Source organism: Mercenaria mercenaria, chromosome 3 (genome assembly GCF_021730395.1).
Source record: "Mercenaria mercenaria strain notata chromosome 3, MADL_Memer_1, whole genome shotgun sequence".
Lineage (NCBI taxonomy): Eukaryota > Metazoa > Mollusca > Bivalvia > Venerida > Veneridae > Mercenaria > Mercenaria mercenaria.
The window spans coordinates 50,307,771-50,451,949 of NC_069363.1; the positions used below are offsets into that span (position 1 = coordinate 50,307,771).

The following is a 144,179-nucleotide window of genomic DNA, read 5'->3' on the forward strand; positions in this document are numbered from 1 at the left end:
CATAGATCATGTTTAGAATTTGCTCATATTATCAAATAATGTTTGGGCATCATATATCTTTCAAGAGAATCAAAGAAAATCCTTGTTACCCAAGGGAAATTTTGATCTAACAGTAGACCTACAAGCTTCAAATATTCAATTCTCAATAACTAAGTCCACAGTGTGTCTTTACAACTGAAACTTTGTCTAGCCTTTGGTGCTAGGAAAAGCTATACTTATGCAAAGTTGCATGAAAATGTGTCAGTTCTACAAATTTGGGGACAAAATAAAATTCTAAGCCTAAATTTTAGAGAGAAAGTTGATTAACTATGTATGTGCTTTGTTCTCAGTATATTAGTTTTTCTGTAATTTAAAGAGGTTCTCTTATGTTTTGGTCATAGAGGTATTTTGTGTAAATCAGAATATTGGTGTTGTTAGTGTGAAAATGTATTTATCTGCTTTATTTACAGCCTTACAGTAACAATGGTATGGGTTCCCAGGCCAGTCTAGATGTGGACAGGATACAGAGGAAAAATGAAGAAAGACTGAGAAAATTGAATAACATGAGCTCAAGTAATTTATAATATAGCAGATTTTGTTTAACTTTAATTTGGTGCTATGATGATTTTAAAGGTGGTCAATCACATTTAAACAACATTTAATGCCATTTTTTACTTTTTGTATATTCTGGTAGAGATTTATTTAAGGAACAAAAAGACCCATTACATAGAGTTAGATTCCTATTAGAAATGTATGTTTTATTATTTTTTATAAAAATTTGTAATTACTCCCCTTTAATATAAAAGTATTAAAAAAGCTGAGTAATTCATTTTATTTCGATACAATTTCTAGTTTTACGTTTGCATTTGATAGACATACCAACTATTTAACAATCTGAACCAAACGGCAAGCTTTAAATCTGTGTGTAGCTTCTGAATTAATTTATTTCCAATCTATCTTGGTTGCGCAACCAAGATAGGCAAAGGGAGATAATAATAATTTTTTAAACTTGCGTTTCTATCGAATTCCATCTAAATACATAATTGTTAATGAAAATATTTTACAAATATATTACAATATATCTAATATTAATACCTTTCCTTAAGCAAAGTATGCTTATCAAATTTATACCTACGATAAAATAACTCTATCTTGGTTGGGCAACCATGATAGGAAAATCTAATTTTAAAGATACCTCCAGTGAAAATCTAATTTGTATTAAGTGTTTAGTGAACATAAATGAGTGTAAATGATCAGATGTTAAAGTTACAAGCAAATCCCTTACATGGTCAAAGTCTGATTATCCACCTTTAAAGATTTAGTTTATGCCAATATGTAGTAGCTGAATGTTTCATTAAATATTACCTCATGGATAAGAAATAGTTTCTTACAAGTTGGCATAATTAAAATCCTTGTGTTAAAAAGTATTTTTGACCTAAAAGGCTAGATGCTGTAAAGTCATGCCTGGATGATACATTTTGGTGGATAAATTCCTGATAAAACTGCCTGTTTTTTTTTATATCCAAAATTTGAAATCCGTAAATTGATATCCTTACAAAATAGCTGCAAGAAATCTCAGGCCCACAAAATTAAATGATAACACAGTATTACCGTCTTATCATCTCCCCTTTTGGAGAAATGAACAGCAAATTTATGTGTTTCCTTGCTCAGCCTTAAGGTTTAGCAGTTTATCACAAAATAACAATTTTTTTAGTAAATGAACAGCATCTTGACACACAACTTATCTGTCCAATACATGCTTTACTGTTCTGTCCCACAGAGTTGGATACTTAAAATATTCTTAATGAGTTGTCCCCCTTTGAATAAGAATGTCATTTGTAAAGAAATAAATGTAAACAATTGTCAAAAACGATGTTTTACCTAGTTCTGTAAAGTTTAGACACTCGCACGATGTTGCAAATGCATCAAAACGAAGACATGTAACAGCTTTTTCAAAATGGTGAGTTTTTAAAGGCGCTGAACTGTCCAGAAGTGTGGACCCTTCATGCAGTCCCTTTCCGGAATTCAATACATACATGAATAAATTGACAATGGTTTTGTAGAATAATATAAATGTTTTATATGCTGTTAAATGTTCATGTAAAACAATGCTTTCTTTCTATAATTTGATGACGTTCGAACTTTTTTTTCCGAAACATGGACCTATGCCTTAATCATGTATTTGGAAGCACAAATTCATTTTTCTTTCATGTATAATAAAGTCTTTTCAAGCTCACCTGTATATATAATATTATATAATTTTGTGATGAAAATGTTAGTAAGATGCTCGTATGAAAATGTTTTGTAAATATTCTAACAGGAGATGATGTATCTATGGGAGATCCTGACGATATACTGGACAGGTTTATGGCTAAACAGAGATATAATAGGTAATTCATTTGTTCTGTTTATTGATATACAGTAAAACACTGAATGCTCAAGGTGACAACCAGATGAGCAAAATGCTCGAGTTATTCGAGGTTTCATGTGATCTGAACATAGAAAGATACCAGGAAAATGGTTCAGGAACAAATGAATTGGTCTAGTAAGCCCATGTATTTGAGCTGCCGGCGCTTGACCGAGTGGTTTTTCACTGTATATCCTTTGTATTGATAATGGAGATTTTCAATATCGTATGGACTATTCAGATTTTTTATTGATATAAGATACCAGTATATCAGATATAGCATAACTGTCCGTCTCTTAGCTCAGTGGGAAGAGTGCAAATCTATGTATTGCGGGGTCAGGAGTTTTAGCCCTGGGCAAGGTGTATGTTCTCCGTGGCGATTTGATAAAAGACATTGTGTCTGAAATCATTTGTCCTCCACCTCTGATTCATGTGGGGAAGTTGGTAGTTACTTGCGGAGAACAAGTTTGTACTGGTACAGAATCCAGGAACACTGGTAAGGTTAACTTCCTGCCGTTGTAACATAACTGAAGTACTGTTGAAAAACGGCGTTAAACCCGAAACAAAACAAAATAGCGTAACTATATCGCCATACTTGCTAAATTTCCTGTATATGTTTATGTTCAGAATATATGTCGTAAATCTTCTTCCACTTGGTGCAAAATGTATTGCCTTCTATACTTTAAAATCCAAATTGTGAGATGTTACGTCTCTCAAATGATATTAAAAGGAGGCAGTGGGACAAGAAAGTTTATAATACCAAAGGGGGATATAAAATTGTTGCAAGGTTTCTTGTCCTTTGCTTGTTTATTGACTATTTTCACAAGGGACTTGGACTTGGGTGGCTTTGTCACAGTATAACTTACTATGTGGCAAGAACCCTAAATGGAAAAACTTCTTTTAAAAATTCTTTTAGAATTTGACCTTAATTTATGAGAGTCAAATATTAATTAATATGCTCCAAATGACCTCTTTTAAGAATTTTCAGTCTTTTTCTAAAATATTTTAGGGGAGTTTACTCGAGGTATTGTTTGTTGTAAAATTGATAGCTCAACCTGGGATGTTTTTATCAGCATGCTAGATAAATATATATTTGTGCTGTGTATACATGTATAGCTAAATGGAATTTAGGAAGTGTACTGTAGAATTGCAGTTAGTAGATGAAGGCAAGTTTGTTGTTACAGAAAATAAAAATATTTCCATGTTGAAAGACAGGAAAAGAAATTTCACTGTATCCTTATTCTGCTAAATTTCTATAATGAACTTGTCCATCTTTCAATTTGGACAGTACCATTAACTGTTAAAAGAGGTGCTTACAAAAAAGATACTGACTGAAAGGCGAACAGTGCAGATCATGACCTACACTGGTTGCAGAGGCAGAATCAATCGTGTCCAGCTTGATAAGGGTTGTATTGAGTAGAAAAGAAAACTACAAAAATGAAATGTCTTGCAATCTAATTGAATTAAAAATAACATGCAATATGTAAAATCCTCTTAAAAAATGAAACAAGACAGTGTTGATAGTATTATTACTTTTGTTCAATTTTTGAATGTAGAAGATCAGTATGCTCTATTTGTGAACCAATCGAGGAAGAGTGGTAAGCAATATTACACTGTGAGCTTCAATCAGTTATATTTGTGCGCTGACTAATAAAAAATGGTGCAGTTTAGTCTTAGTGCCAAATTTTTTTATTGATGTATAAGCTTAACTAAGCTTAAAGCACTTGACATTAAAATACATGTAGTCAAAGTTGCACAAGTAAAAAGCTTAACTCATTAATACCTGCAGCCTTATCGCCGCTTAATTACTGGCATCAATTTTCCGATACATTCCTGAGCCACTTATCAATTTATCTGCTTTGTATTCCTGTGGATTTTCACTGATAATCAATTATCGATAAGATCTAAGCATCCTTTGATCAATATTAGGGACAAACATCTGTTTATAACAGATAAATAAAACTGAAATTTTCACATCTGATACTACAATTTATGATCTATTCAATAATTTTAAATTTACTATTATTTTGATTTGCAAAATTGTTTCACAGGCCTACTGAAGTAACACGAATATGGAAAACGGCAATATTCAAGAAAAAATTGACATAGAAAAACAGCCATTATTTGATTATTTTATTCAAATATCATTTATTGCTAAACTTTAAAGCAAACGACATTATAAAAGAACAGAATTATGCTTTATTTAATAAAATTAAAAATACTGAATCAAAAAGAAAGACTGCAGTATAATAGAATGAGTAGATAAAACAGGCAATACCTAGAAATAACTTTGTAGTTTCGATATTTAGTGATGAGTATATTGAAAATACATGCTTAAATAATAAATATTTTGATTATTTCGATCGCTTCCGGGTTTTATAAATCTTTAGTGTAAAATATTTCATTGGTTGACTTTGACATCAGTCCAATCGTTAGTATTCATACAAACTTAAAATCACGTCACGCGGCATACAGTACTATCAGGCAGATAGCGCATTTATGCGCTCCGCGGCATACACGCCTGTTATCTTTTGACGGATAAATACGACATGCGGTACTCGATAAGAGTTAAAATAAACGCATAAATGCGATCTGCATCCTTAATGAGTTAAACATATGAGCAATTACATATTCATATTTGGACCTGGTTTGGAGTATTTTAATCTTGATTTATAAAGCTTTAATGATGTGACATTCATCAAAGGTGTACTTGTTTTTGTGTGTTTTTTTCAAGTTTTGCTGCTTAAAGACTTGCCGGATCCTTTACTGAAGTCCAGAGTTTATGTCAATGCATACAATTAAAAAAATATATATATATCAGCCATTGTTTCTTTGATCACAAAATAGGTAATACATGTGAATAGAGATAGAGCATTCCAGGTTGAGCACTAGATCTAGATTAATATATCTATAAATTTAGTGCTTAGTATGTTAGAGTAACATAAATATACTTGTAGCCTCTTACTGTGATGAATAAAACTCTTTCAGACACTTGAATGACTGGTAATTAGAATGTGACCCTGTTGTAAGTTTACTTGGTAAAATTTGCAGCAAAATTGAAGTTCATTAAAATGTTTTGTATTGCTAGACAGCTAGATTTTATGGTGCAAGTTATAGAAAATATACTCAATATTTCACTCAGGGGGTTTTGTGGCTGAGTAGTTAAGGTAGCCGACTTCAAATCACGTCCCTCACTGCTGTAAGTGTGAAACCTTGTTTACAGTGTAAAATTATTTCATGTATGGAAGCCAGCCAGCTGACATACGGAAGGTTGGTGGTTCAACCTGGGTACCCACCCATATTTGAATAAGGCTTGGAGGAGCACCTGGGATGTTCCTCCACAATGAAGAGCAACATTTTATTCAGCTGCATGTTAACTTGTGCTTTTCAAATTATATTCAAGTGTCATTCATTGTACCATCAAATCTACTAAGTGCCTTGCAGATGATAGATTTAGAAAAATAATATTACAAAAAGTAAGGTCATGATAAATAGTTCATTGCGTTAAAATTGAAAAGAATTTTCTTAAGTGCTATCTCGTATTTTTAGGACTGTCCTGCTGAAACTGTACAATGCTTATAATTTAAGATAATTCAGTTGTGGTCTCTTATACTTAATATCAGAAAGGCATTTGTGTTTTTAATAGTTGTGTATACAATGTTGTTTTATGCTGTACATATGAGGAGACGTTAATGAGTTTTTAACGTAACTTGTTTCAGATTGGCAGTTCAGATAAATTTGTTTCTAATGGAAAGTTGTCAGTATATTTTTTTATGATTGGTTGTAATTAGTTTGAATTGTTTCATTAATTAATTTCAGACCACCATCAGGCCAGACACTACAAGATGATTCCTGGTTGAGACCTGGTAGCAAAGCTGTATGAGAATCCAGCACATGTTTCACAGCTTGCTTTAATGTAGAGTAGTGCACTATTCCAGTCCACGCATAACAACATTCCTTGATGAGATGAATATACAGTGCCAGTTGCCTTAAAATATCTTCCAGGATTCTTTTTGAAAGGGACCAAAGTTAATGAACCCGTGTTGTTCCAGATTTGATATTTGAGAAGGGTGTAATGTTCTTAAAAAAATGTTTTGAAGAAAAAACTTGTTTTAAAAGTGAATTCATGAACAAAGTAACCTGAAGTTTAATAATGCCTTTTCATTCAGTTATAGTATTTCGTAATTGTTTCGGAGTTGAAGTGAAAAGGCACTTGACTAGGAAGTTAAAGATTGTCTTTATTTATGAAATGACAATGTAGTTTTATAAAACATTTTGTTACTGGGGAAATTTTAAGAAAGAGACATTTGTTGCCACTGTCTGGTGGTTTGTTAGTGCTACCTTTCCTTCATCATTTAAATCAGGTTTTATTAATAAATTCATATGAGCCTTGCCATGAGAAAACCAACATAGTGGGTATGCGACCAGTCTGGTCAGGATCCATGCTGTTCGCTTTTAAAGCCTATTGGAATTGGAGAAACTGTTAGCGAACAGCATGGAGCCTGACCAGACTGAGCGGATGCGCAGGCTGGTCTGGATCCATGCTGGTCGCAAACCCACTATGTTGATTTTCTCATGGCTCGGCTCATATCAAGAGACACACTCTATACTATTATGTTAAAATTTTTACGACTGTAACAACACTACCAAAGTTGTAATATCTTTAAACATGATGAACTGATTTGATGGTAAGAATTGCAGATTGTTAAGTTATTGAAATAAAATTAGTTTAATTTGTTTATGATAAAATCTCAAAATAGCCAAATTTGTTGAAAATCAGTTTACTAAAATCATCATGGTCTAAAGTTACAGTATAATGATTCCGAGAGTGTATTTTACTTGTACTTTCTAGTAAATGAGCTATGAAGTTTTACATGTGAAAAAATGGCTATATGTTCTTGCTAACTTAAAAATTGTGATAATGTATATAGTTTATTAACTTATCAAGAGATCTGTGATGTTTTGTTCTGTTCCGTCCATTCAGTTGGTTGTATTTATGTAAATTAAATATATGTTATAAATCACGTATTTCTTTTATTAGTTTCATGTACACGTATGCCATTTAGACATCAGGGAAAATTTAGTTTAAAAAAAACTCAGTTTGGATTATTTTTTGTAGATGTAATTGTTGTGAGTAATTCATTTATTTGCTGACACAGCTGTAATGCAATTATTGTTCTTGATAGTTCCTAAATAACTTTCATTGATAGTAGTCTTTTAAGGTAGCAGACTGCATTGGCATTCTACAGTTTCCATTGATGGTTCCTAAATTACATTCATCAATAATTGTCTTTTAAGGTAGAAAACAATAATGACACTCAGCAGTTTCTTTGTGTGTGCGTATTCTTGTTCGGCAGTTAGCATTCTTGGACGTGAATATAGCTCAACACGCATTTGGTAAAAACAGAGGTTGAACTCTTGATTGTTCACTTTAACAAATGTCTACAAAATATCGGGACTTATTAATCAATATCATTACACTTCATATTTCGTGAGTATGATACATTGCTTTTTTTTCACATTCAGTAAACTTTCCATTTGAACAAACACAGTGTATGTATAAGCTTCTATATAAATTACAGATTACACTAGACTAGTAAGTGTTTATGTATGTTATAAACACTGTCCTGAACTCTTTGAATCACTTTTGAATTAACATTGTTATTCAATGAAACAAATTTCTAAATTTCCAAAAAAGAAAAAAAAAATTACAAAAATCTGGAGGCATTTCCCTTCTTAATCTATAGTACCAGTTTGAACAGAGTCATTTTTGATCAACAGGTTTGCTTTTAAAACTTCATAAGTGTTTGTTACATCTTGTGTTCATGTTGAAGATCTGTTTTTTATATTTTGAGAGAATTATGGTATATCTGACTAAAAGGTCTTTAAATTTTGTGTATAAAAATGTGAATGCCGATTTGTCTTGTCCAGTACTGTATGTAAATATATGGGTTGTATGTATATATTGACAGATGTAAATAGGGAATATGTAAATGCATTGTTATGTTATGAATACATGAACATTTTTATTACCTAAATATTGAATAAATTATACTCAACAACTTTTGTGTCTCTTGTGGATAACCTTATTGCCCATACAGGACCATTATTATCCGCCTCCAAAGGTGGAGGGATATAGTTTTGGCGTCGTTCATCTGCAGCCATGTCTAGGAAGTGGTTTGGAATATTTAGATAAACTTCATATACGTGTTCACCACTATAGGGAAATGTGGCCCATCAAGTTTCAGTCAAATTGCCCAAGTAACACCAGAGTTATGGCCCTTAGTAGTTTCTAGTGTTGACTATATAGGGTACTATAAATATGGCAATTTCTGCTTCATAACATGTGACATATTTGACCTAGAACTTTGAAACTTAAATTGAATTTAGATCACCATAATTTTTTTCCATGAACATTGATTAACAACACGTGAAGTTGTGTACCCCCTCCGCCCTGGTAACACCCCCGCCCCCTCCCCACCACAATTTTTTTTTTACTCTTAAAACCTTCCATGAATATTTTGTACCTTCCCCCACCTAGCTCCTCCGCCCAGTCACCCCCACCACCGCCAACAAAATTTATTTTTCCATTTTTTATTTTTCATCAATATTATCAACGTGAAGTTTTGTTCCTTCACTTGGTTACTGTGCAGGACAGGTAAGTCAGATGCACAATATCCTCGCAGGACTGACATTTCCCTTAAAGAGCAGACTTTCATGCTTCATGAGAACTTTTACCTGTTATTCTTGGACAGCTCATTTTCATAGAATTCAAAGTTATGCCGATCCATGAAACTGAATCCCAGTGAACAAATAACTGTTCATGTCATAAATTTGAAATTCCAAATACGAGTCGCTGTAGCCAAAAAATTGGGTTTCATACCAACTAAACATTGACAACTGTGTGATCTGGCTACGAAATGAGGTCGTGTTTAAAAGGATCTCATAAAAGCTTTGTGTGACAGCTCTGCAAGCGCCTACCGATACAGACTCTCAATGTTTAAAGTCTTCCGAAAGTTAAGGTCCTTCAACAGTTTCGAGCAATTTTTTTCTTCAATATTCACTACAAAAAAATAAACTGACCAGCCACCAAGTAATGTGGGAATTCAATAAAGAATTAAATGCTATTTTTTTTTGTGCATTTCATCTGGGTATAAAACACACTGAGACTTCTTGGAAATTCATGAATCGCGCTAGCTTCCACTCTTATGTTTAGTTGGGTCATAACTAATAGAACACATAAAGAGTTGACATATAGATATTTTATTAAATATGAAACCATAGTCCAGTAAGTAAAGAAATAATAAACCAGCCAGTTATATTCCAATTATATATTAATCACTATCATTATAAAATTAATTGCACAGTCTAATATAAATGGAAGCACAGAAGACAAAAAAGAAGCAAATAATTTAAAATTCATGTAATATATAACATCATTTCTGTAAACACTGCATGCAAAGTTTACAATGTTAACATTCGCATATATTTCTTTACAAGCAATACTATAAAATTGCCAGATGGGCCTTTGAGTACTTTTTTTTCATTAAGTAAAATGTCTTTGTACTCTCACATAGCATTAAGAGCAAACTGCATTAACATGTTTTGAATAAACCTGAAGACAAGAGATGAAATATTAAAGTTGTTAATTTCTGTTTAATTGCTGAAAAAAAATGCTGTTATTTATACAAAAAGGAGTACATTTCCTCTTTGTACATACTTATAAATTTAAACTGACTAAAATTTCCTTTTAGAAAAAGAAATGGGAGAAGACAAAAGTATTATTTAAAAGTTTCAAGCATAAAACAATAAATAACTGCAGACTTAAGCAATTCTCAAAAACACTTTACAAAAAGGAACGATTTCATGGTTTCAAAGGCTCACAGCTGAGCTCGACAGTTTTAACTAACAATAGGAACTGCAGATAAAATCGGGATGAACCAGAAATAATGATGAAACTTAAAAGTGCTTAAAACACACCTAAAACACTTTTATCAGTCTTCTGATACAACTGAAATAACAGTAAAACAGCGATCACTCGATGTTGTAAATGCTGCAGTTATCCAGGGCATCAAGCAATCCAAACGTAGATAAAGAAAACTTGGGGTAACCAAATGAATTGCTGAGTGAGCCTGGGTGCTCTATTGAGTGGTGTTTCCCGGCAGCTCTATTTTAAGAAGACTCCAATCTCTGTACATAAGGAAAAGCAGAAATCACAAAGTCATTTAAATGAAAAAGTAACAGATAACTAACTGAAAGTGGCATTGGTAGTTGTGCAACGTACGCTTGAAAATTTTGATGTGTACAACCTTAACTGTTCCAAGGCAAGTAAGTTAGAACTATAATCAACTATATCTGTAAATGTATTAATCAAATTCTAACCACCATAGTGGGAGGTATCTTTAACATTAATATACTGTAGATTAGATACATGTAACTATTGCATTACATTAATTTCACATTTTGAAAAAGCAACACCATATTTGTATTTTTGAGAATTGGTGAATTTGCTGCTTACTACTCGGGCTAGTTTTGAACTCACATCGTCGCTATGTTCACAAAAGTCAGCTGCAAATACCGAGACATCAGACATTTTTGCAAGGCTTGAAGTTTCCTATTTTTGAAATGCTGAGTGTGCTAGGTAAAATATTTGCATAACATGGTCAAAAATATAGAACTATTCATGAAAAAGCAGCTTTTCATCGAGTATTTATATTCACAAGTTCAGTAAGATGGCAAATAAAGTGAAACAAGCAAATTCGATGAATTGGTATCCCCCGCCGAAAGGGTTTGTGGTGAGAAACGGCAAAACAGTATATCCAGCAAAAAGTTAAGGATGTCTGACCAATTAAAAAAACAAGATAAAAATTCTGACCAATTTTCATGAAGATCCATTGAAAAATATGGTCTCTAGAGAGGTCACAAGGTTTTTCTATTATTTGACCTATGGACCTAGTTTTCGAAGGTACGTGACCCTGTTTTGAACCTGATTTAGATATCATCAAGGTGAACATTCTCACTAATTTTCATGAAGATCTCATGAAAAATATGGCCTCTAGAGAGGTCACAAGGTTTTTCTATTTTTATACCTACTGACCTAGTTTTTGATCACACGTGACCCAGTTTCGAAAGTGACCTAGATATCATCAAGGTGAACATTCAGATCAATTTTCATGAAGATCCATTGAAAAATATGGCCTCTAGAGAGGTCAAAAGATTTTAATTATTTTAGACCTACTGACCTAGTTTTTGACCGCAGTTGACCCGGTTTCAAACTTGACCTAGATATCATCAAGATGAACATTCAGACCAACTTTCATACAGATCCCATGAAAAATATGGCCTCTAGAGAGGTCACAAGGTTTTTTTATTATTTGACCTACTGACCTAGTTTTTTAAGGCACGTGACCCAGTTTCAAACTTGACCTATATATCATCAAGAAAAACATTCAGACCAACTTTCATACAGATCCCATGAAAAATATGGCCTTTAGAGAGGTCACAACGTTTTTTCATTATTTGACCTACTGACCTACTTTTTGAAGGCACATGACCCACTTTCAAACTTGACCTAGATATCATCAAGATGAACATTCAGACCAACTTTCATACAGATCCCATGCAAAATATGGCCTCTAGAGAGGTCACAAGGTTTTTCTATTATTTGACCTACTGACCTAGTTTTTAAAGGCACGTGACCCACTTTCGAACTTGACCTAGATATCATCAAGGTGAACATTCTGACCAATTTTCATGAAGATCTCATGAAATATATGGCCTCTAGAGAGGTCACAAGGTTTTTCTATTTTTAGACCTACTGACCTAGTTTTTGACCATACGTGATCCAGTTTCGAACTTGGCCTAGATATCATCAAGATGAACATTCAGACCAACTTTCATACAGATCCCATGGAAAATATGGCCTTTAGAGAGGTCACAAGGTTTTTCTATTTTTAGACCTACTGACCTAGTTTTTGACCATACGTGACCCACTTTCGAACTTGACCTAGATATCATCAAGGTGAACGTTCTGACCAACTTTCATGAAGATCTTATGAAATATATGGCCTCTAGAGAGGTCACAAGGTTTTTCTATTTTTAGACCTACTGACCTAGTTTTTGAAGGCACGTGACCCAGTTTCGAACTTGACCTAGATACCATCAAGGTGAACATTCCGACTAATTTTCATGAAGATCTTGTGAAATATATGGCCTCTAGAGAGGTCACAAGGTTTTTCTATTTTTAGACCTACTGACCTAGTTTTTGAAGGCACGTGACCCAGTTTCGAACCTGACCTAGATATCATCAAGATGAACATTCTGACCAACTTTCATAAAGATCCCATGAAAAATGTGACCTCTAGAGTGGTCACAAGCGAAAAGTTTACAGACGGACGGACGGACGACGGACGACGGACACCGCACGATCACAAAAGCTCACCTTGTCACTTTGTGACAGGTGAGCTAAAAAAAATGACAGGCATCATCGAAGTACGTTGGTTCATATTTATTTCAAGTTTCATGAAATTCTACCAGCTTGTTACTGAGAAATTGCTGCAGACGTGGATTTTTCATTAAATCAACGACAATAACTCTAAGGGAAATAGACCAATAAAAAAAAAAACTTGACGGGCATCATTGCAGTATGTTGGTGCATGTTTATTTCAAGTCTTATGGAATTCTACATGATAGTTACTGAGTAATGGCTGCGGATGGACATTTTTGGGCATTTTTCATTAAATCAAGGGCAATAACTCTAAGGAAAATTGACCAATCAAAAAAAAAACTTGATGGGCATCATCGCAGTATGTTGGTTCATGTTTATTTCAAGTTTCATGAAATTCTACCAGCCAGTTACTGAGATATGGTTGTGGACGGACGCACACACGGACGTGACGCAAGACAACGCCATTTCAATACCCACTCCTGATTTCATTGGCGGGGGATAATTAAAACCCTTGTGAGAATTTCTGATTTTACAGTTTCACCAAATATTCAGAAATTTATCACAGAACAACCTTCCATGCTGCAATATTCTTTCACTAAAAATCCCACAATTATTGAGGATAATCATTGTCCCAGCCTCAAACAAAGTTCATTATCTACATCAATATTTTATATCACAGACAAATTTGCCATGCCGCTTTTTTCTGCTACTAAAACCCGAACTGGAGGATAAATGCTGACGAGCAGGAATGTTGGGTAATCATCACAAACCAAGTTCTGACATTGACCAGAATATCGCCACAAGAATCATAACAACCCCGAGTAGAATGAACAACATGTTGATGGAGGCTGAAATACAGGAAAAATAAACATTACATAAAACAAATTAAACCTTCTGCTTATCAAAGGTAGAAAAACGACTTGGCATCAAGGTGAGTTTAGAAAACAAGAGGACCATGATGGTCCTGAATCGCTCACCTCTTCCCACATGATCCAGTTTTGAGTATGACGTCGTTTTTTCTATTATTTGACATAGTGACCTAGTTTTTGAGCTCATGTGACCCAGTTTTGAACTTGACCTAGATATCATCAAGATAAAAATTCTGACCAATTTTCATGAAGATCCATTGAAAAATATGGTCTCTAGAGAGGTCACAAGGTTTTTCTATGATTTGACCTATTGACCTAGTTTTTGAAGGCACGTGACCCAGTTTCGAACTTGACCTAGATATCATCAAGGTGAACATTCTGACCAATTTTCATGAAGATCCATTGAAAATTATGGCCTCTAGAGAGGTCACAAGGTTTTTCTATTTTTAGACGTACTGACCTAGTTTTTGATGGCACGTGACCCAGTTTCGAACTTGACCTAGAATTTACCAACATGAACATTCTGACCCATTTTCATAAAGATCCCGTGAAAAATGTGACCTCTAGAGATGTCACAAGGAAAAGTTTACGCACGGACGCACGACGGACACTGCGCGATCACAAAAGCTCACCTTGTCACTTCGTGACAGGTGAGCTAAAAATATCAGGAAATAACGTCACATACAAGTATATAGCTTGCTATCATTGAAATATTTAGAAGAATCTGCAAAACATGACTTCGATGTACTTCTGTTCATGGTGTGGTTCAACTTTCAAAACCATCTAGGTAAAGACAAAGATCGTATAGAATTTTGTTAAACCATCTAAAGCATGTCAAGAACCTTTGTTTGTGTGTGAGTGTTCAGGTTTAGCATCTATTTCAACAATTTTTCAGTCATGTAAATGAGGGTGCCTACTTGTAACATTGAGCACAGTGCCCACCTTTATAGTCCTGCCTCACTGGACTGAAAACTTGATACCCAACACAGTCACATACACCAGGCTGACCAGTCCTAGAACTATCCTCTTATATACCGAGTGCCAGGCTAGTAAGCTACTAGTAAATTTTTCACTTCATTGGGATGATGCAGCCCAGGTGCAAACCATGGACCTCTCGTACTCGAAGTGGGTGCCCTACCACTAGGCTACCAAGGCAGTTATCAAGAATGAGGGCAAGATAGTGTCCACTTATTTTCTGTTCAATTTCTCCTACAACTTATACCTTACTAAAAGATTCTGAGATAAATTAGCACAGAAGTTATGTTCTTTTTCCAATTTGAGGCCTTTCAAGACTTCAAACATTAAATGGGTTTACCTCTGGTTGGTTCCTGGTGAACCCTGACAGTATTATCAGCGGATATACTCAGCAAAGTAAAGTCCTGGTTCCCTGTGACAGCTTGAGCACTTTCTGACACTGGCATGAAATCTAGGCCGGTTACAAATATACTGTGTGCCTCCTTTACATAGTACAATTTCTGCAGAAAGAAAGTGCAAAGTGAAATTAAAAAATACTTATACAGTATAATACACCATCTTAATTCTAGCTGTCTAAAAGGAAATTTACTTAATTTCCAACTAAATGGTTTTTGTACGGAAATAAAATAGGTCTGTGTTACTGTGTAAAAAGTTTTATTATGTTATTATGCATGCCAAATTAAACAAGAGGGCCATGATGGCCCTATATATCGCTCACAAGAGTTGATCTGGTGTACTGACCTAGTTTTATACCCCACATGAGCCAGTTTTGAATTTAAAACAGAGATCAAGACAAACATTCTGACCAAGTTTCATAAAGATTGAGTCACAATTGTAGCCTTTAGAGTGTTCACAAACATTTCCTTTGATTTGACCATGTGACCTTGTTTTTGAACCTAAATGACCCAGATTAAACCTTTACCTAGAGATCATCAAAACAAACATTCTGACCAAGTTTCATAAAGACTGAGTCACAACTGTGGCATATAGAGTGTTCAAAAGTTTTTCCTTTGATCTGGCCTACTGACCTACTTTTTGATCTCCCATGACCCAGTTTCGAACTTGACCTGAAGATCATTAAGGCAAACATTCTGACCAAGTTTCATAAAGATTGGGTCAAAAATGTGGCCTCTAGAGTGTTCACAAGCTTTTCCCTTGATCTGGCCTACTGACCTAGTTTTTGACCCAACATGACCCAGTTTCGAATTTGACCTAAAGATCATCAAGACAAACATTCTGACCAAGTTTCATAAAGATTGAGTCAAAACATTGGCCTCTAGAGTATTCAGAAACTTTTCCTTTGATCTGGCCTACTGACCTAGTTTTTGATCAAACATGACCCAGTTTCAAACTTGACCTAGAGATCATCAAGACTAATATTATGACCAAGTTTCATAAAGATTGGGTCACATATGTGGCCTCTAGTGTTCACAAGCTTTTCCTTTGATCTGGCCTACTGACCTAGTTTTTGACCCAACATGACCCAGTTTCAAACCTGACCTAGGGATCATCAAGACAAACATTCTGACCAAGTTTCATAAAGATTGGGTCATGTATGTGGCCTCTAGAGTGTTCACAAGCTTTTCCTTTGATCTGGCCTACTGACCTAGTTTTTGACCCAACATGACCCAGATTCAAAATTGGCCTAAAGATCATCAAGACAAATATTCTGACCAAATTTCATAAAGATTGGGTCACAACTGTGGCCTCCAGAGTGTTCACAAGTTTTTCCTTTGATCTGGCCTACTGACCTAGTTTTTGACCCCACATGACCCAGATTCAAACTTGACCTACAGATAATCAAGAAAAACATTCTGACTAATTCTAATAAAGACTAATTCTAATAAGTTTCCAACTTGAATTGTGGTCTCTAGAGTATTGACAAGATTTTCCTTTGATCTGGCCTACTGACCTAGTGTTTGACCCCACATGACCCAGTTTCAAATCTGACCTAGAAATCATCAAGACTAACATTCTGACCAAGTTTCATAAAGATTGGGTCACAAAATTTCGAGGGTTCAATGCAGTAAGGGCATATCTACATATAATAATCATATGTAGATACGCCCTTATTGCGTTGAACCCTCGTAATGTGACCTCTAGAGTGTTCACAAGCTTTTCCTTTGATCTGGCCTACTGACCAAGTTTTTGATCCCACATGACTCAGTTTCGAACTTGACCTGGAGATTATCAAGACGAACATTCTGACCAAGCTTCATAAAGATTGGGTCACAAATGTGGCCTCTAGAGTGTTCATAACTTTTCCTTTGATCTGGCCTACTGACCTAGTTTTTGACCCAACATGACTCAGTTTCGAACTTGATCTAGAGATCATCAAGACAAACATTCTGACCAAGTTTCATAAAGATTGGGCCACAAATGTGGCCTCTAGAGTGTTCACAAGCTTTTCCTTTGATCTGGCCTACTGACCAAGTTTTTGACCCAACATTACCCAGTTTCGAACTTGACCTAGAGACCATCAAGACAAACATTCTGATTAAGTTTCATTAAGATTGGGTCACAAATGTGGCCTCTAGAGTGTTCACAAGCTTTTCCTTTGATCTTGCCTACTGACCTAGTTTTTGATCCAACATGACCCAGTTTCGAACTTGACCTAGAGATCATCAAGACTAACATTCTGACCAAGTTTCATAAAGGTTGGGTCACATATGTGGCCTCTAGAGTGTTTACAAGGCAAATGTTGACGGACGCCGGACAATGACTGGCCACAACAGCTCACCTTGAGCACTTTGTGCTCTGGTGAGCTAAAAACACTGAAATGACTATTTTGAAATATGTAGCGTAACAAAAATCAAAGAAAGAAATATCTATTGCTGATTTTCAAGTTTTTTGCTTATCTGCTTTGACAATTTTCCAAAGCAATTTGCAACAGACAAAGTCAAGTAAGCAATTACATTCTCCAATCTGAAGGCCTTTGTCATGAAACGCATTATTCCAGTTTGTAAACGAACAAAATTACCAACATAAAATGAAAATTCAAAGAAACAATGCCAGTATGCATATCATATCAGAAATCTACTTCCAATCTTCCAACCCAAAAAGGTTTAAGATAAAATAAGAAAATAATGAAAATAGTACCGGTATTTTAACCTTTACCTTGTTTACTATATTTCTAAAATGGACTGATCTATCAATCCTTTTAGGAAGTACCATTTATTAAAGGTCCATTACTAAGGGAAAGTGAGTTGGCATTTTTTTTTCACAGCCAGTGCATAGACTTCTGCAAGACACTAAATAATGAAGATTGGCCGGTCAAAATTTACAGAAGGTCTTTGGAACTCAAAGAAATGTATGTGTATTATGTTGAAATTACAATGAATCGACAGAATGACCCCCCCAGGTCTTTTTAACTTTCTTCATACTTCATAGAAAAATAATTGTACATATACTGCGATTTATTTCGAATTTCTACATACCAACTTTCATTTTCCAATAAAATGAAATAGTTTCTGTGCTTTTTAAAAGAAATTAAAATGTTCACTTTCCTTAGTATTGGACCTTTAATCGAAGGGTTGTGCATTGAAAATTAACTGACCAAATAACAAACAGTGCAGACTATGATCAGCCTGCATGGATGTGCAGGCTGATCTTGGACTGCACTGGATGCAAAGGCAAAATCACTTGCTGCCAGCAGGCTAAAGGTTAAATCTCCACTCTATTCTACTGTGTGCTCTGCCTACTGAGCTAGCTGGAGCTGTTGTTTTGTATTACTGTTAATTATTTACCTGTAGATTAAAGGAGATATATACAGCTACACTTCCAGTGATCATTCCAACACCAACATATATACCATCATTGCTGAAATACATATAATCATGTATTAAATATGTCTTAAAACTATATATAAAATACAGTACAAAATAGATATATGTTTGAACACAAGCTTACTACGCCTCCAAGGCATCATAAACCTGATATATCTAGGTGATTCTCTTTTGAATACGATAGTTTCAAAAAATTGTGATTTTAAATTACAAATGAACATCCTTAATGGGTTTTTCCATATCAAGCTCTAGCAGCCAATAAGTGCAGCCAAACAGAACCTTTTGAACAAATTTAAATGAGGTATAGACAAGGACACTATGGTCTATGCTAAATGAAAAACCATAAATTAATAAATGACAAAGTTGTTTAATAAACAAGAATGACACCAGCATTGTATGAAACATGCCCCTTGAAGATGCTTATCATAATAAAACTTGGAATATGATGTCCAACAAAGGGGTACATTGTAGCTTAAAAGCTTAAGCAAAAGGGTCATGATGAACCTGAATCGCTCACCTGAGTAATATGAGCTGCATGTTTCAAATGGCAAACAGTGAAACTGATGCTAAAATATTAAGAAGGTAAGTCACTAGGTCACATTGATGGTAACTGAAAGTCAATTTTAATATTGGTGTACAAAATATGTCATCCAAATTTCAAGGCTGTATCTTAAAAACAAGAAAGTAGGTCAGTAGGTCAAGGTCACAGTCAATGATCCCTAATCGCTTGGGGCCATCAGGTTATTATAATTAAACAGTCTAGGAAATATGATCTGATAATTTTTGAAGTATTTTTTCCTATTTAACTCATAATTATAACAAGTGACCCCCAGGGGCACAATTTGAACAAACTTGTTAGAGATCCACCAAGCAATGCTACATACCAAATATCAAAGGCCCAGGCCTTGAACTTTCAGACAAGAAGATCTTTATTTTTTTTTCCTATATAGGTCTATGTTAAACTTGGTACCCCAAGGGCAGGGCCTCTTTTCACCCTAGGGACATAATTTGAACATTTTTGGTAGAGAACCTAGGTCTTGCAGTTTCAGGCAAGAAGATTTTTAAAGTTTTATTCCTATATAAGTCTATGTAAAACTTGAGACCCCCGGGACAGGGCCTCTTTTCATCCCAGGGGCATAATTTGAATAATTTTGGTAGAGGATCACAAGGCAATGCTACAAACAAATTATCAAAGGCCTAGTTCCTATGGTTTTAGACTAGAAGATTTTTAAAGTTTTTTTACTATATAAGTCTATGTAAAACTTGTGACCCTCGGAATGGGGCCTCTTTTCACCCCAGGGGCATAATTTGAACAATCTTGATTGAGGACCATAAGATGACCTCACATGCCAAATATCACGGCTCTATGCCTTGCAGTTTTGGATAAGAAGATTTTTAAAGTTTTTCCTTTCGGCTGCCATGGCAACCAGAGTTCTGTATGGAATTAAATTCTTTGAATAATTTTGAAAGAGGACCACCCAAGAATCATTTCTGTGAAGTTTGGTGTAATTCTGCCCAGTGGTTTTCAAGAAGAAGATTTTTTTTAGAAAATGTTGACGGACACACGACGGACATTGAGCGGTCACAAAAGCTCACCATGAGCCTTTGGCTCAGGTGAGCTAAAAAGTCTAACATGACAGTCCATGTCCATTTCATAGTGATGATGTATAGCAAACTTCATTATAAGTGGATGGAAAAAGTAGAAGTTGAGTACACACATGGAAGTGTGACAGATGAACAAAATGGCATACGCAGTTCAAACACTATGTCACCTGGGCCATCAATAATGGGGGCATAAAAATTTAATGGCAATAAAACGCAGCCAAAACAAGAAGTTTCACAGATTTCACCCTCTATGAGCTTTTGACTCGAGAAAATTATAACTGGTGAAATGGGGAGATGAAACCCCAGTACAAGAAATAACCACAAGAGCTTTCCATCAAAGTGCTCAACTTCCGACAATTTTTAAATTGAACAAGGGTCATAACCTGACATAACATATCCTAAGTTAGAATCAATGCCCAGTGAGTAGAATAACTCTTAACTATTCTTCGAATAGTCAATGTAAAAATTAAAAAAAAAAACACCAAAATAAACATTAAGAAAAAAAATATTATTTTAGTCTTCTGCTTACCTTACTGCAAGTGATGAGAGAACCTCTGTGCCCGCATTCATAACAAGTTTTGGTTTATATGATTCTCCATCCCACTGAGCTATAAAACATGGATCTGGTTTTGTCTGTCTTTTTATTGGGATGTTTATTGTATATAGGTTAAAACCTTTTTTTAAGCTGCCTTCTTTTAATCCAAACCTAAATCAAATAGCAGGGAAGAACTTTAAGATTTAATACACCTGAATTTGCTGCTGATTTTATGACATTACACAAAGGGCATTTTATAAATTTTGAAATTTTTCACATCATGCCAACAGTTTTTTTTCATATTCAATATTCATAAAGTTACACAACTAGTTTTATCAATTTTAATGTTGGCTAATTTGTGGCATTAAATGTATTTCGAACCTATTCTAAATTACACTGGTAAGTGATTGTAAGCTTAACTTCAGCTGATCTTTTTCCAAGTACAAACAGAATATAGTAAGTTACTCTTAAGGGAATCAGAGGTTCTTACATAGCAAGTAATCAAAGAATAAAGTGTGACCATTAACAGTGTTTCTACATACCTACAAGCCCTAAATCTATGCTCCCCTGCTTTCCCTGGCCATTCCATATCTAAATGTTTCTTGCCATCTTTAGTATTCCATACACAAAAACAATTTCCTCTGGCTATAGTTACTATCTGAAATATTAAACTGTCATTGAACAGCACACCCTATACCTCTTATAAATAAATCAAAGTTACTTGAGCACCATACAATATGTTACTATCAAAATGTTTGTTTTGGGTTAAATGCTGTTATTCAACAGTATTTCAGTTATGTAACGGCAGGCAATTAACCTAACCTGTGTTCCTGGATTCTGTACCAGTAAAAGCCTGTTCTCTGCAAGTAACTGCCAACTTCCCACATGAATCAGAGGTTGAGGAGGAATGATTTCAGACATAATGTCTTTTATCAAATGGTCCCAAAGAACATGCGCCCCACCCGGGAATTGCACTCGCGACCCCCGAGTTTTGTAGATCTGCGCTCTCCCTACTGAGCTAAGCGGGCGATGTTAGTTTGTAAAGACTTCTTATACGCCATTGAAAGTTTCTGTAAGTATAGAAAGTCTGCTCCATCATCACTTCCTATACTTATAATAGACCTAACAGTAGGATGCCAATGTATATCCAACCCCGAAATTAAACCCTACTAAACAAGAGCACTGTTGAAATATGGAGAATCCATTAAATTAAATTCCGATTTTCATGCTCTGGCCTTGCACTTAGTAATAAAAAAAATCTTAATCAACAAGAAAAACTTAAATATATGGATGCAGTAGTACCTGTCTAGTGTTATTTCTAGAGCTCAAAAAGGGCAGGGTGCTGCCTAAAAGGGGCAGGGTGCTGTCCGAAAGGGGCAGGGTGCTCTTTTAGATGTGAAAGTTACCATGGTAGTAGTTGCATTTCTAGATGTTTATAGTTGGTTATTCCATTTATCTTAATTGCACACTTTAAATAAATGTCACAGAATAAAGTGGTAAATGATATCTTCCCAAAACCAGTAAGAGAGTTTACAAAGGGTTTTTATTAACTTAAAATTTTGGTTAAAAAATTTACCAAGAATGTCAACTTATTCATATGAATATGATATAGTGGACGGCCTTAATATAATCTTAAGCTTGAAACCAAGATCATGTTGTAAACAACATAGTAAAAAGATCTCTTTCAGGTGACAATGTAAACTACTAACTATCAAAAGTCATGTTGTATTGATCAGGATTTTCATCAATATTTCATTAACAGAAAAGCGCTATAACACTTACAGTCTGAGTCTGTAAGAAACGTATACATGTATATCCAAAATATACTATCCAGATACTGGTGTAACGATTACTGAATGCATAAAGGGAAGTAATTCCATTAATATGCAAATTTGTAGACCTGTCAATTGTCATTGGAGTAAAATGACAGTGTATAGGCGCAATAAATCACCTTTGGTGATGAGCTAGCTTTTCACCAACGGGATTTGTGTGTGTCTGTCAGTGTGGATGCCGGTACATGGCACTAAACGTTACAAATGGTGGCAGCGGTGGGATGAAGTCAACTGCCGGACTGGAGTTGCCTGACCCATGCATTTCCTAGGCCAAATCTCGGGACGAGATTTCTCGGAGGGGAATGTAATGTAACGATTACTGAATGCATAAAGGGAAGTAATTCCATTAATATGCAAATTTGTAGACCTGTCAATTGTCATTGGTGTAAAATGACAGTGTATAGGCGCAATAAATCACCTTTGGTGATGAGCTAGCTTTTCATTGACGGGATTTGTGTGTGTCTGTCCGTGTGGATGCCGGTACATGGCATTGGTTACACTGGTACACTTTTGAAATGCTGTCTGAAAGTAGTTTTTACTCAGTTTAATTGACCCCCTAAGGTAAACCAGAGATAGTTCTTCAAATTTTGATGTTTCTTATCATAAAAAAATACACTGACAGTCAGCTTTTTCAAGGAATTATTGAAAAATTGCATACAACATCTGGTGTAATAAGACTCGTGAACAGACATTCTAAAACTTATTTTTTCTTTCGATATTCATTAAAAGATGTGCACTTTCTAGTTGATATTTCAGTAGAATCAAACTGCATTAATATAATATTATCGTACTAAACAACGGTCTAATCTATGTTTGGCACAAAGAAATCTTACAGGGCACTTTTCATGTGCTTGGTAATCAGCTGGCCGCTTATGAAGGCCTTTTTGACATTACACTGGATCCATTCTCTTTATCAATTAGTTTTAACACTTCATTGATTCTCATTACCTGTGTGCACTCGCTGTGACGTAATTGTTGATCAAAAAATTGGCGAGGCATGTCAACAGGGAAATTGGCGGGATTTAGCAGAAGATCAAAGCATGAAAGGCAGGAGGACACATTTTAAGGGCAGCGTGGCGGCAGTAAAAAAGGGCAGGGCGGGGCGCCCCGCTATGTCGCTCTAGAAATAACACTACTGTCTACTGCAACACTTACTAGGTAAGTTTTGTTTATATTTCAAGATTGATTCAATCATTCCTAGGAAAACGCTTTTGTTTCGTTTGGTATCATACCACTGTTCAACAAAATACAAGTAAAATGGTGACCTCATATCTTTAAGAATGAGTGACCTTTGGGCATCGTATCAGGTTGGGGCAGGAACCAGGGTAAAACCACTGAACTTCTGCAAGTCACTAAACAGTTTCTTCAAATTTATGATTTTGACCAAGATATGATTCAAGTAGGCAACCATGACCATTCAGCTACAAGACCCTGCTCCCTAGAAATGTGACATCCATGCTGAGTCAGAAGGAGTAGGCGATGTTTTTATTTTCACTAGCATTCACTAATAATGCCATTCATAAATCTAAAATCTTCATGAATCATAATCTGCATAATGTCCTAAAACACAAACATTCACGTTTAGTGAAACCCTAACACAACGAATTAGACTCTCAACCACGAAATCGCTACATACACCCTACATGAAAATTACCAAATTTACAGTAAAATATAGTTATACATATGCAAGTACTTACTTTATCACCTTTTGGACTTATATCAAGATCATCTATTTCAGATTTGTGAGCTTCTATATCATGTAGTTTTGTCATCCCATCAGTCTGCAAGAAATTTATCTATTATACCTTTTCTTAAAGTAAGACGTAGACTACTATACCCATATCCTAAAGTGTTGACTCAATATTACAAAGTATATATGATGTATTCAACACATTACAATCAGCATTTAATTAAGAACATTGCACAAATTTTCATTTGCTTAAATTCATCCAATGAAAAACATTGTAGTAATCGCAATTAAATGCAATATCTTAAATAATAACAAGAGCTCGTCGAACACGAAATGCCCCCTTGATGCATTCAGTAATTGCAAAAGTTCTACTGTTCTTGTTCAATGTGACCTTGACTTTTGACCTACTGACCTCAAAATCAACAGGGGTCATCAGCTGGTTATGATCAACCTCCCTATTAAGTTTCGTGATCCTAGGCCCAAGTGTGCTCAAGGTATCGTCCGAAAAGGGTTTAACTGTTCCGGGTCAATGAGACCTTGACCTTTGGCCTACTGACCTCAAAATCTATAGGGGTCATCTACTGGTCATGACCAACCTCCCTATCAAGTTTCATGATCCTAGGCCCAAGTGTTCTCAAGAAATTGTCTGCACTCAAGAAATTGTCTGCAAACGGTTTAAATGTTTCCAGTCACTGTAGCCTTGACCTTTGACCTACTGGCCTCAAAATCAATAGGGGTCATCTGCTGGTCATGATGAACCTCTGTATCATCTTTCATGACCCTTGGCCCAAGCGTTCTCAAGTTATCGTCCAGAAACTGTTTAAATGTTCCTGGCCAATGTGACCTTGAACTTTGACCTAATGACTTCAAAATCAATAGGGGTCTTCTGCTGGTCATGATCAATCTCCCTATCAATTTTCCTTATCCTAGGCCAAAGCGTTCTTGAGTTACTGCCCGGAAACCGTTTTACTGTTCCTGGTCACTGTGACCTTGACCTTTGACCTACTAATCTCAAAATCAATAGGGTCATCTGCTGGTGATGACCAACCTCCCTATCAACTTTCACGATCCTAGGCCCAAGCAATCTTGAGTTATCATCCGGAAATCATTTAACTGTTCCGAGTCACTGTGACCTTGATCTTTGACATACAGACCTCAAAATCAATAGGAGTCATTTCCTGGTCATGATTAACCTCCCTATCAACTTTCATGATCCTAGGCCCAAGCGTTCTTGAGTTATCATCCGGAAACCGTTTAACTGTTCGGGGTCACTGTGGCCTTGACCTTTGACATTTAGACCTCAAAATCAATAGGGGTCATCTGCTAGTGATGACCAACCTTCCTATCAACTTTCATGATCCTAGGCCCAAACGTTCTTGAGTTATCATCCGGAAACGGATTGGTCTACATACCGACCGACCAACCAACATCTGCAAAATAATATACCCCTCCTTCTTTGAAGGGGGGCATAATAATATGAAACAGAGTGCACATATTCAATTAAGAGTATTCTCCCTTGCATAATATGGCATATGGGCCAGATATTGACTGTAAGATACAACTTTGAAAACAATTAACAATAATAGATACGTTATCTTTATGCAAGAAATACAAAATTATGTGAATTCATAAAGATATTAGTAAAATCTGCGGTGAATGTTTGGAAAGTGAAAAAAATCAACTTATCTAGGAACATGAAAGACTGAACTATTTAATATAGTATTAGCATTACCTTCCACACCCTGAGATGTCCGTCCGCACCTCCAGTTGCTACAATACTATGGTCCGGACCAATCTGAACACATTTCTGAAAACTGCCATCACTACAAAAGTCTGTGCGCACACTTTTTATTTTCTCTACCTCAAAAGTCACATGCTTTGTTTCACTTGCTAGATCACTAGTATTATTTGCTTGACTGTCGGTCTCTTTGTTTTCTTTGCCTTTTCTTTTTACAGCTTCTGTTGACCCTGACTTTCCATCTTTGCCAGCTGTGTAAATCAAGCAGAGTCATTTAAATTAATAGCGTATACATAAACTCTGTTCTGATACAATAACCTTAAATAGCAATATTTTTCCACACTGTCGCACACATTTTTTATCAGATGGTAAATCAAATGCCACTATTTAAATGCTTGTGTGTTTTTCAAATTAAAAAGCACATTAATGTTAATTAATGTTTTCATTTCTGCTTGGGTTCACAAACATGTTATCTGTTAAGTGTTAAACATTTAGCCTGCTGACGACAAGTGATTCTGCCTTTGTGACCAGTCCTGATCCTCGTCTGTACTGTTTGCTTTTCAGTCATTAAATTTTCAGTAAACATCCCTTTGAATGAGGAGTAGTACTGCCCAAATTGAATAATGGACTGGTCCATTTCAGAAATTTGGCAGGGTAAAGATTAATACACATGGTAAAACATTATTAGCTTTACATCAAGAAAAAAAACATCTGATCTTTCCTGCAGTAATATGTTAATGCCACATCAGCAAATATTTACTTACAATAAAGTTTCCACGGAGCAGAAATGTAAATGAGCCGCACCACAAGAAAACCAACATAGTGCGTTGGCGACCAGCATGGATCCTGACAAGACTGCACGGATGGACAGGCTGGTCTGGATCCATGCTGGTCGCAAATGTACTATGTTGGTTTTCTCATGGCATAGCTCATCATTCTGATCTTTCCTGGAGTAATATGTTAAATTAATGACACATTAGCAAATATTTACTTACAATAAAGTTTCCAGAAATGTAAATGATCACGTTAAACACCATTTATCCATAACAAAATGAAAAGGTATCTATGCACTATTGAGCCAATTATAAGAACAACAGAAAACAGCTATTCAGCCAGTAAATCAGTAAATTTTTACAATGCATACTCCTTTGATTAATAACTGGTATTGCCCAAACTGAATGATAGACAAGTCCATTTTAGAAAATTAGCATGGTAAAGGGCAAGATGTCAGCTGGATTTCATAAAAAGATGTATGACAAATCTGATTTACAACAAGAGCTGTCACAGGAGACAGCGCGCTCGACTATTTCGATGCTGGATAGTGAAACTGGGCACATCTGAGGAAACTAGAGCTGTCACTGGAGTGTTTAATGACTCCAACTGTGGATGAAGATATTACACAATAGCCTGAGTCTGTGTCAAAAATATCAACTTAAAGTAATAAGAGAGGTAAAAATAAAATGTTTCAAAACACTATATAAGTATATCCTAAGCAAAAAGGGGCATAATTCATTAAATATTGGTGCCAGAGTTATGCACCTTGTGTCATATGGTGTGGGTGATGATGTTGAACAACTATTTTAAGTTTAAATCAAATCCATTCAGTAATAACAGAGACACTGTTACAGAGTGAAAGTGCATCAAAACTTTAACATAAAATTCTAAGTAAAAAGAGGGAATAATTAATGAAAAATTGGTGCCAGAGTTATGCACCTTGCACCATATGGTGTGGGTGATAATGTTGAACAACAATTTTAAGTTTGAATCAAATCCATTCAGTAATAACAGAGACAGAGTGAAAGTGCATCAAAACTTTAACCTAAAATTCTAAGTAAAAAGGGGAAATAATTCATGAAAGATTGGTTCCAGAGTTATGCACCTTGTGTCACATGATAAGGGTAATGATGTTGAACAACTATTTTAAGTTTGACTCAAATCCATTCAGTAATAACAGAGATAGAGTGAAAGTGCATCAAAACTTTAACCTGAAAATCTAAGTGAAAAGGGGGGATAATTCATAAAATATTGGTGCCAGAGTTATGGCCCTTATGTCAAATGATGTAGATGATGATGAGGAAAGACGCCAACGCCGGGGCAAGTAGGATAGCTCTCCTTATACTTCGTATAGTCGAGCTAAAAATGGCCACGTAGTGCGGCTACAAGAGCAGTTATAACGTTACAATATTAAACTAACCTGATTTCTGTGGAGAAATCACTCTGTACTTGAGTGAGAATAGGTGGCACTCGTCATCCAGACCCCCAGCAAACAGATGATGTCTACCATCATACACTGCAGCACCGTTCATTGGTGCCTGAAGGCCAAGGTCATGCCTACATACACTACTGGCACGAACACCATCTTCGCACTGCTTCACCTCATAAATCTCCTTGAAAAAGGATAAACAAAGATTACATACTAAATAAAAGTCACATACATATAATATATATAGTCAATGGTTGCTGAGAAATACTTTGGACAAGGATGACACTACAGTTTACTAGTTCATGTTAAATAATTAAAGGGCAATAACACTGTAAAAAAAATCCAAGCCACTATGCCGGATACATGTATGTGTCTAGCAAAGGATGGCTAGACACTTCAATTCGAAAAGTACGTTTAAATGGGACACATTTTGACAAAATAAAAGCTGGAGTTATATACAAATGTAACTTGTCCTGTGAGGTCATCTTATGCTGTCAAATTATGTGTGAAGATGGAAAGCATTTGGCAAGGTAGTTTTTGAGAAACATGCTTACATGGAAAACTTTTTTATGCAGATGACAACACCAAAGATAGGGTGACAAAGCTGATCTAATGAAATAGTAAATAATTTGTAAACCTGGACTCTTTGTCAATGATTATGACTGGAATACAGGTTTAACATTTAAGATGAAATAATATAAATCATAAGGAAGTGGTCCCGGAAAAACATGTTGGTCCGATGAAGCCTCATGTTGGGTTTAAACAGTTTTTTTTTATAAAAAACAATGCACACATACACACATATTTTCTAAAGTTTTAATTTATGTAAGTTAATTTATCTTTTATTTTTCTTTATTCTTATACATTATCCCGCCTTCCCCTACCCCTGTATAATATTCAAATGGTTTTAAAGATTTAATTATTATTTAGTTAGGCGTAAAAGAAATTGTTTGTTCCGGTATCCTGACCGACCCTTTAAAATATTTGGCCCAACCCTAAATGTTTTTATGGCCTTGGGGAATATTTTTCAACTTTTTAACAAAAAGTTACAAAACTGCACTTTCTATGCATTAAACATGGTCAGTGATGTTAGGAATCAACTCACTGATGCTCTAAAGGCATAACCCCCTTAATTGTATTCATTTTTTGTCACAAATATGATTCAAAAAAGGTCTCTTAATAAAAAAAAAATTCAAAAAACAAAAAAATTTCCGACCTACCTACCTTAATATTTTTTAGCATATAACCGGAAACAAAGAATTTTTTAGGCCTTAATAGAAGCAATTCCAATATCACATTTTCTAACATAACAAGAGTAAATAAAGGATTTCAAAGTAAAAAGAGCATGGGGGAAATGAAATAATATGTATGCAGGTGGGACAAAATTACCAAAACGGAGACAAGTTGACCGAATATTTCAATGGGGAACGAAGTGACCAAATTTGGGGGACAAAATGACCAAAGAGGGGACAAACTGACTGGGGGAAAAGCTGACTAGGGGACGAGATGACTTGATACAATGGGGTGTAAAGACTAAAGTCATGTCCTAGATTTTGACACATAACAGCTTTTCTGTGCGAGAGTGTCAACAACTTACTGCATTTTTTCTGCTGTATGTATTTGACTTATTTTAATAGCAGAGCTACCAGCATCGCTTTACAGATAAACGTGTGGAAAAGAAAACAGATATCGCATATACTATCGAGTTGAAAATTTGTGGTATTTTTTGAAATCCGTGTTGTTAGGGCTTTTTCTAGTAGACTATGCACACAGTAATTAACAGAGTCCCACTTACTGCTTTGAACATTGAATATTAACAATAGCACCACTTCTTTAATTTTTTATAAGGGAGCTCTGCCTTTTAGGTTACTAAGCACCTAATTTCATATCACGACTTATTCAGTTATTACAAAGGAAAATTTATCTAATTTCTTACGAGATTACAAAGCCATTTAATAAACAAAAGGAAGTGGCTAGGGGTCCGGTAACCGGACCTCTTGACCCAGAGTCTAGAGGACCTCTAGACAACCCACACAGGGCAGGCTAGAGGTCCAGTAATCAACATGAATACTGAGAATTACAAAGAGAAGTCTATATTTTATCTATAACAAGAGGGTCATGATGACCCTGATTGCTCACCTGAGTAATATGAGCCACCTGTTTAAAATGGCAAACTGATGTCAAAATATTAGAAAGTAGGTCAGTAGGTCATATTCATGGTCTCTGAAAGTCAGTTTTAAGATCGGTGTGCAAAACTGTAGATGTCATCCAAATTTCAAGACTGTATCTTAAAAAACAAGAAAGTAGGTCAGTAGGTCAAGGTCACAGTCAGGTGACCCCTAATCACTTGGGGTCATCTGGTAATTACAAGTTAACAGTCTAGCAGGGCTTCCATTAGGATTAAATTTCATGGAGTCAGGACTGCCTAACATTCAGATTTTGGAGTCCCTCTTAAATTTTCTTTGAGTCCTACATTGTATCACTTTGTACAATGACTTTCAGTATCATCATCATCATAATCATTGCTATCATCATCATATCTTATTGGTTCAGAACAATGTGTAAAGTAATAGAATTAAGAGAAAAGGATCACTAAAATGATTAGAAAACATTATATTTAACAAAACATATTTTATTGTTTTATTATACCTATACAATGTAGCAACAGTCAGCACTTTATTAAATCAACAGACTTACTGTGTTCAGCTACATATTGAAAATCAACATAAAAATATCTAAAATACATTTTACTTGGAGTAGAAGTATGTCAAATTACGTCATTCACCTGGCAATACCCAACCAGTTAACTTTCATCCCACATCAAAGAAAATCAATAAAGGAAAATTTTGCCGACAATCCCTTTGAACTATAGCTGCCATGTGGTGGTGTTTATTTCAGGTTATTCATCAAAATGTGTCAGATTAATATCAGTTCTTGATACCAGACAAATTGAATTTTTTTTCTTCTAAAAAATACTGTAAAAGTAGGATTTATCATTTACGAAAATCCAAAGTAAGTAGCAAATTTTTTATCTTTCGGAAAAAATGTTTTATTTAAACTGGATGTGAAATGTCATTTGCTAGAAGAATATAGTTACTTGCTGAGGTTTTTTGTGCTGAAATTTTCGCTATATTTTCCACAATTAGTTAGACTACTTTGTCTTCCGACTTCAGAGCTTGTTTCACCAACTTAAACCGAGCCAAATGCATGTAATGTTTTATTGTCGGCAATTAGCGCCTTCTTAACATGTCAACTGATCTGGGTAACGGTTTACATTTACAGACGGTCTCTATCAAACACGATGCTTTCACTCTAGTCTCACACTTCAAACACTGCCAGCAGTTTTTACGAGGCTGTCAATCACCAAGAGTTATTTTTAAACCACTTTGATTAATTACGGGACAGAGCTAATCACGTCATTCAAGTGAAGTTACGTCACGGTGTATTGATTATGTCGTCCTTTGAAAATATCTAAGTCCTATGTACCAGGGCTTCGGAAATTTGCCAGTATGTCGGTTTTGGACCGATTTTTGACTTTTCAGACCGATTCGTGAAGTGAAAAAACGAAAAAAATCGGTCCCGTAAAAATGGAGAAAAGTATAAATTTCGGTCTGATATCTCAATACACGCTCACCTGCCAAGTACGAAATTGTTGGTCACACCTTCAGATAATCAATAAACGTGTCAATCGGTCTGATTGTCACTTTGATAATCGGTCCGTAATTAGCGCGTGACGCAATCAGTGCTCGCGCGGCACATCCTTTAATGTTTGCAGACAGCCGACTGCGGTGTATTAAACATTTTTGACTGGTTTCCTAATGTTTCTGACTGGATCCAAATCATTTCGACGGGGATCCACATCTTTTATTTAGAATCCGACAGATGGTTTATTTCAAAAGGCTATGTCTGATCACAGTAACAAACAAATGGTCGCTGCATTTAATCAAAGAGCTATAATTGTACATTATAGGTCTTTGATTTAATGAGACATCACACGGAAAACCGATAAAAATAATTTTTATAATTACTCGATTTGAAAAAATTACATGATTCATTTGTTGGGGTTCCAGTTGAAACAAATGCAGAAAATCGTCTTTGCAACCTGATTGTACAAAAAAGAAAAAAATGGACTGGCAACCACGAATGATAAAGAAAACCGGAGTGGCACTGTTTATCAAATCGGTCTTTTAAAAAACGTTTCAAAATGAAATTTTGTTTACATCAGAAGAGAACATATAACTTTATAAAATGTAGTTGCTTATTGAAGTACAACGTAAGTGAAATGAAATATCCGTGGCCAACCCGCGTGACATTTTGGTACTATACATGCGGGAAATTCGATCTCAGCGTTCAAATAACGTACACATTCGGTCCGCGGCAGAGTATTCTTTAAATACTGAGGCTGTTTAGCAGAAAATATGTGTCGTGTAACTCACTTTGACGCATTGTATTTTATAGAATTCCGTCAAAGAATGAGGAAACATCACAAAGTATCTGCCGTGTATACGGTATCGAAGTCACGTGCGTTGGCTTTTAGACTAGTTAAGCACACGGTGTCAATGCCTCGTATTATCTCGGAAAAACATCGAAATTTAAACAAAGTAACGATCACACATAACACTGATAACTGTCTTCATTGTATGGTAACGCGCGGTGACTGGTAACTCAGTTTTAATGCATGACATGCTTATTTCTTTACCCTATCACGTTTTACAAAATATGTAATATTGGGAATGCGGTGGGTGGGGTAGCGCCGATGTCAGGATTTTCGTTTCGGACCGGTTGAGTTATCAAAATTTCCGGAGCCCTGCTATGTACACCTCTGACTTTGTGTATTGGCATACGGATCATAATTTTTTTGATATTTTACGTGCCGCTTAATGGAAGCCCTGGTCTAGGAAATATGATCTGATATTTTTTGAAGCATTTATTCCTATATAACTCATATAACAAGTGACTGCCAGGGCGGGGCCTCTTTTCATCACAGTGGAATAATTTGAACAATATTGTTAAACATCCACTAGGCAATGCTACACACCAAATATCAAAGGCCTAGGCCTTGAACATTCAGACTTTTCCCCTAGGTAAGTCTATGTTAAATTTGGGACCCCCAGAGCAGGGCCTCTTTTCACCCCAGGGGCAAATATAATCAAGCCTAGGCCTTGCAGTTTCAGGCAAGAAGATTTTTAAAGTTTTTTCCCTAGATAAGTCTATGTAAAACTTGGGACCCCTGGGGTGGGGCCTCTTTTCACCCAAGGGGCACAATTTGAGCAATCTTCATAGAGAACCATTAGATGATGTCACATGCCAAATATCAAGGCTCTACGCCTTGCAGTTTTGGACAAGATTTCTAAAGTTTTTCCTTTTGGTTGCCATGGCAACCAGAGTTCTGCACGGAATTCAATTCTTTGAACAATTTTGAAAGGGGACCACCCAAGGAGTATTCCTGTGAAGTTTGATGTAATTCTGTGCAGTGGTTTTCAAGAAGAATTTTTAGAAAATGTTGACGGACGCATGACACATGACGGGCATTGAGGGGTCACAAAAGCTCACCATGAGCCGGGGGCATAATAATAAACTTAATGTTTTCTTCAGTATAAAGACATGGATTAATTTTGCTCATTAATTGCTGAATTTGTTTTACTGCTTGAGTAAATAAATAAGTGACTACCAGAAATCGCTGTTAAAATTTCATATTCAATCCTAGCCTCTGGTTCTAGGATTACGGAAGTTCCGTATTCCTAGACAACCCTATGAGAATAGGCTAGGATTAGGGAAGTATTTAAGAGGCATCAAATTTATGTTAGGACATGCATAAATGACATTGTAAACTTACTCATTTCACTTAGTTTCACTAATATTCCGTGCTATCGATCGACCGTTTTGGGTTAGTATAATCTAAATGGCGGTATGCGGAAATATTATATATAGAATTATCTATGTTTCTTATATACCTGCATTTTTTTCATCAAGTCAACACAAATGGTCTTTAATAACATACAATATGGTTATAAATCATAAAATTCAAAGTATAGATTTTTTTTAAATCTAACTTTGACACTCATATTTCTAATATATTTCCACGCACCGCCATTAAGATTATACTAACCCAAAACGGCGGATAGAAAACATGAAATAATAAGGCAGGCATGAACAATTAAGTGAAATAAGTAAGTTTACAAAATCATTTATGCGTGTCCTAACATATACTTTATGCATCTTAAAATACTTCCGTAATCCTAGCCTATCCTCATAGGGTTGTCTAGGAATACGGAACTTCTGTAATCCTAGAACCGGAGGCTAGGATTACGGTACCTTAATCGTAGCCACTGCCTATTCAATATACATCGAACATGAGTGAGAGCTAATTATACATAAAACCAGCCATTTTTTTCCTTCTTTATAAAGGTCTGGTAAACGGACCTTTTCCCAATTGAAAAAAGGTATATTTTTTCCCAATTCTCATCCAAAAATTCCCAAAATTACCCAGACAAACTGATTGTATTGTATAAATTTACAAAACGCTTGAGGCCAAGAACGAAAAACCGTCATTCTGACGTAAAAGAATAAGCCCCGCCCGCCGGTATTTCCGTAAAAAAGACGGCCCGGTTTACCAGGGCATTCAGTAGACCCGAGGTCCCGGGTTTTGACTCGTATTTGACCCGCTCATTATATGCCTCTTGCGTCGGTTTGACTCGCGGAAATTTTTTTGATGCGTCTAAGTTCAAAAGTCCTGCCCCTTTTCAATCAAAATCCCAGAGAATTTCAATACTGTTTGCCGGCACGAGCGGAAGTATAGCAGGAGGCGGAGTGTCTTATGTTAATTAGCTACTGATAGACGTCAATCACGCCACGCGCCGACTGACACGTGATCATCTCGCGGTTTGAATTTAGCACAATGCCGTGTCATTATCAACGGTGTCTATTGATAAATGTGTAAAAGTTAATTGATAAACAATGCAGCCTTACAGTATCGTGTTTGTACCACTTTTTAATTAGCGGTATACAGCTTATGTTGTATTGTAATATGTCTTGCCAACTTAAAATAACTACAAATTGGATAATTAAAATCATTATTTTGTGTCCTCGATACGATTACGTAAGCCGGTCAACCGTTATGGCCTATAGCAATTTTATTATCTTTGCCGAGGCTTTGTTTGGTCCAAAACAAATTATATGCTGTAAATAAGTAGAAATTATAAGTACTGAATAGGTATGGTGAGAAAAAAAACTTGAAACAGGTATTTTATCAAGAATTTAAAATGTAATTTTCGGACATTTCCATCATTTCTTACAAGATTTTTCTAGTACAATCTAAATAAAAAGCCAATACAAAGTCTGCATGTAAGAAAAATATGAACACTGTTGAAAAAGCAGCTCTTATTTTGAAGCATTCAGTATAGGTTGACCCCTGAAATGTTGATATTGACTCTTGAAAATCTGATTTTGACCCTTGAAAATTTAGACTGAAGAGTCAATGACTATCGAGTTTCAAAACTTATGTTACTCTGTACAGAGGGTCAGACCCCTCTTACAGGGACTCAGACAGCCAACAGTTGACATTTTCAAGAATATGAAAAAAGGGACATTTCACTATAAATCATTCAACCATTCATTATGTTTATTGGATGATGTTTACATGGAATTAAAAGAAGAGGTGTTCTAAATGATGTTATTGACTTATTGCAAAAATTCCCAATTTGAGTAAAAAAAACCCGCTAAAATTCCCAATTTGGGTTAAAAACACCTTCATTTTTCCCAATTCAACCGGTACCGGACCTTTTCCCAAAATGGCAAAAAAAAATCACTGAAAACATATACCTTTAGTCTGCCCTATACGGGTTGTCCAGAGGTCCAGTAACCGGACCCTAGACTCAGAGTCTAGAGGTCCAGTTACCGGACCCCTTGCCACTTCTTAAACAAAATTCAAAATCAAATTTTATTTTTTTAGCCCCATAATAAATGGCACTTTCACTTTGGAAAATGGTGGGTATATGATATCCAATCTGCACAATTTTATATGTTTAAAAATCAAACAGTATTTAAAATAATATCTATGCAACACAATAAGCTGTGTTTGAAAAGCCAATATAAGCATAAATTTCTGCTTTTTTGTTTACAGTTTTTGGAAATTTGCAAATAATTTTTTGCAAGAGATATTTTTCCTACATGGTTATTTGCTACTGTCAAGACAGCGGTGACTAATTTCAAATAATGCAATAGGTTTTTCAAGTCTTAGGTGCTGCCTTGATATATATACATTTTAACTGAGATGAGTATTATCCGCGAAGAGTGTTCTGGTACGAATAGTTCATAGTGCGAATCTAACATTAGTTGACATCTGGCGCCCGGTCTGAGACTCATGTTTAACTTATTGACTTACAATAGCATTTGAAACACCAGTTTTTGCTTGTCCTCCGCCTCCAGCTACCAAAAAATGACGTTCACCAAGAGATTTAACTATATACATAGGAAAATCCGACTTCGCTATCAACTTTCCTTTCTCGGGCGCCATGTTGGCAATGAAATGAACCCAAAGAAATAATAACTCATAAAAAGAAGAATTAAACTCAGCAATCTGGAAAATACACCACAATTTTCTTTAATAATGAAAACTTAGAATTAGTACATGCTTTTTCTTATCTGGGTAATTGTCAATTTGCGGATAATAGTAAATTTGCTAAAACTAAAAAACGTCTTGTCGACCAAGCCAAGAAAGCTATATATGTTCTCTTTGGTCAAAAAAGCTATAGGAGAGATCGCCGTGACGTCACGCGTTAACATCTGTTTATCGGGTGGTTGGCAAAACAAATGATTTTAACACCGTTTGCGTATTGAATCAGAATTTTTAATTTTTAATAACTTTTTTGCTCATTTATGGATTTTCAAAATTCAAAAAGATTTGAAATACTAACAATCTTCATATTTTTGTATCCAAATATCTTTTTTCAATGAATAACCGTTTTAAATGACATATAATTTTAAAAGCGGCGTAGTGATTTTCACAACCTTTAGAAAAACAGTGTAAGTTAAGCGTTCATAATTAATCCATTTTATTTCGAAATAACAATTAAAAGTAATCAATAAATTGCTTGTTTTATAACCTTTCCATTGATCAAAAAATTATTTAGGTAATTTGTGTTTTAAGAAAGTTTAGACCGTTAGAAAAACATCACTGTTTACAAAAAACATGGACGGTCGGCTTCTGCCCACCCGATCACTGTCTTATCAGTTCTAAAAATAGAATTTGTATACAAACACGATCTCTCCTATAAAACTGCTACTGTCTCCTTCTTGTTTCAGTTTAAGTGCTGGAACATTATGGCCATGTAATTTAGTAATACATATCTGACAGATATCTTTTGTTTATTAATTTTTTATTGTATAAATGATCTACCCCAGTCGATACAATCACAAATAAGGTTATTTGCAGATGATACCGCAGTTTACCTCACAATTTCTAAAGAACAAGACTGCGTCACACTACAACAGGACCTCCGGAAACTAGAAACTTAGGAGCATGTTTGGGAGATGGAATTCATTCCCAGCAAATGTCAGGTCATGAACATAACAAGAAACAGAAAGAAATTTACACACAATTACATATAACATGGTCAAATCCTGGAAGTGGTCTCCAGTGCAGAGTATCTATAGGTGTTGACATAGCAAATGTTTTCTCCTGGAAAATACACATGCAGATTTAATCTCAAACAATGCAAACAAATCATGGGGTTTCCTACACAGAAATTTTCCAGCCAAACACCAAAATATTGAAACTTCCTATAAAACTCTAGTTAGACCACAATTAGAGTGTGCTTCTACGGTATGGTCACCACATACAGAGAGAAACATACACAGGATAGAAATGGTACAAAGAAGAGCAGCCAGGTGGGGAAAGGGTCATATTCAAACTATGATAGTGTAACAAACATGTTAAATGATCTTAGTTGGCAGATACTCGAGGACAGACGGACAATTGCTAGACTTTTCGTGTTCTACAAAATCGATCGTTCATGGTTATGTAGGTATTGCAATCCCTCCGTATCTAGTACAGCCACTGAGACGAACTTGTCATATGCACGACCATTACCTCAGGCAGATCCATACAAACATTAATGTTTTCAAGTTCTCCTTCTTTCCATACACCGTTACCATATGGAATCAACTGCCACCCCTTAATCAGCCTAATCCTGAACATTTCAGACAGGCTGTTAACGCATCGCACTACTACTAAATGACCACACCCGGTTTTTATTCTTGTTAATACAGTTTTATCTTGACCAAAATTTATCATGAGGGGTACGAAATGACCAATTTTTGGAGACGAAACAACCAAATAAGGGACGAGTTGACTTGATACCCCATTGGGGGAGGGCAGGAGAAGTGACAGAACCACCAGCTTTTCCAAGCTACTCAATCCACCCAGTACGCACTGGCAGTTGGTGATAAAAAATGTGCAATACCTAAAGAGAACCTTAAGTCCCTATCTGGATAAAATGGACAGACATACTATTTTGTGCGAAGAGAGGAAGATGTTAGTAGGGTTTAAAACAGGATAAAAGCAAATGTTATAAATTTATGGTTGGAGCATGTATGCAGCCAGCGCTGACTTGAATCCGGAGATTGATTCAATGCTGACTACACGCGGTGGAAAATGTGTTCCATTGCACAACTGTCCGTGGAAAAAAAAATGAAAATTTGTAATAATCTACTGCGGTAGCTGGTATGTGATATGCTAGGTGATGGTAATGCTTAGATTATCTGGTATATGGTGTAAGATACTGACTTAGATTGATATCAACATGATTATAAACCATTTTGTGAAGGAATGCTAATCTATAATATTTTCTTCTATCTTGTAAAGTATGCCATTTGAGATCAGTAAGGATATTTGTGATTGTGCCTTACAATAGTTAAAAATTTTGCAGCTTGCCTCTAAAGGTAAAAGTAAAGGTAAATTTTATTTACCGTCGCTTTGTGGAACAATGAACATAAGCTCTGTAGAGCTTTTTAGCGACCCTTTTTTAAAAAACAGTTAAAACCAATCATACCTTACTCCCATCAATTTGCTTGTACCCATTTACAGCTGGATCGACTGAGGCAATCGTGATAAAATGCCTTGCCCATAGGACACACCGCAGTGGGAGTAGCCAGGAATCGAACCCGGGGCCTTCATCTCCGTAGGAAAGCGTCTTAGCCCTCTCGACCAATGCGTCCACAAAAATAATATTTTCAAACCTCTCAATACCTTTCTGATGGTAAGGGTCCCAAATCCTTGATCCATATTCTGATTTCGATCTTACTATTGAATTATAGGGCGCAATCTTGGTGGAACGTTTAGCAGAATGTATATTACGTTTAACAAAACCTAATTTCTGGCTGGCTTGACTTGCTGTTGAATTTATTCGAGGGGTCCATGACAAAGTTGATGCTACTTCAATGTCTACGTACGTTGTCAGATTAACTGTTGATAAAGGTTGATTATGTAACTTATAGACTGTATTCATTGGGGTTTTGTTGTTGTTGTTGTTTTTTTTATCTTGTTACATGCATAATATGACATTTGGTTATGTTCAAAGACATCTTCCATTTCTGCTCCCACAATGACAAACTATCGAGATCTTTTTGAAGCTGGATGGAGTCAGCTTGTGGCTTAATTTGTCTATAAATGACAGTCATCTGCAAAAAGATGCACGCTAGATGTAACAGCAACAGGTAGGTCATTAATGTAGAGCAGAAATAGTTCTAAGCGGCCCCAAAACAGACACTTGGTATCACCTGAAATAACAGGAGCTGTGCTGGAAATTGGCCCATCAATCACTACTCTCTGTGTTTCTTGATTTACAAATCCACTTGTATAATACATTGATTGTTCCTATTCTTCGTTATGGCTCAGAAACTTTGAGTATAGAAAATCTTAAGATTATCGATCAGCTTCAGCTAAAATTTTATAAAATTATACTAAATCTCAAGCAAAGTACTCCTAATTGTATGTTATATGGCGAACTTGGGGTTACTCCAATATCTTTGCAGATAAAAAATAGAATCATTAAATACTGATGTAAAATGTTGAACAGTAAAGACGATAAGATTTGTAATATTTTATATAAGACTATATACTCAGTATATGTTAAATATAAAACTGAATAATACCATGGCTATCTTTTGTTAAGGATACGTTAAATAAACTTGGTTTATCACATTATTGGATAAATCAGGCTGTACCCAGTCCGCTTCATTTCAAGAAAATTGTTAACTCTAGACTTCGAGATCAGTTCATTCAAAGTTGGAATGGGGATGTTCAAACTTTAAGCAAATGTTTAAACTATCGTATAAGTATGTCAAAAGTTGTATTTGAAGAATATTTTAACATAATGCCTTGGCAACTTTTTTTTAGCTTTGTTAAAGTTCAGATGTATGAATCATAAGATGCCAACTGAGAAAGGTCGATTCTTGAATATAGATAGAAACTTATGAGTATGTACTTTATGTGATGCAAACCAACTGGGTGATGAATTTCACTATCTCTTTTATTGTACACATTTTGTAAACAGTAGACGTAAATTTATTAAACCGTATTATTATAGGTATCCTAATACATTGAAATTTGAAGAACTTATGAACAGTACAAACAAAAAACACTTTTAAAAATCTTGCATTGTTTTGTAAAGAAATAATTACAACCTGCAAATAATTCTGATAATGTTCTATCATTAGCTTTTCTTTTTTTTCATTGGTCAAGTCGTGGCCGGAATCCATGAATGTGGGAGAAAACTAAACTTCACAGAAATGATCCTTTGGTGCCCCCTATCAAAATTGCCCAAATAATTGAAATTCATGCAGAACTCTGGATGCCATGGCAACCGAAAGGAAAAACTTTAAAAAATCTTCTTGTCTAAAATCACAGTAGCTAGGGCTTTGATATTTGGTATGTGGCATCATCTAATGGTCCTCTACCAAGTTATTTCAAATTATCCCCCTAGGGTCAAATATGGCCCCGCCCGAGGGTCATATGGTTTACATAGACTTATATAGGAAAAAATTTGAGAATCTTCTTGTCCAAAACCACAGGGCTTAGGGCTTTGAGATTTTGTATGTAACATCATCTAGATTGTTCAAATAATCCCCTAGGATTAAATATGGCCGAGCCTCGGGGTCACATGGTTTATATAGACTTAAAAATAGGGAAACATTTGAAAATATTCTTGTCCAAAACCACGGGGCCTAGGGCTTTGATATTTGGTATGCAGCATCAACAAAATTAATAGTCCTCTACCAAGTTTGTTCAAAGTATCCCACCTAGGGTTAAATATGGCTCCGCTCCAGGGGTCACATGGTTAATAAAGACTTATATAGGGAAAACAATTGAAAATCTTCTTGTCCAAAACCGCAGGGCATGGGGCTTTGATATTTAGTATGTAACATCACCTATTGGTCCTTTACCAAGTTTGTTCAAAGTATGCCCCTAGGGACAAATATTGCCCCGCCCAGGCCCGGGTCACATGGTTTATATAGACTTGTATAGGAAAAAACTTTAAAAATCTCCTTGTCTGAAACCACAAGACCTAGACCTTTGATGTTTTGTATGTAGCATTGCCTTAATTATGGTCCTCTACCAAGATTGTTCAAATTATTACCCTGGGGTGAAAAGAGGCCCTTCCCTGGGGGTCCATAGTTTTACATACACTTATATAGAAAAATCTTATTGTCTGAAACTGGAAGGCCTAGTCTTTTGATATTTGGTATGTTGCATTGCCTAGTGGTCCTCTACCACGATTATTAAAATAATGCCCCTTAGTTGAAAAGAGGCCCCACCCAGGGTGTCCCAAGTTTTACATAGACTTACTTAGGATTCTAACACGATCCGATTCAATTTCCTCTTAAACAAAGAAGACAGAAAACAGTGAATTATTATACAACAAATCACTGTTCTGACATCACAATTATTACGTCATGGCGTCAAACAGCATAGCGGCGCGCTAGAAAAGAAACCGATTGAAAACGGGCAAATTTTTAATGAATGTCGTCAAGGATGTACTTAAAAATCCTTGGTAACGTGTTAGAATCGAAGTAATATATCTCACTTAGTGATTTGCTCTTGAATAAATCATTGTTTGTCGTTCAGATGCGTATGCGTATGATTATATCATACGCATCTGAACGACAAACAATGATTTATTCAAGAGCAAATCACTAAATGAGATATATTACTTCGATTCTAACACGTTACCAAGGATTTTTAAGTACATCCTTGACTGCGCCCTCGTGATATAATTCCTTCGCATCTGAACTCCAAACAATGATTTATTCAACACAAATCACTGCATGACATATATTATTTCTTCATTTTTTTTTAAATCGTCTTGTCTGAAAGTTCAAGTCCTAGGCCTTTGATATTTGGTATGTATCATTGCCTAGTTGATTTCTAACAAGATTGTTCGAGTTATGCCCCTGGGTTGAAAAGAGGCCCCGCCCCGACCTACTTTCTTGTTTATTAAGATACAGCCTTGAAATTTTGGTGACATGTACGGTTTTGTACACTGATCTTAAAACTGACTTTCAGTGACCATGAATGTGACCTACTGACCTACTTTTTTAATATTTAGCATCAGTTTGACATTTTAAACATGTAGCTCATATTACTCAGGTTATCGATCCAGGGTCATTATGGCCCTCTTGTTTTGTATTTATGTCCATGTTCTTATGAATCATGACAGTATTAAATAAATTAAATCAAGTCATAAATCAAATCAAATTTAACTTAGCAAAATGTTCCTTCTAGCGCATACGAATATTTTGTCTTTTAAGCAAATCTGTCTTTAGCATCATGTTTCAGATGTTCAGTAAGTCAGTAATGAAAAATCTGTTTGGTTACTTTATAATCATCGTCATCTATAGTAAACGCCTCACCCTAGAGAAATGACAAATTTAAAATCGTGAAGGGGGATGAATTGACCAAAACGGGGATGAGTTGACCCTATGACGAGTAGACTGTAAATCCTCTAGTATACTCGCGAATTGATTAAAATGCTGTACATGCGCAGGATGTAGGTCAAAAACTGTACCAAAATTAGAAAGTCAAAATGTACCCACAAGAAGTCAAGATGTATCCACTTAGGAAAGACAAAATGTACCCATGATTTACATTACAGGTCAAAATGTACCCATGTTTTACATTACAGGTCAAAATGTACCCATGTAATTATTTATCATTGATTTATAAATCAGTACCTAGATGTAGCTTTTGAAAGTGAAAACCGAAAATGTTCAAGCCATGGATCAATCTTGACAACATCCAAACTTTTAAAGAAACCATCGCGTTGACGTACCTAGGTTAAAATAAACGATATGATGTAATTTAGAGAATAAGAATAATATCCTGTGATTTAAAGGGACTAACCCACAAATTTGGGCGAAAAATGTGTGCAGAAGGTAGTAAACCGTTCCAACGCCTTTGAAAAAAAGCAGGCAATTTACATTATTCATGCATTTTCACCACTATCTAACAATTCTATCACTTTGTTTTCAGTGTCATATATACATTCTATGCCAAACTTGGTGGAAATGAACATGTTGAAAGTTTTACCAAAACTGTGGGCGAATAGCTTTTATCTTGATAAAGGGTTTTGCGATGGGCCACTTACTTACATATATGTGTTTATTCTGTTCATACGTATGAAAGGTTTAGGGTGCATACTTATTTAGTTTGCACATCTCTGTATGCGTTTCTAGTGATTTTTGTAAGTCATATATTTGTTGACTACGATTTTGATTAATTAATACAGCTGCACATGCATATTCAATGAATAAAATCTAGAAGAAAAAATAAACTTGTTTTATTGATATTTGAAAAAATGACTTTCACTGGATATTTTGTCACTTGTAAGATTTTGTGTAAGCTGTGAAAAGTTCTCTGTTCAGTTACTAAATGTGTAATTACAAATTAATTATTGTATTAAAACCGAAAAATTTGACAATTCAATAAAACTGAATTAAAACATTATATATCATCTACTAGATTTCATATGGACCAGATACAAAACTCAGGTAACAAGATACACATTTTTACTTACAGTCCGTGTTAAAAACATTACAACATTAGCTATCAATATGCCTTTGCCCGGGTTTAAGAATACCGGCTATGGGTAAATAGTCCGTGTGTGTTTCAGGGCAGGTCAATGGCCAAGAGCTAAGGGCGAGGTAAGCCCGACAGTAATCATAGTGATTTGAAGACGAATATGCTTGCCGCGTGTTATCAAAGACGTGACAAATGATACCAGTGGCTTCTTTTTGTTTGGCACTCATGTGTCATTAAAAGGGAAGCTACCTTCTCCCATGCTTTATATCATTACCCCCATTTGCCTTTCTTGGCTGTAAAACCATTTTAAAACTTGCTTGTTGGTTCAGATACCAAAATATATAAAATGCAAATATAAATCTAAAAAATATATTGAAATAATTAGAAAGAAGTAGCCTTTTTTTTTTTAAAGTTTCATACTAAAAGGAGTGGGGTAGATAATTACAAAATTTCATAAAAAAACTAATAAAATTAAAGTTTCTAATAGGCATTTTCCTCTATGTAATGCGTCTTTTTGTTAGTACATTTCCAACAGAATGTACAAAAATGAAAAATGTCATAAAATGTTGCTTAAATGTGGTTGAACACATTTAAAGTGGCATCATTGTGCGTCAGTGATGGGTGTGAAGTGGAACCTATAGCCAACCTTTGTGAACAGACTCCATCATAAACCGAGTATGCTATTATTGTCATTGGTTGCGTGCTCAACAGTGACTGCAAATGCACGTTGGTTACTTGTGTGAGTAAATCACTGAAATATACTAAATATATGTATGTATAATTCAAAATATACGGACATTACAACGGTCCTACGTAGGCACATAAAAATGGATTCACTAGTTTCAAGGTATTATATTCCTGTTTGGGCCAACCACGGAAAACCGTTGGAGAGGGCATTGTTGGTCCAAATATGATTTCAAAATATGTACTATAAATGCAGCTGTTTGGCCAACGTTGAACCAACTATAAATTTCAGTCAGAAATATCTCGGAACTAGCCTGACATTGATTTTTAGCAAAAGACTAACGCAGAGAAAATAGTGTTGGCCCTACTTTGTTCCATTGCAATTATAAAATGCTTCATATATCCATCTGTAATTATATACATGTTTCATAGGTCATAAGCCAATACAGATAAAACCGTTATGTAGATATGGCATGCAGCCTTTGATCAAATACTTTTCAGCAACCGTTCATAATCATAGTATAAACTAATATAATTATATTCTGAATGCTTACATGCAACCGTAATGATATTTTGAAAAACATATATACCAAATGTATAAATGTATTAATAAAAAGTACTGGATAAAGAACTGCTATAACATATTTTTGATTCTCATGCAATTATAACATGTTTACAATTGTTGAATATTCCAGAACACTGGAGTTATGTAACACGCGGTATGTTTTTCGTAGCATGAACTGATTAGCTTCAGTTTACTTTTAATCTGAAATGCTATCATGCTAACATTTAGGAAAACACTGTCTGAATTTTTGAAAAGCATAATATTATATAGACCTAGAGGTGACACAATTCAACAAACACCTATAGAATCTATATACCGTGTATTATGTTCAAGATTTCCTCTTTGGTTTAACATGCGTTTGGACAATATGTTTTTACTTTTGCCCATGAATAAAAGTTTTGTTATAATTGTGCACCATTAACTGCCATATTTCGTCCATTGCAACAGGAATGTCGGACCATAGTAACACCGCCAAGTACGGACATGTTCCTGATCCATAACACTTACGCGCCTTGTCAGCACCCCATATTACGTCTTTCCCGTACTTCATATTTATATATTGTATTCCAGAAATATTTTTGGGAACCAGTCCATACAGATAGATGTCATCAACCCAGAAAAATGGCTGTTGTAACGCTGAATCGTAAAGAGCAGGAACTATATCGTTTGAAATAACCACTACAAACCCTTGGCAATAGTCCGGATAGAACTTTTGATTCTTAAAAACTGAATTTTCAACATGCCATTTGGAAGCGCCATTTCGCATAATTTTAGTATTATGGAAACGGCGACAGAAAATATATCTTGTTTTATGTTGTAAAAGTGACACGTATTTCGAAAGGAAGTGAAACATATTGACAATGACATCATCGTCAACCTTTAGAACAGTTTTGGCGTTTCTGCATTTTTCATTTAACCACTTGTAAGCCATGACACCTTTGTATGTAATGTTGTGATAACTATCTATGAAATCACCTTGTAAGATGTCAGCATGTTGTTTGAACTCTTTCTCAATGTCATCTTGCAAACTCGCGTTTTTCACTTTCCCTAAAAGAAACAATACCCTAACAGATCCAAGTTTTGGATAATAAGAGTTATTTGCCCAGGTTTCTCTTATTGCTAACCGATGTTTGTAATGAGAGGTTGCAGTGTGAACAATTATCAACACGGTGAGATTAGCAACAGATGAACATAACCATGGATTCTCTAATAGATATGGCATTTTAATTGTAACTCCTTGTGTAGAGTTGGGTGACATCTTTTTCAGATTTGGAGAAATAGTTGAAACATTTTTGTATTTGAAAGTCTCTCTGTTTCTTGTTGCAATATGTTTTTGTCCCGATACTAATATATCAAAATGCAGCGATCGTTCAGCAAAATACGTAAAACAAATACATATAACCAGTAGAATTGCTAAGAAATTCTTGTACTTCATACTGCACAGTGCACACATATTCCGACAACATAAAGCACTGAAACTGTGGTTGAACTATTCAACTTCTTACAGACGATAAAGACAATGTAAACGTCCCTATATTCCAGAAACGGAAGTTGTATGAAGAGTCGGTTGTCTTCCACATCTTTTGCTCAATGTATCAACAGTGTTGATCAGGTTAATATATAACAATAACAACCTACAATTAGAAAAACAAATTGAAGGTGTTATGTATGATTGGACGCTTTGAGCAGAAAAAAATATTTAAGCATATCGATAGTAGATATCGTCGAAGAAGCGTCCGTGGATATTATGGAGCAAGAGTTGGGGTATTCTTGAATATTATCATGGAAACGTTCATCACGGCGGTGGATATTATCGAAGGAATTTAAGCGTTCATGTAAACGATTGGGCTCTAATGGTCAGAGAGAAGCAACTCACATGTCTTCTGATTGGTTGAAAATGTACAGGGAATTCCGCGGTGTGCATTTACCATGTAAAGTTGTCTCCTTTGGTCATGTTGGTGTAATATATGTTAAATTTATTTGAAAACTTTCTAATTTCATAAACTAAAATTGAAATCTGTGATTATTGGCTATAAGTATTTAGAATGATGCATTTTTTGGCTATAAATATGCATGTTTTACCAGTTGAGCATTTAATGTCTGTGCCAGACTATGGGTAACTGAGTACAAAGAGAAAAAAAAGAGTGCCCGAAAGTGATGATCAGCAGGTATATTCCTTGCAGTTTTATGTTGGCCATGGACAGTTCTTTCATCCTGAGTAGGTGGCATCAAAAGTTTTAATGCTAGGAAAGGTCAATAACACAAAACATTACAATGTGGGCTTATGGCAATTCAGTTAGTTCCCTTAGACCATACGACCTGATTTTTTGCCCTATTAAAGGTATACTATGTGAACATTTTATAATACTGTATATATAGTTGAAGTAAACAAAATTAAAACGTTTTCATGTTAACGGTAAATATTAGATTACAGAAGTGATTATGTTAATGGTAGATATTATCATAAAAGCGTCCATTATCAAACTAAGGTGTATATAATGTTAATAGAACAATAAATCACGATTAAGGTATATTCTACCACGCGGCAGAAGTCTGAAAGGCAAACTGCTCCCATAGAAACAAAAAAAAAGGTTATTGTTCTGATTTTAAACGTCTATTGAAGTAGACGTCTCAAGATCGTGCTCAGATGATTATGCAAACAATATTAATGTACTAATCGTTTACCATTCACAAATAAATGCAAGTGTTGGTAAATTTTCTTCGGAACACTACAACTCGGGAAACATTCGGTTGTACTGAACATTAATTGCTTCAGAAACGTGAAAGAGTTTTATACTTACAATAAAAATCCACAGTCCCGTAAAACATAACCCAAAAAGCTAATATTAGAGTAAATCTTATCCGTTTAGAAGAAGGATCTAATTATTCTACGGCCGTGTGTAAATCGGTATTGTCCTAATCATTATACCTATGGCTTTTGTCAATATTTGAAAAGATAGCGTGCGTCAGTCCAATTAATAATCAGTATGTAAATATATTGTCTGTTGAACAGAACAGAACAGAACATACCTTTATTACCTCGGAACTTGTACATAACAGTTATTTGAGTATACAAAGCAAAAATAATATTCAATTCAATTCAACATGACATGGTGATATAAGCATGTACGAAGTCAAATAGCATGTATAATTTTATCATTTTATCTGTTAATAATTCGTAAGGTTAGGATGGGTCGCCGCAAAAAAATGTTAAGTTTAACAAGAGCAAGTTTTAAAAGTTGGGCGGGGGCGTGAGCGGGGGGGGGGGGGGGGGGATAGAGAGGGTACTTTTAGACACTGGAATATTTGGTGCTCGGGTTTTGGTTGAATAAGAATCAATACTTATGAGCGCAGTAAATTGAAAATGAATATAAAAATAAAAAATTAATAAGGGGCTTATCCCATGAAACTTGAGTAACTTGAACCAAATATTAGAATATTAGAATGCTGAAAGTAAATAAAGTAAGTAAATAAAGTAGACATCTATGGGGGTGTATTGTCGGCGGGAGTGGGTAACGGGATTTGAAGGACAATATCAAGAAACAAAAGAAACTAAATTTAAAAAATGGGTAGAGCCGAGTAGGCGAGTAGGATGGGGGTAATGTGGACGGGGGTGACTTGATACTAAAAGACAATATCATCGGGTGGGTTGGGTTTGAGGTTGGTATGGCAGGATATGAACACACAGAATAAAAAAAAACAAGGAATTAAACGTATCTTTAATGGAATTTGGAGTTTGTGGAAAGTAATGTAAGGGTGGGTGAATACTGTGGACAGGGTAGGGACATGAGACTGAAAAAAGTGATAAAGTGGTTGAAACTTAAAGTTAGATATTGGTAAAATTGCAAGGAAAATGTAAATGTTCTGCATTCTTCCAATTTGTTAAAAGCGTGGCAATGGTTTGCTACCTTCTGCACAACATTTTTGGTTATTTATAAGACTATCTTGCAAAAATCTTGCGTTAGTAAGTTTATACCACTGGCCACTTTCAGAGTACTCATTCACGGTTTATTGATTTGAATGAAAAATTATTTTTCGCATAAAATGTGTGGGTTAGTCCCTTTAATCAAAAACCGTATATTAATCACAGGCACGAGTATCGGACCTGGGACAAAATATATGAGTCAAAAAGGAAAAATATGTAGTGAAATATGAGCCCCCTTCAAAAGATATATATGTCTACTTGAAGGCCAGAATCTCGAGTAGACTTACACAGTCTGTTGAGATTAAACATTTCCCATTTATTTATTCATTTTTTTTAAAAATATATATCAAATTTTCTATAGCTCCCTTTTACTGTGGCTTATCTTAGAGACAGAGGCTAGAGATATTGTAAATTTTATGAGAAAGTGGTATCAGAGAGGATTTTATGGCCAATTGCTTTACATGTAATGACTCTAACGACTGATGCCAGTCTAAATCTCGAGATTCGAGCCTGCGAGCAATGGGTTCACTTCCCGGTCCGCTGTGAAATAAATTCTCGAGACAATTAAACAAACTACCTATCACTATTTCACGTGTACATTCATCTACAAAATGAGACCGACCTCAAGTTTCTAGCCCTTCCCGTTCATGAAATATATATCAGGAAACGATTGCCTTTCTGCTGAAAGTTCCTGGTAGATAAAAATGTGGCACAACGAATCGGTACGAAATCACGAACTAAAATATGTTTGTCAGCCTAGCACGGGTCAAATTCATTAAAAAGTACTTAAAAATATAACTAAATACATAAACTAGGGCCACTCACAATCGTCAGTAGCATCTCAAACACGCGATATTGGCGACAGTCTTTCAATTGAATGCTACGCCATTGAACAGAATTCCTTAGGTATTTTTAAACGCAATTTCTGATTGGCCCATAACGACACACCTCCTACAGAACCGCAACGTTTCGCACAAAATTACTTGGGTTTCAATTGAAAGACCGGCGGAAAAATAAAAAAGTAAATCTCGCGAGTATCAGATGCTACTGACGGTGGTGAGTGGCCATAATTTACATATTTAGTAATACTTGTTCTTAATGGCACGTGAATTTGGCCCGTGCTAGGCTGAAAAGCATATTTTAGTCCGTGATTTCGTACCGTTTCGTTGTGCCACATTTTTATCTACCTGGAACTTGCAACAGAAAGTCACTAGTTTTCTGGTAGATATTTCATGAACATGAAGGGCTAGAGACTTGGGGTCGGTCTCATTTTGTAGCTAAATGTACACGTGAAATAGTGATAGATAGTTTGTTTAATTGTCTCGGGAATTCATTTCACAGCGGACCGGGAAGTGAACCCATTGCTCGCAGGCTCGAATCTCGAGATTCTGGCCTTCAAGTAGACATATGTATCTTTTAAAGGGGGCTCATATTTTATTGTATATTTTTAATTTTCGACACATTTAGGATGAAAACAATGATTTTTATCAATCTGGTCATATTTTTTTGTCCCAGGTCCGATACTCGTATCTGTGATATTAATGAAAAAACTGAAACAAATAATGGCCTAGGGACATAATTTCTTCAAATTGGAATATATACAGTTGGTATTAAAATGGATAATGCTTTGTCTCATCAGCTTGAATTGATAGATATTGGAATTATTGAGACATCTCGATTTTTGAAACGCCCCTCTGATAAAGGGAGACCATTCTAACTCATGAAGACATGACAAACACATTCGTGTGTGGAGTGGCTTATGTGTAATAGTTTAAATTTTACCTAGGTGGATTTGAAGCATAGTACCATCCTACATGATAGAATTCTAGCAACTGTATCTTATTCCAGAGGTTTGCCAAAGTATATATTATTCAGTTCTATCAGGGGCGGTTCCAGGATTTTTTCCGGGGATGCGGGGGGGGGGGGGCGGTTGGGGGTAGGTGCGGGAGAGGGTGTCCCCCTCCTGCTGGTGGGGCTACGGAGCCTACCCCTGCAATTTTTTGTTTCTTGGGGTCAACGGAGGCGAATTTAATTCGAGCGTTTTAGAGTAAAAAAGAACACAAGAATCTGAATCCAATCAAAAATGTAATCATCACTTCGAAAATTAGAAATCCAATATTATTTTACACATTTTCCCATGATATGAAAACGAGCATAGTGGGGATACGGATGAACAAGAATGAAAAATTCATTATTGGCCTTGACTAAGTTTAAGCCCCTGCCAATTACTCGCCGACTTCTAAAGGAGTGCAGCTTTAAAAGTTTTCACCATTAACTTTGAAAATTCTAGGAAGGGGGTGGGAGGGGGGGGGGGGGGGGGGGTCCGGACCCCCTGACCCCCATCCCCCACGCTGGATCCACCCATGTCTATTATTGATTTATTACCTCAAGTAAACATTCAATGTAAATATTCCATAGACCCTGTTTAGATTGATTTTGAATATTACATTTCAAAAACTATCCAGGTGTAATACTTTGATTACATTGAAAATCACCGGGGCGCTTGTCATTCGTTTCCAAAACCCAAGCGTTCCAACGATCTGATCCAGTCCCTTCGGGTTTATTTCGTTTCCAAATGCCTGTGTCGACAAACGTTCGAATGAGTAGACAAGACAATGGAGAAGCTTATTAAAGCATATTAACCGTCCACCTAAAACTAATTAGTCCTTCCTATATTTCTAAGAAAACGAAAGATTTGGCTATGAACTATTCAATACCCTATTTTCTTTTCATTTGTTTTCGTTAATATATGATACAATTTTCATGAAAAATAGGTGTAAGAAAAAGTTATGTTCTAAAAAATACGTGAAAGACGACCTGAAGTTATCGTTTATATATAGCCTGTCTATATCCCATGCCTAATATCTTACAATCAGTTATTTGAGGAAATCTCTAAAATATACTTGTTTTTTTCCGCTAGTATATAAATTATAAGAAAACTGATAAAAATCTGAAATATACAAATGAGCCGTGCCATGAGAAAACCAACATAGTGGGTTTGCGACCAGCATGGATCCAGACCAGCCTGCGCATCCGCGCAGTCTGGTCAGGCTCCATGCTGTTCGCTTTTAAAGCATATTGGAATTGGAGAAACTGTTAGCGAACAGCATGGATCCTGACCAGACTGCGCGGATGCGCAGGCTGGTCTGGATCCATGCTGGTCGCAAACCCACTATGTTGGTTTTCCCATTGCACGGCTCAAATATCAATATAATGTCTTTATTATTAGTCTAGTAGCTAGTCTGTCTGGTTGACATTGTTACATAACAGTTGTAAGACATATAAGTAATTCTCGGAAATTACTATATGATTGTTCAGTTGACCTTTGTTAATGTCGCTTTAAGAATTTCATACTTGTTTATTTCTGAAGCTAGCTGTAAACAAATATTAACTATTTCCCAAAATGCAACTGTGTGATGCGGGAGACGATATAAGATGCAGATAAGAATCTATTTGATATCATCTTTAATATCTATCCATAACGATTTTGAAGTATGTATCAAGTTAATGTTATTCATTACTAGCCCATCGACAACATGACACTACGATGACCCTAACAGCATTCTGAAGTTCCGCGTGCCATAAGCGATTGATATTGGCTGGGCAATTTTATGAAATCTGAATGTGTTTAATTAAAATGTAATATCAAATTATTAGTCTCCTGACGGTGGAACACCGGATGGGAATATAGGTATGTCCTTCGTCCGTCCGTCTGTCCGTCCACAAATCTGGATCCTGCAATTACTATAAGAGTGTTCAAGCTAGGTTCATACAACTTGGTATGTGAATAGAAGGCAATATGTAGATTATGCACGTACATGACGTACGGACGGACGGATAGATAAGGGCAACTCTAACCACCAAGTATTTACTTTTTGAGGTTGGTGGGCACAAGGGATTGAACACTTTCATTCTACAAGCAAGACTGTTGCAAGCTAAAATATATATGAAACGTTATCAAGCAATCTGGTTTTCCAACTTAGTTACGTGTCAGTCATGAAAACGAGGTCAATACGGCTACGCTGAAAAATATAGGGAGTGGGTTATGACTGAATGTAAAAAGCAATGCGATAATTTGTAAAAAATTGTAATGGATCAAATGGGTGTTACTGGACCTGGGTACAAGTGTCCGTAGGATTTAGACGTTTGGTAATGAAACAAATCGGTATAAATAAACAACAGTAGATTAAAAGTTTTAGAAGATATAGTGAAATTTAGAAGCGTGCCATATAACTTTAATCAATACTGTTGTAACTATTTACCCTATTGATTTTGCCCTTTGAGGCATCTGATCCTAAACCAGAAGCTGTATGCCCCTACAAAGATAAATGTATAATCAATTGAGAAGCTAAACTAAAAAAAACTCCGAAACCGGGTGAGTAAAATAGCTGAGCAAAATTGGCCAAGTACAAAAGGAACATAATTTTATTAAAAAGACAGGGAGAGTTATATAATCTATGTTATTCAGTTGGTATTTCCATGGCAAATATCGACCAATATGAAAATAGGTGTGAAGTTTGATTTGTTGTGACGAATTGATACCGAGATATTAAATCGCAGGCAATCACAGAGTTTTGTTGGGGAAAAATTATAAAAAGGAACACTGTAATAAAAACAGTTTCATTAAGGTTTCGATGGAGGCCTTGAGAAACAAAAATCCAACAACACCAAATCATAGAAAGAAAGAGTTGTTTGACATGAAAATTGAACAGCATGTAAAACATGTATATTACTTTACGAAACAAGTGTCAGTATACTGATATAAACATTGAATTCCGGAAAAGGGCTGCCTAAAGGGGCTCCACTTCCGGACAGTTAAACGCCTTTAAAAACTCACCATTTTCAAAGAACTGTTACACATGTTTGTTTTGATGCATTTGCAATAGCGTGCGAGTGGTGAAATTTCACATAACAAGGTGGAACATAGTTTTCAGCAATTGTTTATCTTTTTTTCTTTACAAATGACATTCATTTTCAAAGGGAGACAACTTTTTCTCAAAGATAACTTAAAATAATCGGAAACAGTTGTTTCCCTTTGAAAATGAATGCCATTTGTACTTAAAATAATCGGGAACAGTTGTCTCCCTTTGAAAATGAATGCCATTTGTAAAAAAATAAAGATAAACAATTGCTGAAAACTGTGTTCCACCTTGTTATGCGAAATTTCACCACTCGCACGCTATTGCAAATGCATCAAAACGAACATCTGTAACTGTTCTTTGAAAATGGTGAGTTTTTAAAGGCGTTTAACTGTCCGGAAGTGGAGCCCCTTTAGGCAGCCCTTTTCCGGAATTCAATGTTTATATCAGTATATTGACACTTGTTTTGTAAAGTAATGTACATGTTTTACATGCTGTTCAATTTTCATGTCTAACAACTCTTTCTTTCTATGATTTGGTGTTGTTTGATTTTTGTTTCTCAAGGCCTCCATCGAAACCTTAAATAATTGGTATTGTTTAGTTGAAAATTCAAGCAATAGCACATTCTACAGAGCATTTAAGAAATTTTTTGGTATTGAACCTTATTTATCCAAACTACAATCCTCTCTATTATATAATTTCATTAAATTTAGAACAAGGAATCACCGCTTACCCATTGAAACGGGAAACTGGTCAAGAATACCAATAAATGAAAGAACTTGTAACTCATGTAGAAACAGAATTGATGATGAATTTCATTATTTATTCGAATGCGAACTTGATGTGTTTATATATGGTAGCCTCGTAATAGATCATATTGTCTATTGTAAATTCCTTATATTTGCATGTGTGTACATGTATTGAGAGAATAAACGAGATGTTCTGTTCTGTTCTGTTCTGTTCAAAAACAAGTTGTCAAACCCCAACAAACGGAGTCAACTGATAGCAATATCTCTGGTGGCTTTCGGCACAGTGAGGTTAATGACTTCAATGCACATAGAAGCAATTTCTATATTTCATAGTGAAGAATAAAAAAAATCTAATCACATTTCTACTGAAATTTAAACTTAGATACGTTTGTATGCTGTGTTAATTTGTTACCCGTATTTATCACTGTTTTAGACTATGTTTTCAATCTGTTCGTAAGTTATTACCTCCGAAGAGCATGATTTGATTCATTCTTTTCTGTTGCTTTAGAAATATTTCTATTATTCTCTACTATTAACCCCCAAACTTCTTTCATTGTACTTGTAACATTCGCTCTAAACAGCATGACCAAGAATGGACACTTTTCCTTTTTGACTCTGTAGCAATTGGTAGAAGTTTCAACACCAAATACTACATCTTTGCCATATCTTAAATGTTTATATTGTATTCCTGAAACATTTCTGGGAACCAGTCCATACAAATAGACGTCATCCACCCAGAAAAATGGCGTCTCCGTCGCTGATTTGTACAGGGCTGGTACCAGATCATTTGTAATGATAACCACAAAACCTTGACAATAATCTGGATAGGCTGTTTGGTTACTGAAAAAAGATTCCATCACATACCATTTAGATCTCCGCGTTCTCATAATTTTATTTTTATGAAATCGACGACATGACATGTATTTTTTCTTTGTCACAAAAGACGGCATGTACTTTGACAGAAAGTAAAACATATTGACGATCACGTCGTCGTCGACCTTTAGTATGATTTTAGCGTTTCTACACTTTTCACTTAACCACTTGTATGCCATGACACCTTTGTATGTAAGGTTGTGATAATCGTCTATAAAGTCACCTTGAAGGATGTCAGCATGTTTGTCGAACTCGTTTTCTATAGTTGCCTGCAAGCTCATCTTTTTCACTGCACCTAACAAAAACAATACTCTGACTGTTCCAACATTGTGATAATAAGAATTATTGGTCCAAGTTTCTCTTATTGTTTGCCGACGTTCTTGATGGGTTGGAGCCGAGTGCACGATTACCAACACGGATAAATTGACAACCGAGGTGCACAGCACGGGATTCTCTAGTAAATAAGTTAATTTCACATTAACGCCATGTTTAATGCTTGACGGGAGCTTTTGCACAGGATATTCAATGTGTGAAATATTCCCCTTAGTCACCTTCGCTATGTCCCCTTGTCTTGGTTGTAGATTAAGCCAAACCAGACATTTCCCAAGAAAAAATACAATTGCGATCAGCAGAAATGCAGTACGTTTATAGTATTTCATGCTTCAGATGTGTAATAATACACATGCAATCCTTATTTAATGATTTACTAAATAAACACAAAGGTTCTGTTGTAAGATGTCAGAACTATTAGTTAGATGCCTCCCTGTGAGATGCTTTGATTTCCTGTGAGATGCCTATTTTTCTCTGCGGGATTCTCTTCGAGATGTCAAATTTTTTCTGTGAGATGCCAGCATTTTACTGTGAGTTGCAAATATTACCCAATGATGCCTTTAATATTGCTCCATGCACCAGTACTTGTCTGAGAGGTGCCAATATTTCAATGAGATGTGAAGTCAGCTAATATCAGATGCCAAATAATGATTTTGTCGTACTCTTTCGCAGTTTGTTGTAACATCTGTTGTGAAAATTACCTACAATGTAGAAAAATATGCATGTGTTATAGCCGTATATTTATACTGAAGTCAATCGTATATAAGGTATGTCACTTATTGCAAGTAAAAAAAAAACAAGAACACACCCGGCAGGTACCAACGTTAGTATCATATGTGTGAAACATGACAGAGCTCTTATATAACTATAACAAAGCATATGACCAAGACATGCCGTTTAATGATTCTATGCCAACTTACTCAAGATGATAAAGAAGTGTACAAATTGATGCTTCTTAATGAACTTACAATGATTTTTACAGATTTTGAAGGCTGCAACTGTTACAGTATTGAAAAAATGTCGGCTTTAACAAAGGTTTTATGCAGGAAATACAAATTCCTAAGGACAAAAAGGACTGTGCAAAAATGCAAATGTCAGCAATAGTTGTTTGTCTACCTAATCACCTAATTATAAAATCAAATGAAAAATATTGCAAAGCTCAAACTCTTAAAATTAATAAACAAGAGGGTCATGAATGCCCTAGATCGCTCACCGGAGTTTCAGAACGAAAACAAGCAATATAGTGTCAACTTTTGAAGAGGAACACATAATATGCTCCAGATGTTGAAAGTTCCATAGGTAGAATAAGTCATTTAGATAAAGGAATGCGACAAATAACGTACAGTTCAAAGACTGTATGCTTCTAACTTATTTTCAATTGGGTGTAAATGTACATAGGCAACGGTGTTTTGAAAGGTCTATTTATATAGGTTATCTGCATTCACCGGTTCATGAGAAGAAGTGTGAGAATGACCCCTATTAGGGGCTAAGAGCACATCCTCCCTACTTGAACAAGTTTGATAGTAGATCTTAAAATGATGCTATAGACCAAGTTTGATAACGGTCAATCATGCGGTTTTTAGAATGTATTTCTATTTTAATGGCCCTTTAGAGGCCCCTCATCCCCTCTCGTAGCCATTTGGAAAATTCGGGAGAAAACCGTACATGATGCTCTAGACCATGTTTAATAAATACCAATCAAGCGGTTCATGAGAATAACTTATGAAACGTTATTTCAAGTTTTAGCCTAAATGGCATTTACATGGGGCAAAGCGCCCAATTTCAACATATCAGAGAGCGGACCTTAAAATATACTACAGACCAAGTTTGATTTGTTTGTTTGTTTGTTTTGAGTTTAACGCCGTTTTTCAACAGTATTTCAGTCATGTAACGGCGGGCAGTTAACCTAACCAGTGTTCCTGGATTCTGTACCAGTACAAACTTGTTCTTCACAAGTAACTGCCAACTCCCCCACATTAATTATCAGAGGCGGAGGACGAATGATTTCAGACTGTAATGTCTGTTATCAAATAGTCAAGGAGAACATACGTCCCGCCAGAGGATCAAACTCGCGACCCCGTGATCCATAGACCAACGCTCTCCCTTCTGAGCTAAGCGGGCGGGTGAACAAGTTTGAAAAAGATCCATCTATCAGTTCATGAGAAAAACTTGTTTTACGGTGCTCTATGGCCCCGAAAAGGGACCAAGCGCTCCACTGAACATAATTGGTAGAAAACCTTATATCGATGCTACAGACAAAGCTTGATGAAGATTCATTGATTGGTTCATGAGTAGCAGTTGTTCGAAGGTATTTCTACTTTAGCTCTAACGGCCACATTCGGACACATTTGGGAGAACTTAAGATGACGCTATAGAACAAGTTTGATAACTATCCATCAAGCGCTCATTGGGAAGACGCCATTAAAGCGTATTTTAGTGAAGGTCCTACAAGCGGTTCATGAGAAGAAGACATGTACATGTCTTTTCTATTTTTAACTGAAGGAGCCTCTAAAAGGGACCGCGTGTCCCCATTTGAATAAAATTTGGATATTTGGATATATCCTTATAGAAATACAATCAAGTGGTTCATGAAAAGTCTTGAAAGTTTTTTTTCAGCTCTGATGACCTATCAAACTAAAGTAATTGAACATGTTTGGAAGAAGACTATGCCAGAATGCTACTTAAAAATCTTGTTGAAATTCTGACAAGTAGTTTCAGAGGAGATGTCATCTGAAGAAAAGGGTGAACCGACGATGGACTGATGGATAGACAGACGACGGACGGTGAATGATCACAATAGCTCATCCGAGCACATCATCCTCAGGTGAGCTAAAAGTGTAGCTGAAAGAAAGCAAAGGCAATAAGGTAAGAATTTTAAGACGACGAGCTAAAACTGCGGTAAATGAAAAAGTTACTAACTGCAAGTGTTTTTTTTTTAAATAAAAGGTTATGGTAGATTTACCGGAAGCACATAGCACGCAAAACACAGCCATAGAGCCATGCATCGCAAAGTAGTCAACAAAAGAAACTGCAACAGAATAATATAGCAGACAGGTGGCTTAAAGAAGAGGGCCAAGATGGCCCTAGGTCACTCACCTGAGAAACAACTATAATAGTGTAAACATGTTTAACCTAGTGACTTCATGGAAACAAATATTTTGGCCAATTTTCATTAAGATTGGACTAAAAATATGGCCTCGAGTTTAAACAAGTATTTTCTTAGATATGACCTAGTGACCTAGTTTTTGATCCCAGATGACCCATATTCAAAGTTGAGCTAGATTTTATCAAGGCAATCATTCTGACAAAGTTTTATGAAGATCAATTGAAAAATACAGCTTCTTTCGCATACACAAGGTTTTTCTTTGATTTGACCTAGTGACCTACTTTTTGACTCCAGATAACCCATATTCAAACTCGACCTAGATTTCATCAAGGCAATCATTCTGACCAATATTCATGAAGATCAATTAACAAATACAGCCTCTATCGCATACACAAGCTAAATGTTGACAGACGACAGACGACAAACGACAGACAGACGACGGACGCCGGACATCGAGCGATCACAAAAACTCAGGTGCTCAGGTGAGCTAAAAATCCAACAATCCAACAATAAACACATGCAAAATACCAAACTGTGTAAGGGATTTATAAATGGGTGTAGTATTTGGGAAAGTGGAAAAAAGCCAGGATGAATATTAACAGGTAAAGCCTGGTCATATGGCAACTTTTAAGCTTTTGATGGTAGCGGAAGACAAAACAGACTTATGGTAACTTTGAGTGTGTAATGCAGGTCAAACATCACAGAGAACAAGTTAGTAAAAGTTTCAATTAATTCACAAAAGTAGTTACTGAGATACCAGTTTACATGAACAAACAAAACAAAACAAAAACACGCACCATAATTGCTAAGAACAACGGGGGAATAACGTTAGACTAGATGTGTATCCATAGGACACTGGTTCCCCTTTTCCAGTCATTAACATGGTTTCCTGACTCTAGGTGCAATATTTTCAGCATATGTTATGCAACATAAACGTCTAAACACTTTATATGTATTTTTCACTACAAGCAGAACACCAAATGCACAAACTTCACATGCTATGAAACAATCATCTCATGTTTACATTGTATAACTTTAAGTCGAATACTTCATGAGATACATGCAACACAAACGTTTATGCCCTTCAGGCATACATGTATTTCTAATAAGAAAAGTGTCATAACTCTGGTGTTGTACAAAGAAATCCAGAAACGAAACTCAGGGGCCCAAATCCACATGCTGAAATCATTTCTAGATGGCTTCATGACTCCATGTCAAACATGTTTAGACATGCGCAACACAAACTTATAAGCAGTCAATCAGTCAAGGGTCATAAATCTAGTCTAGATGAGTAAAATCCCAATCAGAACACCTGATGCACAACTTCTCATGCTATATAACACCCAACTGATGTTTTATGACTCTAGGTCAAACATTTTAAGATACATGCGATACGAATTTGTATGTCTTTTATGCATATTTTTACGAGGTCAAGGGCCATATATCTGGTCTAACCACCAGAAACCCCAAATCGAGTTCGAGGTGCACAACTCTACAAGTTGATTAATATGTTGACCCAATGTGTATGCCCTGATATGCATAGTTTTGACTTATTCAAGGGCTATAACTCTTATCTGGTTGTTTGAAATCTAATTAAACCACCAGGTAAACAAATTAGCATGCTGAATTACGATCCTAAAGGTTTTAAAACTCTCGGTCAACTACGTTTAGTGATATGCACGACACAAATTCGGACTGACAAACGTACGGCCATTGCCCACCTCACCCCCAACCCCCACCAAAAAAAAAAAATAGTGGAAAGACCACAAAAGAATACAATAATAATCATTATAATCTGACTAGAGGTGTGTACACAGGACACTGGGACCTACTTTTCTTGTTACTGTATATAGTTTCATAACTCTAAGTGAAAATATTTTAAGATATATGCAACGTAAACTATTAAGCACATGTTGTATATTTTTTACTAAGCCTTGAAGGAACATGAGTCTGGTCTGGCCAAGTGAAATCCCAAACAGAACAGAAGGTGCATAACTTCATATGCTATATAACAACCCTCTAATGATTTATGAATCTAAGTCATTTTGACATTACATAGGACTCAAACTTTTATGCATTTTCTGTATATTTTGCCTGAGTCAGGGGTCAAAACTCTGATCTTGTAGAGTGAAATCCTCCCTAGCCCACCCTGTCCCCGAAAAAATGTCTAAGGTCCACAAATTCACATGCTGATTAATATTTCTAAATGGTTCATTACTGCAGATGAACTACTTTTTAAGATATATGCAACATTAATTTTTAGGCATTTTATATGTATATTTAACAAAGTCAAGGACAATTAGTCTTGTCTGCTTGAATGAAATCCAAAAACGGAATACCAGGTGCGTAAGTTCACATGCTGTTAAACAATCTTCTCATGTTTTAAGACTCTAAGTCAACCACTTTTTGAGATACATGCGACTCAAACTTGTATAACCTTTATGCATATTTTTGACAATTAAGGACCATAACTCTTGCCTGATCGATAAAAAGCCGGAACAAAACCCCAGGTGCGCAACTTTACATGCTAAATAATATTGATATTTTATAACCCTAGGTTAAATATGTTTAAGATACGTGCGACACAAATTTCTATGTCCTTTTAATGCATATTTTTGACTAAATCAAGGACCATAACTCTGGTCTGGCTGAGTGAAATTTTAAACAAAGCCACAGGTGCAAATTTTCAGATGCTGTATAACATTCCAATAATGTATTATAATTCTAGTTCAAATATCTTACTGAGATACATGCACATGCGACGCAAACATTTAAGTCCTTTTTTTTGCATATTTTTGACTGACTCTGGTCTGACTGTGTAAAATCCCAATCTGGTGCACAACATCACAAGTCATGCTGAATAACAATCCTGTGAGGTTTGATGACTCTTGGTCAAAAACGTTTAAATTATGAGATATCCATGACACAAATTTGAACAATGAATGGACGGACAAGAGCAATTTTAAGTGCACTGTCAAAATAACTGGGGGTTGGGAGGTTGGGTTAGCACACTGGCCATAGCTTTCGCAGAAGCGGTGGTTCCAACGCCGCGGCGGTGGAGGATTCGTCGCAGAAGCGGTGGAGAAATATGGCCGTCTGACTATATTTACGCTTTCATCGGTACTTTTTCTAACGAGTGTTTCACGTTTGACTGAATACAACCAGTTGGACATGAGCTCACATGTGCACTCTTCCAGCCACAAACACTTGTTCAGTGCAATTCTTTGTCATTAATGTAAACACTTCTGTACAGTTTGACGAGGGACTGCCGTTTTTGTAGAATTTCTATCAAAAATGGTAAAATCTTGTACAAAACGACCCATGAGCACGTTTTCATCAAAATGTAAGTCTGACACTGTCGAGCAAAAACTTTTCTCCGTAATCGGTGATTTTTCATTGCAAGCATACAAAACGATCGACCAAAAATAATTCCAACGCAGTGTGCAGTGGATACAATTGCAACGCATTACAGTGGATCTTGTTTCTTTAAAGTTTGCCATTGACTTTAAATTTGAGTAAACAGCATTTCCCCAGAATTTTGATTGGGTAGGGCCATGAAATCACTTTGACATTAGACAGCAACAGAAATTGAAAGTTTAGAATAAATATGATATCGAAATACAAAATGTCAAGTGACAATATTGATTTTCTGATTAAATGCTGACCAGATGCGTCTTCTGCATCGTATGATAAACCAACTTGACTAAAGTACAATACAATTACTCATACGTAGCATACTATAACAAAATGCCATTGAGCAGCTGTGTTATAGGAGTTAAGACTTTTTACAAGTAGGCTAATTTACCTCTTCTTCAACAATATCCTTTCATTTTCAGACGTTTACCACAGAATCTCAAAGTATCAAGGAAAAAGTTTAGATTTTGTTCGTAGTGTCAAGATGAGATTATTTGATAGCCCTTCCTCCATCAGTCGTCTGTCCGTCCGTCGTCCGTCTACAATTTCTTTTGAAGACGATAGAGACTTCATTTTTCAACACTGAAGGAGCCAAATGTTCACCTTATGAACATGATAGCAGTGCCATTTTACTTTCGACTTTAACCACACTTACACACAAATTAAGTCACAATAAGATCTCGGTTCCTATTGAAAACCAGCTAGATTCCGTCATATGTTCAAGAGAAACTACCCCTTAAAGGGGCAAATTTTCTTTTCTGGCCCTCTCAGCCATATAAGGTTTCATTTATGCTTGGATTTGATACAAAGTTGCATATGTGTGCCCAATCACATAATCTCACTACGTCATTTTGAGCTCGAAAGTGAAAGTGGAAACGTAAACAAAAGATATAAATCAGGGCGTAAATTTTTTTATTCAATACATTGTGTTAATATCATGTACATCATTCGAAACCTATTTGAAAGTGCTACCCCTGGTACTACAATTTTCCCGCCAAAACCTTCTAATTTTAACGCTATTCCTTTTCAACCACTTTCGACAGTATGCGCTCAATGTGCAAGTCAGTTGAACAGGAATAGCATTAAAACGCTTTTGGGAAATCGTAGTGCCGGGGATAGCACTTTCAAATAGGTTTTGAATCATATGCATGATATAAACACAATACATAGATTAAAAAACTTCCGCCCTGATTTTCAATTCTTGTTTACCTTTCTACTTTCAGTTTCGAGCTCAAAATGACGTAGCGCGATCACGTGATCGCGGTGGTGCATGGAATTTTTATCTAAATAATCTCCTGGTTTAGTTCGAAACTTTGTCATGTGGGGTCAAAAACTAGGTCACCAGGTCAAATCAAAGGGAAAGCTTGTTAACACCATACGCCACATTCATGGCCTTATCTTCAGTAATGTTTATCTTGATGATTCTGAGGCTAAGTTTAACATTGAAAGATAAACGGAGAAACAAACAACTAACAACAGACAAGCAGAAAGAAATGTTACAATAAATGAAAGACAAAAACTTCATTCTCCTCTGAAAACTGTCACAGCGCCAGTCAACCATATTAAGAGACTTTTAACTCCTTGTTCTAGTGCATAGAGGACTACAAGGAATCAACTCATTTCAGTTATTCTTATTATAACAACTGAAGAGAAATTACAGCTGGAAACATACCTAAATATGCTAAAACATGATTGAAAAACCTATTAAAATGACAAATTGTTGCAGCATGTGCAGTGTGTTGGAAAATACTCCCCCGCCCCAACCCCAATTCGTACCCGACTTCGATATTATGTGGCCAAAACAAAAGTAAGAGACAGTAGAAACCCTTTGTATATAATACCTCAGTCACACATACGGCGCGGATAGCTACGTCTAGCCACGGATAGAAACGTAGTAATCCGTATCGATCCGTACCTGAGCCGTACCCTGAAGTAGTAATCCGTATCAATCCGTACCACTACGTTTCTATCCGTAGCTAGACGTAGCTATCCCCGCCGTATGTGTGACTGGGATATTAGATAAGTTGGTCTGTTCTATGATGTAAAAAGTCGCATGTGGTAAGCATTTAATCAAAGAATCGATATTGTCAGTTGTTATTTTGTATATAATAAGGAAAAAGGAAAATGGAGAAAACCTTCATGCATTAGTATGAATAATCATAACTGAGGTGTATTTAGTACGAAAGAACATGGCGTTATTATTTGGCAGTTAAGCAAAATAATTATGTTTTAAAATAAAGCTTTTAGTGTGTGCATTCAACAGAACGGAAGTGAAAATCAATAGTATATTATTACTAAACAATAAGCTCCTATTGCTGTCTGATGTCAAAGTGATTCCATGGACATACCCCAATCAAAATCCCAGGAAAATACTGTTTACTTAAGTTAAAAGTCCATAACGAACATTTAAGAAACAAGATCCACCGTAATGCGTTGCAATTGCACCCACCGCACACTGCGTTGGAATCATTTTTGGTCGATGTTTTCATATGCCTGTAATGGAAATTCACCCATTACGAAAAATAATTTTTGCTTGACAGTGCGGTACTTACGATTTGCTGCAAACGTGCTAAGGGGTCGTTTTGTACAGGATTTTATCGTTTTTTAATGGGAATTCTACAAAAACGGCAGTCCCTCGTCAAACTGTACAGAAGTGTTTGCATTAATGACAAAGAATTGCACTGAGCGAGTGTTTGTGGTTGGAAGAGTACACATGTGGGTTCCTGTCTCACTGGCTGTTTTCAGTCAAACGTGAAAAACTCACCGATGACAGCATAAATGTAGTCTGTCGGCCATATTTCTCCACCGCTTCTGCGACGAATCCTCCACCGCCGCGGCGTTGGAACTACCGCTTCTGCGAAAGCTATGGCCAGTGTGGTTAGGGGGAGCCAGAAACGGAGCTTATAAAATATTCGGACATGAAAGAAGGTCCTGATAATATGTGTTTGTGCGAATGAACGGAATGACAGTAGGACAGACAGTTTAAACATATGCCTCCAGGGTAAACGGGGGCATAAAATACAATCGGACATAAAGTTACGACAATGTATGTATGCCCACAACATGTTGTTGATGTGTACTTAGTTTCATATGAATTAGGTGGAAACTGTACGGAGATTTGAGTACACAAGAAAGTGTGACATACTGGCGGACGAACGAACGGTAAGTGCAAACCGTATTCGCATCCCTGGTGTTTGACATCGGAGCTTAAAATATTGGACATAAAAGTCTCGAAAATGTGCGCATGTTCACTTCGAGTTGGCAATGTGTACCAAGTTTTATGTGAATTGAATGACAACTGTTGGAGTTGAGTACAAAAGGTACAAGGGTAGTATTCAGTTCAGTACGCTAGGGTTATTTAAACAGTAGCTTGCACGCCTCGTGTGATCCGTCCTGGCAAAATCTAGAGCCGAATACAAATCCCAGATCAAGCTACTGTTATAGTAACTCTTTTATCAGTCAACTCCGGCATTTCATTTTTAACAAAGGATGACAAAATACTCGCCTGAACATGTTTTGTGTGCGCTATTTATAAAACATGGTCTGGCCATGAATATCAATTTACGGAAGTAGTTCGGGCACATGCACAGTACAGCGTTTTCAGTGCAATACGGAAGTAGGTTTATGTCTGTTTGTATTAACATATAAAACTTATACAAGCCCATTTGTTTAAAACAATTGCATAGCTATAATAAATACAGTGATTGTATTACAAACCTGCACGCAATTCTATAACTAAGGTGTGTGACGCCCGTGTAAGTTGAATAGCTCTCACTATTCTTAAAAAAGTCTGGCTAAAAAGGGACAAAACCTAAAACACATAATTTGACATGAAATTTTTATCAACGTATGTATATCTACTTCATGTTTATGGTAGATGCCAATTTCCACTGAAGTTGAATGGAAACTGAAGCAATCATGAGAAGATATGAGTACTCAAATTACAGACGTAGATTCAAACTTGACCTAAAGATCATCAAGATTAACATTCTGACTAAGTTTCATGAAGATACAGTCTTAAATGTGTTAAGAGTGTTAACAAGCTTTTCTTTTGATTTGACCTAGTGACCTAGTTTTAGACCCCACCTAACCCAGATTTGAACTTGACCTATAGATCATCAAGATCAACATTCTGACCAAGTTTCATTAAGATAAGTTTCTACAGTGTTAACTTGCTTTTCCTTTGATTTGACCTGGTGACCTAGTTTTTGATCCTACATAATCGAGATTCAAACCGGAACTTAAGACTATCAAGATTAAGACTCTGGCCAAGATTAATGAAGATACAGTCATAAATGTGGCCTCTACAGTGTTAACAAGCTTTTCATTTGATTTGACCTGGTGACCTAGTTTTTGATTCTACATAATCCAGATTCAAACTGGATCTTTAGACTATAAAGATTAAGATTCTGACCAAGATTAATGAAGATACAGTCATAAATGTGACCTCTACAGTGTTAACAAGCTTTTCATTTGATCTGACCTGGTGACCTAGTTTTTAACCCCAGATGGTCCAATATCGAACTCGTCCAAGATTTTATTGAGGGAAAGAATCTGACCAAATTTCATTAAGATTGAGCCAAAATTGTGACCTCTAGAGTGTTAACAAGCTTTTCCTTTGATTTGACCTGGTGACCTAGTTTTGACCCCAGATAACCCAATATCAATCTCGTCCAAGATTTTATTGAAGGTAACATTCTGACCAAGTTTCATTACGATTGGACCAAAATTGTGACCTCTAGAGTGTTAACAAGCTTTTCCTTTGATTTGACCTGGTGACCTAGTTTTGACCCCAGATAACCCAATATCAAACTCGTCCAAGATTTTATTGAAGGTAACATTCTGACCAAGTTTCATTACGATTGGGCCAAAATTGTGACCTCTAGAGTGTTAACAATCTTTTCCTTTGATTAAACCTGGTGATCTAGTTTTTAACTCCAAATGACCCAATATCAAACTCGTTCAAGATTTTATTAAGATTAAGAATTTGACTAAGCTTCATAAAGATTGGGCCAAAATTGTGACCTCTAGAGTGTTAACAAGCTTTTCCTTTGATTTGACCTGGTTTTTGATCACAGATGACCCAATATCGAACTCGTCCAAGATTTTATTAAGGGTAACATTCTGACTAAGTTTCATTAAGATTGTGCCAATGTTGTGACCTCTAGAGTGTTAACAGTCAAGTTGTTGACGACGGACGAGTGACGGACGGACGGACGACGGATGACGGACGACGACAGGGCGATCACAAAAACTCACCTTTGAGCACTTCGTGCTCAGATGAGCTACAAAGGGGCATAATTCATGAAATATTGGTGCAACAGTGACGCACCTTGTGTCATGTTGAATCAAATCCATTTTGTAATAACTTGAGATATAGTGAAAATGCATCAAAATTTACCTTTAATTCTAAGTGAAAGGTGCATAATTCATGAAAAATTGGTGCCAGAGTTATGGACCTTGCGTCACATGATGTAGGTGATAAGGTGGAAAAACTATTTTAAGTTTGAATCAAATCCATTCAGTTATAACTGAGATAGAGTGAAAGTGCATCAAAACTTTAGCCTGAAATTAGAAGTAAAAAGGGAGGATATTTCATGAAATAATGATGCAAGAGTTATGGCCCTTGTGTCATATGATGTGAGTGATGATGTTGAACAATTACTTAAGTTTGAGTCAAATCCATTCAGTAATAACTGAGATGGAGTGAAAGTGCATCAAAACTTTAACCTGAAATTAGAAGTAAAAAGGGGGCGTAATTCAGGAAAAACTGGTGCAAGAGTTATGGCCCTTGTGTCATATGATGTGAGTGATGATGTTGAACAACTATTTTAAGTTTGAATCAAATCCACTTGGTAATAATTGTGGAAGTGCACCTAAACTTTAACCTGAAATTCTAAGTAAAAAGGGGGGATAATTCATGAAATATTGGTGCCAGAGTATTGACCCTTGTGCCATATGATGTGAATGATGATGAGGAACAACTATTTAAAGTTTGAATCAAATCCATTTAGTAATAACTGTGATAAAATGAGAGTGCACCAAAACTTTAACCTGAAACTCTAAGTAAAAAAAAAGGGAGGGAAGGTGGGGGGTGGGGGGGGGGGGGGGGGGGGGTGGAGATAATTCATAAAATATTTGTGCCATATGATGTGAGTGATGATGCTGAACAACTATTTTAAGTTTGAAGCAAATCTATTTAGTATTAACTGAGATAAAGTGAAAGTGCACCAAAACCAAATAAACAAGAGGACCATGATGGTCCTGAATTGCTCACCTGTCTCCACATGGACTAATTTTCATGAAGATCCATTGAAAAATATGGCTTCTAGAGAAGTCACAAGGTTTTTCTATTATTTGACCTAATTACCTAGTTTTTGAAGGCACATGATCCAGTTTTGAACTTGACCTAGATATTATCAAGGTGAACATTCTCACCAATTTTCATGAAGATCTCATGAAGAGTATGACCTCTAGAGAGGTCACAAGGTTTTTCTATTTTTATACCTACTGACCTAGTTTTGATCAAACGTGACCTAGTTTCAAACTTTATCTAGATATCATCAAGGTGAACATTCAGACAAATTTTCATGAAGATCCATTGAAAAATATGGCCTCTTAGAGTGGTCAAAAGGTTTTTCTATTTTTAGACCTACCAGTTTTTAATCGCAGTTGACCCAGTTTCGAACTTGACCTAGATATCATCAAGATGAATATTCAGACCAACTTTCATACAGATCCCATGAAAAATATGGCCTCTAGAGAGGTCACAAGGTTTTCTTATTATTTGACCTACTGACCTAGTTCTTGACGGCATGTGACCCAGTTTCAAATTTGACCTAGATATCATCAAGGTGAACATTCCGACCTATTTTCATGAAGATCCATTGGAAAGTATGGCCTCTAGAGAGGTCACAAGGTTTTTCTATTTTTAGACCTACTGACCTAGTTTTTGACCGCAGTAGACCCAGTTTCGAACTTGACCTAGATATTATCAAGATGAACATTCAGATCAACTTTCATACAGATCCCCTGAAAAATATGGCCTCTAGAGAGGTCACAAGGTTTTCCTATTATTTGACCTACTGACCTAGTTTTTAAAGGCACGTAACCCAGTTTCAAACTTAAGCTAGATAACATCAAGGTGAACATTCTGACCAATTTTCATGAAGATCCATTGAAAAGTATGGCCTCTAGAGAGGTCAAAAGGTTTTTCTATTTTCAGACCTACTGACTTAGTTTTTGACCACAGCTGACCCATTTTCAAACCTAACTTAGATATCATTAAGATAAACATTCAGACCAACCTTCATACAGATCCCCTGAAAAATATGGCCTCTAGAGAGGTCACAAGGTTTTTCTATTATTTATACCTACTGACCTAGTTTTTAAAGGCACGTGATCCAGTTTCAAACTTATCCTAGATAACAACAAAGTAAACACTTTGACAAATTTTCATGAAGTTCCATTGAAAAGTATGGCCTCTAGAGAGGTCACAAGGTTTTTCTATTTTTAGACCTACTGACCTAGTTTTTGACCGCACGTGACCCAGTTTCAAACTTGACCTAGATATCATCAAGATAAACATTCTGACCAACTTTCATAAAGATCCCATGAAAAATGTGACCTCTATAGTGGTCACAAGCAAAACTTTACGGACGCACGCACGCACGGACGGACGGACGACGGACGACGGACGCCACGCTATCACAAAAGCTCACCTTGTCACTTTGTGACAGGTGAGCTGAAAAGGGGGATAATTCATGAAATATTAGTGCAAGAGTTATGACCCTTGTGCCATATGATGTGAGTGATGATGAGGAACAACTATTTAAAGTCTGAAGTAAACCCATCAAGTAATACCAAAGATAAAAAGAAAGTGCATCAAAACTTTAACCAAAGTGCGGACGCGGAAGGACGCCGACGCCGACGCCGACTCCAGGTCGAGTAGGATAGCTTTCCATACTTCGTATAGTCGAGCTAAAAAGGACATAATTCAAACAAGAGCTGTCCATAAGACAGCAAATGCTCGACTATTTGAATTGTTGTCCCAGATGCAGGAATATTACCCTTAATGTTGAAATATCTATGAACTTTCAATCTTATATCTGCATTAGTTTTGGAGATAGTAACTTGCATGCAAAACTCAGACCGGAAGTTTTAAGTTCGCAGGGACATATGTTGGTCAAAATGCATGTCAGAGTTATGGGACTTGATGCTATAACCAAGTTTTATAACCCTGAAGATACAGTAGAGTTTCAATTCAATATCTGCATTTATTTGGAGAAAGTAGCTTCCATGCAAAACTTTAACCAGGCTTTTCTAAGTCCATAAGGGGGTATTAATTAGCCAAATTGTATGTCAGAGTTATGGCTTTCGATGCTATCACCTAGATGTATGACCCTGAATACACATGTGAATTCAATATCTGCAATAGTTTTGGAGATAGTAACTTGGGTGTAAAACTTTAACCAGGATTTTCTAAGTCCAAAAGGGGGCATAATTTGGTCAAAATACATGTCAGAGTTATGTGACTTGACCCAGTGAGGTTGGTATTTGACCTTGAAAAAGAAAAAAAATAAGTTTCAAAGCTATATGCCTTTAAATGATAGCCTTATGTACTTGCACGCAAAACTTTAACCAGAATTTTCTAAGTCCAAGCGGGGGCATAATTTGGCCAAAATACATGAAAAATTGATGCTGTCACCTAGTTTTATGACCCTGAATACACATGTGAAGTTTCAATTCAATATCTGCATTTGGCCAAAATACATGTCAGAGATATGGGACTTGACCCAGTGAGGTTGGTAATTCACCTAGAAAAAGAGACAGTAACTTTCAAAGCAGTATGTCTTTAAATTATAGCCGTATGTATTTGCATGCAAAACTTTAACCAAGGTGTCACGCCGACGTCGACGTGAGTAGAATAGCCAGACTATTCATCGAATAGTCGAGCTTATAATTATAATCGGACATACAGGCGAAATGCGCATTTCAACGTCATGTTGATGATATATACCAATTTCGTTTGAAATGAGTGGAAATTGTAGGAGCTGAATATAAATAAAAGACGGACGGACGGCAGAACATTTCAAACATTATAAAAGTAAAGTGTTTGCTTATTATAACGTCACTCGTACTGAAAGGGCAAGCAATATTGGCTAATGAGACATCTACATACATTGATTACCAGTGGCATAGATCACCATGGGCATAGAATAGCAATCTGACATAAATCCCGAAAATATGTTCATTTCCGCTTCATTTGGATGATGTATACTAAGCTTCATTTGAACTAGCTTCCACACAGGAAAGAATTCAACACTCCAATTGAGGATTTGAACACTTAAGGGTGAGGTGTGGTGGCCGATTTCGGCCATTTCACGGGGCGAAAACTCGCTATTTAGCGGGTTCACGAGGCGAACAGTCGAGATTTAGTTACTCAAATGGCAAAGGCGCGGAGCGAAAACACGATAATTGTCGCTCTTCAAATGTCGAGTTTTCGCCTCGCGGCCCCGCTAATTATCATGCTTTCACTCCAAGCCCCCAATAAAAAGCGAGTTTTTGCCCCTGTCCCCGCCATTTCAATTTGTTAATTCCCGTGTTTTCGCTCAGCGGCGAAAACGAGAAATGGCAGAAATCAGCCACCATAGTGAGGAGAAAGTAATTTAAAATATGTGACATTAGATTATTACTGGGACGACAGTTAACATACAGTGAAATTGAGAAATTTGCAACAACATTTTAACCAGTACTGTCACATTATTTGACCCCAGTGACCTTGACCTTTATGATACCTGACGAGATGGCTGTCCCCTGTTCCAATATCAACCCTTCTCTGGCAGTAATAAAAGGAATATAATAAAATTGCGTATCTTGCCATAAAACTGATCTGAATGTGACGCTAACGCCAAAGCCGACAAAGTACTGAAAGGGGCGTATCAAATTGGTAGGAAGGGTTATAGAAGTAATGTCATTAAGATGATATTACAATAGCGAATATAGGTGCGAAGATTGTTCCATTGTGATGTGCAGTTACTGGGATACCAAACTGCTGGCAATTGTACAAAAACGAAAATGATTTTAAGTGAAAGCAAGTGTTATAGAAACTGTGCCTTTAAGATGGTATTATAATAGAAAAGGCATGTATGAAGTTTCATTCTGTTGTGATGAATAATAACAGAGATATGAGATTGCCGAAAATCGTTGACAAGCTGTCTACACATGAGTATCGTAATAGCTGTGATGGATTTCGTCACAGTGAGCTAAATTACAGACATGTATATATAAGTACTTCTATGATTAAAATTGAAGAATGAAAACTTCTACTCACATTTCTACATATTTTTAATTCAGATACGTTTGTATACTGTTCCAAATTCGTTACCTTTATTTATTACCGTATTAGATATTGTTTTCAGTTCGTAAGTTACTACCTGCGAAGTGTATGATTTGATATCCTATCATTTTTCTGTTAATTTAAAATTGTTTTTCTCTACCATTAACCCCCAAACTTTTTTCATTGTACTTGTAACATTCGCTCTAAACATCATCGCCATGTATGGACACTTTTCTTTTTTGTTTTTATAACAATTGATAGCAATTCCAACACCAAATATTACGTCTTTGCCGAATCTTAAAGTTTTATATTGAATTCCTGAAACTTTCATGGGAACCAGTCCATACAAATAGACGTCATCAACCCAGAAAAATGGCGTCTCCGTCGCTGATTTGTACAGGGCTGGTACCAGATCATTTGTAAAGATAACCAGAAACCCTTGACAATACTCTGGATAGATTGTTTGGTTAGGGAATATAGATTCATTGACATACCATTTAGATCTTCGGTTTCTCAGAATTTTGTTTTTATAAATTCGCCGACATGACATATATTTTTTCTTAGTCACAAAAGACGGCATGTACTTAGACAGAAAGTAAAACATATTGACGATCACGTCGTCATCGACCTTTAGTATGATTTTAGCGTTTCTACACTTTTCACTTAACCACTTGTATGCCATGACACCTTTGTATGTAAGGTTGTGATAATCGTCTATAAAATCACCTTGAAGGATGTCAGCATGTTGGGAGAACTCCTTCTCTAGTTCCGCTTGAAAGCTCATATTTTTCACTGCACCTAACAAAAACAATACTCTGACAGAACCAAGGTTAGGATAATAAGAGTTATTGGTCCAGGTTTCTCTCATTGTTTGCCGACGATCTTGATGGGTTGGAGCCGAGTGCACGATTATCAACGCGGTTAAATTGACATACGACGTGCACAGCACGGGATTCTCTAGTAAATAAGTATTGACCTCGTGTTTAATACTTGACGAAAGTTTTTGCACAGATGGTATGGATGAATGGTTAGCATGGAAAACAGTCTCTCTAGTCACTTTAGCTATTTTTACTTGTCTGAGTAGGAGATTTATCCAAACCAGACTATTTCCCAGACTATACACAGTTATAGTCAGCAGAAACGCGACATATTTATAGTATTTCATGCTGCAAATATGTAACGATATATACGCAATCCTTACTTAATAATTTAATACTGTGTGAATTACTTAACCCACGCAAGTGTTCTCTTGTACGATGCCAGTAGTACTATTAGAATGCCTCCCAGTGAGATGCTTAGATTTCCGTGTGACACGCTTAGATTTCCGTGTGAGATGCTTAGACTTCCTGTGAGATACTTTTATTTGTCAGTGAAATTCCTATATTTCTCTTTGAAATGACAATATTTCTCAGTAAGATGCCTATATTTATCTGTGAGACGTAAATATTCCTCCTTGAAATGTCAATATGTCTCTGTTAGGTACCAATATATTAATATAAGATGTCAAAGTCAGGTGCCAAATAGTGATTTTGTCGTATTCTTTCGCAGTACGGTGCAACGTCTATTGTGAAAGTTACCTACAATATAGAATAAAAACTGTCTAATGACGGCGCGCTCGACTATTTGAAGCCCTTTCGTGTAATATAAGTTACATACAAAAGCATTAGCAACATTTTCTAAGTTAAAAAAGGGTCATTGTTTTGCCCAAATGGGAGCCAGAATTATATTACTTGCCATGTGAGATCGTCCTATGACGCTAAATACGGGTGAAGGATCTGAAAACATTTGGTTAAGTAATTCCTGAGAAACATGCTCACATGCAAAACTTTCTATGCTGAAATGGGGCATAATTTTGACAGAATAAAGGCTAGAGTTACGTTACTTGTCCTGGGAGGTCATCTTATGATGCTGAAGACATCTGAGAAGTTTGGAAGCATATCATGAGCGTAGGAGCGAGTTTAACTTTCGGGGGGGGGGGGGGGGGGGGGGGGGGCAAACCCTTTCGACCGGCGGCAGTGACAGGGGGTGAGGAGGGGGGGTGCGGGTGCGGCAAGGTATCCCCGGTGCATTATTCATGACAAAGCCTCAAAGCCGTGTACAGAGGCCAAATGGGCCATAGGCCCCCTCAAGCCTCTATGTTTTAGCAATCAATGAGTTATTCTGATGATACACATACGACTAAGCACTGAACTGTCTTAATCAGTCATATTATGTATTGTTCTAATTAAGTGTGCCATTTTTTTTACATTCTTCTGTTGAAGCACTGGATATACAATCAATTAGCGCTGCATTTGTCTAATTTTGATATAAAAATTGTGGAAATATCATTTTCCTTTAATAGACAACGAAAAACAAAGAAAATACATAACATTTGTAAACATGCGTAAACAGGCACAGATTTTTCAGACGCTCAAACCGGAACTGTAGTTATTGCGCTCAATGATATATTATTTTTATAAAATGCAATAAAAAATCATTGGCGTGGCGCGTACATATTTCAGTACTGACACTACGGAAAGAGACAAGTCAGAATACAAGGGAAGGCCAAATGCAAATCAGAAATCAGGTTGAAAAGAATTATATGATGCTAAGTAAATGTTATATTACACTCTCTTTTCCAAAATATTGGTGGTGGGGAGGGGGGGGGGGGCAATCTATAGTTTGACCCCCTCTCTCCTAGCTTTGGGGCGGGGGGGGGGGCTGGCCCCCGCTGCCCTCCCCCCCCCCCTGCTCCTACGCCTATGCATATGACCCATTAGTTTCTGAGAAACCTACTTACTTGCAAAACTTTGACCTGAACTTCTGAGTGTTAAAAAGGGGTATAATGTTGACAAAATAAAAGCTAGAGTTATGTACTCGTCCTCGGAGATCATGTCATGATGCTGAAGACATGCGTGAAATTTGAAAGCATTTTGCCTAGAGGTTTCTTGGGAACTTTAACCTGGAATTAGTTGAAAAGGTACATATTTTTGCACAAAATAAAAGCTAGAGTTATGTAACTTGTCCTTGGATGTCATCTTAAGATGCTGAAGACATTTGTGAAGTTTGAAAGTGATTGTCCCAGTAGCTTCTGAGAAACCTGCTTATATGCAAAAATTTAACCTGAACTTTTTAGTTAAAAAGGGGGCATAAGTTTCAAAAGATATAAGCTAGAGTTATGATACTTGTCCTGACAGGTCATCTCATAATGTCAAAGACATGTGTTAAGTTCGAAAGCATTTGACATAACAGTTTTTGATAAACATGCTTACATGCAAAACTTTAATCTGAAATTCTGAAGTTAAAAAGGGGCATAATTTTTACAACAAAAAACTTGAGTAAAGCAGCTTGTCATGGAAGGTCATCTAATGATGACATGGTATTTGGCCTAGTAGTTGTAGAGGAATTTGCCTACATGCAAAACTTTTGTGACGCAGACACCGACGCCGACGCCGACGCCGACGTAAGGGTGATTACAAAAGCTCTACTTTTTGAAAAAAAAAATCAAATAGCTGAGCTTAAAATAAACATGTGTTATAGCAGCTATATACCCTAGCTTAAAACACCCTTTGTTAGTTTTGTCCATTATAAAGGTTATTGTACCGATACCGCTCTATACACACGATTATTTCACTATACCTGTCCATTATTAACCTGTAACTTTCCATTCTTAAAATAATGGATACTTTAAGAATGGACAATTAGCAGGTAATGGACATCTATAGTAACCACCTTGTGTGTTGAGGGGTGCGAGTACACCCCTATAAACAACTGTACTCCTCCTCTGCCAGTTGCGACCGATCAAAACAAACAACTGGCAGGCCGAAGGTATGAAATCGTCAGACTCTTCAAATTAATTATTTTGCTTTAGACAGTGTGTGTATTTAAGTTTTACGATATGTTGAACATAAATATGTGTATGTGGTGATATAACAGATGAAACAGACAAGTAATGTTTACAAAATGTTGACTGATCACACTCATTGCATGGAAATTCCCTCGACCAAGTCACGAAACTGGTGAATAACATGTCAAATTGATTTGCAATCGAATAATCCATGTTGTTTTCTGAAATTAGCATGCATACTCATAAATATATGTAAATAAGATGTTGCATGGCCGTTGCGTTTTTGAAAGAAATTACTTTTTATCTAGACGGTAAAAAACATTCACTGTATGCCGACTTGCCAATTTTGATATTTGATCTGAATTCTTATTTGCGACTGACACTTTAATCCATTTTGCGACTTAAGTATGCGATTTATGTCCTTTAAGTGTCTCTATCAATCAGTCTTCATGTATATAATGTCATTTAATATCGAACCCCTCGTGCTATGCATGTACTTATCCATTGGGGGTGGGGGTCTGTGATTCGCTATCCTACCTAATTATATAATGCAATTGAATGCTTCAGAATCATTTACATCCAAGTATTCCGTGTTGGTTTTACAGACATATACTATCATAAAATACAGAATTAGAAACCGAAAGTATACACAGGATCCCTAGCATGTCACGCAAGAAATTACCTTCTGTCGATTCCCTATGGAAGTCACGCGAAGAAATGTTTCCTAACGACTTCAAAAAGTCGATGAGGTCAGACAGGAGGGGACTATAGGTTTACACCCGTCCGTCTGTCCGTGTGTCTGTCTGTCTGTCCGTTTGCCAAAAACAGCTGGGGCTAGACTTATCAAACATCTTATCGTATTGTACGACCAAAATTTTGTCTGAACACTCTTGCTGATACCAGTAACAAAACACGTTACCAATTGCATGTGTTCAAGGTTTTATGTGTGATTTTACGGGCAGGTAGCATGTTTTCTGTATAATGTGTCCATATTCCGAGAAAACAGATATCACAGGTTTGACCTATGATCGATTTTAGTCGTACTATGTTTTAAAAGACAGGCCCCAGTGTCTTATGCGCTGCACATCGACTCATGATGGTGAATATTTGTAACAAGTTATTTCAGAATACCTTCATGCAAAAAGACGTTATGGCCCATACACGAAAAATGAACCGACCCTATTTTTGACATTTGACCTCTAAGTGTGACCTTGGAGCTAGGGAACTGTGTCTTGTGTGCGACACATTGTCTCATGATGGTGAACATTTGTGCCAAGTTATTTCAGAATCCCTTAATGCATAAAGAAGTTGTGGCACGGACACGAAAAATTGACCCTTTTTTTACCTTGTGACATTGAATTTAAGGTAGTTCTGCAAATTCAGTCCAAATGCAGTCAGGAAGAACATATCCCTAATATTTGTGAAGTGGGTAAAGGTAGTTCTGCACGTTTGATAAACCGGAAGTGATGGCGTAACGTCATTTATCCGGAAAACGTAGATATGTGACCTGTCTGTTTTATGTGGTATTAGGGTTCGGCTGGGATAGCAACTAAATTATGGGGATGTTATAAAATATAAAGGCTATACAGTTGTAAATAAAGGAGAAGGTTCACTTTTGCCCAAAAATGGCCTAAAAACTGAAAGTCTCTAAATGGAAAAAAAATCCAAGTTTTCTTTCATCAAGAAGTATTGTTTTATCAAAATGCATTCAATATTTTACCATTTATTCATTATCGAAGATGATGATGATGAGGTGCTGCGTCTGTAACAAATTCAAGTAATTGCAGGACCAAATTTATGAGGACACAAATACAAACAGACCAGACAGACTGACCGCATGGCGAGTCCTATATACTCCACCTCCTTCAAACTTCGTTTGCGGGATATATTTATGTAGAAATACTACAGAAGAAAGGGAACAGCCGATATTTAATAAATAAGTCAGTTGCTAACAGGCATACAGTCTTTTTTACGAAAGTCGCAAACATTTGTACAGTACCTCAAGCAAACATGCATACAGTCAGGACATCACACCGACTCTTCTTTCATTGACGGTTTTAAACAAATTGGAGGTTTTAGCAATGATTTTATTTAATTTTACCAAACTAGTATTCTTTCTTTATCCATGAAACAGTGGGATTTATACACTGTTATATGTAGATCATTCTTCAAGCAAGAAAATATGTACTTTGACGCCGACAATGTGCAATTTCTGGACAAAATCAGTGATCAATCGAGTTTTTTGCTATAATTTTATCTGTAATCAGACTAACACAGTATATAAGGAAATAAATCATGTTCAGCTTCCAATAAAATATAAAAAACACCCCAATAAAGCACATTAATCACTTTAAAATAGTTTTATCCAACTTTTAGCTTTCAACTTATTGTTTTGATCGGTCGCAACAGGAAGAGGGGGAGTACAGTCGTTTATAGGGTGTAGTGTACATAACCTATGAATTAAAAAAAATCGAAACGAAAATTCAGCCTTTGCGACCAGTGCAGACCAAGATCAGTCTGCACGTCCGTTCATGCTGATCATGGTCTGCACTGTTCGCTATTGTCAGTAATTTTTCAGTGAACACCTCTTCGAATAATAAATAGTATTGCCCAAATTGATTGATGGACCAGTCAATTTTAGAAATTTAGCAGGCTAAAGGTTATAACAAGAGGGCCATAATGACCCTGGATCGCTCACCTGAGTAATATGAGCTACATGTTTCAAATGTTAAACTGATGCTAAAATATTAAGAAAGTAGGCCAGTAGGACACATTCATGGTCACTGAAAGTCAGTTTTAAGATCGGTGTGCAAAACTGTATATTTCGTCTAAATTTCAAGGTTGTATTTTAAAAAGCAAGAAAATAGGCCAATAGGTCAAGGTCATAGTCAAGTGATCCCTAATTACTTGGGGTTATGAGGTAATTATAATTAAACAGTCTAGGAAATATGATCAGATAATTTTTGAAGTAAATTTTCCTATACAACTCGTATAACAAGAGCTGTCGGAGGACAGCAGCGCTCGACTATTTAAAAGCCTTGTCGCTTGAATGAATAAGAAAGTCGAAAAAGGGGCATAATTTAGTAAAAAAGTAAAATAGGGTTATGGAACCTGCATAGTGCTTATCAGCTCATGACAGTGGACAAGTGTATGAAGTTTCAATCCATTCCCATTAGTGGGTACTGAGATACCAGCTTATATATAAGAATTTAACCCAAAAACTCCTAAGTTCAAAAAGGGGCATAATTTTGTAAAATGCAAAGTTGAGTTATTGACCCTTTGCACTGCATGTCATATCATGACAGTGAACTAGTGTGTGAAGTTTCAATCCTTTCCCATTAGTGGATACTGAGATACCAGCTTACATACAAAAACTTAACCAAAAATTTCTATGCGGAAAAAGGGGCATAATTTTGTAAAAAAGCAAAATAAAGTTATGGGACCTGCTTTGTGCATGTCAGATCATGACAGTGAACAAGTGTGTGAAGTTTCAATCCATTCCCATTAGTGAGTACTGAGATACCAGCTTACATACAAAACCTTAACCAAAAAATTCTAAGTCGAAAAAGGGGCATAATTTTGTAAAAAAGCAAAATAGAGTTATGGAACCTGTGCAATGTAAGTCAGTTTATCACAGTAAATAAGTGTGTGAAGTTTCAATCCATTCCCACAAGTGGTTACTGAGATACCAGCTTACATACAAAACCTTAACCAAAAATTTTTAAGTCAAAAAAGGGGCATAATTTTGTAAAAAAGCAAAACAGAGTTATGGAACCTGTGCAATGTAAGTCAGTTTATCACAGTGAATAAGTGTGTGAAGTTTCAATCCATTCCCACAAGTGGTTGCTGAGATACCAGCTTACATACAAAAACTTAACCAAATCGGGACGCGGACGCGGACGCCGACGCATGGGCGAGTCCAATAGCTCTACTATTCTATGAATAGTCGAGCTAAAAACTAAGTGACCCCGGGGTTGGGCTTTAAATGGACCCTGGGTCATGTTTGAACAATCTTAGTAAAGGACAACTAGACAATGGCACATGTAAAATATCTAAGCTCTGTGCCTCTCGGTTTCAGAGAAGAACATTTTTTTATGTTTTTCCTATAGAACTCTATGTAAATTCATGGGGCGGGACCAATATTGACCCTGGGATCATAACTTGAACAATCTTGGTAAAAGTCCACTAGACAATGCCACATACAAAATATCTAAGCTCTAGGTCTTCCGGTTTCAGAGAAGAAGAGTTTTGAAATTCACAATATAGTCATATAGGGAAAATAAATCCCGCCCCCTGGCGGCCATGTTTTTTTTTCAAATAGAATGGCTTAAACAATTTTGGTAGAAAGTCACCTAGAGATCATTTCTACAAAATACTTTTGAAATCCGGCTAACAGTTTCTGAAAAGAAGATTTTTGAAGATTTTCCTTTCGGTTGCCATGGCAACCACAGTTCTGAATGGATTTTAATTCTTTGGGCAACTTTGAACAGGCTGGGCACATCTCCCAATCGGTTTAAATTACCTCGTTCGGGGTAATATACCCCGATCGGGGTAAAACAAGAACAATAGAAAAGTACAAAATTTTTGATAACTTTTTTATTAATGAAGTGCTAATGCTAATATTTTCCAGTCAACTTCATGTGATATAAACAGTTGACAATATGATAATTTTTTAACAGATTTTTGTTGACAATGTAAAAATTTCAGAATTTCACCATTTTTTAACATATGCAAAATTCAGAAAATGGTACATAGGCATGTTTGTAATGATGATATAAAGCTTTAGTAAAAATATTTATGTTAGCACTTTAAAGAAAAAAGAAATATCATTTTTTTTGTGCTTTTCTATTGTTCTAGTTGTACCCCGATCGGGGTATATTACCCCGAACGAGGTAATTTACCCCGATTGGGAGATGTGCCCAGCCTGTTGAAAGGGGACCTCCCAAGAATTGTTTCTGAGAAGTTTGGTGTAAATCTACCCAGTGGGTTTGAAGAAGAAGATTTTTGAAATTTACAATATAGTCATATAGGGAAAATAAGCCCCGCCCCTTGGCGGCCATGTTTTTTACCGAAATAGAACGGCTTAAGCAATTTTGGTAGAAGGTCACATAGAGATAATTTCTACAAAATATTTTTGAAATCCGGCTAACAGTTCCTGAGAAGAAGATTTTTGAAGATTTTCCTTTCGGTTGCTATGGCAAACACAGTTCTGAATGGATTTTAATTCTTTGGGCAATTTTGAAAGGGGGCCACCCAAGAAACATTCCTGTGAAATTTGATGTAAATCTGCCCAGTAGTTTTGAAGAAGAAGATGTTTTTTGAAAAAAGTTGACTGACGGACGACGCACGACAGAAGACGGAAATCAAGCGGTCACAAAAGCTCACCTTGAGCCTTTGGCTCAGGTGAGCTAAAACGAGTTCCAAAAGCAGAAATGAACAGATTTTATGGTAAAAAAAAGGAATTTTCTTTGCATGTCTGTTTCATTGTTTGATTAAAAATGCTGAGTAATATTTGAAAAATATATACATGTACATACATTTTAGAATGTCTTCACCCGGACCCGTCTTTGAATCAAATTACTTGATATGAAATAAAACTGCAAATTCAGCACGAAAAAAACGTGCACAACTATTCATGCACATATCATAGGCCAAGTTAAATTTTAGATTTGTAAATATATTTCAAAACATGCAAATGTAACAAAACTGTAACAAAAATGTTTCAAACTTTTCCATGAATCAGCACTGAATTTCATTGATGTTTAAAAATCTTTTAATTGCAATAAATCTTTAAATGCAATTTAATATTAACTCCGTTTGACTTGTTTTTAGTTTAGTAGAGAGACACAAATCAATGAATTGTATTTGCCTTGAAGAGGACAATAGAGATATTATACAATATCACGACAATCTTGACGAGACATTATGTGAAAGAATGGACAATCTCGGCGCGTTGCGCCTCGATTTGTCCATTCTGACAGTTTTCGGCTTTTCTCCTTTACATAATTATATTCAATGTAATAGATACATTACGAGTTTTTCTTCAAAAGTGTCCTCTTACAGACGTAAGAAGCCGTTTCGCTAGGGCGAACACCAATATTGTCCGAGGCGAAGCCGAGGATAAAATTGGTGTTCGTCATAGCGAAACGGCTTCTCACGTCTGTAAGAGGACACTTTTGAAGAAAAACGAGTAACTGTATCTGACTTATATAGTGGACGCAACTTCACCCCGATGGTTGACCTTTGTATTATAATACATGAGGCACAACCTATTATTGAAAAGGAGTGCATTGTATACAAACTTACTGTCTATAAATATACATGGATACCCTAAGCACCCCTTATTTATACTAATGAAATAATCGATATGAATAATCAGCCTAAGGTCAACCATCGCGGTCGAGTTGCGACTACTATACGACGATAAGTGTACTGAATATATTAATGAATGAATAAATAAATAAATAGAAATATAGAACTTAACCTGTTTAGTCTCGCCTTTTTGTAAGAAAAGTGTTTCTTAACTTATGAAAAGATATAAGGAGAGTGTGTTTTCTTTCAACAAAAAGAAATTATATCAATTTCTTTACATCTCCCATGGAAACAAAGATTTTAAGTTCATTTTAAATGAAGTTAAATTCTTAGCCAGTTAATTGCTTAATAATGTTACCTAATGTGCCGTTCGTAGTCCCATCCTTTAGTTGAAAGGAATATTCATTGACCTATGTAAATAGGAAGTGTTTTGTAAAGAAACCCTACCTCCCATAAAACAAAGATTTTAAGTTAATTTTTGATGCTCGTAAATGAAAAATCTTAAAATCTTAACTGATAAAATCGCCAAACGATTTGAATAAAAAAATCAAAAAGGCAAAAAAAAAAAAAAAAAAAAAAAAAAAAATAATAATAATAATAATAAATTGCTTGAATTGGCAAGACAAATGACGTTGATTGACACTTACATTACCCATTGATTTTAATTAATTGACCTAAAAGTGTCTTACCTGTCGTATTGTCATTACTAATGATATATGCTTATGTTTGTTAACTCAACATAAATATAGCTTCAAAACCCTAAACATTGATTAAAACACAATACTTATGCAACACATGCGATACATAAACAAAATGATCAACAACAGGTAAAACAAAAACAACTATTTTATAGTATCGGTTGTTCAACTGATCTGAAATTGTAAATATAATAGTGTTATACATTGTCCTATTAATCACTGTAATACTGTCGAAAAAAAAAATTACTGTCCTAATTGCTTCTGTAAATTCTCTGCAAATCGTTGATGTATCACACCTCTTTTTTTTTCTTTTTTTAAATTACGTTTTAGTTTAGCCTACGTCCTCCGTGTGTGGCATTTACCTGTTAACCTCAAATAACTATTCGGGAAATTACACTACCCACCTACTACCTAGATATCAGGATTTTTCTACCATTTCCAATAAAAATATCAACCAAATAATTCCTCAAATTTACAGTATGTCCATTTGTTCATAATACTCCTAAATCTGTTATTTCTGATAGTTTAAACATTGAATTTCTTTTTCCGTAACGTACCTATATAATTCAATGACTTACAGTAATGATTGTACATATAGTATCCCCATTCTTATAATTATTATCTTATTGTGCAGCACCTTAACATAACCTTACTTCTGTTTCATAAAAGAGGTAAGAGTGAGACGGAAGTCTGGCTGTCAGCAAAATTACCAGACTCCTTTCCCCATATTGAGGAATGGGTAAGTTTGGGCGTGTTTTACGTTCCCAACGACCAACGCTTTTAAGCGGCTTAACATTGCTCACTGATTTATCTTATCAAGGCTTATCGCTTTCCATGCGATTAATAGCATATTCCGTATGCTCCCGAGACGTTATGCACGTTTCGGCCATATGATCTGTAAAGCGTTCCTCTACGCTTGTATATTATACCATAAACACATCATTAATGACAACATCAAAACAACAATATACATTTAGCCTTACTCCATAATCAAAAGAAAATATACCCATCACCCATGAAAAAACTACACATATGCATACATAATAAAGATGGCATGCTCCCAAGAGTAGGCTGTTTCAGAAAGTTAGTTTGCTGCACAATAACTTTGTATTTCATTGCAATAAATATTCGGCCTGTTCGTTGAATAATATGCCACACACAGGGCTTATGCGACATATGAATCAGTAAACGACTTTTATTTTATTACAGCTAACATTCGGTCCGTTTGCTAGATAATGTGCCACACCAACCCTTATTATGCGACACAGTAATTAGTACATTTTGTAAACAACTTTTATGTAATTTGAATTACTGACCTTTAACCTATAGGGTAAACAAACAAAATCGGCCTGCGACAATAAGTCGAATCTGATAATCTTTTAGAAAAAAGGAAATCGACGAAATGTCGCATCTATAAAGAAAAAATAGACCAACTGTCTTATTAGACCAGCTGACGTATTCGACCAGAAACCAGTAGGCTAAATTTTAATTAGACTAGTTGTCTTTCGACCAAACGTCGTGCATCGATTACTTGTATGTCTTTCTCTTTCGGTATTCAATTTCTTGCCTAATATACTTATTTTATTGACATTGAATTTAAGTTAATTTAATATAAAAACTTTGTCAGACTAACTTTATGACTTACAAAAGTTTAAGTTTTTTTTATCAAAAAGTTTCAAAATAAAACCTTAGCATGTCAACAATATTTCTAATTTACTTCTCTTTGAACTTATAACTTCTAACTGACAGAGCTAATAAAATTCCATCTAGCTTTAATTGGTATTTATATGTATACATTAATATTATTTAATAATTGTTCATATTTTCAAATATGAAATTTGGGAATGATATATCTTTGAATTCCTAAGTAAATTGTCAAGATCAACAAATTAAGAGTATGCTATATGTTTTATGTGTTATCGTGTTTGAGCTTTGGCACAATATTTAATGCAAACTTTCATATCAATAGTTGCCAACATCAAAATATTTTAAACGAAACTGTTTGACATTATTACAGGTTAATCATTTGCATTAAACATGACCTAAAGCTTAAGTTCTTCACATCCGTAGAACAAAATGATCGTTGACAAAATTCTAAAAGAGAAATGGTAAAAATCTAAAAGAGAAATTGTATTTGTTTATATGTTCTTTTTTATGTTGAACTATAATACTAATATTACATATTCATGAAAGCTTATATGAGCCGTGCCATGGGAAAACCAACATCCGCGCAGTCTGGTCAGGATCCATGCTGTTCGCTTTTAAAGCCTATTGAAATTGGAGAAACTGTTAGCGAACAGCATGGATCCTGACCAGACTGCGCGGATGCGCAGGCTGGTCTGGATCCATGCTGGTCGCAAACCAACTATGTTGGTTTTCTCATGGCACGGCTCATATTACGGCCAACGATATGCTACATAACAAAATTCGCTTCACATGTATAGCAATAACAATAAATCTTCTACTTTTATTCAAAGCAATCAATAGAAACAAAAAATCATATAAAAATAATGACGACTATAAAGAGGAGAGCGCCACTAACCTCCGCGCAATAACACCATCTGCGGCGCAAGAAGTGCTGTTATAATATTGAACGAGCTGCCGGAACGACAGCTCGCTCCACTGTTTAAATCCCATAAAGCAATGAAAGCAACCGATTAGAAAAAATGTTCAGTTTTTTACCTTTAGGGGGATTTAATTTGGATGTAGGGTAGGGTGTACCAAGTAACAATATGGTATAACACCAGTAATTGAACTGGAGGCATGAATATGATTTTCCTTAATTTCTGTCTTTATTTTTTTTTTCTATTTTTGCGACTGCCCCCACCTCCTGTCATATGTTACTTCTTGACAGTATAAGACCTAAGTAAACTTACATTAGGTTCGGGGCATGAGTCATAAAGGGGAATGTGGGTAGGGTCCGGTAGGGGGTAGGCGTATGGATGCTGCAAAGCATAACCAAGGAACACAAGATGAAATAAACTGAAAAATACTTTAAGTTTCTTATATGGTGGTGTAGGAGGGGGTTATATCCCAAATAAAACTCAGGTGCACAAATTCACATGCTAAAAACATTCCTATAATATTTCATGACTCCAGGTCAAATACAACAGAGATAGTACATATTTGACTACGTCACTCATATTTTTGAGTAAGTGAAGAATTATTACAGTGGTCTTTCTGAGCGAAAGACCAAACAAGCCCCAAGGGGTACAAAGTCACGTGCTGAATAATAATCCTAAAATGTTTCATGACCCTAGGTGGGGCTGGGGGTGGGGGTTGGGGCGTTGTCGTTATGGTTGAGGAGGGTGTAGGAGTAGTGTTAGAAAAGTAGGTATATTATAAAGGATATATTGATACTTTGAAACATTACTAGACATATGTTAGTGTAAGAAATGTGTCGGAAAATAAAACATTTTTATGGTGGAGAAAGAGAGAGGGGGATGTAATGGCTAAGCGAGGATATGAGTTATGTAGAGGGTATCAGGGATACTTAGAAACAATGTAAGGTTTAAGTTAGTTTAAGAACATACAAGTATTGTCAAATGACAGCGCGCTGGACTATTTGGATCTCTTCCACATAATACTAGCTTACATACAAAAGCTTTTCGAAGCTGAAAATTCAGTGAAGCATAATTTTGACAAAATGTAAGCCAGAGTTATGAAACCTGCCATGTGAGTACCAAAAAATGTGTGGAGTGGAAAATCTTTCAACATTTGGCCAAGGTGAGAAACATGAATTTTGATAAAATGAAACTAGAGTAATGTAACTTCTAACCATGATGCCGAACACATGTTATGTAACTTGTCTTAAGAGGTCATCACATAATGCCAACAAAACCTAGAGTTATGTTACTTGTAAATGAGTCCACCTCATGATGCCGAAGACATGTGTGAAGTTTAGGTGCATTTGGCCAATTAGTTTCTGAGAAACTTGCTTTTGATGTAAAACTTTTAACTGAAATTTTAAGTTAAAAAGGGGCATAATTTTGACAAAATATAAGCTAGAGTTATGTAACTTGTTCTAAACTTGTACGGCCATATATAGCTAAGTAAACTTTCATATATCATTGGAGTCGGTGCCTGTCGGTGAGTGGTAATGGATAAGGACACTGCAAACCATTATTAAGAAACTTGAAGATAAAAGAGTTAAAATGTTTTCAGGGAAATTGGATCGGGTAAATCTTTAATCAAACTCCAGTTGCACAACTTCACATGCTGAAAAACATTTGTTTAATGCTTTATGACCTTAGACAAATTTGTAGATATACGTGCAAGTATTTTTTTTTTGTGCATACTTTTTACTAAAGCCAGAATTATAGTCTGTCTAACTGAAATTCCAAACAAAAACCCATGTTCATTACTTCGCATGTATAATAACTGTTCTAAACAGTTTTATGACACGGTCATATGCTTTTTGCAAAGTGTCGGGCACAAATATTGGGTCCTCTTGACTGAATCAAGGGCCATACCTCTGGTCTGGCTGAATGAACCCCTAAACAAAACCCCAGATGCACAAAGTCACATACTGAACATGATTCCTATACCGCTAGTTTTTATGACTCTATGTAAAATACTTTCTGAGATGCATGCGACACAAACTTTCAGGTCTTTAATGCATCTACTGAATGTAAATAAGTACGAAATAAACAAGAATAATGTCAACAGTGTATGACAAATGTCCACGGAAACTATTTATGTCCATAAAAAGGTCCATTACTCCCAAACAAATAACCAGATATGAAAATCCCGACAATATGTGCAAGTCCTCTTCGTGTAATTGATGTAAACCAAGTTTCTTGTCAATTTGATGGAATCTGTTGGAAAATTTAAATACGTAATGTACAGGTATAGTTGTAATAAACTTCAAAGTCCGAAATAAAAGCCGTAACTCTATAAAACAATCATCGGACATGCCGGTCCTGAAATTATACGCATGTTCACTTCATGTTGATGATGTTTACCAAGTTTCATTTCAATCAGACAGACACAGTACGGGGAGTCAGGTTCATAAGGCAGTGTGACGGGCGGACGGACGGACATTTCAATCTCTATATGCCTACCAGGTCTTCTGCACAACGGGGGCATAAAAAGGGTCGCGACACTAGAAAGAAATAACAGGACATGACAGACCTGACAATATGTCCAACTGGATTATGTATACCAAGTTTCATGTCAACTGGAAGGAAACTGTAAGAGTTGAGTATACAAGAAAGTGTAAGAGGTGAACCGATGAACAGTTCAAACACAATATGCCTAACAGGTCTTCGACGCATTCGGTTTATAAAAAGGGCTGTAACTCTAGAAAATAAATAACCGGAGACGACAGTACTGACAGTATGCACATGTCCACTTCATGTTGATGATGTATATCAACTTGCATTTCAATGGGCGGAAAACTGTATGTGGGGTGGGGGATATAGAAGAAATTGTGACGGGCGGACGGACAGTTTAAACACTATATACCTCCCGACTCTTCGAAACTCGTAAAATTTCACGTGATGTATATTATCAAGGGAAGTCGTACTGGTTTCGCCAAAGATAGAAATGAAAATTTCGTAGGGCAGGGTTTTTAAAACTATGGCTTAAACTTAAACTTAAAATTATATTATATTTTATTTTGGATATATGTTTGATAGAAGTGTAGATTTACCTCGGACTGTATTTGATATTTCCCACAAAGTGTACATTAAACAATGAAAAATGTCATAAAATGTTAACTGATTACAAATAAACTCTTTTTAGAATTAATTTCAATAGAGTAATCTTCGCGTGCAAAATACTTTAGAAACTTTACATTTTATGAAAGAATGTTTAGACACTACGGGTTGAATAATTTGAAAAAGTAGTTGTACAGACGCACTGACTATTTAGGCGTAAAATTGGGCATTATAAAATCTTGGTCTTGTCATAGGGGTAAAAAAGCCATCGGAGAGAAGTGTAAATAAAAGTTGGGTTTGTTTCACTGTTATATGAATTTTTCTGAAGAGCAGCATTTTGATTATAAATTGTAAAACAATCATACCGCACATTTTATGCAATATAATTTAAGCTTCGACATTTTCATTTTACCAGAGATACGTAAACCTATTAATAGTGTTAGCTCCGCCCCTTCATTCTATAACACCATAAACATTTTGCTTTTTTCATGACAACCATATTTCAAATCACAAAGAAAGGCTCAAACAATAACTTAATCAGCCCACATAACGGACAATTGGCCTTTTTTTCTACTTTTCTACATTATATTTATACTCTTCGTATTCTATTTTACGGCTGTTTAAAAAAATAACTGAATAAATAACTGCTGGTATTGATTACAATGAGTCATTTGTGTAAATGAAAGGCAGCGCATGGCCTTGACAAAAATGGTACTAAGGGTCTGTATCAAATATTCTACGATTTTCTCAACGTCGTCTGTCTATTGTTTATTGTAACCTTTGGGTATATATTGTCAGGTCATTTAACAATGCCATGAGATCTTATTTTTCGTTATAGCTAGTGACATAGCGGTTTTTTTTTGCGCTAGAAATTTGTAAAATGCGAAATATATGAATGTATATTTTCCGTTTTGCAAATCTGGACTACATTTAAACGCGAAAATATAAGAATGACATTTTTTCTCTTTTGTAAGAGATTTGAAATATATAATTCAAGAAAATGCACAAATTCGATTTTCAATTTTAGAGCAAATTTCGTGATGCGAAAACGCGAAAATTTCAGGTTAAAATTTGCCTTTTAGCGTTAACAATAACATAAAAACGCTTTTCGTGGTGGGGGATTAATAAACCTGAGAAAGATAAAGCGAGCATTTTGCGAATTTTACTTGTTACAGTGAAAATGTCATTTTCACAAACAAAAGAAAACAAAAAAGAGATTGCAATTAAAATATTCTAAATTGAATAACTTACAAAATGTTTTTTTTTAAATCCAATTTGAATTGTTGAATCATTTGCGTGTTATCCGTTCTAGTGGTACACAAACTATGCGAATTTAACATCAATTATCGTGAAATAACAGCGTAAGTTTATCCCTTTAGAGTTAACCGTTTTCTTAATGAATAGAAAATACGACGCAAATATTTAAAACATCGTTGCGATTTTTCAAAATTTAACGCTATTCAGTTTACGAGTAAATTTTTGTACACTTTTTTTCTATGAATTAATCTAACTAAAATTTTCTGCGTCAGAGTCGCGACCATCAGAAAAATGAGAATAGCGTCTTCTGTAACGGGAGCCAGAACTATCAGATATCGAGAAAGAGAAGTACATAAGACATATGGAACAGAACAGAACAGAAGTTTATTTCATAGACGTGTACATGGTACATAGTCATTATAAATTCAAATAAATAAACGAATATATGGAAGGTATTATCCGCCACAATGCAAATTGCTATATTACATATTTCAAGTCCCACTCACCTAGATGACAACTGCGTAAGTCCACGCGGGTAATTCAAATTTTCAGACTACTTATAAGCCTCGGTAGCCTAGTGATAGAGCGTCCGCTTCGAGTGCGGGAGGTCGTGGGTTCGATCCCCGGCCGCGTCATACCAAAGACGTAAAAAATGGTACTAGCAGCTTCCTCGCTTGGCGCTCAGCATTAAGGGGATAGTGCTAGGACTGGTCAGCCCGGTGTCAGTATAATGTGACTGGGTGGGGTATCATGCCACGTGTCTACGGCGTGATATTCCAGTGAGGCAGCACTATAAAGTTGGGCATTGTGCTCACTGCTACAAGTGGACACCGTCGTTTATATGACTGAAAAATTGTTGAAAGAGACGTTAAAACCGAACACACACACACACACACACACACACACACACACACACTCACACACGCGCGCACGCACACACACACACACACACACTATTCTATGAAAATTGTTAAAATGCATATTTCTAATATGGCTATTAAAATTCCTCTCACCTACATGGCAACTTTAAACGTTCGTGTTACTATTAAATTGTATGTTTCGCCTCGGTTGATCACATCAGTTCTCGGAGCGGAGTGCCTTTTCAGAAAGGCAATTATAAAAACTATCGCTACAGGTTCATCTCACTTTTGCTTATACGACCCATTTTCTGTCCAGTCGTCACAAAGCCACAAAGACGATAGCATACATATCCAAAGTCATCGTTAAACCGAGCCTGAAACATTTTCTATGGTGTCATGCTGGGCGACCTTAGGGTTTCTTCTTTTCTTTGTTATTAGCTACGTGAACTCTGGGACAGTACTTTGGTATGGTATGGTAATTAGGTACAAACACTAGCTAAATACCATCGCTTCAGGTGAATGTGAGATTTTGTTGTTGTTGTTTTTTCACGTTGCCATAACTTTGCATATTTGTGTTCATACACTCCCTTGATTTAATTAAATTGCAGACTTCATTTTATCCTGTTTTAGTCGTTACAATAAATGTTTTAAGGCATACCTTGTAGCACTGAATTTCTGCATATCTTCACGTTGTTGAAGTAATTGTCTTTGTGGAAAGCCTGGAACATTTAAGGGTTGTTGTAAGGATGGTCTTAAGAACTGGTAGATATCTCAAAATAAATATACCTTTTGACACTGGTTGGTGGAAGCCGCCACTTAAATTTGGGATGGTATAGAGAAAGGTGTTTGGGAGTGTTCTGTCCTTTTTCACCATAAGAAACATGTTGAATATGTAATCACATCACATTGCTGCGAACATGACTGGCTAAAGAATTATTCTTGTCTGCTTTAATTCTAAATTTCAGTAACATTGTTTTATGGATTCATGAGCCAGAATAAGTATTTGTGTAGAACAACATTTTTGCTAGTAGTATTTTGAATATTGTTGGCAGACAGAATACATATCCAACTTGTATTCAGACACTATGATATGCTGAACATTGTATCAGATTGTTGGAAACTGCCTATTTCAGTTTCATTTATATATAGTAAAATCTCAAAATAAAATTCTTAGGGTGTAGAATTGTTTCATGTGAGGAGGCCATCCAGCCAGCTTTCCATCCGAAATGACGATGGTTCCAACATTATGCGCTTCCGTGTCTGAAACATTGTCGGGAGAGGTACATTGGGTCTCCTTCCACCACAAAATGTCACCATTTGGCTATAACTTACAAACCTGCTAACATGTCACCATTTGGCTATAACTTACAAACCTGCTAACATGTCACCATTTGGCTATAACTTACAAACCTGCTAACATGTCACCATTTGGCTATAACTTACAAATCTGCTAACATGCCAATTTCTATAACGTGGACACCGACGCCGAATGACAATTATAATGTTTTATATAAAGCGATTGTTAAAACGCTGATGTATCAATTTTACCAAAAGTACAGCAATAGTATCCTATACCTATAGCTGTGATTGTAGTAATTCGCCGGATATGCCTCCGTGGTCCACCCGAATGCAGTCAGTATAAAGTGCAATAGCGTAAAATAATCAAAGATTATTTTATTTGTTTTAAATTGTTATATAAGGTTAGACAGTACTAACCAGCTTTGACATAATTATGACAAGTACACATTCTGTCAAGTTAATATATGATGCATTTATTTAATTGTTTATTATATCAAACCCACACGTTTTATACGTCAAATTGTCAGACAGAGCATATAACTGATGTTAGAGAATTGCTATATATTGCTGTTTTAGATATCCGGGATAGTCAGAAAGGGTCTGGGCAGTCCAGGTGTGAATCTGGAGTCCGAAGCTAAGACCTAGAAAATGGATCTTATAATAAGATATTAATATCAAGTTAGGTTTTAGATATGACACTTGTTAAAATCAGACTGAAGAAGTTACAAAATGAATTATGAAATGTATGTTCGAAATATTCCACTGTGTAAATAAACATCAAAAACGTTCAGACTCGTGTTTGTGTTACGTTACAATTTTCAGGCCTAGTAAAAGTCATTTCTACGCGAGATATAGCATTATTAGAGCTTGATTGGTAAAAGATATTTGCGGGTTTATACGTCGAAACTACTGGCTGGGTAAAATGAAAGTGAAAGTATGTAGCCGTAGCGTTTCCCAGACATGTGACCAATGGTTCCATTCCCCATATTGTTTGCCTGTATAGAGAGGCTTTCAAGACAAGTGTAATGTTCTAAAAAAGAATCGCTAGAAATGCTGATAAAATGTTATATATATTAGCTGTACTAACCTTTTCCAGTTGATGTACTGCAGGTATTGAATGCTCCGAGAATCTACATTTGGCATCATACTTGAATTTCTGTGACAATCTCCCTTATATTTTTGTCTGTAAAGTTAAAATTTAATGCTTCTGTAGAATTCTGTGTTATTCCTTCTCAAAAGAAGGAATGATAACATGTATGTCTATTATGTATTTACGTTGTTTAACAGGTTTAGTTAATATTTGAATATTTGCCTAGTTTTGGTAAATAATCTTTTACAGAAGAGAGAATCCAGTTGCATTTTTTTTCAATCGAGGCCATTAGTTCAGTCACCAGCCAACAGAAATTCATTTCAGTCTGAAACCATTTCAGTGCGTCGTTAGTATTTTGCTCTTGATGCCAAATAAACAAAGAGGTTGACAAGGTGGTCTGTGAAAGGACGAAGTACACAGCGACATGAGAATGCACATTCGAAATTATCCATTCTGTGTGGCTCAAAAAAGACAAATATGCGAATTATAATGTTCAGTTGATTTGATAAGGGGCTTTGGCTTTTGACTTGGTACAAAACAAATCGTTAGTCAAAAAGATCAATGGAAAGTTAATGGCGGATACTTATAAAATGAGTCAGACATGATGGTGAAATTTAAGGGTTTTTTTATGAAAAAGAAAAACCGGAATGAAGACAACAAATCGAGGACCAAAAAGGTAACCCATTCTAGTGGTTTAACAACTCTTAGCATGTCAAGAGTGCATAATTTATTATGTAGAGCTCTTATCAATGCGCCTAAGATAAAGCTGTACCAGTAAGATTTGCAACCTGCAAAAGGCAACATTATTTTTACACGCTCGAATCTTAGCTAACATGAGTGCTAATAGGAATTATGCTAATGATAATAGAGGTAAGAATATAGTTATTACATTTTTCTCTCTCATGAGTTTGGATTTTCTTCTACTCAGCAGAGGAAATATCAGTTTAGGGAAACTTCTTATAAACATTATCATTGCTGTCCCCGAGTCACACCGAAATAGGTCATATGGTGATTTTCTAGTGTTATAATGGTACAGGAAGACACAAGATGTCCGTCGAGCTTCATTCCAGTCACAGGCAGTTGAACATCTTTCGCACATGGAATTAAATTCCTCTTATTATAATAGATGCTTACTCAGGTTTAATCAACTTAAGGTGGATGCATCGCTTAGAACTTGTTCCACAAATGATAGTTTACCAACAGTTTTTGCATTCAGGAGATTTTGTTTACGTCCAATGATGCCAGTAAAATTAAACAAATCTGAACATTATTCTAAATGTATCTTGAAAAACTTGGAAATTATTTTATCTAGACAATAAATGTCCCCCTTTCTTTGTCCCACACTTTTGTTGGTTCGGAAGCTGGCTTTTGGTGTGGAATACTAACATGTGAATAAGCAATCGGTTTGACATATGGAAGGACGGTAGTTTTACCCTGGTGACCGCCCGTTTCTGAGATAATGTCCTCGTCCGCATTTATGCTTCAAAAATGTAAGCATATGACCTAATACTGCGCCGACTGGATTCTACAGCCTGTGTGTGACGAAAATTGCATCCTACATGCATGGGTATGTGACTTCAATTTTGATAACCAGGTTAAATTATTTATTTGGAGGCTGGAGTACTTCAAATCATATATAACAATACCTATGTAAGTTACTGTAAATGTTGGACTGATTAATTATTTCTACATGCATCTGGTGAAGGTTACTTTTGGTAGATTCTAAATTACCAAAATGTAATGCCTTACATAGAAATAAACAACTGTTTTGACATGTAAATTGTTGATGCTAGTCCTAATAATATCCTTGATATTTAAAACAATTGGATACAAGATCGTGCACAGTCGTGCATCTAAAAGTATTGTACTCAAGTTGTTTTCTTCGATTTTCTTATATTCTTGACATTTTTTTGCATACTATGACACGTACGCACGCACGCACGCACATACACACACACAGGTACATATAGACAGGAAAGGTTTATATAGGCGTTAGGTTGATATGAAGTTTGCAGTTTGCAATTTGCAAATTGATTTGTAAAATGCAAGACAGTACGCTGTTTGCACTGCAAACCGCAGATCAATTTTACGCCTATCAGATGTTTTTATCTTTCCGTCAGAGTAGCTTTATAAATCTTATTTTGTCTGTTTGTTTAAACAATCAAAGTATTTTTTTTAAAAAAGATATTCGACCTTGGTGGGGATTTAATGTACTGAAAATGATGGATGGATTTCAGTAAAGATAAAGAACAGTATCTCGCTCGTTTGTTTAAGATAGAACTGCATTACTTCATGACAAAATTGACTTTTACAAAATACCTCGAATATGCATGTCAATTTTAAATTAATACTGCATTTCTGACACTTTTCGGTAGATAAACCAGCAAATGGACGGCATTTTGTGATTCAAAGTCATATCAAACACTTGCTTGTCTCCACTTTCCCCCATTTTTTTTTCGGCTTAAGTTAATCTTTTCAGTAATTTTGTTTGCAGATAATAAACTTACACAAATGTATTGCCTGCCTTTAGTCAGAGTGTATGTTTCCCGTGTATAGCTTTTAATAAAGGTTTATTTTTTCCATTTTTTTTGTAGCAAACTCAGGTTTTGTGAAATAGTTTTATCCTTAAAAACAGTAACACCTCTCAAAACATTATTATATTGAAAAGTCCTATACATACTATAAACGTAAATAAAACTTTCGCTATGGGTTTGCATCGTACTCTGAACCAGTACTTTTGCTGTTTGAAATAAATACATGTTCCAAAAATTTGTCAAAGAGCGAGGATAATCTACATTGCGTTCAAATTCTAATTTTGAAAATAGCGACTGACAGTGTTTAGTCACGAAAAAGATTAATTTAGAGTAAGCTAAATTGCATATCTGGATGTGTTCTTATCGAATATGTTCATATAACCTTAAACCATGCTGAGTATTCTGTCTTAACAATGAATGCTCGTTGCGCAGTAGAAAAAAAAAATATTTTAAACTACATATTTGTGAAGATAGCGACGCCTTCTTTTCAAATCTTACCAAAACATGTCAAAGTGTACCTCGTTTTCTTTTTTTTTCAACCAATCCATTGTAATAAAAAAATAAATGTTTTCAAACGAATGTTCGAATGAATGAAACCAATCTTCAGGATCGTTCTTTTTTTGCAGATATATTTTATATTTTTATATCTAAATCCATAACGCTTTCTAAGCGGACGAAATTTTTTTTCAATAGTCTGTTTATGTGTTCAACATTTACCTGTCAAAAATATGACATATTTAAAATTTCTAAAGTTCAACATAATGATTTAACCATTTAGAAATGTTGACAAGGCAAATAGAAATTCAAATGTTGCACATCTTTACAGAAATACAAGTTCAATGGATATCAGTTTCATGAGGGAAACGTCATAATTTTAAATGTTTAAAACATTGTTTCTGAAATCATTCAATTCCCACCTTTAATTCATGTGGGGAAGTTGGCAATTACGTGCAGGGAAAAGGCCAGTGCTTGTACAGAATCCAGGAATAATGGATAGGTTAACTGCCCGCCGTTATATAACAAAACTACAGTTGAAAAACGGCAATAACCAAAAAATGTATACTTTTCCGGGTCAGATAACAGTAAAATTTGAAAAAAAGCATCATCGATGTCCTTTTCTTTTGGAATATATCATGATTTCGTTCAAAGCTGATGAAATCAGTTTTAATTATTTTAAGTCAATTCAAAAATTCAAAAGTTGAAAAATTGTGACGGAAATATGTTTTATTTGGTATGTTAGTGTAAAACAGACGTTTACAGTTTTACTAAAGGCTTCACAATATTTGCTTGTACAGTCAAATTTTATGTGATATTATTTTGAACCAAGGATACACGGGTGGTCCGGCGGCCGTCGTCAACAATTTATTTAAACATATATTCTTAGCCTCTTAGGGGTCTCCATGGCCTAGTGATTAAGGTCGCCGACCTCAAATCACTTGCCCCACATCGATGTTGGTTCGAACCCTAATCGGGGCGTTGAATTCTTCATGTGAGGAAGCCATCCAGCTTTGTTTGCAGTAAAATTGTAATGTTCTATCTCAAATTTGTTCAAATTCGGTATAAACTGCGCAACAGATCTTCATTAAACTTGATTAGCAGCACCATTGTAAGGTCAACTCTCAGTCTGATTCGAATGGGGGCACTCGGTTTCTTTTAGAGGCCGCTAGAGCAAAGAGAAAACCTTTCAACAATTTCTTATCACGAACCATTGTTTGGATCTTCATCAAACTTGGTCTGTAGCGTCATTGTTAGGTAATCTCTCAAGTCTTTTTTTCAGTTTTGGGCACTTGGTCCCTTTTAGGAACGGCTAAAGCAAAAACTAGAAAAACTTTTAAGCTACTTCTTCCCACGAACTTCTTGAAGGATCTTCATCAAACTTTGTATGTAGAATCATTTCAAAGTCCACCTTCAATTTGTTCAGACGAGGGCGCTTGTTTTTAGCTCACCTGTCACAAAGTGACAAGGTGAGCTTTTGTGATCGCGCGGCGTCCGTCGTCCGTCTGTGCGTGCGTCCGTGCGTGCGTAAACTTTTGCTTGTGACCAATCTAGAGGTCACATTTTCATGGGAAATTTATGAAAGTTAGTCAGAATGTTCATCTTGATGATGTCTAGGTCAAGTTCGAAACTGGGTCATGTGCGGTCACAAATAGGTCAGTAGGTCTAAAAAAAGAAAATCCTCGTGACCTCCCTAGAGGCCATATTTTTCAATGGATCTTCATGAAAATTAGTCAGAATGTTAAACTTGGTGATATCTAGGTCAGATTCGAAACTGGGTCATGTGCGGTCAAAAACTAGGTCAGTTGGTCTAAAAATAGAAGAACCTTGTGACCTCTCTAGAGGCCATACTTTTCAATGGATCTTCATGAAAATTGGTCAGAATGTTTATCTTGATAATATCTGGTTCATGTTCGAAACTGGGTCACGTGCCATTAAAACTACAGCCTAAGGTCGAATAATACAAAAACATTGTGACCTCTCTAGAGGCGATATTTATCATGAGATCTATATGAAAATTGGTCTGAATATTCATCTTGATGATATCTAGGTCAAGTTCGAAACTTGGTCAACTGCGGTCCAAAACTAGGTTATGAGCTCTAAAAATAGAAAAACCTTGTGACCTCCCTAGAGTCCATATTTTTCAATGGATCTTCATGAAAATTAGCCATAATATTCTCCTTGATGATATCTAAGTAAAGTTCGAAACTGGGTCACATGCGAATTAAAACTAAATCAGTAGGTCTAAAAATAGAAAACCCTTGTGACCTCTCTAAAGTCCATACTTTTCAATGGATCTTCATGAAAATTGGTCAGAGTGTTCACTTTGATAATATTTAGTTGAAGTTTGAAACTCGGTCACGTGCCATCAAAAACTAGGTCAGTAGGTCAAATAATAGCTAAATAGCTAATTATCTTGATGATATCTAGGTCAAGTTTGAAACTGGGTCATGTGCGGTCCAAAACTGGGTCAGTTGGTCAAAAAATATAAAATCATTTTGACCTCCCCAGAGGACATTTTTTTCAATGGATATTCATGAAAATTAGTCAGAATGTTCACCTTGATGATATCTAGATAAAAGTTTAAACTGGATCACGTGCGGTCAACAACAAGGTCAGTAGATCTAAAAATAGTAAAATCTTGTGACCTCTCTAGAGGCCATACTTTTCAATGGATATTCATGAAAATTGTCAGAATGTTCACCTTGATGATATCTAGATCAAGTTCGAAACTGGGCGAAACTGGATTACTTGCGGTCAAAACCTAGGCCATTAGGTCTAGAAATAGAAAACCTTGTGACCTCTCTAGAGCCAATACTTTTCAATGGATCTTCATGCAAATTAGTCAGAATGTTCACCTTGATGGTATCTAGTTCAAGTTTGAAACTGGGTCACGTGCCATCAAGAACTAGGTCAGTACGTCAAATAATAAGAAAACCTTGTGACCTCTCTAGAGGCCATATTTTTCATGGCAAAGTTTGAAACTTGGTCACGTGCGAATTAAAACTAGATCAGTAGATCTAAAAATAGAAAACCCTTGTGACCTCTCTAAAGTCCATACTTTTCAATGGATCTTCATGAAAATTGGTCAGAATGTTTACCTTGATACCTTGATGATATCTAGTTCAAGTTTGAAATTGAGTTACGTGCCGTCAAAAACTAGGTCAGTAGCTCAAATAATAGAAAAACCTTGTGACCTCTCTACTGGCGACATTTTTCATGTGATCTGTATGAAAGTTGGTCTTAATATTTATCTTGATGATGTCTAGGTCAAGTTTGAAACTGGGTCAACTGTGGTCAAAAACTAGGTCAGTAGGTCTACGTCGTCCGTGTGTCCGTGTGTATGTGCTTAAACTTTTGCTTGTGACCACTCTAGAGGTCACATTTTTCATGGGAACTTTATGAAAATTGGTCACAATGTTCATCTGGATGATATCCAGGTGAAGTTTGAAACTGGGTCATGTGCGGTCCGAAATTGGGTCAGTTGGTCTAAAAAAATAAAATCCTTGTGACCTCCCAAGAGCCAATACTTTACAATGGACCTTCATGCAAATTGGTCAGAATGTTCACCTTGATGGTATCTAGTTCAAGTTTGAAACTGGGTCACGTGCCATCAAAAACTAGGTCAGTAGGTCAAATAATAGAAAAACTTTGTGACCTCTCTAGAGGGGATATTTATCATGGAATCTATATGAAAATAGGTCTGAATATTCATCTTGATGATATCTAGGTCAAGTTCGAAACTTGGTCAACTGCGGTCCAAAACTAGCTCAGTAGCTCTAAAAATAGAAAAACCTTGTGACCTCCCTAGAGGCCATATGTTTCAATGGATCTTCATGAAAATTGTTCAGAATGTTCAACTTTGATATCTAGGTAAAGTTCGAAACTGGGTCAACTGCGCAATGAACTGGGTTGCGTGTGGACAGGTGAGCGATTCAGGACCAGCATGGTCCTCTTGTTATTTGCTTACCACAGATATGACAATTCCTGATTCAGTTTGTCATATGTTTGTAGAGGTTAAATAGACAAGGTCAGGTAAGCGACTTAGAACCAATTTGATACACTTGTTGGCAAGCTCAGTTAACCCATGCAGCTGCAATGCTCGAATGTTATGTAGGGAAAAGCATGTGAGGTATAATATAATGTATAAAGCAGTGTACGTTAACCGACTGGGTTTACATTTACATGAACGCCAGAAAAAAAGAGAACAAAAAAAAAAAAAAAACCATTTAATCCTATGCTGAAAGGGCAAAGTAACGGGGCATATAATAAACTTTCCTCCTTTATTATAGTTTGTAGTAAGATATGTTTTCAGCATGTGATTATAAGCACACCAGCTCTGTTAAATATTTGGGTGCTATATTGGATCAATGTTTGAGTTATGACACCATGGTCACATCAACCATTAAAAAAGCAAATGCAAGACTTAGGTTTCTGTACAGAAAGCACAAGTTTTTTTTATCATTGTACACTAAGAAAATGTTAGTCATGTCCTGAATCCAATGTCATTTTGACTATGCCTGCTCTGTATGGTACTATGGCATTTCTCAGAGTCTGAAGACTCCAGGTTACTCAAAACAAAATCATTAGGTTTGTCCTTAGACTTGATCGAAGAAGTCATACTGATACAGTTGGGCTGGTTACCTGTCCCAAGAAGAGTGGAACAAATAACTCTAAATCATGCTTTTAAAATACATTCAGGTTCTGCCCCTTTTTACATGAATGAGTATTTTACTAAAGCCAGTTCTGTTCATAGTCACAATACCAGGTTTAGTAAAGGGTCATGCTTCAGCATTCCTAAAGTCAAGGGATTTGGTAAAAAGTCATTCAGCTATAATTGTTGTTCTTTGTGGAATAATTTGCCACATAATGTTAAAAATTCTGCAAACATGCAGCAGTTCAAGGTTTCAGTAAACAATCATCTTCTACATAGCTTGTAGCTACATTTGTCTCTTCTAATTATACTGTGATTGTTTTACTGTGATACTTTTTTAAACTGCTAAAAACTTGCTCAAGTTACCACCATTCATTATAAAGTTGTTGTGCCTTGCTAGGACATGTCATCATTCATTCAGGACCACAATGGGAATAAGGGGTTTCACATTCCCCTTTTTTTGTGTCATCCTGGGTATATGAATACATGTCCTGGCACATTTTTTTGTGATATTTGAAATTTGTTTTAATTTGTGTTGTACCATTCCATGTGTTTTATATACTGAAATAAATAAATCAATCAATGTTTCTGGTCACGGTGATGAAATAATATAGCCCAAGACGAAGAATCCTTAGGCAGCTGAATACAAATGGGGATACAGTTTTTGAATGAGCTGAAAAATAAAATATTATGCACTTCGAAAGATTAATAATGTTATCTACCAGTAAACTGTTAAATACTCGGTATCTTTAATCGTGTAATATGGAAATCTCCAATGTTATTTCTGTTTTCTAGGTTTTCACGGCGAACCCGCGGATCAGTTCATTCCGTCCAGACCAAGAGAACGAAACTCTACCCAAGATGGCTTTCATGAAAGTGGATGGCATTCAGTCAGCTATGAATCCTTACAAATGCAACCTATGGGGCAACCATCACCAATGTACCAAGGAAATGTCCAGTCTATGATGGCCCCTCCCTTAACAGCGCATGTCCCGTACGAACATCCGGGAAATAAACTGCAAGCACCAGCAGACAAACGTTTAGTGAGAGATTGTACAACACCGATGCCGACTGATCATGGTAAATTCATTCCAGTGCTTCAGATACATAATATTAATCTTTTCAAAAATAGTCTTAAAATTGAATGTTACATACAAACGATATAGACTTCTTCAAATTTCTTGAGCAAAGTGTCAAAATGTGCTAAACTAACTCCTAATTAAGTTGTTTTTAGGTAATCGAGGAGGTATCAACTCAAAATATAATCTTCCAAACACTGGTTGAAAATTATAAACAAGAGGGCCCTGAAAGTCCTGTATCGCTCACCTGACCTAGTTTTACCCGACAAATAATCTAATATTTAATGTGCTCTAGATATCAAAGAGACAAACATTTTGACCATGTTTTATGTAAATCAGTACATCATTATCTATCATATTTCCGCTACGATTTTTCAATTTTTACTCTTTTTTGGCTTCTAAAGTGGTAACAAGGTTTTGCTCCATGATTTGACCTAGTAATCTAGTTAAAGATCTCAGGTAACCCAGTTTCAAAAATGATTTAAATTCTATAAAGACAAACATTCTTACAAAGATCCATGAAGCTGAGATAGAAAATGTGGTCCCTAGAGTGTTTACAAGGGTTTCCCATTAACTGACATAGTGACCTAGTTTTAACCACAAATGACATAATAACGAACTTGACCAAGTTTCATTTAGATTTGGTCAAAATAGAGACCTATGGAGTGTTAACAGTCAAATTGATGACGGACGACGACGGAAGTATATGTCTTTTTTATCATACATTTTAATACTGTATATTAAGTCTCGACATAGTTTATCATGTTTGAGATGGCTAATGGCATGAATGAAAGCAAGAAATTGCTAAATAAAAAATGAAACTGTCTTATCATCAATAATGCTCCAACTAAAAATCTACACGCACATTTACAAGATATACTTTGTTGTCTGTTTCAAAGCTCGGGTGACAGACGAAAGACATTGTGCTATCACAGTAGTACATTTTAAACATCCTGAACTCTGTTGAGTATGGCGGCTGATTTGTGCCATTTCGCCTTTTCGCCCCGCGACGCCGCCAATAGACTGGCATCAGTCGTTAGAGTCCACTTGGCCATAAAATTAATCCTCTCTGATACCACTTTCTGGAAAAATTCACAATATCTCTTGCCTCTGTCTCTAACTGTTGAGATGAGCCTAGAGAGAAAATGGTTTTCTTAGAAAATATAAGTGTCAGTATGAAGAAAGAAAACACGAGGATTTCGAAGCATAAATTGTAAGGACGCGGAACCAAAAACACACTAAACAGCGTGTAGCACACCAGCTAATTTGTGGGTTTCAGACTCACTTCCCCGTTGTTAAGCGAGTTTAAACTTCTTAAATCTCGTGTTTTTGCTTAGTGGGGTCGCGGGTCGAAAGATGGAATGGCACAAATTCACCACCATATTTGAGCTTTACACCTCCAGTCGTTATTGCACTCTGACTGAATCAATAATTGATGTAGATACCTCAGGAGAAGCTGAGGAAATTAAGTACTATTTAAGACCATCATCGTTTTCCGACTTGGAAAGACAATGCAACTGAAGTATCAAAATTTAATTAAAAAAAAACTCAAGAAGATACAGCAGCTTCATAACACAATTTCAATTAAATCGTACTCAGAATGTATGGACTTGTCATACACTGTTTTGATCTTTTTTTCCAGAAAATGACAGCCCACGGGTGCAGCCTTCAATAGGAGGAATTATTTTCAAACGCATCATCTCTTCATTATTTATCATTCTTGATATTTGCCTTAACTGGATGCAGTTTGGCTCATGGGTCGGTCATTTCGAATTACCGGGCTGGTTAAGTTTTCTAGAAATAGCAAATAGTCTGAAGGGAAAATCCCCATTAAAGTCCCAATGCGACGAGGGATCCTTCGACCTTACAACGACCTTCGGCGTCTTTATTGGCATTGGAACCGCATACGGCTTCGTTCGGATAGTTAATACGATTGGAGAGACAATTGTTGAATACCAGAAACAATATCCTAGTGAAACTGAACCGCGGTGCAGAGGTTTCCAGATTCTCCATGGATGGATGGAGACCACTCTCGCCATTCTCTGTGATGACCTGCCACAGGTTATTCTGTTGGTAATCTTTAGTTGGCAGTGTCACATCGATTATATTTCCATGGCGAAAGTCTTGATTTGGTTGTTTATTAAAATGATGAAAAATTATGTTCGCCTTGGTACATGTAAGCACATCTACAAGCCATGCTGCGGCGAATGTTGCGAGAACTGTTGCGAGAATTGTTGTGTCTACCGCTACGACTTCATCTGTTGTTGCCGAGTACTCTACCTTAGACCATGCTGCTGCTGCTCCGACAAGAAATCTATCGAATGCGTGTCATACGATATCTGCCCCGATTGCACGTGCAAAAGACATGAAAGGTGTTTTGGTGAAATCGACCGTGACCCGGAATGGGCTTTGGTCTTGTATGAGAAGTTGTCTTACCTGTATTTCATACTTATGGTTGCAATAGTTGTTTTTTCAATACTAAAGGAAGTGGGCGTACTCGGGCAACATCAAGGATTTTCAAAATTACAGACAAACATCTAATATCCAGAGACAGAAAGAAACTTCAAACGCTCGGGCATACTCAAGAATATTATGTCAATAATCATTAGTTTTATTTGTGATAAAATATCCGGATGCACGAAATCAAAACCCTCACAATGTTTACAGTAAAAAGACGCGCTACTTTAAATCTTAACATAGTTCAAACTTAAAAAGTCGCGTCTGTACGCATGTAGTCATCAGTTTCTGTCGTGCTCTAAAATATATAAAAGAGAAAATAAGGTAACCTGCGGGGGTGGATCCAGGATTTTTTCCAGGTGGAGGTGGGGGTCCAGATGGGGTAGGTGCGAGAGCGGGTATCCTCCTACTGCTGCTGGGGGTACTGGGGCCTCCCACGGAAAATGTTTGTTTCTCGGGGTCAGAATTTCTAGCGTTTTATAGTAAAAAAAACAAAAACAACAAAAAACAAGACTCTAAATCCTATCAAAATGTAATCATCACTTCGAAAATAAAACCACGAGGAGGTCTCCACTTTTAGAAGCTTTTATTTAATTCTTTTTATTTATTTTATGTTAGATATAGGGCTTGGGGTGTACCGTTTTAGACGAGTTAATTTATCCTTGAATTGAATTTATGATACACAACAAGTTATGTTTGGATTGTCGGTGCCGCAGCACGTTATAATATGAGTTGTGTACTGTTTGTTGAACTGTGAGAGTGGAGTGCAGCGAATTCATTTATTCTTGAATTGATTTTACAAGTGTATTATACACAGCAAGTATTTTTTGGGATTCACGATGCCCGCAGCCGCAGTACGTTGTAATACGATTGTTGTACATACTGTTTGTTCAACTGTGAGAGTGCAGCTTTTAAAGTTTTCACCATTAACTTTGAAAATTTTAGGGTGTGGGTTGGGGGAGGGGAGGGTCCTGAAACTCTGACTACTCGTATTAGGAAGAAACTTAAATGTTTAGTGATATTGGACCTTACTTAGAGTTCTTTATAATACAACTCCGCTGTAACAAGTGCCGGGGGTATGATTGGAGAGGGTATATGTGTGGTAAAGGTGAATGCATGAGTAATGTTGAACTGTTCAATACATCTAGTAAATAGAGCCAGCTATTATTTCGCGTTGATAGCATGGGAGCGCGACAAAACATCGACAGACAATGCTTCCGAAAGATCTTTCTTTATATATAAATTTTTCTATCACGGGGAAGCCGTTTGGTTAACAATAAAACTCGCACATCATGACATTTGAATGTCCGGTGATGCGCTCTCTTTTTAATACATACTAATATTTAAGACATATGCTAGATTTACGTAGAACCTCCCGTGATTTTCAGTTTTGAAAAAGGTGAAATCTACCACTTTGGTTCTCTGTAGATTCACCGGTATGTCACTACTAGGTCGCTTCTGAATAAATCAAGAAAAGACATTAAAATGGCAAAAACTACAAAGTATTCTGCGCGAGCTCGTGTTTGTCCGGCTATGCGTATAAAAAGATTTTAAGTCAAACGATTCGTGAACAAAGACGATGTAATCAGGGATCCCCGCTAATATTTCAGTAAACACGATCAAATGAATTAACCACTAATCAAAACTCCTTTTTTCAAAAAAATCACGAAGACCGTAGATTTCTAATTCAACGTTGTTAACGTTTATTGGCAATCAGGCAAGTGTGATATTCTTCTGTTTTGTCAACCTGTAAAATAGATAAGTGTACGTGCCTAAAATTCGATTATGCAGATTAAATGTTTATTCAGGTGCAGCGTTTTATGCAAAGGAAGTAAGAACTGTCTTGTGACTGTTGTAAATTAGTTTGAAGGACGTAAAAACTTGTATGAATTGTTTTGTGACTGTTGTAAATTAGTTTAAAAGATGTAACAATTTGTACAATCTTAGGAGGGCCGGCGCATTTTTATACAATCTTGCCAGACATACTTATGCTTTTGACAACACAGAAAATGACGTTCTTCAGCTTTTCCCGGAAGTAAAGAAAATGAAAGTACACAGGCTAAACTTGAAAATGAAAGTCGCATCTGCATTTGTCTATAGTCAGTGTTCACGCACAGGGGTCACCCCGTCTAAATGTATGCACATGGACTTATTCCATGTTTTTTCTTTTTGCTAATGGGGAGTCAATTTTCAAAATACCTTGGCTCTAACACGACAAGTCAGCTTTTCATCTACGAAAAAATATTTGCACAATCCTAAGATCAAGGGTATTTTGAGATTTTCGGAACTTAGTCAAATCGTTCAAAAGGTCCTTTTTGATGTTGTCTAAAAGTGACAGTATATGCCTTGGATGTCAAATATTTCCGTACGTGAAAGCTTCATACCTAGACATTTCAGAAATACTTTCAAAATAAATTTCGTGTAATAAATGATGATTCTACGGAAGCGTGAAAGGGCAATTAGACGCTTACATGTTTTAATGCGCTACGGCTATGGAAAGGATAAACTGTTTTGTGACTGTTGTAATAAAATTTGAAGAAAGTAACAACCTGTATCGCAACTGTTTTGTGACTGCTGTAATTTAGTTTTAAGGAATTAACAACTCATATAGACTGTTATGTGACTGTTGTGATTTAGTTTGAAGGAATTAACAACTTGTATAAACTGATATGTGACTGCTGTAATTTCGTTTGAAGGAATTAACAACTTGTATAAACTGATATGTGACTGCTGTAATTTAGTTTTAAGGAATTAACAACTCATATAGACTGTTATGTGACTGCTGTAATTTCGTTTGAAGGAATTAACAGCTTGTATAAACTGATATGTGACTGCTGTTATTTCGTTTGAAGGAATTAACAACTTGTATAAACTGATGTGTGACTGCTGTAATTTCGTTTTAAGGAATTAACAACTCATATAGACTGTTATGTGACTGCTGTAATTTCGTTTGAAGGAATTAACAACTTGTATAAACTGATATGTGACTGCTGTAATTTAGTTTTAAGGAATTAACAACTCATATAGACTGTTATGTGACTGCTGTAATTTCGTTTGAAGGAATTAACAACTTGTATAAACTGATATGTGACTGCTGTAATTTAGTTTGAAGGAATTAACAACTTGTATCAACTAATATATGTCTGCTGTATTTTCGTTTGAAGGAATTAACAACTTGTATAAACTGAAATGTGACTGTTGTAATTTCGTTTGAAGGAATTAACAACTTGTATAAACTGTTCCGTGACTGTTGTAATTTAGTTTGAAGGATATAACAACTTGTATAAATTGTTACATGACTGTTTTCATTTAGTTTGAAGGAAGTGAAAACTTGTATAAACTGTTATGTGACTGTTTTGCAGTGAAAACTTGTATAAACTGTTATGTGACTGTTTTCATTTAGTTTGAAGGAAGTGAAAACTTGTATATAATGTTTTGTGACTATTGTAATTTAGTTTGAAGGAAGTGAAAACTTGTATAAACTGTTATGTGACTGTGTTCATTTAGTTTGAAGGAAGTAAAAACTTGACTGTATAAACTGTTTTGTGACTGTTTTCGTTTAGTTTGAAGGAAGTGAAAACTTGTATATAATGTTTTGTGACTGTTGTAATTTAGTTTGAAGGAAGTGAAAACTTGCATAAACTGTTTTGTGACTGTTTTCATTTAGTTTGAAGGAAGTGAAAACTTGTATAAACTGTTCTGTGACTTTTGAAATTTAGTTTGAAGGAAGTGAAAACTTGTATAAACTGTTTTTTGACTTTTGAAATTTAGATTGAAATAGCTTGTGAATGTTATTTTTGAGGTTTCTTTGAATTTTCATTGATACAAAGAAAGAACTTACACTTTAATTCCTTTAATGCAAATGATGTATTGATAGCTAATTTGTTCAAATCTAGAGTGTTGATGTAAAGTATATTAAATGCTTAAAATTCGCATTGTTATAATTTTGGGTACGTAAAATATAGTCACGCGTGTTACTTGAGAGACAGTTCTAAAGTTTAATTTAGAATTACGACTACGGATAATGTTGTCATTTCAAAAATTTGAAACCAAACAAATCAATGTTAATATTCCAATTGTGCCTCTAAAATGATGCGTTACAAAGAAATGTAAGTAGCAAGCCTTAAAGTCAAACCCCCACCCTAGCTCATAACAAGGTAGAGGTACCTTGAAATACACCTAAATTTGAAAGTAACATGTATGTTGTACCACGGAAAAGTGGTCTTGATTTTTCCCTACGGGCAATTATAAAAAAGATATAATATAAGTTATTTATAGTAACAAGAAAGGGATGTTAATCTTAAAAATTATCTAAGTCTACATTAAATCCTTACCAGGTAGCGATAGGTCAAAATACACATAAACTTGGATATAACATGCATAACATGTATGTTGTACTACAGAAAAATGGTCTTGATTTTTCCCTATGGCTATTAATAAGAAAGATACATTGTAAGCTGTTTATAGTAGCAACTAGAGAAGTGATAATAAATTAGGAATGCTCCGGACAAAGTCATTCTTGTATCTGACCTTTGGTCTCTAAATGTGACCTTGCCCATAGAGCTAGGGGTCTGGATCTTCCGCCTGACACATTTTCTGATTATGGGGAACATTTGTACCAGGTAATTTCAAATTCCCTTGATAAATGGCAGAGGTATGAACAACATAAACAGACCCTGTTAAGCTTTGGCTTCTAAATGCGAACTTGACCTTAGAGCTAGGGGGCTGGGTCTTGCAAATGACACATTGTCACATTGTTACGAACATTTATGCAAAGTTATTTCAAAATCCCTTCATGTATGGCAGAGTTATGGACCGGACAGGAAGTGTGACAGACGAATGGAAAGACGGAAGGACGGACGGACGGACGAACGGATGGAAGAACGGAAGAACGCAGCTTATTTCTATGTTCCCCTTTTTTCTTCGAAATAGGAGGGGAACATAAAAGCGGATGATGATTATGATAACGGCAAATGAATATAGATAAAAAAAAAACAAAAACAAAAAACCAAAAAAAAAAAACAACAACATTACATTACATTAAAGAAAGAATTAAAAGAAAAGCGTTTGTGTTAGCATAATTTTCTTTAATAAAAAATATTAACGTGTAACGCATCATTTCCTTATTTGCATTAATATCTTTTTTATTTGAAGACGTAGTCAAAATATTGCTAAATAGTATGTGTGTATTTTTTTGCATAAAGTAAACGTATATCGAGAATAAGTTGAACAATTACTTCTTGAAATCTTTAATTTTGATAAATTATTAACTATAGTATAACGCACAATTAAATGTTCTCTACACGCTCAAATCCTCGAGTTAAGCTAGGAATCTAGTAAAGGTATGAAGTTTGGAGATATACAGTCGGTAAGAGATTTCTGTATTGCTTAGCCTATGTCTGATCAAAATGGTTTCATATAAATGTCAGATTAAATGTCACCAACCTTGCATTTCCCGTGAAATCAGGCTCTGAGGCCGCCAATTTATCCCCGTTACGCATTATTTCAGGTCACGTGTTCCCCCACATGGACTCGGAGATAAGAACTGAACAAATACAACTAAAACAATGTGGGGCAATATCTACCTACGAATTATACACTATTAATTACTAGTAGATATGAAGATCATCAACAGACCCATCAAGTACAGTTTAGTGACGAACAATCAAACAAAAATTAATGGATGATAATAAATATATGATTTTAAAATGAAGATAAAAATGATAAGTTTTATGGACAATGTTTCAGAACTCACAAATGGGTAGAATGAACAGTGAACACAAATGCTAAATATTGTGATGGTAGTGGTCAGAAAGAATGGAATGCATAAATCAGGAAATATGGAAATGAACAGGCATAACAGCACTCTTCCCTATTGAGTTTATCTTACCCCTAATGCCGGATACCAGTACTTAAAGCCTTACATGGTAAGTTCAAACAGGCTGCACATATTTAAACTCGCTGGTTAATGGTGCCATCATTTATCACCACTCCACTGTAGCTAAAATACCTGTAGTGGCTGCACCAGAAAATATGGAAAATTATGTTGGATTAAAGTTCACGGTCAAAGAATTTATAAGGAATTAAATTACAAGATATTCTGCCAAGAGAGCATAAACATTCAACTGAAAACAGAAAATACCCTGTCCAGAAGTTTGAACCATCCAATTGACAAGTCCATCGAACTCTCCAGTGTGGTGTGGTTCTGGAGACTAAGTGACTTTATGCAACAGTTTGATTTGGTTTGATTGAGGAACTAAAGGAGTATATTTGTTGTTTTTTTTTGTAGTGTGATATCGAAATATATCTTCACCGATAAGGGAGAATGAGTGTTTATTACATGCTTCAAATAAGACCAATATTTCGTGATAAAAGTCGGATTTTTTAGGCTACCGTGTTACACATGATGCATCCGCTAAATTACCAAATAGCGAGGAAATATTGATCTAGGAGTTGCAAAGCATAATAAATAGGGATGTACGTTGGAACACAACTGGCCCTGCAGGAAAGTATTTCGACGAAAATGCTGGCATATTACGTTAGGTTGATTTGATGTCTTGTAATAATTATTTAAGACAACAATCAACTAAATGTGCTGTCGCCAGTAAAATCTACCATACGATAGTGAACCGATGAAACCGATGAAAATAGGAGTAAGCACACATATCTATAGCTGCATGAATGGCAATGGCAAGCAACAAAGGTAACAGTTTTAGAACGTTACTATTATTTCTTTTGCAAACTAAGTATAGCTAGCTTGTTCTATATAGGATTGTCAAGCTGTACATGACTTGTGTATGGCTTGAAGTTTAGAATAATCATAGAGTAGAGTAATTCTTAAGGCAACAAAGGGAGTTAATAAAAGAATATATTTCAAAGGATATAATTTCATCTGAGAAAAATAGTTCGGCACTGTGAGTGATATAGAGAAATACCTTAATGATATTTTTCATTATTTGCGTTTTCTTTTTTTTTTATAAAACTAAAAAAGTACTAGCCGTTTCGTATAAGTTCTCTGCATCCAGAAATGCCCTTTAAAGCATAATGATGTGCATGTACCTTACATGGAAAGGATTCCAATGGAAATTTCTATAAGATCTTAGTTTTGGAACAAATTATTGAAACCAGAATGTTCTTTATATTTTTAGACAAAGTCCCAGGTTTTGAACAAATAAATGGTACCAGAATGTTCTTTAAATTTTTAGGCAAAAAAGTAAGCACTGGGTCAGAATCTGACGTTCGAAGGAACTGATGTGTAAGCAAATAAAATGCATTATTGAATGTAACAGTTAAATTCACATAAAATACTTTATAAATGAGAGAAGAGTTTGGTGTTCTGTTCTAAAGTTTTGATCAAACCAAAGCAAATGCTAGGTGTCTGAGCATCAAGGTATATTTTCCATGATTTAGAGGAGCTAGACTATTTATATCGCCACGATAAGCAAAATATTTCTTTTATTATAATATATCATTTTAAGTTATGTTTTTCTGTTAGAAATAATTCAGTTTATATGTATAACAGAGACATACAATGCAAATTTGGAAGTAGAGAAACCTAAAATACATTGAACATGATACAGTCTGTTGAAATAAATGAGAAAATACATATATAAGTATTCTCAGAAATTTGTGCACAATCCTCTGAAAACAGGAATCCTCTGAAAACCGGACATGGTGAATGAAAATTCATTTAAATCGCAAAACGAAGTAACTTGTGTAGTTTACCTCTTCCTTCCTGTTCATTAATGTCCCCTGTTCTTTCCTCCAATCTGGGCGCCTTTGAATACTAGTTTTTGACCTTCTATATTCTGGATATGTTTCCTCTTCTTTTCTCTGGCTTGTATCCTCCATGAACCGACGCAGATGCTTCTCGAAACTCTATATTGAAAGTGGGAATATCAATTTTCTTATTGTTGCATAATATCATTACATAAAATCTCAGTCCTAGGGTGTAACTCGAACGAGCCATGTTTGTATTCGCTTTACCTTTTTAGAGTACTTGCAATATGGGAATGACACCTTTTTTCGTACACCATCATCTGCAGAAGCTCAAGGTACCCTCTCGTGGCATTATTTTAGGCTTTGAGGCCATCTGTCTATTATCACCGACCTTCCAAAAGCAAACTGGATACTTTCATCACATGATGATCCCCTAACACAAGTATGTCAGTCAGCGAACTAAATCTCAGCCATCGATGCCCCAACAGTGAAATGGATGCATACACAGAATATTGCAATTAGAAAACATACATATTTATCTGGTAATGTATCGTTATCAAGCACCTAAATAACTTTATAGAAACTGTCAGTGTTTTATTATACATGTCTATAACACCCGTCGAGGAAACATGGCTTTTCATACCAAATTAAGATTATCATATAAAGAAATTCCTGTTCGCCTTTACAGCGAGTAATTCAATATATGCCGACAATTTGCAGCACATTTTCATTAACACAAGTACAATATCTACAAGTACACACAGGAATATCGAAATCTCAACATCTTTGTTTATAGCAATTCTATTCATCTATTATGTCCCGTTTTGTGTTTATGTTTTTCTGCGTCTTTTTTTAAAAAAGAATATGTCATAGTTTGTCAGCTATCTATGCATATCTATTTATGGCCAAATCTATTGTTTAGAATAAAAGATTTATTTAATATCAGATTTTACATGTGAAGGTTTGTAGACATGAAAATGCTTGAAAGAAAATCTATTTAATTCACCAAATGTGTTCTGACAGTACAAAACTAAGAAGCTGATGTAATCTACCTCTTCCTTCCTGTCCATTAATGTCCCCTGTTCTTCCTCCCACTTTGGTCGCCTTCGTCCTTTTGACCTTCTATATTCTGGATATGTTTTCTCTTCATCTCTTCCAGTTTTATCCTCCATGAACCAACGCTTAGGCTTCTCGAAACTCTATCATTAGTACAGTTTTCCTCAAACACTAAAATTAATCGGTAAATTAATAATTTTCGTTTTAAATGTTTCTCATAGCTTAAATCTGGCATTTTTTATAACTGTAAAATATGCATTGTGTCGTCTGAGACAAAAGCACTTTACTGTAATTGATACGTTTTTGTGTCTTTTTGCTGTGGACGATGCATGGCTCTTTGGTTGTGTTTGGGATGCACTGACGTAACGTCAAAAGTTGCGACCCATGCTAAAATTCTTTGAAGTGATATAAATAAATGTAAAGTTTTTCATGACTATTCATCCTATTTTCCTGACAAAAGTATCAAAATATACAGCAATAATTAGGCTGTAGTAAAGTCTTTAAAAAGTTATCGTTTACTCATAGTTATATGAAAAAACAACACCAATTGCGTGAAAAAATTGACGAAAAAGTGTATGTAATTTGTAACAATTTTTTAAACAAACAGTACCTTTAGGGAATTTTTTTTTAGCTCACAGTTACATAGTGACAAGGTGAGCTTTTGTGATCACCCTTCGTCCGTCCGTCCGTCGTCAGTCCGTGCGTGCGTGCGTGCGTGCGTGCGTCAACAATTTCTTGTCTGCACGATAGTGGTTTCATTTATGATTTTATTTGAACCAAACTTGCACACAACTTGTATCACCATAAGATCACGGTTCCTTTCTTGAACTGGCCAGATCCTGTTATGGGTTCCAGAGTTATGGCCCCTGAAAGGGCCAAAATTAGCTATTTTGACCTTGTCTGCACAATAGCAGCTTTATTTATGATTTGATTTTACCAAACTTGCACACAACTTGTATCACCATAAGATCTTGGTTCCTTTTTTGAACTGGCCAGATTCCATTATGGGTTCCAGAGTTATGGCCCCTGAAAGGGCCAGAATTAGGTATTTTGACCTTGTCTGCACAATAGCAGCTTCATTTATGATTTTATTTGTACCAAACTTGCACACAACTGGTATCATCATAAGATCTCGGTTCCTTTCTTGAACTGGCCAGATCCCATTATGGGTTCCAGAGTTATGATCCCTGAAAGGGCCAAAATTAGCTATTTTGACCTTGTCTGCACAACAGCAGCTTCATTTATGATTTGAATTTAATCAAACTAGCACAAAACTTGTGTCACCATAAGATCTCGGTTCCTTTCTTGAACCGGCCAGATCCCGTAATTGGTTCCAGAGTTATGGCCCCTGAAAGGGCCAAAATTAGCTATTTTGACCTTGTCTGCACAATAGCAGCTTCATTTATGATTTGATTTTAACCAAACTTGCACACAACTTGTATCTCCACAAGATCTTGCTTCCTTTCTTCAACTGGCCAGATTCCTTCATGGGTTCTAGAGTTATGGCCCCTTAAAGGTCCAGAATTGGCTATTTTGGCTTTTGCAGCCATATAGAGACTTCATTTCCAAAATATCTTCAACAACAATAAATCTTGGATTCCATGACAAATAAGATCCAATCAAACGTTCCAGAGTTATTTTATATCTGATTACCTCCCCTGATTGTAATCAAAATGGATTTATATCAGTAAGTACTTACAGGACTTATTTGAAATTTCATTATTGTTATTAGTTGGACTGAGACAATCAGGGAAGATAACTATGGACTGATTTTATGTCAAATTACATCCCTTTATTTCAAATTAAAATTGTTATATCTCCATAACTAATGAAGATACTGATCTGAAATTTCATTTATGTCAACAGATTTATTTGGTAGATCCTTCTTTTGTCCACTTACAATATTTTTTTTAAATTACTTTCCTTTTACGTTACTATAAATAGCTTATTTTTAGTAACTTTTTTATTATTGGCCGTAGGGAAAACACGAGACCAGCTTTCTGTGGTACAACATGGATGGTAGGATGGTACCTCCAATTTTTAGGGTGTATTTTAACATAGCTATACCTTGTAAGATTTTTTTTCTTTTTTGGTTAAATTTCTTCCTTTTGTTGTCCCTGTCCTTTGGACTTAGATATTTTTTTCTGAGGAACTTCTTGTCCTCAAGTGCAATGATAACAGGTGAGCGATATAGGGCCATCATGATCCTCTTGTTTTTTTTACGTGACTGAAATTGCGGGAAATTTTGCATGCTTAGTCAGTGAACGTGATAACGATTGTGAAGTAATTTTGACGGTTGTGAATACGTTAAAAAACCAGATGGATGTGTTTTCCGCGGCCGTTGAGTTATGCAATTTTCACTTAAAATAATACAAAATTTAAACATGTTGAGCTATAAAATGCTGAGAAAAATTCATTATCTGATAAAATCTAACTATATTTTCAGATTATTTTACTTCGCTGTTTTCGCTGTGAAATCTACCGTTATCTTTTACTTTTATATTCTATGGAATTTCGTAACGTAAAAGAATGGCTATAACTAATAAAGCGATTGTTAAAACGCTGATGTATTCATTTTACCAAAAAGTACAGCAATAGCATCCTGTACCTATAGCTGTGGTTGTAGTAATTCGCCGGATATGCCTCCGTGGCCCAATCGAATGCAGTCATCAGTATATAGTGCAATTTTCAGGCCTAGTAAAAGTCATTTTTATGCAAGATATAGCTTTATTGGAGTTTGATTGGTAAAAGATATCTGAGGGTAATTTAAAGCTACTTTATACGTCGAAACTGCCGGCTGGGTAAAATGAAATGGAAAGTATGTACCCGTAGCGTTTCCCAGACATGTGACCAATGGTTCCATTCCCCATATTGTTTGCCCATATAGACAAGCTTTCAAGACAAGTGTAATGTTGTAAAAAAAAAAAGAAACGCAAGAAATGCTGATAAAATGTTATATATATTAGCTGTACTAACCTTTTCCATTTGATGTTTTGTATGTATTGAATGCTCCGAGAATCTACATTTGGCATGATACTTGAATTTCTGTGACAATCTCCCTTAAACTTTTTGTCTGTAAAGTCAAAATTTAATGCTTCTGTAGAATTCTATGTTATTTCTTCTCAAAAGAAGGAATGATAATATGTATTTCTATTATGTATTCACGTTATTTAACAGGTTTAGTTAATATTTGAATATTTTGCCTAGTTTTGGTAAATAATATTTTACAGAAGACAGAAACCAGTTGCATTTTTCCATTAGATTCTAGTTCAGTCACCAGCCAACAGAAATTCATTTCAGTCTGAAACCATTTCAGTGCGTCGTTAGTATTTTGCTCTTGATGCCAAATAAACAAAGAGGTTGACAAGGTGGTCTGTAAAAGGACGAAGTACACAGCGACATGAGAATGTACATTCGAAATTATCCATTCTGTGTGGTTCAAAAAAGACAAATTTGCAAATTATAATGTTCAGTTGATTTGATAAGGGGCTTTGGCTTTTGACTTGGTACAAAACAAATCGTTAGTCAAAAAGATCAATGGAAAGTTAATGGCGGATACTTATAAAATGAGTCAGAAATGATAGTGAAATTTAAGGGTTTTTTTTATGAAAAAGAAAAACCGGAATGAAAACAACAAATCGAGGACCAAAAAGGTAACCCATTTTAGTGGTTTAACAACTCTTAGCATGTCAAGAGTGCATAATCTACTACGAAGAGCTCATATCAATGCGCATAAGATAAAGCTATACCCCCAAGAGTTGCAACCTGCAAAAGGCAAACAGTTTTACATGCTTCAATCTTAGCGGCTAACATGAGTGCTTATAGGAATTATGCAAATGATAATAGAGGTAAGAATATACATTTTTCTCTCTCATGATTTTGGATTTACTTCTACTCAGCAGAGGAAATATCAGTTTAGGGAAAATTGTATTTTCTTATAAACATTTTCATTGCTGTCTCCGAGTCACACAGAAATAGGTCATATGGTGATTGTCTAGTGTTATAATGGTACAGGAAGACACAAGATGTCCGTCGAGCTTTATTCCAGTCACAGGCAGTTGAACATCTTTCGCACATGAAATTAAATTCCTCTTATTATAATAAATGCTTACTCAGGCTTAATCAACTTTAGGTGGATGCATCGCTTAGAACTTGTTCCACAAATGATAGTTTACCAACAGGTTTTGCTTCAGGAGATTTTGTTTACGTCCAATGATGCCAATAAAATTAAACAATTCTGAACATTATTCTAAATGTATCTTTCTTGAAAACTCTGAACTAGTACTTTTGCTGTTTGAAACAAGCAAATTGGATGAATTGGTATCCCCCGCCGAAAGGGTTTGTGGTGAGGAATGGCAAAAAAATATATCCAGCGAAAAGTTAAGGATGTTAATAAGAAGCAAATAATTTCATTAGTCAAAATCAATTTAACAGAAAACAAATGTTTAATTAAAGAGTACATAATAAATGTATGATACTTTGAACCTAACTAAAGAATTTATTTTGAATGGGATATGCTTACTGTAATAAGCTTAGCTTTTAAAATTAAATGAAGTTAATTAAAATGTGAGCTTGAAGTTTAACTGGAACGAAATATTGTCTTTGAGTGGTTTGGCACCAGATGTTGCTGTTTAACATGTACATTTGAACTTAAAAGAACAGATGTCCTTTAAGAGAACACAATCAAGCAAGATATCCTGAACATGGCTGAGTGAGGAAACAAAATTTTACATGTTGATTATAATTTTTTTTTTTTTTGGGGGGTGGGGGGGGGGGGGGAGTGGGAGGGGTGTGACCAAGGCAAGTGGGTGACCAGGTGTGGGTGCACACTTCAATGTTACTAAACATTAATGGAAGAATAAGAAATTAATGAAATGTCGCAATGGTAATAGTATGTACAAATAGTGATTTTAGACATTAAGGGCAATACCAATGAGTAAATTAGTAATCGTACGAAATATGTGGATTTAGCAAACAATTAATTCGAAGTTGAAGACTCTAAAATTGTGTGTCAAATAATAAGGCTAATCTAATATTTCATAGTTCAAGGTCAAATATATCAAAAGTTATGATGCAGAAATTGCCATATCTATAGTACCCTATATAGTTAACACTAGAAACTTCTAAGGGCCATAACTCTGATGTTACATGGGCAATCTGACTGAAACTTGAGGGGCCCAATAACCTTATAGTGGTGAACATGTATATGAAGTTTGTTTGAAAAAAATCTAAAATAAGGAATGATTTTTTTTCTGGGGTGTGGGGGGGGGGGGGGGGTTGGGGGGGGGGGGGGGTGTGATCAAGGTAAGGGGGTGACCAGGTGTGGGTACACAACTTCACATGTTTACAATAAATGTTCATGGAAAAGAATGGAAGAATTTTAATGAAATTCTACCAAATGGTAAGTTTGTTATGTTCAAATATGTAGATTTTTATACAATTAAAGGGCAATAACTCTTAATTTACAAAATAAATCCGAACGAAATTGTGTGTACACAACCACATTATGGTGATCTAAATTCTGTTTAAGTTTCATAGTTCTAGGTCAAATTTATCAAAAGTTATGATGCAGATATTGCCATAGTTATAGTACCCTATATAGTTAACATTAGAAACTTTTAAGGGCCATAACTCTGGTGTTACTAGGGCAATCTGACTGAAACTTGACGGGCCACATAAGCTCATAGAGGTAAACATGTATATGAAGTTTTATGTAAATATTCCCAACCATTTTCTAGATATGGCTCCAGACGGACGGAAGGACGGACGGACAACGCCAAAACTATATCCCTCCGACTTTCGTCGGGGGATGATAACATTCATGTTCCAAAAATTTGTCAAAGAGCGAGGATAATCTACATCGCGTTCAAATTCTAATTTTGAAAATAGACACTGACAGTGTTAATCACGGAATATTTAATTTAGAGTAAGCTAAATTGCATGTCTGGATGAGTTCTTATCGAATATGTTCATATCTGGGATACTATCTTAATAACCCTAAACCATGCTGAGTATTCTGTGTTAACAAGGAATGCTCGTTGCGCAGTAGAAAAAAATTATTATAAACTACATATTTGTGAAGATAGCGACGCCTTCTTTTCAAATCTTACCAAAACATGTCATAGTGTACCTCGTTTTTTTTTTCAACCAATCCATTGTAATACAAAATAAATGTTTTGAAACGAATGTTTGAATGAACGAAACCCATCTTCAGGATCGGTTTTTTTTCAGATATGAATATATTTTTGTACCTAAATCCATAACGCTTTCTAAGCGGATGATTTTTTTTAAAAATAGTCTGTTTATGTGTTCAACATTTACCCGCCAAAAATATGACATATTTAAAATTTCTAAAGTTCAACATTAAAATGTAACCATTTAGAAATGTTGACAAGGCAAAAAGAAATTCAAAAATTGCACATCTTCACAGAAATACAAGGACAAGTTCAATATCAGTTTCATGAGGGAAACTTCCTACTTTTAAATGTTTAATACGTTGTTTCTGAAATCATTCAATCCCCACCTTTAATTCATGTGGGGAAGTTGGCAATTACGTGCGGAGAAAAGGCTAGTACTTGTACAGAATCCTGGAATAATGCTGTTGAAAAACGGCATTAACCGAAAAAGTATACATTCCCGGGTGAGACAACAGTAAAATTGAGCATTCTCTTTTGAGATATATCATGATTTCGATTCAAATTTGAAATCAGTTTTAATTATTTCATGCTCAATTAACCAAGCTGCAATGTTGGAATGTTATGTAGGGAAAGGCATGTAGGGTATAATATAATGCATAAAGCATTGTACGTTAACCGGCTGGGTTTACATTTACATGAACGCCAGAAAAAACAAAACACGTTTAATCCTATACTGAATGGGCAAAGTAGCGGGGCATACAATGACCTTACCTCCTTTATTACAGTTTATAGTAAGACATGTTTTCAGCATGTTTTAGGTCAACGTGATGAAATAATATTGCCTAAGATGAAGACTCCATAGGCCGCTGAATACAAATGGGGATACAGTTTTCGAATGAGCTGAAAAATAAAACAGTATACACTTCGAAAGATTAATAATGTTATCTCCAAGCAAGCATATTCCATATCTTAATAAAATTTTATGGAAATCTCCAATGTTATTTCTGTTTTCTAGGTTTTCACGGCGAGCCCCCAGATCAGTTCATTCCATCAAGACCAAGAGAACGAAACTCTTCTCAAGACGGCTTTCATGGCATTGGTTGGCATTCAGTCAGCCATGACTCTAGACAAATGCAAACTATGGGACAACCATCACCAATGTACAATGAAAATATCCAGTTTGTAATGGCACCAGGCTATTATGTACCTCCTGTAACAACGCATGTCCCGTACGAACATCCGGGAAATAGAATGCAAGTTCCAGCAGACCAATATTTAGTGAGAGATTCCACAACATCGATGCCGACTGAAGGTAGATTCATTTCAGTCGTCAGATATATTATAGTCTTTTCAAAAATAGGTTTAAGATTGAATGTTAAATACAAACGATACAGACTTACTGAAAACAGCAAATAAGTGGGTAATTTATTGAGCAATTTAAGTGTCCAAATGTGCTAAACAAACTCCTAATTAAGTTGCTTTAAGGTAATCGAGGAGATATCAACTCAAAATATAATCTTCCAAACACTGATCGAAGGCCTTGTATCGCGCACCTGACCTAGTTCTTATCCCACAAATAACCTTATATTTAATGTGGCCTAGATTTCGTAGAGACAAACATTTTGACCATGTTTCATCATTATCCAAGTTTTTCTCCTTTCTTTTGGCTTCTATAGTGGTAACAAGGCTTTGCTCCATGATTTGACCAAGTAACCTAGTTAAAGATCTCAGGTAACCCAGTTTCAAAAATGACCTAAAATTAATAAAGACAAACATTCTTACAAAGATTTATGAAGTTGAGATAGAAAATGTGGCCTCTAGAGTGTTAACAAGGTTTTCCTATTAAATGACCTAGGGACCTAGTTTTTAACCACAAATGACCTTGTAACGAACTTGACCAAGTTTCATTTAGATTTGGCCAAAATTGAGACCTGGAGTGTTAACAGTCAAAATGTTGACGACGCACGACGGACGACGACGGAAGTATATGTCTGTTTTATCATATATATATATCAGTATATTATATCTAATTTTTTATGTATTTAATAATATGTAAGTCTTGACACTGTTCATCATCTAAAATTTTTGAGATGGCTAATGGCATGAAGGAAAACAAGGAATTGCTAATTAAAAACTGAAACTGTTTTATCATCAATAATTCTTCCACTAAAAATCTACACGCACATTTACAAGGTATACTTTGTTGTCTGTTTCAAAGCTCGGATGATAGACGAAAGACATAATGCGATCACAATAGTACATCTTGAGCATCCTGAACTCTGTTGAGTATGGCGGCTGATCTGTGCCATTTCGCCTTTTCACCCCGCGACGCCGCCAAGTGAAAACACGAGAATTTTGAAGTATAAATTGCGGAACCAAAACTCGCCAAACAGTGTGTAGCACACCAGCTGATTAGTGGGTTTCAGACACACTTCCCCGTTGTTAAGCGAGGTTTCGCTCAGCCCACCAACAATTTAACTTCTTAAATTCCGTGTTTTTGCTTCGCGGGACCACGAGTCAAAAGACGAAATGGCACAAAAAGATATCCACCATATTTGAGCTTTAACCCTTCAATGGCCATTGCACTACGACTGAATCAAGAATTTGTATAGATGCCTCAAGAGCAGCTGATGAAATTAAGTACTATTTAAGACCATCATTGTGTTGCTAATTGGAAAGAAAATACAACTAAAGTAGAACATTTGAAAGAGATCAAGAAGTCAAGGAAACATCATCTTCATTCATAGAAATCATAACCAGTATGTATAGACTTGTCATACTCTGTTTTGACTTTTTTTCAGAAAATGACAGACCACGGGTGCAGCCTTCAATAGAAGGAATTATTTTCAAACGCATCATCTCTTCATTATTTATCATACTTGATATTTGCCTTAACTGGATGCAGTTTGGCTCATGGGTCGGTCATTTCGAATTACCGGGCTGGTTAAGTTTTCTAGAAATAGCAAATAGTCTGAAGGTAAAATCCCCATTAAAGTCCCAATGCGACGAGGGATCCTTCGACCTTACAACGACCTTCGGCGTCTTTATTGGCATTGGAACCGCATACGGCTTCGTTCGGATAGTTAATACGATTGGAGAGACAATTGTTGAATACCAAAAACAATATCCTAGTGAAACTGAACCGCGGTGCAGAGGTTTCCAGATTCTCCATGGATGGATGGAGACAACACTCGCCATTCTCTGCGATGACTTGCCACAGGCTATTCTGTTGGTCATCTTTAGTTTGCAGTGTCAGGTCGATCTTATTTCCATGGCAAAAGTCTTGGTTTGGATGTTTATCAAAGCACTGAAGAATAATATTCGTAACAGTACATGCAAGCAAATCTATAAGCCATGCTGCGGCGATTTTGATTGCGAGAATTGTTGTGTCGCCCGCTACGACTGCATCTGTTGTTGCCAAGTACTCTATCACAGACCGTGTGGTTGCTGCTGCAACAAGAAATATATTGAATGCGTATCGTACGATTTCTGTCTCGATTGCACGTGCAAAAGAGAAGGAAGGTGTTGTGGTGAAATCGACCGTGACCCGGAATGGATTTTGGGCCTTTTTGACAAGTTAGAATTATTATATAGCCTATGTGTGGGTGCAATTATTGCTCTTTCAATAGTAAAGCATGTGGGCGTACTCGGGCAAAATCTAAATTTTTAAAAATTACAGACAAACCTTCAATAACTTCCTAACCAGGAATAGGAAAAAAAACTTCAAATGCTCGGACATGAATATTTGTTGTGGAAACTGTTTACTTTTACTTGCTCGAAATCAAAACCCTCACAATGATTACAGTAAAAAGAGTTGCTACTTTAAATTTCAACAAACTTAGAAAGTCGCGTCTGTATGTATGTAGTCATGAGGTTACGTTGTGTTCTTAAATATATTATAGAGAAAATAAGGTAACCTGAATTTTATTATTTAAAAACCCTGACTACTCGTATAAGGAAGAAACTTAGCGATTTAGTCCTTATTTAAAGTTCTTTATAATACAACTCCGCTGCAACAAGTGCCGGGGTATGATTGGAGGGAGTATGTGTGTTGTAAGGTGAATGCATGAGTAATGTTGAACTGTTCAATACATCTAGTAAACAGAGGCTATTATTTCGCGTTGATAGCATACCATGCTTCTGAAAGATCTTTCTTTAGATATATATTTTTCTATCACGTAGGAAGCCGTTTGGTTAACAATAAAAAACAAAGACAAAAATCAAACAGGGAATGCCACGTACCAAAAACGCAGCCTCCCCAAAACGAAACCCACAGCACGCAGACGTGCACACCACAAACACACACAAACATACTCGCACACAAAGCCAACACGAGGACAAAACGTACAAACAAAGGAACACAGTGGGGCACCGCCTTGGAACGGTCAGTGGCAAAAACACCGCTGGGGAGCTTAAACCGGTTTATGGTGCGCACCTAACCTCACTCTTACAAAACTCGCACAGCATGACATTTGAATGTCCGGTGATGCGCTCTCTTTTTAATACATACTAATATTAAGGCATATGCTAGATTTACGTAGAACCTCCCGTGATTTTCAGTTCTGAAAAAGGTGATATCTACAACTTTGGTTCTCTGTAGATTAACCGGTATGTCACTAGTAGGTCGCTTCTGAATAAACCAAGAAAAGGCATTAACGTGGCAAAAACTAGAAAGTATTCTGCACGAACTCGTGTTTGTCTCCGGCTATGCATTTAAAAGGTTTTTAAGTCAAACGATTCGTGAACAAAGACAATGTAATAGGGGATCCCCGCTAATATTTCAGCAAACAGGACCAAATGAATTAACCACTGTTCAAAACTCCTTTATTTCAAAAAGTCATGAAGACCGTAGATTTCTCATTCAACGTTGGTCTGTGTTAACGTTTATAGGCAATCAGGCAAGTGTGATATTCTTCTGTTTTGTCAACCTGTAAAATAGATAAGTGTACGTGCTTAAAATTCGATTATGCAGATTAAATGTTTATTCAGGTGCAGCTTTTTATGCAAAGGAAGTAAGAACTGTCTTGTGACTGTTGTAAATTAGTTTGAAGGAAGTAAAAACGTGTATGAATAGTTTTGTGACTGTTGTAAATTAGTTTAAAAGATGTAACAATTTGTAGAATCTTAGGAGGGTCGGTGTAATGAAGTATTTCGACCCTCATAGAATAATGACCCCCCGGTCATTATTCTATAGAAAAAGTGACCCCCCGGTCATAGTATTATGACCTCCAGATCATAGTACTATGACTCCCCTACGTGAAGTAAACTGAACCTCACGAAGAATATTGACTCCCATAAAAAAACAACCCCCGGTCATTTGGTCAAATTTAGTGATAACTCATGTATCTAAGGCCTAATTGCTGCATTTTATGCCCCCAATCGGGGGAGGGGGGCATATAGATTTGCCCTTGTCCGTCCGTCCGTCTTTCCGTTTGACCATTAGCCCCAGATACCATCACTTGACACAGAAATCAGAGCATTCCGCAACGGGAAACGGGATTCTATTTCTAGACGCTGTATCTTGGTGTATACATTTTTTCAGGAAAATAACAATTCACAATACGTTCACAAAACACACCAGTGTCAATAATCCCTACAAACTTCGGTATGAAGTAATTCTTCAGAAGAAAACTGCACAAGAAACTGCTAGCATAGAACTTAGTATTAATAGAAGTTGCAATACTTAGCAGTGGCAGTAAAGTACGGTAGCGGCAACACTAGAAAGTAGTAGTAGTAGTAGTAGTAATAGTAGTGGCAGTGGTAGTGGCAGTAGCAGTAGCAGCAGCAGCAGCAACAGAGGAATAAGTGACAGCAACAACAGCAGCAGGAGAAGAAGAGGTAGATGTACAAGACGTATTAGTGGAAGCAGGTATAGTAGTATCAGTAGTAACAGTTGTAGTAGTAGTAGTAGAAGTAGTAGAAGAAGAAGAAGTACATGTAGTAATAGCAATAGAAGTAGCGGCACCAGTAGTAGTAGTACAATCAAATGTTAACTATTGGCAATGGAGGGTATTAGAGTTGTAGATCTAGTAAAATTGTCCGTTAGGTTTGGTGGGGATCACTTTTAATAGATATTATCGTCGAAAGTCGTTTTAGGAGCCGGTGTTTTACACGGAAAGAGTAACTTTTTTAAATAGAATAATGTCCGGGAATCGATATTGTATGAGAGTTTGAATGTAGTAATTTCGGCAGTGAGTATTTTACATGGAAGGAGTCACTTTTTCTATAGAATAATAACCGGGGTCGTTATTCTATGAGATTCGAAGGGAGTCATCTTTAGGGAGTCAGTATTTTACTTGGAGGGGTCATCAGTTTTTCTATAGAATAATGACCGTGAGGGCGGGGGGAGGGGGGTGGGGGTCTTTATTCTATAGAGTTTGCAAAGGGAGTCAGTTTTTTATAAGGGGAGTCAATATTTTACAGGAAAGGAGTCACATTTTCTATAGAATAATGACCGGGGGTCGTTATTCTATGGGGGTCGAAATACTTCATTACACCGGCGCATTTTTATACAATCTTGCCAGACATACTTATGCTTTTGACAACACAGAAACTGACGTTCTTCAGCTTTTCCCGGAAGTAAAGAAAATGAAAGTACACAGGCTAAACTTGAAAATGAAAGTCGCATCTGCATTTGTCTATAGTCAGTGTTCACGCACAGGGGTCACCCCGTCTAAATGTATGCACATGGACTTATTCCATGTTTTTTCTTTTTGCTAATGGGGAGTCAATTTTCAAAATACCTTGGCTCTAACACGACAAGTCTTTTCATCTACGAAAAAATATTTGCACAATCCTAAGAGCAAGGGTATTTTGAGATTTTCGGAACTTAGTCAAATCGTTCAAAAGGTCCTTTTTGATGTTGTCTAAAAGTGACGGTATATGTCTTGGATGTCAAATATTTCCGTACGTGAAAGCTTCAGAGCTAGACATTTCAGAAATACTTTCAAAATAAATTTCGTGTAATAAATGATGATTCTACGGAAGCGTGAAAGGGCAATCAGACGCTTATCCGTTTTAATACGCTACGGCTATGGAAAGGATAAACTGTTTTGTGACTGTTGTAATAAAATTTGAAGAAAGTAACAACCTGTATCACAACTGTTTTGTGACTGTTGTAATTTTAATTTTAAAGAATGAACAACTCATATAGACTGTTATGTGACTGTTGTGATTTAGTTTGAAGGAATTAACAACTTGTATAAACTGATATGTGCCTGCTGTAATTTCGTTTGAAGGAATTAACAACTTGTATAAACTGATGTGTGACTGCTGTAATTTCGTTTTAAGGAATTAACAACTCATATAGACTGTTATGTGACTGCTGTAATTTCGTTTGAAGGAATTAACAACTTGTATAAACTAATATGTGTCTGCTGTAATTTCGTTTGAAGGAATTAACAACTTGTATAAACTAATATGTGTCTGCTGTAATTTCGTTTAAAGGAATTAACAATTTGTATAAACTGTTCCGTGACTGTTGTAATTTCGTTTGAAGGAAGTAACAACTTGTATAAATTGTTATATGACTGTTTTCATTTAGTTTGAAGGAAGTGAAAACTTGTATAAACTGTTATGTGACTGTTTTGCAGTGAAAACTTGTATAAACTGTTATGTGACTGTTTTCATTTAGTTTGAAGGAAGTGAAAACTTGTATATAATGTTTTGTGACTGTTGTAATTTAGTTTGAAGGAAGTGAAAACTTGTATAAACTGTTATGTGACTGTTTTCATTTAGTTTGAAGGAAGTAAAAACTTGACTGTATAAACTGTTTTGTGACTGTTTTCGTTTAGTTTGAAGGAAGTGAAAACTTGTATATAATGTTTTGTGACTGTTGTAATTTAGTTTGAAGGAAGTGAAAACTTGCATAAACTGTTTTGTGCCTGTTTTCATTTAGTTTGAAGGAAGTAAAAGCTTGACTGTATAAACTGTTTTGTGACTGTTTTCGTTTAGTTTGAAGGAAGTGAAAACTTGTATATAATGTTTTGTGACTGTTGTAATTTAGTTTGAAGGAAGTGAAAACTTGCATAAACTGTTTTGTGACTGTTTTCGTTTAGTTTGAAGGAAGTGAAAACTTGTATAAACTGTTCTGTGACTTTTGAAATTTGGTTTGGAGGAAGTGAAAACTTGTATTAACTGTTTTTTGACTTTTGAAATTTAGATTGAAATAGCTTGTGAATGTTATTTTTGAGGTTTCTTTGAATTTTCATTGATACAAAGAAAAAACTTACACTTTAATTCCTTTAATGCAAATGATGTATTGATAGCCAATTTATTCAAATCTAGAGTGTTAATTTAAAGTATATTAAATGCTTAAAATTCGCATTGTTATAATTTTGGGTACGTAAAATATAGTCACGCGTGTTACTTGAGAGACAGTTCTAAAGTTTAATTTAGAATTACGACTACGGATAATGTTGTCATTTCAAAAATTTAAAACCAAACAAATAAATGTTAATATTCCAATTGTGCCTCTAAAACGTTGCGTTACAAAGAAATGTAAGTAGCAAGTACAGTTTTCCCCAAACACTAAAATTAATCGGTAAATTAATAAATTTCGTTTTAAATGTTTCTCATAGCTGAAATCTGGCATTTTTTATAACTGTAAAATCTGCATTGTGTCGTCTGAGACAAAAGCACTTTACTGTAATTGATACGTTTTTGTGTCCTTTTGCTCATGTGGACGATGCATGGCTCTATGATTGTGTTTGGGATGCCCTGTGCTTCTGTGAAATCTACCGTTATCTTTTATTTTTATATTCTATGGAATTTCGTAACGTAAAAGAATGGCTATAACTAATAAATGCATTTTCAAAATCAATTGAAGTCATTGACATTTCACTATCAAGACATCTCATTCATAAATTTCATTTTTTTGTTTGTTTTAACAAATGACAAGAAGCAGTACTTTTAATTTATTTCTCGATTACAAATTGAAGCAAAAACACAATAATATGCGTGTTGTAGTTCTGCGTGTATGTATTCTGTAATTTCAATAGATCAATTATTAAAGACGTGGTTTACTTTAAGTTATCCTATTTATTCATTGCCATCAGTTTTGTACCATTTATAAATGTAAAACATTTTTCAACAAGTATATCTAAGACTTTTAAAAAAGATAGGAAAAGCAACATTTTACCATGGTCCGAGTGAAAAAGTTTACGTAGGAGTACAGCATTTTTATGGACATATTTCGATTGGTGATAGAATTTGCATTCAAAATACTTAAACTTTGCGGTTGCCTAGTGGTAACTAACTCCTTAACTAAGCGAGTTCTTGATTTCATCTTACGGGTAAAATGCTGGCGGACATACCGACGGAGAGAAGAAGGCGATGGCAAAACAGTATGCTAGTAGTTATTTAACAAGGCCATATATACATAAATGCATTTAAAAAGCACACCACACATTACGATAAGAAGTAAACAGTCTCATTTATGACAAGTTACTGACAACTACAAACTACTTTATAATGAAATTCGCACTGATTTTACATTGTCATGTCGTCAGTTTATCATTAGAAATATTTTTGAATCCACTCCTGATATCATTCTATGAAACAAAAATAAAGTTTTCAGATTTCAATAATAAACATGTGTTAATTTACTTCCTGGCACATAACAATATTACGGTGTTCTGTTATGGCCATTCTTGGTTTCACTCCTTGGCCTTGTAAATTGGTAAGGTGACAGTGCCAAGACGCGACGATACGATGCGATGGGTGATACTCCGATGCGAAAAGCGAAGAGAAGTTTATTTATTTACATATCTCCCCTATGTACACATCATAAAACAAGGTATAAAATACATTATAACACAACTAAATGTTCATCCATGAAATTAATTAATAATATAATAGACAAACACGTTAGATATAACTACACCTTCTCGCAGTAAAACTTAATTCATTGCAGAAAATACTTTGAAATTCAAAGCATTCCTAAACATAGAGGCACAGTGAACATCCGAAATCCTGAACTGTGAAGTTGAACTTTTACTTGCGAAGTGACTAAAATGGTTAGTAACTGATGTTATATTTGTTATTATATTTGTTTCAACTTTTACACATACATCGTCCATGTCAATACAACTCATATCGATATCCTTACCCATATCGAACATTTCAATTTTTCCAATAATCGCCCATCGCAAATTAATATAGAACAAATGTTATATAATTATAGCTGTTTTGGGGCGTTTTCTTACCACATGGTTTATGGGCCCACGCTAAATTTCAGAGATGGACGGATAAATTTACGGAAGATAACGATCAAAGCTACAAGATTATCGATTTTTCAAAAAAGGCTTATCACCAGTCGCATTTAGTAGCCTACGGATAGTTCGACATTCTTACCTTATCGAATGAAACATTTCTTAATGGTCGGTTGTCAGAACATTCAATTAATACATGAACTTCTGATTCCATGTTTACAAGTAGGACATATTCTGTCATTAGCCACAAGATTTTTATACGATCCCGTCTGCAGAAGGGTGCTACTCTACACTTTAATTCAGTTAAAGATGATCTATCTGTTACATTTTATATTGAGCTTTACGGAACTGGTAAGATTTCAGTCTGTCAGGGTTACTCGCACCTATCAAACTGACTATATAGCTTTTGTTTGCACTCGAGAACACGTAAATCCATACATTATTCTCAGCAAAATCACAAGATTGTTTTAGATAAAAGGTTAGTACATGTATTTTGCAAATTTTGCATTACAAAACTTATAGATCTAGTTTGATCCATATTTCTAAATCTTTCCAGCTACGAATCTTTCACGGCCTAGTAGGGCCGCGTTATCAATATAACACTTCCGCGTCGTGCTGTTGTATTCTCGCAGTATCGCCCCCTTCAACACGGGGGCGAAATAATGATATTACGAAGCGAAAGTTTAAACTAAAACCGTGCTTTCGCATGACGTTTTCGCATCTACTCAGCGTATATCTTACTAGTCTGCAGAGCGAAGGGGCGAATCAACGATAGCCTTAATGGATTACCATATAAGGCGGAGGGCATACATTGTGCGTCTAACCCTTTGCAGTATTTCACCTAAGTTTGTTTTTCTGCTAGTTTATAAATATATTAGTATATTTATAATAAAACAGTTTGTTAAAGGAAATCTGTCTTATACTGAATATATTCATTTTGTTGAGGCTTACTCTATTGGTACTTATTCAAGGGAAACAATCGTTTTATTTTTTTCTGCATGATGAAATGTTCATTTTCACGCTTCTAATAATTTACAATACCCAAGAACAGATATACTATAACAACTACCTAATGTCTTTTAAGCATCTTATTTAAAGCATTTAGCACTAATCCCGAACTGTATGATTTTAATAGTAGAATAAGAAAGCAGGTAGGGATGTTGTGGTATATATTACCACCCGATATATTTTCGCGATAATTCAGTAACAGATCCAAAGACTATTCTATTCTTTTGTTCAAAACTGTTTCTGCCAGTTATACTTTCTAACTCAAGAGAGGCGACGGGACGACATCACGATGGCCTCTACAGGTTTCCATAATTTGTTGCCGCGAAATTAACCCTGTTAAATGGTTCAAACCCAGTGTTGAATAGCATTAATGAATGCAAAAATCAACAAAGCAAACACAAAGCCGGGCTTCAGCCCACCATGTTGCTTCGCAAAGAACAACTTACCATGGCATCTTAAAAAGGCCAAAGTTACACTTTTCAGAGTTACAATTATTTTTTTCTTTTCAAAATTAGCCATAATAGCGAACAAAGATTTGTCAAAATCTGTAACTTCCTTTAATGGTATGCTTTCGGCATATAAAAACCACCGGCGACTCCGGATGCATATAGCTTTTATATCCCGACGTGGACTGACTCGACTCGAATGTTTTCTGTTTGCTGTAAATACACCAAGTTCTAGAGATAATTTTTGTGCCCAATTACGAGTCCGATACCACAGTCTCTTTGTAGAAACTTATTAGGTTACCTTAAAATTATGTGTATCTTTCGCATAATATCTCACTAATTTGTTTTCTTTAGAGCTATAAGTTCATTAACACATAAAACCATACTTCTTCACGGTGAGGATGCGTACACCGGATATTGCCATTAAGTGATAAGGTATTTTCCGAAAACGTGATTATTTTTCGTCAACAAGGTAAGTAAAACCCTGATTTACTCATGTATTATACTACTACAGAAGAAAAGAGCATTACTTTTCATGACTAGATACTGTGTATATGCTCTTACAAGCGTAAAATGAGTCAATCTTAAGTAGAAATGATAAAATTTGTGATAAAATGACAAGTTTATCATTTGATAAATGCATGCCGTAAACACATTTGTCCCGATACCATAACCTATTTGCATTATGGGGAAAATCTGAATCGAACGATTTATTTAGTGACATACAAAGAAAAAATGTGCAAAATTTCAGCTTTGTACATGTTCAAATCACGGAGAAATCGGTGTTAAATGAGCGTTGGTGGTGTACTGTGTATTGAGTTTTCAAAGTAATATTTGTACTGTGTATTGCAGTTTGGTGTACTGAGTATTGATATTGAAAAACGTGCATATTTTCAGCATTTATGGTCATTAGATAGACAAAGCATGTAGTTCCATTGGCCCAAATGATGGAATTTCTTTTTCTGTTTGCAGATGGCATTAGACTTCACAGCGAAAATAACAAGCACCAGTTTGAACACTGATATTACAACTTACAATTACAGCGGCATGCCAATAGTCACTCCGAGAAACTGTCTAAAGACTAGCCATTGCAGATAAAAGGCACAGCCACAAGTTCAGCCGTGATGTTTTATAATAATGTAACACAGGATATGATGACGATAAGAGTGGAAAAGGTCTCTCCGTATAAGAAGAGCAAACATGAAAATATGTTATCCTTTCACCTTCATACTACAAAGAGACATAAACCTTGGTCAATAGACGACCTTTATCGATTATGGTGTCAATAGTTCAAAGGTCAAGGTCGTAAGGGCTTTGAGTTTTTAAAGTGGTTTCTCCTCAATAACCTTAGACTCATTTGACGTAGAACCCTCGAACTAGTTTCACTTGAAATTTTCTTAAAATAATATAGTCAAAGCTATTTTTATTGTTCTAAATGCATTGTTCTGAAAGGTAATTAGCTCACCACTTTCTTCATACAAAACAAAATGGGTGCCATATGCACTGAGCAATTTGTTTTCGAAGTAGGGGGAAACAGTGCCATGTGTTATCTTACACACTTCATTTGCAAGATATATGTCATTTCTATGCAAACAGTTCGTTATCATTATTATGTGATCAACTTCCCCGTTAACCAAAATAGTATATTTGTTGTCAAGATCAACTTCAAACTATAACAAACGATCGGGAACTGACTTGAAGATCATTCCGATTTTTTCATGTATTCAAACTGTTGAATGTAAAATGTTTATGACCCCCTTTGGTTTAAACATATTTATTCCCAACAATATACTTAACTATATTTATATACTAACATTACAAGTACAGTTGGTGGAAAGGATTAGAAAGAAAGACAAATCGTATAGAGTTCTTCTACTATCTTATCATGATCTTTGCTATTTTATGAAATTGTGTTTAGGTTTCAAGTTTGTTTAATAAATATTACAATGTATATGACTATCTGTTCTTTATCAAAGTAAAACATGGCTTTTACAATATTGCTTGTCAAATAATGTTTGGTAAAATAAATATGTCACAACAGAACCTATTTCAGTATCAATGCCCACTCTTATGTGAACTCTAATGTACACTCATCACATTTATGCAGTAACTAGCTACTTCTTATAATTTCAATAAGTATTTGTCTGTTTGCTTTCCTCTTTCCTCTTAATTTAGCGTCAGAAATGCGGTCTCTGTTATGCAAGCAGTTGTATAATTGTAAAATCATTGGAAGAGTTATAAGCCTGCTCTTCAAAACAACTTGCAGTCTTCACTATACCTCATATTAACCAAGTTGTCGATGAAAACATTTTGCGACGTCAAAAAATATAGGAAACTATAAAATCATTAAAAGAAAACGTTTCTTGGCAAACAAACTAATTAAAGCTATTTATTCATTCATCTATTTTGTCATTCTTTCATCGGCTGTGTAACAATATTCTCCGAAAACCTTGTCTGTCCATGGAATTGCACTCTGTGTAACATTGAAAGTTCCAAGTACACCGCCGTGCATGTGTCTCTAGATTATATTTTTGTACTGGTAGCATTGTGTAAATGTTAAGCTAGATGGCGTGGTAGGTAGCATACATTTCCACTACCGTCAGTGAACAGGCTCCTCACCATTTGCCCAAATCAAAGGTTTCTTTCTGTTCTGTTGCAAATTGGTCCCTTTTGTAATCGGGTTCCTTTTTAAAACATGTATGTTAATATTTTCTGAATCGACAGTATTTTTTCTGGGTTTTTTTTCTCTGCATATATCTGATGCTATTCTGTAGTTTACTTTTTTGCGATTTTGGTCGTTAGCACACGGAAATATTCTCGTCATGTTGGTGGTGTTCAACAAAGTGACATACAATGGCCTTAAATTCGTTCGTCAAGCCAGTCATAAACAAACATACACGAGTTGAATCTGCAACGAAAAAAAAAATCACAATCTAATATTTATTAGTAGGACCGGGCTGTCTGCAAGATATTGAGAGTAAGTCTAAGCGGCGTCCCAATACAAAATTTTAAATGATACATGTTCCTTTAACTGTTTTTGAGATAATTCATTTAATACCAACTTAAACAATGCTAAATGGAAGAACAGAATATATCTTTACATTTAAAACTGGTAAGCATAACAAAAAATATTGCCCACTGTTTCACTATGGTGACTGTGAGTTACGTTTAGAGCTTATTACATGAATTACAACAGATTCATTTTCCTATTAAACAAAGAAGGCAGAAAACAGTGAATTATTATACAACAAATCACTGTTCTGACGTCACAATAAATTACGTCATGGCGTCAAACGGCATAGCGGCGCACTGGAAAAGAAACCGATTGAAAACGGACAAATATTTAATGAATGTCGTCAAGGATGTACTTAAAATCCTTGGTGACGTGTTAGAATCGAAATAATATATCTCATTTAGTGATTTGCTCTTGAATAAATCATTGTTTGTCGTTTAGATGCGTATTATTATATAATTCCTCTGCATCTGAACTCCAAACAATGATTTATTCAACAACAAATCACTGGATGAGATATATTATTTCTTATTATAAAAAAATAAGTAAACGCTAAAAATATCAATGTAAAACATCACGTATCTTCAAGACTAAAGAACATACTGTTTTGTACTTTGAAAAGGAAATTATAATGTACATTTTGTAAGATTCATTCTACAAAACTCAGCGATAATGTAAACAATACACAGTACAGTAAAATGTGATACAGATCAATACACAGTACATATATTTGCAATACACAGTACACCACCGACGCTCATTTATCATCGATTTCTCTGTCATTTGAACATTTACAAAGCTGAAATTTTGCATATGTTTTCTTTGTATGTAACTAAATAAATCGTTCGATTCAGAATTTTTATCATAAGACAATAAGTGACGATATCGGGAGAGATGTGTCCCCGACCTGCAATTATCAGATGATAAAGTTGCCATTTTATCACAAATTTTAGTGTTCCTTCATAAAATTGACTCATTTTACGCTTGTGAGAGAATATACACAGCATCTAGTTATCAAAAATAATGCTCTTTTCTTCCATAGTAGTATAATACAATAGTAAATATGTGTTTTACTTACCTTGTTGGCGGAAAATAAATACGTTTTCGGAAAATACCTTATCACTAAATGGTAATATCCGGTGTACGCATCCTCACCGTGTAGTAATCTGTTTGAATCGACGGTCGAGTTTTAAGCCATTAAATTGTATGTCATTTTGTTGAACACAACCCAAATGACGCTAAGTACCAAAACCGCAAAAAAGTAATTTACGTGATAAAACTAAAAATATACAGAGAACAAGGCAGAAAAGGAACCCACACACAAAATGAACCCTTTTCAAAAGAAACCCCCACCCTTCTAATCTTCTAAAAGGATGTAAAGACAGATTTGATTTGGGCAAATTGTGTTATCAGAAGACTGAAACAGAAAAGATGGAAAAGTATAAATGAAAATTATGCAGGCTCGGTTTGGTTGAGTCTGTTAATGGACGGCAGTGGAAATGCATGCTACAGTCATGCCCTCTAGCCCCGGGTTAAACATACCTCAGCATTTACACATGCTACCAGTACCAAAGTATAATTTCGAGACACCAACAGATGTATTCATACGGCGGTGTACATGGGACCTTCAATAATATACAAAGCAAATCTATGGAAACGAGGTTTAAAAAGGTAACACACCTACACAGTCCTTGAAAGAATATGACAAAGTAGATGAATACATAGCCTTTAATCAGTTTGTTTGCCGAGGAAAGTTTCCTTAAAATGATATAGATTTTTCTGTTATTTCTTGACGTGGCAAGATGTTTTCCATCGACAACTTGGCTAATATGTGGTAAAGTGAAAATGCTAGTTATTTCGAAGAACCGGCATCAAACTCTTCCGCGGAACGAACAATTATACAATTACTTGCACGACAGAGACATCATTTCTGACGCTGAATTAAGAGACAAGAGAAAAGCAGACGAACACTTATTGACATTAAATGAGGCAGCTAGTTACTGCATAAATGTAATTAGAGTAAATTACTCCCACATAAAAGACTGTGCATTGATACTGTAGTATTGAAATAGGTTCTATTGTGACAGATTTATTTTACTAAACATTATTTGACAAGAAACATTTTAAAGGCCACTTTCTACTTTGATAAAGAACAAATAGTCATGTTCGTTAAGATATTTATTAATCAAATTTGAAACGTAAATACAAATTGATAAAATAACAAACATCATAAACATTTTACATTCAACAGCGTGAATGCATGCATAAATTCGGAATGATCTTCAACATTTAGATAGTTGTTATTGTTATTGTTCAAAGTTGATAACATTCTTACTTTGACATTAAATATGAGCCCTGCCATGAGAAAACCAACATAGTGGGTTTGCGACCAGCATGGATCCAGACCAGCCTGCGCATCCGCACAGTCTGGTCAGGATCCATGCTGTTCGCTTTCAAAGCCTAATGCAATTAGAGAAACCGTCAGCGAACAGCATGGATCCTGACCAGACTGCGCGGATGCGCAAGCTGGTCTGGATCCATGCTGGTCGCAAAGCCACTATGTTGGTTTTCTCATGGCACGGCTCACATATCTTGTAACTACATTGTACAAAATATATTTTAAGCATAACACATGGGCACTGTTTCCTCCTACTTGTAAAACATATTGCTCAGTGCATAAGGCACCCCTTTCGTGTCGTATGATGCAAGTGGTGAGCTGATTACCTTTCAGAAACTGTAAAAGTACAATATATTTAAAGCAATTAAAATAACTTTGACTATATTATTTGTAAATACATATACCTGTCAGCTTTCTAATACGTTGCACAAGAAATTGAATTTAGGGTTTTAGAAAATTTCAAATGAAACTAGAAGGTCTATGAAGTTCAAATGTTCTAGCTTAAATTAGTCTAAGGTTATTGAGGAAAAACCACGTTAAAAGTTCAAAGCCCCTGCGACCTTGACCTTGGAACTATGGACACCAAAATCAATAGGGGTCATATATTGACCAAAGGCTTATGTCTCTATGAAGTTTAAGGATTACATATTCTCATGTTTGTTCTTCTTATGAGGGGAGACATTTTCCGCAGTAATTGTCATCATATCATCTGTTATATTATTATAAAACTTCACGAGTGTACTTGTGGCTGGGCCAGTACTTGGCAATGGCTTGTCTTTAGACCGTTTGTCTGAGTGACTATTGGGCATGCAGATGTAAGTGTAAATTGTAATTTCAGTGTTCAATTAGTTAAACTGGTGCTTGTTATTTTCATGTATGGTACTAAAGAATCTGTGGAGTCTAATGTCATCTTCAAACAGAAAAAGACATTCCATTTTTCAATTAAGATAATTTGTGTAAATGCCATTACATGCCTTGTTTATTTAATGACCATCAAAACTGAAAATATGCACGATTTTCAATACCAATACCCAGTACACGAAACTGCAATGCGCAGTTCAAACATTATTTTGAAAACTCAATACACAGTACACCGTCAACGCTTATTTATGACTGATTTCTCCGTCATTTGAACATTTAGAAAGCTGAAATTGTGCGTATGTTTTTCTTTGTATGTAACTATATAAATCGTACGATTCAGAATGTTCCTCACAATGCAAATACGTTGTAGATGACTTTATCGGGAGAAATGCGTTCACGGCATGCATTTAAGATTGGCTCATTTTACGCTTGTTAGAGCTTATACACAATATCTGGTTATTAAAAGTAATGCTCTTTTCTTCTATAGTAGTAAAATACAATAGTAAATCGTGGTTTTACTTACCTTGTTGACGAGAATTAATCACGTTTTCCAAAAATACCTTATCACTAAATGACAATATCCGGTGTACGCATCCTCACCGTGGGGAAAGGAAACCCACAATCATGCATCACAAATGTATCTCAGAATGTCAGTCTTGCAGCAAGTATAAGTCCGTAAGATAAACAATAAAACAAGTTGAGATGCAAACATTTTAACCCTATCTGATACACCCTAAAATCGGCTGTATGTAAAAGCAGGCTTCGCGGAAGTGAGTAACTGACGCAACAAAACCCTATTAATGTTGATACAGATTTTTCTAAAAATGAATTTAGCAGAAGAGGAAAAGCAGGAACAATTTTTGGAAACAGTGTGATTGTAAAATATTTCTCTTGAAAAAAAAATCTAATTATAGTAGGAATTGTAAGTCCTCAAGATCAGGATGAAAGAAATTGAATTGTTCATATTTTGTGAAAATAATTCAGGAACTGTAAAAATTAAAGGGCATTTTCATGCCAGATGTACGCTTTATTTATACCTGACTGTAGATGGGGAATGTCTGCGGATGACTAAACTAATTTATACATTTCCAAGAATGTATCAAAACTGCTGGGTAAAATAAAAGTGAAAGTAAGTATTTCCTGAAAATAGAAATTAAAAATGTATTATTTCTTCTTTTGTAAGAGGTTGACAAGGTGCTCGAAGGATGAAGCACACAGCCACATGGGAATGTACATTCGAAATTATCCATTCTATGCAGATCAAGAAAGATACATAAGCAAATTATATAATGTTTAATTGTTATGTTAAGGGGCATTGGTTTCTCGATCTGTACAACACAAATCGCTAGCTAAGATGAACAGAAATTTAATGGCAGATACTTATTAAGTGAGTAAGATATCTGGATGGTATATTTAAGATTTCTTATCGGAGAAAACCAACAAAATCGAGGACCAGAAAGGTAGCCATTCGAAAAGTTCAGCTATTTATCTATGAAACTGAAGTCGTAACATGTCGGAGTCCATAATCTATTGTCAAGAGCTTTTATCACTGCTCTTAACTAGATACAGCTTAGAGCAAGTTAGAGGTAACCTTAAAAGATACAGCCAGGTATATCACTTACATTTGCAACCTGCAAAAGGCAATCACTTACACCCTCAAACCTTAGCTAACATGGCGGCTAACAGGAATTATTATGCTAGAGACAACAGAGGTAAGAATAGACCTTTTTTCTGGCATTATTTTGGTTTTACTTCTACTCAATAAGGAAAAATGGCAGTTTATGGTAAATAGTGTTTTCTTATAAACATTATCATTGCTGTCCTCTAGTCGCACTGACAAAGTGATGGTTATAGGGATATTTTCTAGTGTGATAATGGTAGAGAAAGACACAAGATGGCCTCCAAGCTTTATTTCCGTCACAGATTTACCGTTAAAGCAGTGACCTTCCGCAAGTCAGCTTAATATCTTCATAACGTAGAGTCAAATTAATCTTTTATGAAAGATTCTCCAACTTAAGAATAATCGGCATTAGATATGCGACAAATTTTTACTTGTTCCAAAAAATGATAGTTTACCAACACTAGTTTGCATTCGGAAGATCATGCATGTAGACCCCTGCGTTATAACGCACACATTTAACATCTTATATTATTATATTGTTTTATATACTAGTGACTTATAGGCCCGTGAGGCCGGGTGTTCCTTATATGACTGATGTATTTATATATACAATGTATTGAATATGTATAACACAAGTCACTATAATAAATAATTTACTTACTTACTTATTACATGCATTTGAGGGTATTGGCAGAGAAATGTAATTTTGCTATTTGTTGTGAAAGCCGAGGCTGACACTATTTTTTAAGGCTTCACAATATTAGCTATAGCACACATTTATGTCTTATTGTTTCCCCAAAGGAAAGCTTGTGCATCCCTCTGTATAGAAACTCAACAACTGTAGGAATTGAATAGGGAATTTATTTACAAAATACCGGAAAACAAAGTTACATTAAACTGTACGAAAAATAGGAGTTATCTATATCCAGGCGACAAGAAACCGACACATACAGGTCGTGTGATATTTATTTTATTATACCAAAAACATATACAGATGACAAAATGAAAGGATTTTCTAAACAAAATTAGTGATTGATTATAGGGAAACCCTAATATCTGTTTTTAGTCTATTTTAGGAGTATGCCATCATAATGTTACAGGTAGTAAAAGTAAAAGAACTTTTCTTTGTTTCATATATAATTCAGTCACTTCATATCCATTTTGATACAGTTTCTAGATTTTCACTCCGTCAGAGACCAATTTCCCACATGACACCTTAACTTTTGCTTCAAGAAAACGAAAAGAAAACGAGGTGTTTTATAGTATGCAATGGAATACAATTTAACTGAAGCCATGGACCCTCATACTGTCGTATTTCAGAGAGCGATCTACAGAATAAACACCCTAGTTTTGTTTGCAAGTAAAAAAATCGAAAATGTGCATGAAAAGTATCTTGTTTTATGTAAATTATATTCCACGAGTGAAATGGTGCCCCTCTGGGTCCCGGTTTACGCGCAAATGTGTTTAAAATGTAAAAAAAAGATCTATTTATAAATTAATGTTTCGATTACACCACGGAAGTATAATTTTGGCGGAATATTTGCTACATATTCTTCATTGGTAACATTATCTACAGTTTTGTTTAATCTGTGTTTTTAGGGATGTACCATCATGATGTTACATGAACATTCAACCTCTGCAATACTGGAATGTTATATAGGGAAATACATGTTGATGTTTAATATAATGCTTTCAGAAAAAAATATGACATCCTATACCTTGTGAAGAAGCAATGAACATACTTCCTTTATTCCAGTTTGTAGTAAAAATATTTCAGCAAGTTTTCAGTCATCGTGATGAAAAAATATATAGCACATGATGCAGAATCCGTACGCAGTTTAATATAAATGGGAAAACAGTTTTCGAATGAGCAGAAGTATTTTTAAAAAAGAAAAAAAGAAAATTTAGTCTAAATATCTTACAATTTAAAAGATTAATACTATTACCTTTAAGCAAACTGTATGTTACATATTCAGTATTTTTAATCAAATTTTATGGAAATCTCTAATGTTATTTCTGTTTTCTAGGTTTACACGGCGAGCCCCCAGATCAGTTTATTCCATCTAGACCAAGAGAACGAAACTCTACTCAAGATGGCTTTTATGGAAGTGGTTGGCATTCAGTCAGCCATGAATCTATACAAATGCAAACTATGGGACAACCATCACCAATGTACCAAGGAAAGTTTATAATGGCACCAGGTCCTGATGTACCCCCAGTAATAGCGCATTACCCGCACGAACATGCGGGAAATAGAATGCAAGTACCAGCTGACCAACGTTTAGTGAGAGATTCCACAACACCGATGCCGACTGATCATGGTAAATTCATTTCAGTGCGTCAGATATATCTTTTCAAAAAAGCAGTATTAAGATTGAATGTTACACACAAACGGTATAGACTAACTCAAAACAGCAAATAAAAGGGTAATTTCTTGAGCAAATTGTCCAAATGTGCTAAACAAACTCCTGATTAAGTTGTTTTAAGGTAATCGAGGAGGTATCGACTCAAAATATAATCTTCCAAACGAAAGTTATAAACAAGAGGGCCCTGAAAGTCCTGTATCGCTCACCTGACCTAGTTCTTACCCGACAAATAACCTAATATTTTATGTGGTCTAGATATCAAAGAGACAAACATTTTGACCATGTTTTATGTAAATCAGTACATCATTATCCAAATTTTTCTCTCTTTTTTGGCTTCTAATGTGGTAACACGGCTTTGCTCCATGATTTGACCTAGTAACCCAGTTAAAGATCTCAGATAACCCAGTTTAAAAATTGATCTATTGGTAATAAAGACAAACATTCTTACAAAGATTCATGAAGATGAGATAGAAAATGTTGCCTCTAGAGTGTTAACAAGGTTTTCCTATTAACTGACATAGTGACCTAGTTTTTAACCAAAAATGACATAGTAACGAACTTGACCAAGTTTCATTTAGATTTGGTCAAAATTGAGACCTCTGGAGTGTTAACAGTCAAATTGTTGACGACGCACGACGGACGACGACGGAAGTATATGTCTGTTTTATCATATATATCAGCATATCATATCTGATTTTTTAATGTATTCAATTATATGTAAGTCTTGACACTGTTCATCATCTAAAACTTTTGACATGGCTAATGGCATGAAGGAAAGCAATGAATTGCTTGATAAAAAATGGAACTATCTTATCATCAATAATGCTCCAACTAAAAATCTACAAGGACATTTACAAGATATACTTTGTTGTTTGTTTCAAAGCTCGGATGAGAGTCGAAAGACATAGGGCGATCACAATAGTACATTTTGAGCACCCTGAACTCTGTTGAGTATGGCGGCTGATTTGTGCCATTTTTCCTTTTCACCACGCCAAGTGAAAACACCAGCTAATTAGTGGCTTTTAGACTTGCTTCCCCGCTGTTAAGCGAGTTTTCGCTCAGCCCAGCCCCATTTTAACTTTTTAAATCTCGTGTTTTCGCTTGGTAGGGTCGCGGATCGAAAGAGGGAATGGCACAAATTAGTCACCATATTTGAGCTTTACACCTCAAATCGCCACTGCACTCTGACTGAATTAATAATTGATGTAGATGCCTCGGGAGAAGCTGAAAAAATTAAGAACTATTAAAAACTATCATCGTTTTCCTAATTGAAATGAAACGTATCAAATGTTAAAAAAAAAATCAAGAAGTCATTGATACAGCACCTTCATAACACAATTTCAATGAAAACGTAACCAGAATGTATGGACTTGTCATAACCTGTTTTGATCTTTTTTCCAGAAAATGACAGACCACGGGTGCAGCCTTCAATAGGAGGAATTATTTTCAAACGCATCATCTCTTCATTATTTATCATTCTTGATATTTGCCTTAATTGGATGCAGTTTGGCTCATGGGTCGGTAATTTCGAATTACCGGGCTGGTTAGATTTTCTAGAAATAGCAAATAGTTTAAAGGGAAAATCCCCATTAAAGTCCCAATGCGACGAGGGATCCTTCGACCTTACGACAACCTTCGGTGCCTTTATTGGCATTGGAACCGCATACGGCCTCGTTCGGATAGTTAATACGATTGGAGAGACAATTGTTGAATACCAGAAACAATATCCTAGTGAAACTGAGCCGCGGTGCAGAGGTTACCAGATTCTCCATGGTTGGATGGCGACCACTCTCGCCATTCTCTGTGATGACCTGCCACAGATTATTCTGCTGGTCATCTTTAGTTGGCAGTGTCACATCGATTATATTTCCATGGCAAAAGTCTTGATTTGGGCGTTGGTTAAAATGATAAGAATAATTTTCGCCTAGGTACATGTAAGCACATCTACAAGCCATGTTGCGGCGAATGTTTCGAGGACTGTTGTGTCTACCGCTACGACTTCATCTGTTGTTGCCAAGTACTCTACTTTAGACCATGCTGCTGCTGCAACGACAAGAAATGCATCGAATGCGTGCCATACGATATCTGTCCCGATTGCACGTGCAAAAGAAATGAAAGGTGTTGTGGTGAAATCG

The 144,179-nt window shown here is 35.7% G+C and overlaps 8 protein-coding genes and 1 long non-coding RNA gene across 10 annotated transcripts in view; 5 read left to right on the forward strand and 4 right to left on the reverse strand.

Annotated features, from left to right (window-relative positions):
- Window positions 1-8,448, forward strand: part of LOC123524871 (trichohyalin-like) — a 151,901-nt gene extending 143,453 nt beyond the window's left edge. The window contains exons 51-53 of the mRNA XM_053539697.1: window positions 450-552; window positions 2,300-2,369; window positions 6,206-8,448. Of these exons, the coding sequence (XP_053395672.1) occupies window positions 450-552; window positions 2,300-2,369; window positions 6,206-6,269 (237 nt within the window). The 3' untranslated portion in view covers window positions 6,270-8,448. The remainder of the gene's footprint in view (window positions 1-449; window positions 553-2,299; window positions 2,370-6,205) is intronic.
- A 2,624-nt stretch (window positions 8,449-11,072) lies between these two features.
- On the reverse strand, window positions 11,073-36,601 carry LOC123524875 (prolactin regulatory element-binding protein-like). Its single transcript, XM_045303454.2, has 9 exons — window positions 36,449-36,601; window positions 28,057-28,249; window positions 25,857-26,113; window positions 24,132-24,215; window positions 21,145-21,260; window positions 20,597-20,773; window positions 18,424-18,496; window positions 15,018-15,177; window positions 11,073-13,681 (listed from the first exon to the last, which is right to left on the reverse strand). Exons 1-9 carry the CDS (start codon window positions 36,578-36,580, stop codon window positions 13,596-13,598), a joined length of 1,278 nt encoding a protein of 425 aa, XP_045159389.2. The 5' UTR covers window positions 36,581-36,601; the 3' UTR covers window positions 11,073-13,595.
- Window positions 36,602-45,417: 8,816 nt separating this feature from the next.
- Window positions 45,418-48,349, reverse strand: LOC128555620 (beta-1,3-galactosyltransferase 1-like). Its single transcript, XM_053538448.1, has 2 exons — window positions 48,194-48,349; window positions 45,418-47,026 (listed from the first exon to the last, which is right to left on the reverse strand). Exon 2 carries the CDS (start codon window positions 46,843-46,845, stop codon window positions 45,766-45,768), a length of 1,080 nt encoding a protein of 359 aa, XP_053394423.1. The 5' UTR covers window positions 46,846-47,026; window positions 48,194-48,349; the 3' UTR covers window positions 45,418-45,765.
- A 6,629-nt stretch (window positions 48,350-54,978) lies between these two features.
- On the reverse strand, window positions 54,979-82,418 carry LOC123524876 (beta-1,3-galactosyltransferase 1-like). 2 transcript variants are annotated; one of them, XM_045303459.2, is made up of 2 exons: window positions 82,351-82,418; window positions 54,979-56,829 (listed from the first exon to the last, which is right to left on the reverse strand). In XM_045303459.2, exon 2 carries the CDS (start codon window positions 56,455-56,457, stop codon window positions 55,387-55,389), a length of 1,071 nt encoding a protein of 356 aa, XP_045159394.2. In that variant the 5' UTR covers window positions 56,458-56,829; window positions 82,351-82,418; the 3' UTR covers window positions 54,979-55,386. The 2 variants fall into 2 exon arrangements, with proteins under 2 accessions (XP_045159394.2, XP_045159393.2); XM_045303458.2 differs by lacking the exon at window positions 82,351-82,418 and adding an exon at window positions 73,714-74,271 and having other exon boundaries at window positions 56,453-56,829.
- A 12,297-nt stretch (window positions 82,419-94,715) lies between these two features.
- On the forward strand, window positions 94,716-109,141 carry LOC128545915 (uncharacterized). The gene is made up of 3 exons (XM_045303463.2): window positions 94,716-94,859; window positions 102,468-102,752; window positions 104,394-109,141. The coding sequence occupies exons 1-3, from the start codon at window positions 94,823-94,825 to the stop codon at window positions 105,290-105,292; spliced, it is 1,221 nt and encodes a 406-aa protein (XP_045159398.2). The 5' UTR covers window positions 94,716-94,822; the 3' UTR covers window positions 105,293-109,141.
- Window positions 109,142-112,835: 3,694 nt separating this feature from the next.
- Window positions 112,836-114,124, reverse strand: LOC123524879 (uncharacterized). Its single transcript, XM_045303465.2, has 2 exons — window positions 113,980-114,124; window positions 112,836-113,086 (listed from the first exon to the last, which is right to left on the reverse strand). The coding sequence occupies exons 1-2, from the start codon at window positions 114,097-114,099 to the stop codon at window positions 112,895-112,897; spliced, it is 312 nt and encodes a 103-aa protein (XP_045159400.1). The 5' UTR covers window positions 114,100-114,124; the 3' UTR covers window positions 112,836-112,894.
- Window positions 114,125-117,696: 3,572 nt separating this feature from the next.
- Window positions 117,697-125,193, forward strand: LOC123524877 (uncharacterized). The gene is made up of 3 exons (XM_045303461.2): window positions 117,697-117,831; window positions 121,136-121,432; window positions 122,922-125,193. Exons 1-3 carry the CDS (start codon window positions 117,795-117,797, stop codon window positions 123,788-123,790), a joined length of 1,203 nt encoding a protein of 400 aa, XP_045159396.1. The 5' UTR covers window positions 117,697-117,794; the 3' UTR covers window positions 123,791-125,193.
- A 6,982-nt stretch (window positions 125,194-132,175) lies between these two features.
- LOC128555621 (uncharacterized) lies at window positions 132,176-132,815 on the forward strand. The gene is made up of 2 exons (XR_008370213.1): window positions 132,176-132,257; window positions 132,758-132,815. It is a non-coding gene; the product is annotated as an uncharacterized LOC128555621 (long non-coding RNA).
- Window positions 132,816-141,264: 8,449 nt separating this feature from the next.
- The window catches only part of LOC128555622 (uncharacterized), a 7,009-nt gene continuing 4,094 nt past the window's right edge, over window positions 141,265-144,179 (forward strand). Inside the window, exons 1-2 of the mRNA XM_053538450.1 lie at window positions 141,265-141,999; window positions 143,446-144,179. The exon at window positions 143,446-144,179 is cut by the window's right edge and continues 4,094 nt beyond it. Coding sequence (XP_053394425.1) covers window positions 141,822-141,999; window positions 143,446-143,972 — 705 coding nt within the window. The 5' untranslated portion in view covers window positions 141,265-141,821 and the 3' untranslated portion in view covers window positions 143,973-144,179. The remainder of the gene's footprint in view (window positions 142,000-143,445) is intronic.

Excerpts from the sequence above, each read along its gene's own strand:
- LOC123524876 (XM_045303459.2), bottom strand. The coding sequence starts at position 56,457 with ATGAAATACTATAAACGTACTGCATTTCTGCTGATCGCAATTGTATTT.
- LOC128555620 (XM_053538448.1), bottom strand. The coding sequence starts at position 46,845 with ATGTGTGCACTGTGCAGTATGAAGTACAAGAATTTCTTAGCAATTCTA.
- LOC123524877 (XM_045303461.2), top strand. The coding sequence starts at position 117,795 with ATGAGTGCTTATAGGAATTATGCAAATGATAATAGAG. Across the intron at positions 117,832-121,135 it reads TTATGCAAATGATAATAGAG|GTTTTCACGGCGAGCCCCCA; the intron begins GTAAGAATATAC and ends TCTGTTTTCTAG. Across the intron at positions 121,433-122,921 it reads AACATCGATGCCGACTGAAG|AAAATGACAGACCACGGGTG; the intron begins GTAGATTCATTT and ends ACTTTTTTTCAG.
- LOC123524875 (XM_045303454.2), bottom strand. The coding sequence starts at position 36,580 with ATGGCGCCCGAGAAAGGAAAGTTGATAGCGAAGTCGGATTTTCCTATG. Across the intron at positions 24,216-25,856 it reads GACATCTCAGGGTGTGGAAG|ACTGATGGGATGACAAAACT; the intron begins GTAATGCTAATA and ends AATTTCTTGCAG. Across the intron at positions 20,774-21,144 it reads CATAGATTTAGGGCTTGTAG|GTTTGGATTAAAAGAAGGCA; the intron begins GTATGTAGAAAC and ends TATTTGATTTAG.
- LOC123524879 (XM_045303465.2), bottom strand. The coding sequence starts at position 114,099 with ATGGAGGATAAAACTGGAAGAGATGAAGAGAAAACATATCCAGAATAT. Across the intron at positions 113,087-113,979 it reads TAATGGACAGGAAGGAAGAG|AGTTTCGAGAAGCATCTGCG; the intron begins GTAGATTACATC and ends CTTTCAATATAG.
- LOC128545915 (XM_045303463.2), top strand. The coding sequence starts at position 94,823 with ATGAGTGCTAATAGGAATTATGCTAATGATAATAGAG. Across the intron at positions 94,860-102,467 it reads TTATGCTAATGATAATAGAG|GTTTTCACGGCGAACCCGCG; the intron begins GTAAGAATATAG and ends TCTGTTTTCTAG. Across the intron at positions 102,753-104,393 it reads ACCGATGCCGACTGATCATG|AAAATGACAGCCCACGGGTG; the intron begins GTAAATTCATTC and ends CTTTTTTTCCAG.